This window comes from Symsagittifera roscoffensis, chromosome 3 (genome assembly GCF_963678635.1).
Source record: "Symsagittifera roscoffensis chromosome 3, txSymRosc1.1, whole genome shotgun sequence".
NCBI classification, from domain to species: Eukaryota; Metazoa; Xenacoelomorpha; order Acoela; family Convolutidae; genus Symsagittifera; species Symsagittifera roscoffensis.
The window spans coordinates 1,183,093-1,327,271 of record NC_087064.1 but is presented as its reverse complement, the minus strand read 5'-3'; the positions used below and the strand labels follow the sequence as shown (position 1 = coordinate 1,327,271).

The 144,179-nt window shown below is 41.7% G+C and overlaps 3 protein-coding genes across 3 annotated transcripts; 2 read left to right on the top strand and 1 right to left on the bottom strand.

Annotated features, from left to right (window-relative positions):
• The first annotated feature begins 80,389 nt into the window (after window positions 1–80,389).
• Window positions 80,390–100,656, top strand: LOC134842039 (uncharacterized). The gene is made up of 7 exons (XM_063858189.1): window positions 80,390–81,137; window positions 90,394–91,051; window positions 91,288–91,834; window positions 92,136–92,498; window positions 98,394–98,761; window positions 99,052–99,251; window positions 99,631–100,656. The coding sequence occupies exons 1-7, from the start codon at window positions 80,725–80,727 to the stop codon at window positions 100,466–100,468; spliced, it is 3,387 nt and encodes a 1,128-aa protein (XP_063714259.1). The 5' UTR covers window positions 80,390–80,724; the 3' UTR covers window positions 100,469–100,656.
• Window positions 100,657–102,669: 2,013 nt separating this feature from the next.
• LOC134841100 (meso-2,3-butanediol dehydrogenase-like) lies at window positions 102,670–106,843 on the top strand. Its single transcript, XM_063856878.1, has 2 exons — window positions 102,670–102,877; window positions 106,257–106,843. The coding sequence occupies exons 1-2, from the start codon at window positions 102,670–102,672 to the stop codon at window positions 106,841–106,843; spliced, it is 795 nt and encodes a 264-aa protein (XP_063712948.1).
• A 2,515-nt stretch (window positions 106,844–109,358) lies between these two features.
• Window positions 109,359–125,195, bottom strand: LOC134841099 (potassium voltage-gated channel subfamily A member 10-like). Its single transcript, XM_063856877.1, has 5 exons — window positions 125,184–125,195; window positions 119,385–119,516; window positions 117,251–117,365; window positions 110,033–110,158; window positions 109,359–109,705 (listed from the first exon to the last, which is right to left on the bottom strand). The coding sequence occupies exons 1-5, from the start codon at window positions 125,193–125,195 to the stop codon at window positions 109,593–109,595; spliced, it is 498 nt and encodes a 165-aa protein (XP_063712947.1). The 3' UTR covers window positions 109,359–109,592.
• Between the last annotated feature and the right edge of the window lie 18,984 nt (window positions 125,196–144,179).

The window sequence follows — 144,179 nt, the reverse complement described above, 5'->3', positions numbered from 1 at the left end:
GTGGTTTACAAACTGTTTTATAATGGATGTTGTTACAATCACCCGGAAGTACATATCGACGTAAAATAAAGATAGATTACAAAACGACTGGATAGCGTCTTAACACCGCTTCATAGGCTTTTAACCGTCTATACCAAAGCCAGTTCCATGTGTGGTCTTTTTACATCGGATTGAAAAAATCATTACTGTTTTAGGGCTATCGGTCAGAGCGCGCAAATTAACTTAGTTACATGCAAAACGGTGAGCTCATGGCTGGGTTTCAGTATCCCCAGACCACGAGGTCACTCCTAAAATCAGGGCTACTACTATTCATTATATTACGATTGTTTTTGTTCAGTAGATAAAAACCATCATATCCACCGGAGATGGATCAACCCTTTCCCTCAACTCCTAGCTTCTCAATAACTGAAAACTAATTTTAATGTTAGTTAACTCAATTCAGGACATATCCGGAAGCTAAAAAATGCTAAAATGTAGTTTCAGTTTTCTCCCCGAGGCCCTTCTGAAATCTGGAATCCGGACGAAAAGCGGTCTTGTCGTCCTTCTGGGAGGGTGGTAAAATCCTCCCAAAACCCTTCCCAATTCTCGGGAAATACTCGGTAACAATTTTACACTCTCGAAGTTTGGACAGTCTCGATCGTAATTTCAATACAGTTCTCACGTCTCTTCTTCATTATCGAGAGTCTACGTGCTACCTTCTAGCGAAATTCGGTCTCTTCTGATTTTCGCGTATTTCAGTATCCGCATAAAAAAAAGGTCAACGAATTTTAAAACTTTATTTCGGCACTTCAAAGTAACCTCTCCTAACTCGTCAAATTGCACTATAAGCACTCTCAATCCATCAAAGCTGCCAATTTTTCAACTCGGATTCTCCAACAAAGTTTCGATGTTGTCAGGCATTTTGGCGCCATTCTGGTAGAATTTCACATGTACATCCACCTGTATAAGACCAATTGTTCATCATTTGAGCACGAAAATTGAAGAATATAAGAATGCAAAATCAGCTGTAGGCATCCACCTTCACGTTTACAGACTTGAGGACAGGCTGTTGGATTTTTGAGCTCTTCGTTTTTTTTGGTTTTTACGCAAATTTACAATTAAAAACTGAAGAGATTTTGAAAAAAAGTTTTTTCGACGAATCCTCATGTTTGAAAATTAGCCAATCACATTTGACCTCTAAAATTGAGCAATTAAATTGAAATACATTCAACCTTCAAAATTGTGTTAAAGAATTTTGATTAATTTGATTTTTTCTTAACTTATCAAAAAATTGCCCCAGTGTCGAGAGAAAACGAGGTGCAGTTTTTGATTTTTGTCTAATTTCCGAAGTTGTTTTAGTGCCATCATCGGAATAAAATTTCTAAAATTTCTTTTAAAAGAATCGTAATAATATTTTTTGCTTAATTTTTTTCCACCGAAATCATTGCCCGTTTGCCTATTTTACTCTGACTGTCAAATTTTTCTAAATCTTGAGATGTTGTCAGACCCTTCTTTCACACCACAAAAAAAACAGCTTTTTTAAAAACAAATTTTTTGTCCTCTTTCTGTATAAATTTAGTAAGCAATGTACAGCAAACGGCTATCTTTTTCTAAATAGAAATTATTGTGCTTATTTGAAAAAAGCTTAACATACAAAAATTTCTAAATTTTCACTTTATCTCAGCAACCGGCTATCCTTGTTTATATATAATTTAAACAATGTGCATAAAAAGCTTGCTATGCACATTTTTCAGTTTTCGAATTTTTTTCTTTGTGTCTTGATTTTTTCGTTCAACGTAACTGTTGTGAGTTCTGTTTGCCCAATGTGTTCATTTTATTTTGGTTTTTTTTCTGATCAGTAGACTCCCACACTTATAAATCAGCTCTTTTGTTTTATTTTGACACTCATCAGCTGTGGATGCACTCTCACCAAAATACCCATGCAAGAGCTCCTGGTAATTTGTTTTTTTTTTTACCGTTAATGTTTAGTTTCGGGCTGTTGCGGCTTAGCGGCACTTGCCAATAATTTTTCTTCGTTCAATAGGCTTGCAATTATCAAGGGACTGTAAACGAGTACAATTTTTTCGGTAAAGGTTTTGTTCACAGGACTCCTCTGCATGACTTTTCTTCTTCTAGTGGAAAATTTTCGCTTTAATTGACAATCATCCTGTATTTTTTAATTTATCAGCCCTGGTTTTGTATAATTGTCTTCAATTCAAAGTCATCCTGTAAGTTTCATCAGCTTGATGTTTTCCAAGTTTTGTTTCAAGCATTTAAGCTAAACGGGCTCAAAAAATAATGTGTAATTTTATGCGTACCAAGTTTGGAAATCATACATTTTTGATATATCGAACAAAGCATTTTTTGTTTGTCTGTTGGTTTCGTAGTTATTTGTGGAGACTATCGGCCTTCGAATCTAAGTGTAGCGGGGTTAAAACTTTACCATGGACAATCCATCCTTCTGTTCAAACCATGTGTCGTTGTCCTTACATTGTTTATTACTAAAAGCCATGTTCGGAAGGTGTTTTATGACGTACTTCTTGACGGTGGCTAATTCTGGCTACTGCCTCAAAAACTATCGTCCGATATCTTGAGTTCTTGCGATCAATCGAAACAACAGGTTGGATGAATCTTTTCTGAATAAGTTGCTTTTTCCAAAAAAAATTAAACAAAAGATATGATACTCGAAAAAGTTAATACTTGGTTTTTGTACCGTTTTTTGGATTTTTTTGGGTTGTCTGAGCTAGACCTACTAAGATTCTCAAAGCAAACACTCTTCCAAAAAATAATTTATATTTTAATCTAAATAAATCAGTGCCGAATTTTGTTTTCAATAAGACCTATAGTCGCGATTCTCCGAGTTTAGACCTGTTTTTATTTCTTTATGGTCTTTTCAATTTTTGTTTAAAGGCAAGTTACCAGTGCAGTCACTGGTCTCCTGCCTGATTCGTAACATTTTATTACTCTTCTCTATGTGTCTTAGTTTCGTCTACGGATGTTTTAGGATCCCTGATTTCACGTTCCTTAATATTAAAAAAACATATATTTCTAGTACCCTCCGGATTGACAAAAAAGGACCCAGTCAATTTGGGATCTCTACGGGTTAACGAAAATGGCACCCCTCTGAATTAAGACCCCTCCGGGTTGACAAAAATACAAAATAAGGACCCTTCCGAATTGGGACCCCTACTAATTGGCAAAAATCGCCTATCTGGGTCGTTTAAAAAATACTATCGAGAGTCTACGTGCTACCTTCTAGCGAAATTCGGTCTCTTCTGATTTTCGCGTATTTCAGTATCCGCAAAAAAATAAAGGTCAACGAATTTTAAAACTTTACTTCGGCACTTCAAATTAACTTCTCCTAACTCGTCAAATTGCACTATTAGCACTCTCAATCCATCAAAGCTGCCAATTTTTCAACTCGGATTCTCCAACAAAGTTTCGATGTTGCCAGGCATTTCGGCGCCATTCTGGTAGAATTTCACATGTACATCCACCTGTATAAGACCAATTGTTCATCATTTGAGCACGAAAATTGAAGAATATAAGAATGCAAAATCAGCTGTAGGCATCCACCTTCACGTTTACAGACTTGAGGACAGGCTGTTGGATTTTTGAGCTCTTCGTTTTTTTTGGTTTTTACGCAAATTTACAATTAAAAACTGAAGAGATTTTGAAAAAAAGTTTTTTCGACGAATCCTCATGTTTGAAAATTAGCCAATCACATTTGACCTCTAAAATTGAGCAATTAAATTGAAATACATTCAACCTTCAAAATTGTGTTAAAGAATTTTGATTAATTTGATTTTTTCTTAACTTATCAAAAAATTGCCCCAGTGTCGAGAGAAAACGAGGTGCAGTTTTTGATTTTTGTCTAATTTCCGAAGTTGTTTTAGTGCCATCATCGGAATAAAATTTCTAAAATTTCTTTTAAAAGAATCGTAATAATATTTTTTGCTTAATTTTTTTCCACCGAAATCATTGCCCGTTTGCCTATTTTACTCTGACTGTCAAATTTTTCTAAATCTTGAGATGTTGTCAGACCCTTCTTTCACACCACAAAAAAAACAGCTTTTTTAAAAACAAATTTTTTGTCCTCTTTCTGTATAAATTTAGTAAGCAATGTACAGCAAACGGCTATCTTTTTCTAAATAGAAATTATTGTGCTTATTTGAAAAAAGCTTAACATACAAAAATTTCTAAATTTTCACTTTATCTCAGCAACCGGCTATCCTTGTTTATATATAATTTAAACAATGTGCATAAAAAGCTTGCTATGCACATTTTTCAGTTTTCGAATTTTTTTCTTTGTGTCTTGATTTTTTCGTTCAACGTAACTGTTGTGAGTTCTGTTTGCCCAATGTGTTCATTTTATTTTGGTTTTTTTTCTGATCAGTAGACTCCCACACTTATAAATCAGCTCTTTTGTTTTATTTTGACACTCATCAGCTGTGGATGCACTCTCACCAAAATACCCATGCAAGAGCTCCTGGTAATTTGTTTTTTTTTTTACCGTTAATGTTTAGTTTCGGGCTGTTGCGGCTTAGCGGCACTTGCCAATAATTTTTCTTCGTTCAATAGGCTTGCAATTATCAAGGGACTGTAAACGAGTACAATTTTTTCGGTAAAGGTTTTGTTCACAGGACTCCTCTGCATGACTTTTCTTCTTCTAGTGGAAAATTTTCGCTTTAATTGACAATCATCCTGTATTTTTTAATTTATCAGCCCTGGTTTTGTATAATTGTCTTCAATTCAAAGTCATCCTGTAAGTTTCATCAGCTTGATGTTTTCCAAGTTTTGTTTCAAGCATTTAAGCTAAACGGGCTCAAAAAATAATGTGTAATTTTATGCGTACCAAGTTTGGAAATCATACATTTTTGATATATCGAACAAAGCATTTTTTGTTTGTCTGTTGGTTTCGTAGTTATTTGTGGAGACTATCGGCCTTCGAATCTAAGTGTAGCGGGGTTAAAACTTTACCATGGACAATCCATCCTTCTGTTCAAACCATGTGTCGTTGTCCTTACATTGTTTATTACTAAAAGCCATGTTCGGAAGGTGTTTTATGACGTACTTCTTGACGGTGGCTAATTCTGGCTACTGCCTCGAAAACTATCGTCCGATATCTTGAGTTCTTGCGATCAATCGAAACAACAGGTTGGATGAATCTTTTCTGAATAAGTTGCTTTTTCCAAAAAAAATTAAACAAAAGATATGATACTCGAAAAAGTTAATACTTGGTTTTTGTACCGTTTTTTGGATTTTTTTGGGTTGTCTGAGCTAGACCTACTAAGATTCTCAAAGCAAACACTCTTCCAAAAAATAATTTATATTTTAATCTAAATAAATCAGTGCCGAATTTTGTTTTCAATAAGACCTATAGTCGCGATTCTCCGAGTTTAGACCTGTTTTTATTTCTTTATGGTCTTTTCAATTTTTGTTTAAAGGCAAGTTACCAGTGCAGTCACTGGTCTCCTGCCTGATTCGTAACATTTTATTACTCTTCTCTATGTGTCTTAGTTTCGTCTACGGATGTTTTAGGATCCCTGATTTCACGTTCCTTAATATTAAAAAAACATATATTTCTAGTACCCTCCGGATTGACAAAAAAGGACCCAGTCAATTTGGGATCTCTACGGGTTAACGAAAATGGCACCCCTCTGAATTAAGACCCCTCCGGGTTGACAAAAATACAAAATAAGGACCCTTCCGAATTGGGACCCCTACTAATTGGCAAAAATCGCCTATCTGGGTCGTTTAAAAAATACTATCGAGAGTCTACGTGCTACCTTCTAGCGAAATTCGGTCTCTTCTGATTTTCGCGTATTTCAGTATCCGCAAAAAAATAAAGGTCAACGAATTTTAAAACTTTACTTCGGCACTTCAAATTAACTTCTCCTAACTCGTCAAATTGCACTATTAGCACTCTCAATCCATCAAAGCTGCCAATTTTTCAACTCGGATTCTCCAACAAAGTTTCGATGTTGCCAGGCATTTCGGCGCCATTCTGGTAGAATTTCACATGTACATCCACCTGTATAAGACCAATTACTCATCATTTGATCACGAAAATTGAAGAAAATAAGAATGCAAAATCAGCTGTAGGCATCCACCTTCACGTTTACAGACTTGAGGACAGGCTGTTGGATTTTTGAGCTCTTCGTTTTTTTTGGTTTTTACGCAAATTTACAATTAAAAACTGAAGAGATTTTGAAAAAAAGTTTTTTCGACGAATCCTCATGTTTGAAAATTAGCCAATCACCTTTGACCTCTAAAATTGAGCAATTAAATTGAAATACATTCAACCTTCAAAATTGTGTTAAAGAATTTTGATTAATTTGATTTTTTCTTAACTTATCAAAAAATTGCCCCAGTGTCGAGAGAAAGCGAGGTGAAGTTTTTGAGTTTTGTCTAATTTCCGAAGTTGTTTTAGTGCCATCATCGGAATAAAATTTCTCAAATTTCTTTTAAAAGAATCGTAATAATATTTTTTGCTTAATTTTTTTCTACCGAATTCATTGCCCGTTTGCCTATTTTACTCTGACGGTCAAATTTTTCTAAATCTTGAGATTTTGTCAGACCCTTCTTTCACACCACAAAAAAACAGCTTTTTAAAAAAAAAATTTTGTCCTCTTTCTGTATAAATTTAGTGAACAATGCACAGCAAACGGCTATCTTTTTCTAAATAGAAATTATTGTGCTTATTTGAAAAAAACTTACGATACACAAATTTCTAAATTTTCACTTTATCTCAGCAACCGGCTATCCTTGTTTAGATATAGTTTAAACAATGTGCATAAAAAGCTTGCTATGCACATTTTTCAGTTTTCGAATGTTTTTCTTTATGTCTTGATTTTTTCCTTCAACGCAATTGTTGTGAGTTCTGTTTCCCCAATGTGTTCATTTTATTTTGGTTTTTTTTCTGATCAGTAAACTCCCGCACTTATAAATCAGCTCTTTTGTTTTTTTTGACACTCATCAGCTGTGGATGCACTCTCACCAAAATACCCATGCAAGAGCTCCTGGTAATTTGTTTTTTTTTACCGTTAATGTTTAGTTTCGTGCTGTTGCGGCTTAGCGGCACTTGCCAATAATTTTCCTTCGCTCAATAGGCTTGCAATTATCAAGGGACTGTAAACGAGTACAATTTTTTCGGTAAAGGTTTTGTTCACAGGACTCCTCTGCGTGACTTTTCTTATTCTAGTGGAAAATTTTCGCTTTAATTGACAATCATCCTGTGTTTTTTAATTTATCAGCCCTGGTTTTGTATAATTGTCTTCATTTCAAAGTCATCCTGTAAGTTATAGTTTCATCTGCTCGATGTTTCTCAAGTTTTTTTCGAGCGCTTAAGCTAAACGGGCTTAAAAAATAATGTGTAATTTTATGCGTACCAAGTTTGGAAATCATACATTTTTGATATATCGAATAAAGCATTTTTTGTATGTCTGTTGGTTTTGTAGATATTTGTCGAGACTATCTGATAAATAGGCATTCGAATCCAAGTGTAGCGGGGTTAAAACTTTACCATGGACAATCCATCCTTCTGTTCAAACCATGTGTCGTTGTCCTTACATTGTTTATTACTAAAAGCCATGCTCAGAAGGCGTTTTATGACGTACTTCTTGACGGTGGCTCATTCTGAAAACTACCTCGAAAACTAACGTCCGATATCTTGAGTTCTGGCGATCAATCGAAACAACATGTTGGATGAATCTTTTCTGCATAAGTTGCTTTTTCCAAAAAAAATTAAACAAAAGATATGATACTCGAAAAAGTTAATACTTGGTTTTTGTACCGTTTTTTGGATTTTTTTGGGTTGTCCGAGCTCGACCTACTAAGATTCTCAAGGCAAACACTCTTCCAAAAAAAAAATTAGATTTAATCTAAATAAATCAGTGCCGAATTCTGTTTTCAATAAGACCTAGAGTCGCGATTCTCCGAGTTTAGACCTGTTTTTATTTCTTTATGGTCTTTTCAATTTTTGTTTAAAGGCAAGTTACCAGTGCAGTCACTGGTCTCCTGCCTGATTCGTAACATTTTATTACTCTTCTCTATGTGTCTTAGTTTCGTCTACGGATGTTTTAGGATCCCTGATTTCACGTTCCTTAATATTGAAAAAACATATATTTCTAGTACCCTTCGGATTGACAAAAAAAGACCCAGTCAATTTGGGATCTCTACGGATTGACAAAAATGGCACCCCTCTGAATTAAGACCCCTCCGGGTTGACAAAAATACAAAATAAGGACCCCTCCGAATTGGGACCCCTACTAATTGGCAAAAATCGCCTATCTGGGTCGTTTAAAAAACACTATCGAGAATCTACGTGCTATCTTCTAGCGAAAATCGGTCTCTTCTGATTTTCGCGGTTTTAGTATTCCAAAAAAAATCAAGGTCAACGAAATTTTAAAAATTACTTCGGCACTTCAAATTAACCTCTCCTAACTCGTCAAATTGCACTATTAGCACTGTCAATCCATCAAAGCTGACAATTTTTCAACTCGGATGCTCCAACAAAGTTTCGATGCTGCCATGCATTTTGGCGCCATTCTGGTCGAATGTCACATGTACATCCACCTATATAAGACCAGTTGTTCATCATTTGATCTTCAAAATTGAGGAATATAAGAATGCAGAATCAGCTGTAGGCATCCACCTTCACATTTACAGACTTGAGGACAGGCAGTTGGATTTTTTGAGCTCTTCTTTTTTTAACGCAAATTAACAATTAAAAGTTGACGGGATTTTGATAAAAAGAAAAGTTCTAAAACCTTATGTTTGAAAATTAGCCAACCACATTTGACCTCTAAAATTGAGCAATAAAATTGAAATACATTCAATCTTCAAAATTGTATTACATAATTTTAATTCAATTGATTTTTTCTTAACTAATCAAAAAATTGTCCCAGTGTCGAGAGAAAAAGAGGTGAAGTTTTGAGGTTTGTCTTGTTTCCGAAGTTGTTTTACTGCCATCTTCGGAATAAAATTTTTCAAAATTTCTTTAAAAAAAATCGTAATATTATTTTTTGCTTAATTTTTTTTTTTACCAAAAGCATTGCCCGGGTGCCTGTTTTACTCTGACGGTCAACGTTTTTTTATTCTTGGGCTTTTGTCAGACCCTTCCTTCACACCACGAAAAAAACAAGCTTTTTAAAAAAAAAACTTTTTTTGTCCTCTTTCTGTAAAAATTTAATAAACAATGCACAGCAAACGGCTATCTTTTTCTAAATAGAAAACTATTGTGCTTGTTTGAAAAAAACTTACGATACACAAATTTCTAAATTTTCACTTCATCTCAGCAACCGGCTATCCTTGTTTGTTTATATTTTTAAACAATGTGCATAAAAAGCTTGCTATGCACATTTTTCAGTTTTCGAATGTTTTTCATTATGTCTTGATTTTTTCCTTCATCGCAATTGTTGCGAAGTTCTGTTTCCCCAATGTGTTCATTTTATTTTGGTTTTTTTTCTGATCAGTAGACTCCCGCACTTATAAATCAGCTCTTTTGTTTTATTTTGACACTCATCAGCTGTGGATGCACTCTCACCAAAATACCCATGCAAGAGCTCCTGGTATTTTTTTTACCGTTAATGTTTAGTTTTGGCCTGTTGCGGCTTAGCGGCACCTGCCAATAATTTTTCTTCGCTCAATAGACTTGCAATTATCAAGGGACTGTAAACAAATACAATTTTTTCGGTAAAGTTTTTGTTCACAAGACTCCTCTGCTTGACTTTTCTCCTTCTAGTAGTTTCTTCTTCCTGTAGTATTTCGTAGTTTTTTGTGGAAACTATCTGATGAATAGGCATTCGAATCCAAGTGTAGCGGGGTTAAAACTTTACCATGGACAATCCATCCTTCTGTTCAAACCATGTGTCGTTGTCTTTACATTGTTTATTACTAAAAGCCATGTTCAGAAGGCGTTTTATGACGTACTTCTTGACGGTGGCTCATTCTGGCAACTACCTCGAAAACTAACGTCCGATATCTTCTAAAATTTCTAAACCCTCATGTTTGAAAATTAGCCAACCACATTTGACCTCTAAAATTGAGCAATAAAATTGAAATACATTCAATCTTCAAAATTGTATTACAGAATTTTGATTAAATTGATTGATTTTTTCTTAATTTATTAAAAAATTACCCAGTGTCGAGAGAAAAAGAGGTGGAGTTTTGAGGTTTGTCTAGTTTCCGAAGTTGTTTTAGTGCCATCTTCGGAATAAAATTTTTCAAAATTTCTTTTAAAAAAATTGTAATAATATTTTTTGCTTAATTTTGTTTTTTTTTTACCAAAAGCATTGCCCGGGTGCCTATTTTACTCTGACGGTCAAATTTTTTTTATTCTTGGGCTTTTGTCAGATCCTTCCTTCACGCCACGAAAAAAACCAGCTTTTGAAAAAAAAGTTTTTTTGTCCTCTTTCTGTAAAACTTTAGTAAACAATGCACAGCAAACGGCTATCTTTTTCTAAATAGAAACTATTGTGCTTGTTTGAAAAAAGCTTACGAAACACAAATTTCTATATTTTCACTTTATCTGAGCAACCGGCTATCCTTGTTTATATATAACTTAAACAATGTGCATAAAAAGCTTGCTATACACATTTTTCAGTTTCCTAATGTTCTTCATTATGTCTTGATTTTTTTCTTCATCGCAATTGTTGTGAAGTTCAGTTTCCCCAATGTGTTCATTTTATTTTTGTTTGTTTTCTGATCAGTAGACTCGCGCGTTTATAAATCAGCTCCTTTGTTTTATTTTGACACTCATCAGCTGTGGATGCGCTCTCGCCAAAATACCCATGCAAGAGCTCCTGGTTTTTTTTTACCGTTAATGTTTAGTTTTGGCCTGTTGCGGCTTAGCAGCACTTTCCAATAATTTTCCTTTGCTCAATAGACTTGCAATTATCAAGGAGACTGTAAACGAGTAAAATTTTTTCGTTAAAGTTTTTGTTCACAGGTCTCCTCTGCTTGACTTTTCTTCTTCTAGTGGAAAATTTTCGCTATAATTGACAGTCATCCTGTATTTTTTTTACCAGCCCTGGTTTTGTATAATTGTCTTCATTTCAAAGTCATCCTGTAAGTTATAGTTTCATCAGCTCGATGTTTGTCAAGTTTTTTTTCAAGCGCTTAAAGTAAACGGGCTTAAAAATTATTGTGTAAATTTATGCGTACCAAGTTTGGAAATCATACATTTTTGATATATCGAATTAAGCATTTTTTGTTTGTCTAATGATTTTGTAGTTTTTGATGAATAGGCGTTCGAATCCAAGTGTAACGGGGTTAAAACTTTACCATGGACAATCCATCCTTCTGTTCAAACCATGTGTAGTTGTCCTTACATTGTTTATTACTAAAAGCCATGTTAAGAAGGCGTTTTATGACGTACTTCTTGACGGTGGCTCATTCTGGCAACTACCTTGAAAACTAACATCCGATATCTTGAGTTCTGGCGATCAATCGAAACAACAGGTTGGATGAATCTTTTCTTCAAAAAATTGCTTTTTCCAAAAAAAAAATAAACATAAGATATGACCCTCGAAAAAGTTGATACTTGGCTTTTGTACCGTTTTTTGGAACTTTTTGGGTTGCCCGAGCTAGACATACTAAGACTGTCAAGGCAACCACTCTTCCAAAGAATAATTTGGATTTAAATCTAAATAAATCAGTGCCGAATTCTGTTTTCAATAAGACCTAGAGTCGCAATTCTCCGAGTTTAGACCTGTTTTTATTTTTTATGGTCTTTTCAATTTTTGTTGAAAGGCAAGTTACCAGTGCAGTCACTGGTCTCCTGCATGATTCGTAACATTTTAATATTCTTCTCTATGTGTCTTACTTTCGTCTACGGATCTTTTAGGATCCCTGATTTCACATTCCTTAAAATTAAAAAAATATATGTTTCTAAGACCCCTCCGGTTTGACAAAAAAGGACCCATCCAATTTGGGACCTCTACGGATTGACAAAAATGGCACCCCTCTGAATTGGGACCCCTCCGGGTTGACAAAAATACAAAAAAGGACCCCTCCGAATTGGGACCACTACTAATTGACAAAAATTGCCTATCTGGGTCGTTTAAAAACAATATCCGAGACCCTTACGAATACGGTCTCGAAGTCTATCAGCTAAATAAACCAACTAGAAAGGGTATGTTCTGGTCCTATATTCTTCCGGATTGAGGCCAAGCTGCTGATTTAACAATTTTCCTTAGCTTTGAAGGGTCGTTTAACCAGCCTGTTTTTGACTCGACTGTCGTTTTCTAGGTTCCTTTATCTTTGCCTATTGTCGAGTACAGCGTAAAAATGCCTTGTATAACTGTTACTACCGTTTTGTAGGCTTTCCAAAAACTTTTACAAAACGTGAAGGGTCTACCTTCAGAAATGGGTAGTTTTTGCTGAAAACAATCTAAACACTTTTTTATGCTTGCTTTTGGGCTACCTAGTTTTCTGTTCTAACGCTACCAAAATGATTTGGATCGATCAAGTAGTTCCAAAGTTATGAAACAAAACGTCTTTGATCCCAACTCAAAAATTTTCAAACTTATAGGTTCCGCCTAATTTTTTTTTTGCAATTCTTGTCTTATTGAAACAAAGACTGCTGATCAGAGCTCAAAAGGCCTATATTCTTCTAATTCAATGCAAAAAACCCGGTCCAAAACATTTCAGCTGAAAAAATCTGCCAAAAACAATGCTAGTTGGACCCCTCCGGATTGATGAGTCCACTAAATCAAACACGTTGAGTTCGATTGCACCGGGACCAGGGAGGTTATTGGCAAACGGTTTTAAAACCTGTCGATTCACTATTGTATGTTGTCCGAACAACAATTCGTATCGACCTGTTTCAAAAACTTTGAAACACTTTCTTATTTTGTAGCGTTTCGTTTTTTGAAAAATCCCGAAATTTTGGATTTCGGCAACCAATTCGTTCCAACCACGTCCGAACTAAATTTAACCGGTTCCACTAGTTATGTTAGTGCAGTTACAATGCGACTCACTTATTTAGCATTTTGTCCGTTGCAAAAAAATTGATATCTCAAAAATTGTGGTTTGTGGGGGGATCGAAAAATCACTATATTGACCCTAAAAACCGGTCTGTTAGCTAGTTTTTCACTAAAAAACGATATTGGAGTATTAATACAGGCAGTGTAAATTGTAATACTAATATTATTATACCCCTCCGGTAATGTTCAAAGTCCGAATTAAGGTGCTTAACTCGGAAAGTTGCAATTCGTTGGAGGGTCAATACAGTGCAGTCACTGTCGAGCCCCCCACAGATTGATAACTTAGTTTCTGTACCAAAAGAGATACAAAATTTGTAAAAGATACCGAACTTGAGATTTTTCTGAGGCTGCTCCTTGTACTGCTTGCCGGATCAGCCTTCGGCTCTCTTCCCAAGGCCCTTCCGGATTGAGCGTAAAATAGCATTAACGTGCTTAAAAACTCAAATAACCCTACAATACAGGAACCAGAAACGGGCCACTCTTTTGATCGTAACAATCTTGTTTGATATAAATGCCTGTTACAGCAAAAGATCATCTAACGACAACAAACTGGAGTGTCGGATCACATCTCGTCGGGGTGGATAATTTCTACTAATTTTATATTTTTTTACTGTTTTTTGTTGTTTCGGTTGTTTTTTGTTTTTGGTTTTTTCTTAGGTACTATACTACTTTTTGTTTGTTTTCTTGTATATCTTTAAGGGTTTTTGGTTATTTAATGCTCGGGGAATGAAGGGACCGCAAATCCCCCCACCCTTCACGATACGTGAGTTTTCGGTCTTAACTAGGTGAAAAAACTAAATCTGGGAATCCGGAAGGCTTCCGCGTTCCGAATCACCTTTCCGGCTCTGTGCTAATAGCCTTACTTAGAGCATCCGCTCGGCGCGGAGTGCTCGTTAATGGATCTGCCGATTATGATTATAAAAAAAGAACACCCACGGGCGCCATAAAAACGTAAATGAAACATTCGCCCGGATGTACATATCGACGGAAAAAAAGCTAGGCTATGAAACGACTGGCTAGCGTCTAAACACAGCTTCATTTGCTTTTAACCGTCTCTACTAAAGCCAGTTCTATGTGTGGTCCTTTAACACCGGATCGAAAAATAGTTACTGGGTTATCGGCCAGAACGCGCATCTTACACCGGATCAAAAAATAGTTACTGGGTTATCGGCCAGAACGCGCAGGTTATCGGCCAGAACTTAGTTACCAGCAAAATAGTTAGCTCATGGCTAGGGCTCTTAAATGCGAGAAGATATCCGTGATGTAGACACATCAATGTATACACATGAAAACTGCTGCCGCACTATGACCAAAAACAAGGATACTCCGCAGATGAAAGTGTTCCTCAGGTAAGTGGATGACATTGTTAGAACAGTTAAACTGAGCCAAATCGTGTTCTGGATGCCGCAAATTCTAGTCATTGGAATCTTCAGTTCACTCTAGAAGAAACAAATTCATGGGAGACTTTGCCCTTCCTGTATTTGAAAAAAAAATAATTAGCAGGATAAGGAGGTAACCTGCAGTTGATAAAAAAATCAACAGATTTTGAGACTATATTGAATTATAGTTGCTGCACTCCAACTCAGTACAAGCATGTTATCCAAGGGACTGCACCTCGAGTGATTAGGAATACATCTGATGTGGCTATGGACACACACCATAAGGGCGCAATGGGTGACGAAATATTACTGTGAACTCTGATCCGCAAATATGGCAGAAGTTTGGAAAATCATTGAGAATAACGTCAAGACCCTGGACACTGAGAGGAGTTCTTCAACTCAATCACGAAAGGATGTAAGGCTCCCATTGGTGATGAAGCAAGATAGAAGTAACCAATGCTCTTATTTTGCGAACAAGTTACGAATCTTAACTAACGTTAAAATAGGTTGTACAACAAAAAAAGTATAACATGCTTACCATCGCTGAAGTCAGCTTTTTCTAATTACCTCGAATGAAGGGTGGTTTACGAACTGTTTTATAATGGATGTTGTTACAATCACCCGGAAGTACATATCGACGTAAAATAAAGATAGATTACAAAACGACTGGATAGCGTCTTAACACCGCTTCATATGCTTTTAACCGTCTATACCAAAGCCAGTTCCATGTGTGGTCTTTTTACATCGGATTGAAAAAATCATTACAGTTTTAGGGCTATCGGTCAGAGCGCGCAGATTAACTTAGTTACATGCAAAATGGTGAGCTCATGGCTGGGTTTCAGTATCCCCAGACCACGAGGTCACTCCTAAAATCAGGGCTACTACTATTCATTATATTACGATTGTTTTTGTTCAGTAGATAAAAACCATCATATCCACCGGAGATGGATCAACCCTTCCCCTCAACTCCTAGCTTCTCATTATCTGAAAACGAGTTTTAGTTTTAGTTAATTCAATTCAGGACATATCCTGAAGCTAAAGTTTGCTAAAATGTAGTTTCAGTTTTCTCCACGAGACCCTTCTGGAATCTGGAAACCGGACAAAAAGCGGTCCTGTCGTCCTTCTGGAAGGGTGGTAAAATGCTCCCAATACCCTGCCCGATTCTCGGGAATTACTCGGTTACAATTTTACAGCTACAATCGTTACAGTTTGGACAGTCTCGATTGTAATTTCAATACAGTTCTCACGTCTTTTCTTCACTATCGAGAAAGTTTTTGTGTTATCTTCTAGCAAAAATCGATTTCTTCTGATTTTGGTGGTTTTCAGTGTTCGCGAAGTTTCACGGTCGTGAGGTGTCTTCATTTTCAAACAAATTTTTAAAAACTGATTCGTCACTTCAAATTAAACTCTTCTATTTCGTCAAATTGCACTATTAGCACTGTCAATCCATCGAAACTGCCAATTTTCCCACTCGGATGATCCAATAAAATTTCGATGTTGTCATGCATTTTGGCGCCATTCTGGTCGAATGTCACTTGTACATCCACCTATATAAGACCAACTGTTCATCATTTGATCACGAAAATTGAAGAATATAAGAATGCAAAATCAGCTGTAGGCATCCACCTTCACATTTACATACTTGAGGACAGGCAGTTGGATTTTTGAGCTCTTAGTTTTTTGGTGTTTACGCAAATTTACTATTAAAAATTGAAGAGATTTTGATTTAAAAAATTTCTAAACCCTCATGTTTGAAAATTAGCCAATCACATTTGACCTCTATAATTGAGCAATTAAATTGAAATACATTCAATCTTCAAAATTGTGTTAACGAATTTTGATTAATTTGATTTTTTTTAACTTTTCAAAAAGTTGTCCCGGTGTCAAGAGAAAACGAGTTGAAGTTTTTGAGTTTTGTCTAGTTTCCGATGTTGTTTTAGTGCCATATTCGGAATAGAATTTTCAAAGTTTCTTTAAAAAAAATCGTGCTATCATTTTTTAACTAATCTTGTTTTTTTTTTACCGAAACCTTTGCCCGGTCTGCCTATTTTACTCTGACGGTCAAATATTCCTAATTTCTAGGTTTTCTTCAGACCCTTTCTTCACACCACGAAAAAAAAACGAGCGTTTTTTGGTCCTATTTCTGTAAAACTTTAGAAAATAGTGCTCAGCAAACGGCTTTCCTTTTCTAAATAGAAATTATTGTGCTTATTTGAAAAAAAAGCTTGCGTTACGCAAATTTCTAATTCTTCACATTATCTCAGCAACCAGCTATCCTTGTTTATATATAATTTAAACAATGTGCTTTAAAAGCTTGCGATGCACTTTTTTCAGTTTTTCTAATGTTTTTCATTATGTCTTGATTTTTCCTGCATCGCAATTGTTGTGAAGTTCTGTTTCGCCTGTGTTCATTTTTGTTTATTTTTTTTCTGATCAGTAGGCTCCCGCATTTATGGATCAGCTCTTTAGTTTTATTTTGACACTCATCAGCTGTAGATGCACTCTCACCAAAATACCCAGGCTCCGGGTTTTTTTTCCTATCGTTAATGTTTAGTTTTGGCCTGTTGCGGCTTGGCGGCACTTGCCAATAATTTTCCCTCGGTCAGTCTTGCAATTATCAAGGGTAGTGTAACCGAGTAAATTTTTTTTCGGTAAAGTTTTTGTTCACAGGACTCCTCTGCTTGACTTTTCTTCTTCTAGTGGAAAATTTTCGCTATAATTGATAGTCATCCTGTATTTTTTCTTTTACCAGCCCTGGTTTTGTATAATAATAATCATAATAAAACAGAATTTAGGATACATCCATGGGAGTTAGCTCCCGAATCAAGTTTATGAGATCAATCATATTTTAGTTTAATGAGTTTAGTTTTTTGAAGTTTAAGCATCTTGTGCATCCGCAGTGCATTCTCCAGGTGCAGGTATCGACTTCATTGTAGATTTTCTCGTAGAATTGCCAGTACACTCTTGATATTTTTGGTTTAAGCGAGTCACTTAATAGGACTTCATATTTCCGGTGATCGTGAAATATGTTTGTCAGGCTGCAGGCGCGTTGCCAGAAATCAGATTCGCATTTATAAAGTCGAAAGTTCTTCGCGTTGAAACGTCTTGTTGTTTTCGGTCGATTTGATTCAGTGATTTCTATAAATCGCCACCATTCCAGGTCGTTCTTTCCTCTTAGAATGTTCGCGAACAAAAGTAGTACATGCATCTCTTGGTAAAGAGACAAGGGAAGAATTTGAAGAGTGGTTAACCTCGATTTATAAGGAATTTGTTTATTTCCAAGTATCCATTTCGTTGCTCTCTGTTGCACTTTTTCTAAGGTGGCAAGATCTTGCTTTGAGGGTTTCCAGACTGATGATGCATAGCTAACGATAGGTACTACATAGCTTTTATATGCATTTTTCCTGTTGTTCATGGTTGTGGCAGGTGATAAGTTTCTTTTGATGCAGTATAGGGCCTTCAGTGCTTTGCTCGCACGATTGTTTGCATGAGAAGTCCAGTTAAGATTTTTTGACATTATCATTCCAAGATCTTTCAGTTCGTTAGGCTGTTCGAATTTGTACGAGAATATACTTAGGTTGCACTCGCCCTTAATTACTAGTGTTTTGCTCTTGGTCACATTGAGGCGCATTTCCAGACTTTTCTAATATCAATGTGCAGGGTAGTCGGGTCGGTGCGCATAATTTTATAGTCATCCGCATAGCCGTAGCACGATGACTTGACACATTTTGGCAAGTCGTTGATGTATACTAAGAAAAGGAGTGGCCCTAGAATAGATCCTTGCGGCACTCCACTATAAATTGGTAGTTGGCTTGAGACCGAGCTGCCGATGCGTACTGTTTGGGTTCGACCGGTCAGGTAACTTATTTCTAATTATCGCCCCATTAGCATTCTACCTCGGCTCTCTCTCATTCTGGAGCGACTAATTTTCAACTTTCTTTATCCTAGAATAAAGTCGCAGTTGGCCAAGCAACAACACGGCTTCCGAAAACATCGATCTACGGTTACTCAACTACTCTTGACAATCTTGACAATATCTACAATCAACTTGAGAACAATAAGAAGCCCTCCGCGGTATACTTCGATTTTCAAAAAGCATTCGACAAAGTGCCTCATGTCGTTTTATTGCACAAACTGAAAAAAATGGGCCTCGACCCAAGTTTCATTGAACTCATCCGGAGTTACCTCGCTAACAGAACTCAATGTGTGAACATTAACGGGGTTCTCTCTTACATTGCTTCGGTTACTAGTGGTGTTCCTCAAGGGAGCGTCCTAGGTCCGTTGTTATTCATTATATTCATTAATGACTTCCCAGACTACTGTAAATACTCCGACTGTTTTCTGTTTGCCGATGATAGCAAAATGATTTCGACAGAATCACCCATAGCAAAGAATCTACAACACGATATTGATAATTTCCTCGCTTGGTCTATCGAGAACTCAATGACTTTTCACCCTGACAAGTGTAAAACGATGTTATTCGGAAAAACTGACGACACATATCAACTCACAATTGGAAATCATGAGATATCGACCATCTCCTGCATCAAAGACATTGGTGTATGGGTGGCCGATGACCTGTCGTGGAGACCGCATATTGAAAAAAAGTTATCTTCAGCCAGCAGGAGTTTGCTCATGTTGAAAAAAAAACATCCCAGTTACCTGCCCCACCACTACCAAACTCTATAAGTCATGTGTTCTCTCAGTTATTCTTTATTCTTCTCAAATCTGGTTCCCAGGTCTTACCAGTATCCGCAAGCTAGAAGCGCTACAATGTAGAGCGCTCAGATGGAGTACACGCAACTACACAGCTCCTTACAACATTCTACTCCGTGTGACAAATATGTTGCCTATTTCTCTCATCCACCAACTCAATGATCTCACCCTTTTCAACAAACTTCTCAACGACAAATTAGATTTTGATTTGTTCCACTTTGTCTCTTATGCACCGGAAATGACCGGTCACCGATACTCCGATACAGTTATGTTTGAGATCCGACGCAATAGGAAACGACGAACTGGGGAGTCCTTCTTTAATCGTGTGGTGAAACTTGCGAATCATTTTCTCGCGCATCCTAGTCTTGGAATCGACATTTATGATAGTCCCGCTACCTTCAGGAGAAACATTAAAACATTTCTATTCAATATCACAGCAAATGAATACTCAATGCAGAACTCGTGCTCCTGGTTTATTAAATGTAATTGTTCTACTTGTACGTCTTGATTTTGTTATTACATTTCTTTATACCTTCATTTAAGGAATTTAAGTCTTACTGTTGTTGTTGTTGTTGTTGTTGTTGTTGTTGTTGTTGTTGTTGTTGTTGTTGATTAGATTCAATATTGGGCCTTTTATTCCAGCTCTGCTGAGTTTTTCGATCGTTATATTGTGTTTACTTTGTCGAAAGCCTTCTGGAAGTCGAGGTAAAATGACGCTAGGAAGTGGCAGTTGCTATTGTCAAAGTTCACAAACATTTTGTGCAGGTATTCGATTAGGTTTGTTATAGATGAGCGTCTTTGCCGAAAACCGTGTTGAGATTGGAACAATGCGGTGGATAAGATTGGGTACATTTTGTCGAAAATAAGTTTCTCGAGGACTTTGGATACTGCTACGAGGAGGCTGATCGGCCTGTAATTATCTACCATTTGTTTGTTCCCTTCTTTAAATATGGGGATTATTTCGCTTGTTTTCCAGAATGATGGGAAGTAGCATTTGTTTGCAATTGTGTTGAATATGAGATGCAGTGACTTTGGTAGGGAGTCTGATAATTTTTTCAGCAGGTTGTTCCCCATACGGTCAAGTCCTTTGGCCTTGCTTTCGTCCAGCGATTGGAGAACGAGTTGTATTTCTAGTTCTGAGAAATGAATCATCGACAGCTTAGGCTGTCCCTCTGTGAGAGTATAATCGTGGTGATTCTTACTGAAAACGGATTGGAAGTACTGATTAAATAATTCGGCTTCTTCGATATCGGTATTAGCTGACCTATCGTCAAGAAATACTTCAGTTGGGATTGAGCTTGTTTTCATGATAGTTTTGAGGTATTTTTGGACGTTTGAGAAGATTCCAGACATGACAATTTCTGTTTCAAGATTGCATTGGTCTGCTGAGAGCGATAAGGACAATTCAGTTTGTAATTGCTGGATCTTTAGGGTATTTGTTTTACTTTGGCGTCTGAGAGTTTCTACTTTTTTCATGAGGTTTGAGCTCGTGGGAGAAATCCAGGGCGCTAGATGTTTCCTATGTTGGGTTGTTCGGGGTATGTGTTTGATTATAATACCGTAGATCCAATTATACCACTGATCTACCAGGAGATCAACGTTGCTGTAGCAGTATGGGTTGAAGTGGTGCTCTCGCACATATTCGTTTATTTCGTTCCAGTTGGCTTTTTTGAAGGCAAAGCCTGAAAAGTCGTACTTTTGGGAGGGTAGAGGGACCCTTTCCTGATTTAGTTTGTGATTCATATGTAACTTTGAGCCGTAAGGTGGTTGATCTGAGGTGAAGTCGTTTTTGAGCCGATTGTCCATGTATACGTCTAGTATGATATCAGGATTGTTGCAGAGCAGGATATCCAGGCTCTTTCCAGTATCGGTTATGATGAATTGTTCCAGGTTTAATTCCTGGAAGTTGTCTAGGATGCTTTGTTCGTACTCGCATTTTGATGAGAGTGATTTCCAATTTGTACACGAGAAGTTGATATCTCCAACAATGACAAGATTTTGTATGCCTTGCTCGCGTTGTGTTGCTTTTATTAAGTTCAGCAATGAGCTAAGTTGATCTAGTGACCATCGGTATGGGCTATACACAGGGGAACAATATATACAGCAGACAAGTATTAATACAGATATCTTGAGTTGAACCATTACGCAGTCTTGCATGCCTGTATCAATGCGGTTATGTGGTATGTTGGCGTTGATGCCAATTAGAACTCCTCCGTGTTTTGATAGACCGGCTTTTGAAGTTCTTTCAGATCGATAGAGTTCAAATTGAGGCAAGAAAATGGAGTTGTCTGTTATGTCGTTGGTTAACCATGTTTCGGTTAGGCAAAGTAGTTGGTATTGACAGCTTGTGTTTATCGCATTTGCGAAGTTTGATCTTCGATTGTAGTCGAGTATGCTTCGGACGTTGTAGATGAGTAGGCTAGGAAAGAGTTCTAGTCAATTGGATTTTGAGTTCTCCGTTTTTTCGGTTGCAACTGCTGTCCATCTGTTTTCTATTTTCTGGTAGAGTTTTCCATCGCGGATGCGCAGGTTTTGTTTATCGATGTTTTCGTTTATGAGCTCCCGCCGTTTTTGCAGTGCTTGATTTTCGAGTTTTGCTTCATCCACTGATAGCTCGCGGCTGACAAACAAGGTTTGTCATATGTTTTTAGGCGGCAAGCGGATGATAGTATTAGTCGTTTCTGCCAAATTGGGACTTTTACCAGTATGGTTCGGTCCTTGCCTTCCTGTCGTTGACCCATCCGGAACAAATCAACTATCTCTGGCACAATTTGCATTTGCTCCAAGATTTCCTTTACTTGTTGGAGGTCATTTTCTTGTCTTTTTCTTTGATCTTTGTCGTTTAGTTCAGGGATGCCGCGGATGCGGATTCCGTTTTGATTTTCTTGTTTCGGCGTTGCGTTTATCGGTACCTTGGTTTTTGATTTCAAAGTGGTCTTCATTTCAAAGTCATCCTTTAAGTTATAGTTTCATCAGCTCGATGTTTGTCAAGTTTTTTTTCAAGCGCTTAAACTAAACGGGCTTAAAAATAATGTGTAATTTTATGCGTACCAAGTTTGGAAATCATACATTTCATAATAATATTTTATGGCTTAAACTCTAGTGACCGCTCTTGTCAGTGAGTTTCAGATTTTGAGTTACAGGATATTTAAAGAGTTTGTGGTAAAAAATCTAGTGACCGCTCATGTCAGGGAGTTACAGATTTTTTCAAAGTAAATAATTAGCCATGTCTCATAAAACAAGGCGTAAATCTGCAACAGATGCAGCAAAAGAGGGCCAAAATTTTTGTAAAACTTTTAAGTTTGAACTATCTGCCGATGACGTTGATTTTCACTGCTTCAGTTGTGGAGTCAATTTTTATTTGACAAAAAGCTGTACGGCACTAAATGATGCAGCGCTCCTAGGCGTAAAAGAGCTGGGAAAAATGCACTTCTTCTGTGCAATGACTGTGTGGCCCGAAAACAGCGAGATCGGATCATACCCCACCATCAAATTCAACAACCCAAAGATGATAAACAACTGAAATCTCTTCAAACAGAGGTAACAGAAATCAAAAAATCAATATCCGAGTTAAAAGAATACTTCGTAAAACAACCAATTCCAAAACAAACTCATATAGGAGCAGAACATCCAACACCAAAGAAAACCGTGGAAGCCGAAACCCCCGAAGGCATACGAGTAAGAGGTGTGCCTGAAAGCACTTCAAAACTTGCCCGTGAGCGAAATGAGCATGATATGAAAGAGATATCCGATTTGATGACGTTCTTATCAATCGAATGTGAGATCACTGAAATAAAACGTATCGGACCCTATCAAGAGGGAAGAGCAAGGACAATAGTTTTCACAGTTGCAAATAAATTCCACAGATGACTGATTCTCCTGTCCATCAGCAAGCTTAAGGAGTACGACAAAGTAGTATTTGTAAGTAAAGAACTCAACGCTGAAGAAGCAAAACAAGAACGTCTGATACTTACGAAACGCCGAGAAATGATTGAAGCTGGAATCTTAAGGAAGGAAGTCAAAATTCGCAACCTCAAATTGTATAAGAAAGACGGGAATGACTGGGTAGACGAAGAATTGTCGTCATGACTCGCCGCAAACCTTCTTGAAAACAGTACCCACCTGATTTTGTACAATGTAAGGAGTTTTGTAGACTTTGTTAAACGCATGAACTTTTCAAATGTCATAACAAATTGCGATCACTACAAAATTATCTGCTTGACGGAAACCTGGTTAGTACCAGAAATACCCGATACCGCTCTCTTTCTCAATAACTTTGTCATACATCGAAATGATCGTAATACGGTAAATGGCCAAACAAAGCATGGTGGGGTGCTTCTTGCAGTACACAATAGTATTCAACACCGGCGATTAACTGTTGACTCAAAATTCACTGATACAGTACTTGTTCAGCTTGAATTTAATGACTACAGATGTCTCTTATGCTGTATCTACAGTGCCCCTAAAAGCAATCCATACAGGCATTCGCCCATTTTTCTACTGGAGCTTCTTGAATGCTTAGACGAACTGAGTAGGAATCACGTCACCAACCTTAAAATGCTTGTAGGGGACATCAATTTTGATAACAAAAACTGGCATCATATGGAGTCCTCAAATTTGGACGAAGCACTGGTACTAGAGGAGTTGTTTGAACACAATTACCAGCAATTGATCACAGGTGCTAAAAAGCAACTTGATGTCATTCTAGTCAACAATACAGAACCAATACTAAACTAAGTGTAGATAATAACGTTAAGAAACTATTTAAATCCAATCATCAGCCATTCCAGCTCAAACTAAGTTTAAATGATTGGTTCAAAGTGACAAAAACCTTGCCTGAAAAAGAAGATTTTAGCATATTTTCGTTCGAAAAAGCGAATTGGAATGAAATCGGATTATACACTGTGCAAAATCCTTTCTTACCTTACTGCTTCAGCAATGCCGACGTTGTAGTTGATTTATGGTATGATTGGCTACATAAGATATACCCAAAAAGACAAAACACCGAATGAGTTTACCTCCTTGGGTCAGCGACGAAACATCAAATGCAATAAAAAGGAGGAATACAATGAGAAAATGGATGAATAAAAAACCGTCCCCGAATAACTACCTTAAGCTGGCAACACTTGAATCAAGAGTAAGTGAACTGTTTAACGAAGATCAAAAAGAATTTGAACACTTAGTTTTCGAAAATGGAACATTTTCACAAATAAAAAATTATTTTAAGAGCATTCAAAAATCATCTCAACTTTCCTCAGAGATGTACTTAAATGATCAGAGCGCAGTCACTGATAAAGAAAAAGCCGAACTCGTCAATGAGTTCTTTCAATCAGTCTTTACTAATTGGGATTATCAAAGAACCTCCGATAACTCCAAACCATCAAAAGTAGATAAACTCCACTTTACAAGAGAGGAAGTGCAAACTACACTTGAGAACTTGTGTATTGGGAAAGCAAAAGGTCCTGACGGCCTAGGAATGCTACCTCTTAAAAGTTTAGCTAATTACTTGGCTCCTTCACTGACACTCGTCTTCAACATAATTGGTAATAAACATGTCTACCCTTCCTTATGGAAATTGAGTATCCTTATACCAATATTTAAAGACGGAGACAAACAAGACATTTCAAATTATCGTCTCATTGCGTCTTGGCGTGCCTCTCAAAAGTTCTTGAAACATTAATTTTCGAAAAACTATACGTAGCCATTGGACTTAATATCTGCAAAGAACAACATGGATTCACCAAATGTAAATCCACAATGACTCAAATGATCTGATATCTCAGTGAAATATTTGACCACTTCGAATCTCCAACACTGACTGCTCTATACCTCGACTTCGAAAAGCCGTTCGACAAGGTCAGACATGAAACATTAATAGAAAAATTGCAAAACAATGGCATCACTGGAGGAGCTTTGGAGCTGCTTGGAAGCTACCTGAAAGGTCGAAAGCACCGAACAGAAGTTGGAAACTCGATCTCTTCAGAACTCGAAGTCAAAAGTGGAGTTCCACAAGGCTCAGTACTGGGTTCTTTGTTCTTCATAATTTTTATAAATGATCTCCCAGAGTGTATCATGTCAAGTTGTTTCGGATACGCGGATGATTATAAAGTTATTGCTACCAACACGATCACTCTACAAATTGACGCGACCAGAATATGGAAATGGTGTAGCCAGAATTAGATGACATTAAACATCAGCAAATGTAAAACGGTAAACTTAAAAGGAAACGGAAGTTTTTCAATGAATGGAAAGACACTTGAACAAACACAGAAGGAAAAAGAACTTGGAATAATTGTATCGAACGACTTGACATGGACTGCAAACGCCGAAAGAAGATGTGAGAAAGCAATCAGAGTATTTTTCACTATAAAACGATACATCGCTAATGGTGCAAGTTGGATTGCAAAAAAGAATCTTTACCGGAGCTACATTTTCCCAATCAATCATTTCATACGGTGCAATTCTTTGGAAACCAAATAAATCAGAATTGAGAATGATAGAAAACCTTCAGGAAAAAGCTTCGAAGTGGATCCTTGGTACCAATAGATTAGACTATAAAGTTAGATTTAAACGACTTTCGATTCTACCACTACCCTTGTATCACAAAATGCACGTTCTTTTGACGTTTGTCGACATAATGAAAGGCAGGTATAATATTGAGTGGGAATCTTTTGTTCAAGTATAATAAAATCGCGGAAGTTTACAAAAACTAATTTGTCAATAAATATAATCTCGAAGATATATGCTCCTGGAGACTGACATGTAATTGTCAGAACTGCAGAAATCAACACAAACTCAAATGAACTTTGGAAAACTGGAACTCAAGAATATCTCCCCTGGGTGCTACCTGTGCCAGTCGGTAATATCTGGAATGGTTATAGGGCCTATTTTTCTTAAGCCTCATATGTGACTGAAGTAGGCGACTGTTACATAGTGTTTTTATGGCTCTCCTGGGTGTTTTTACGACATCATGACTACGGAGTCGAACCCACTTGACACAGCTCCGGGCTGCATGCCCATTCTAGAGTACCGGTGGTACGGTTCAGCGGGAACGTGTAAGCCTTCCGGTTGTACCGTGATAGCTTTTTAAGAAAACTTGAGAAAACTTCCTGGTAAGCTCTCCCATTGAGGCCTAGCTAACCGAGTAAGGGGGGCAACTAGGGGGACAAAAACAAGAAAAAAGTATAGAAAAAGGAACAAAAACCATAAAACGAAAAGACAGTGACTTTGATACCGGATCATTTGGATCAAACCTTTATATTAATTAAATAGTATACCCATACTGTTTCGATCAATCTAGCAATTTAAACCAGTGACTTCAATAAGGTGCCCGAGTGGGGGGCGTTGTTAAGGGTTTTCAGATAGATTGGAACTTAGCTGGACAACGAGGAGACTTGACTGGAAGAGGTGACCAGCCGAGTGGGAAAGTGGTTCAGGAGCACTTGAGCTGAACCAATAGGAGACTGGACTGGAAGAGGTGACCAGTCGAGTGGGAAAGTAGCCAAGAACGATTTGGCAGTTCTCGAGTTCTCAAGTTAGGCAGAACGGGTATCGTTAAAATCCACATTACATTATAGGAGATAAGTGTAAAATTGGATAAGCGAAATCCCCCGGTTTTGAGGAACGTTTTTACTTAAGCAGGGCTGGAGACAGGTCTACGGTTTTCTCTTGAGAGGTTTAGCACCCGGCGCTTAAGGTAATTTTAGGCTTAAGAGGGGGGCTAAAGCGTTTTGGTGAAAATTTGTTGTTGGTATTTTAACGAACAGGTGATCACAAGATACCTGCGGGGAATTTAGAGTTTCAAATAGCCTGAAACATACAGAGGGAGACAAATACAGGGGGATTAGTATTTGGGTTTTGACCATTAAGATAGGGATTTTGGGAAAATTTTTGCTAGAGCTCAAGTGGTGGTAAAAAGGTACGGTGGTTCAATAGTCCCTACAACGAAGAAGAAGAGATCCGATATCCAGACACTCAGTGAAAAGTCTTGGGACAGTACCGAAGAAGTCTTGGGACATTGCAGTCTGGGGACAGTCTTGGAGCAACACGGTCTTGGGACAGTCTCGGGACAGAGCAGTCTTGGGACAGTCTTGGGACAGTGCAGCCTTGGGACAGTCTTGGACCAGAGCAGTGTTGGTACGAAACAGTCTTGGGACAGCAGTCTTGGGACATTGGTCTTGGGACATTGGTCTTGGGACATTGGTCTTGGGACATTGGTCTTGGGACAGTGGTCTTGGGACATTGGTCTTGGGACAGTGGTCTTGGGACATTGGTCTTGGGACAGTAGTCTTGGGACATTTGTCTTGGGACAGTAGTCTTGGGACATTTGTCTTGGGACAGTGGTCTTGGGACATTGGTCTTGGGACATTGGTCTTGGGACAGTGGTCTTGGGACATTGGTCTTGGGACAGTGGTCTTGGGACATTGGTCTTGGGACATTGGTCTTGGGACATTGGTCTTGGGACAGTGGTCTTGGGACATTGATCTTGGGACACTAGTCTTGGGACAGTTGTCTTGAGACACTAGTCTTGGGACAGTAGTCTTGAGACACTAGTCTTGGGACAGTAGTCTTGGGACAGTAGCCTTGGGACATTAGTCTTGGGACAGTAGTCTTGGGACAGTAGTCTTAGGGCAAGGGTCTTGGGACAGTGGTCTTGGGACACTAACAAGAAGTACTGGGACAACTCTGAGTAGTCTTGGGACAGTAGGGAGAAAGTCTTGGAACAGCATAAGCAAGGGGGGTACTAAAAGAATACTAAGTCAGGTTGAAGTAACCAATTGCAAAATCAAACTTTCTATTCAATCATAACACATAGAAATTTCATAAGTTCAGTGAAAGTTGTTTTTAGCAAATTGAATATTTCTTCTTATAAAGTTTTATCAAAAGAGGTTTTGAACCTTAGAGTAGAATTTTGTAGATAGTAACACTGTACATAGTAACCATTGTAAATAATGTGGCGGAGCAGGGTACCGGTAGCTGAAAAAAGGTCTACCGAGGCGAAGACAAAGTATAACTCGTCGCTACGTAAAACAACATCAATGGGTCCGAAGGTAACAACGAAGAACTTTTCAGTTAGTATGGTCAGCACGAGGAGTACAACGGAGAACAGAGCAAAAGAGTGGACGGAAGGGGAACGAGTAGAACCCACCATCGAGATTGATCTAGAGACACCGGATCAAAGTGTGGATGAAGTAGGAAAGAAAACGACAGAGTCAACTCCAATGCCCAATGCGGAAGAACCTAACCCGAAACCCATAGAGTTCTCACCGATAGACAACGTGGAAGACACAACAGGCAACACGCCAGAAACAGAGAAGGATGAGTCTCAAAAGAGAACGTCTTTTACTGAAAGATTAGCGATGATGGTCGGAATGAGATCGAAGGACGCAGCAGTGGAGGAGACGAAAGTTGAGAAAAGCAAAACATTCGGAACAGTATCCACGAGAACGACAGAGACCGATCAGACCGAGGATCAGAAAAAACCGGGACCAGCGACCGACTACAGGACAACAACGGACCATGGAACGACGACTCTTGAGCTAAGCGACTTGATGGCGAAGCTAGATCAGATAGATGAGAAACTGAAGCACATTAAAGACGATAGAAATTTGATAAGGAAGGAAATGAGAAACAACAAACATGAGTACCTGGACAACTATTTCCCTCTAGCAAGAGCAACGGAGGAAAAGCTTCAGCAGATGTCTGACAAAGTAGAAACCACTGATGGAGAGCGAGACAAGAACATCAGAAAAGACATGCTAGAAATGAAGCAGCGATATGACGCAGTGAATAGCCAGTTGGGAAGTTTGGAAACGAGAATGGATACGATGAGTAGGGACCAGGCTGAGAGCTCAAGTGCTATACAGACAAAGTTAGATGCAATCTTGAGGAATTCAACACCACAAGACAGGCCAGCGGCAGAGCGGACACAAGGTAATAGAGTTGACTTCGTGGAACCACAAAGGAACAAACGACAGTCAACACCGTTACCAGCAACCCGGGAGGCCGCGATTACGGCACCGGTGGGGGCCAGGGCTCTTATAAAAAATGGAACAGCGAACACAACTAGTGGTCCAGGAGACTCCACGACTCAGAACAACGTGGGACCGGATGCGATGACATGGGCAAGCACCTGGGAATTGATGAACAGGACACTAGAGGCCTTCGCTACAAGGAACACCGATTCGAGTGACAGAGGAAGCAAAAAATCCAGAAAAACTTTCAAGAAACCAAAAGAATTCAAAGACGATTCAGATGGATGCATTGACACTTCGGTAGAAGTCATGAGGTTGCACTTGGAACAAGACAACTTGAACGATGAGAGGCAAGCATGCACAGCGATACTGAGCAATCTGGAAGGCACAGCATTGAAATGCGTGGTTGCGAAGAAAGAAGAGGAACGCGATACAGTGGACAAAATCTTTGAAATATTGTTAAATCGATTCGGCTCAGGCATGAAGGGTCATCAAGCGATGATGCGATTTGAAAAGAGAAGACAAAGGGACGATGAATCGATAGACAGGTTCCTAGATGATCTTGAGAGCTTGAGAAGAAGGAGTGACCCGGAAGAATCTACCAATCGAAGGAACTTCAGCATCGCCTAAAAGTTCATTGATGGGGTAAAGAGTGATGACTTGAGAACGATGTTAGCAACATACTATACATTGTCGAAAGACAGTGCACCAACTCCAGAAGAGATGAGGCAGAAGTCAAGAGAGTACATGCTGATGAAACCCAAGAAATACTCGTACTCAGACAACAGGAATACACAGGGGGGGAGTCAGCCACAAAGGTCATCATGGTGCAAGCCCAGAGATGACATTGACAAACGCAGATCATGCGCTAACTGCGGGTCAGTTGATCATCATGTGGCGGATTGCACGACATACAAACAGGGCATGAAGAGTTTGGGATATGCACCCGATGAGGAAGATGTGAGCCAGATGGAAGAACACGAGTTCTATAGTGGCTTGATCATCAAAATCGGTGCAAGATGCTTCTTCTGCAACCAAGAGGGGCACTTCAGGATGGACTGTCCGTTTTTTGGGAAGCGGTTAAAAATCAGAGTCATCCAAAACACAAGTTGGCGCTAGCAGCGGTACAGAACCAGAGAAACAGGCAAGGTGAATTTGAGACGAAAAACCTAGAAAGGCCAAGTGCGGAGCTACCGACGAAAACAGTGAAAGCTGTAACACAATGTAATAGTGCAATAGAGGCCACGGCAAAGAACGCCCTAGAAGAAAGCCCGGCAGCGGAGGCTATCAACAAAGTGAAACACGACCTGGCAGCGAAAGAAATAGAACAACGGCTGAAGCAAGAAATCGAAAGACAGAAAATGAACGAAGCATTAAGTTGCTCACAAACAATACCAGAAGCTGCTGAGGGGTCGACAAAAAATGGAAACTGCAACACTGTAAAAATGGTTACAGGAAAGCCATTTGGCATAACAAAGATTGGGGCAAGAATAATGTCAATAATCACTGTGGGCGGCCACGAAGTAACGAGAAACTTGAGCGAACCAAGTGACTAGACAATAATGCACATTGATGTGTACGCAGATTACTTGAGTTGTATAAGCCCCAATTGACTTCTAGAGCATTGAGGGCACTACTCACGAGAGGGGGTAGCAAGTCGGTACGTGTTGGTAACAGGTACACAGAAGCTTATGGTCCACATGAGGTGATGCTAAATATAGATGGAATCAACATCTATACGAAAACAATGATAACATGTGATGAAGACCTAATTGGGCAAATCTACGTGGGAAAAGAAGAGTTGAAAGTGAGATCGATTGGACACTGCGCCATGCTTGAAGAAGATGCAATGCACATCGGGACAGAGGCAGATGTGACAGCACATGTGCTAGACATAAAAGGTAAAAAGACTCAGTTACGTGGGTTACTTGAAACGGGAGCAGTCTTGAGTGTCATACCAATCGAAACTTGGGAACGAATGGGCTTCAGCAAAGATGATTTGATAGATTCGAGAATACGGTTGTCAGCTGCAAACAAAGGGGCCCTGCGGGTGTTGGGCAGAACGCCGATAATAGCCCTCAATCTGGGGGAACGTAACCTGTGGATGAACTTTCTTGTAGTAGAAAACCCAGATGAGTCTGACCAATTTATTTTAGGCAGAGACTTCATCAGGAACTTTGATGTAGCGATTGATCTAAACAACGCAATGTTCAGGATACGGAACCCGGATAGGAGGTACGCAATCAAACCGGTAAATTTAATAATGGCAAATGAGACCAAAGCACCGGTATTTTTGAGTAGGAGGGTGAGGCTAAAGGCGAACGAGGCGGCGATTGTAAGCTTACGAATGAAAAATTACAATGAACTAAGTGACAACAAGCAGGTATGCATAGTCCCAAATCCAAATAGTCAAACTGCTGCTGTTTTAGGAAGATCCTTCTCGATTACGAAGAGCGGTCTCTGCGTGAGTGTCTTGTTGAACACCCTTGACATGCCAATCACGATACAGAGGTGGAGGAAACTGGGATATGCTTTACCTGTAAAAACTCGATATGAAATGACTGAAAACCATAAACAAAATGAAGTTGTTGATTGTCCCAATCATAGGGACAAAATTTGTACCTTGAGACGATTGACGAAAATAAAAGATTCATCAGGTCTTGTGAAGTCACTTAAGTCAGAGATAGACGATGGACTATCGAGCTGTTCGAATTTCCCGGAACGGCCCACACTAGATAAAAAACAGAGTGATAAACCGGTCTTACCGGAAATTGAACACTTAAGAGGCAAGTTAACGGACGAACAGCTCGAAGCCATCAAGGACGTACTAGAACGGAACGAGGAAGTTTTTTCAAGACATAAGGCAGACATCGGGTGTTGTAATTTTATTGAGCATGAAATAGAACTTGAGGCAAACGCAATACCGCACAGGGAGGGGGCGAGGCGCATGACCACACACAAATCGGATGCGTGTAGAAAGGAGATTGAGACGCTACTAGAGTATGACATGATAGAACCATCCAAATCACCATGGGCGTGTGGAGTAGTGATGGCCAAAAAGAAAGGCGACCAGTTGAGGTTTTGTTGTGACTTTCGATACCTGAACTCCGTCACTGTGAAGGATGCCTATCTCATACCTAGGATTGATGAGAGTCTCTCGAAGTTAGGTGATGCAAAATTTTTTACGACTCTTGATTTAGGCTCGGCCTTTTAGCAGGTACCACTCAGGAAACAGGACAGGGACAAGACAGGGTTTGCCTGCGAGTTGGGTCTGTTTCAATGGAAACGGATGCCGTTTGGACTATGCAATGCCACTGCCACGTTTCAGCGGCTGATGGCACACGCGCAGTAGAGGTGACGAAAAAGTACGGCAATCTGGTAATGTGCTACGTGGATGACGTGGTAATAGCGACACCCACACTGGAGGACCACATTAAGAGACTTGACGAAGTATTTGCGTGCATGAAGAGGTCGGGATTGAAGTGCAAACCATCAAAGTGTGAGATACTCAAGGACACGATAAAATACTTGGGCAGGATGGTAGACAAACACGGCATCAGACCAGATCCAGACGCAGTAGAAGCAGTTCTAACTTGGAAATCGCCGAAAACGGAACACCAATTGATGAGCTTCCTGGGTTTTGCAAATTACTACAGAGAATTCGTCAAAGGCTATGCAGACAAGGTTTATCCGATGCAACAGTTAATGAGGCACAAGGGCAAGAAGTTCACGTGGAACAACGCAGCGGAAGAGTCATTCCAGAGAATAAAGAAAGAGTTGTGCGAGGCACCAGTACTAGGGATGCCAACAGAGAAAGGGATGTACGTGCTGGATACGGACGCGTCGGTAGTAGCGATATCGGGAATACTCAACCAGGAACAAGAGTGGAACGGGAAGACAGTCTTGAGACCAAAAGCGTACGGGAGCAAAGTCCTAAGTGACACGGAAATGAAGTACGGAGCACCGAAAGCAGAGATGTTCGCGGTAGTTACCTTTGTCGAGAAATATAGGGCATACCTAGGCAGCGAGGCATTCAAGCTGCGAGTCGACAACAGGGCACTAAGCTGGCTGAAGACGTACTCAATGGACCAAAGTTACATTGGGAGGTGGATAGTTCGCCTGAACGGATACGATATGATAATTGAGCATAGAACACGAGACAAACATCAAAATGCATAAACCTTGAGCAAGAAGACGGAGTTCTACGAGAGACAAGAACAGAGGGAGGCAGATAGACCTGAGATCAAGGATGGCTTCTCCTTCATGGACAAGGAAACGTATGACAGTCTTCCTCTCACGAGATGGTTGGACAAATCAGGCAAACCAATAGAAGATCACCCCGAGTTACCAAAAGATACTACGAAAGAAACAATCTTGAAAAAGAACCGAGGGACGCCGATAGGAATAATGCTCAAGTCAAAGATCGTGAGGGGGACGCTCAAAGCAAAAGGCTACGATCTCAACCAGGTAGAGACGGGGGAAGCACAAATAGACGAAGACTTAAGGGGGTTACTCGAGAAACTAGCAGATGATAAGCCCGTGATTCAAGAAAACTGTAAGAAGGAACCTGAGGTCACAATACTGCGAAAGAGCGGGACAGCTAGTCATAGAAATACCTCGAAGGTGACTAACCTTGATGGGAAGGAAGTGGTGCAGTCATTGGTTGAAAAGATTCCAGCCGAATTACTTGAACAGACTAGAGTTAGGAGAAAGAGAGTGGAGTTCAAGGAAGAAGCTGAATACCTGGGACTAGGTCAAGAGTCCGGGGAGCGGTCCACGTCCACGGAAGAAGAAAACACTGAAGGAGAAAGTTTGTCCGGGGAGTGTGAAATGTGGGATGAGGACTCAGAAGCGAGCAGTGACAATCAAGATAGTCTCTGCATGATATTGGCAGAAGAAAAGATTAGACACCACGACAGGGAATTACAAACAGATCCGTCCTCAGGAACCTTCAACTTGGACGTGCAGGAAATACGAGGTGGTGAAGAACTTGAAAGGATTGCAGTTTTGAGGCAGCCATTCAGGGAACTATCATGCAATTCAAATGTGAGAACAAATTTGGTGCCAGAAGATGACATGAAGGTAGTAAGGATGATAGTATGCGTGAAGCTGAATGACGACGTCCACATCCCTGGGGAGATGAATGGGCAGATCATTGCGCTGAAGGAACATGTCAAGGCGAGATATAGGCTGTCGGATCTGATAAGAGCCCAGAAGAATGACAAGATGACAAGCAATCTCTCCAAATGGATCCGAACGGGGTCCAAGGAGAAAGGGGAACTTGAGGAAGACAGCTACAAGATCCTGAGCCAGTTCTACAAAGAGAGGAAAGAGTTACTCTATCATACGGCTGACGGGGTGGTAGCATGCAAGAGAAAAGACGAGGACAAGATACTACACAAGCACAACCTCATCATATTACCACAATTGTACCAGACAGATGTGCTGTTCAGATCACATGACCAAATGGGGCACCAGAGGATAAACAAGGTGCAACAAAGAATACTTCACAGGTTCGATTGGCCAGGATTGAGGAAAGCCTGTGAGAGGTGGGTGAATGCATGCCTGGCATGCTTGCAAGTGAAAGACCCAAGGAAGATGAAATTCCCACTCAAGTCGGTGAAAAGCTCGGAATTTAATGAAGTGGTGCAAATAGACCATCAGAAGATCTGTATGACGGAGTCGGGGTATAACCAGATACTGGTTATAATTGGTCACTTCACAAAGCTGGCAGAAGCGGTGCCGTGTCAAACAGCTTCGGCAGAGGAGACTTGTGACCACTTGATAACCCATTGGATATCAAGGTATGGTTGTCCAATGACTTTTCAGTCAGACAACGGCAAGGCCTTTGTGGGGGACTTGACTAAGGAATTAATGAAGAGGTCACACATTGCTCAAGCACACTCAACGAATTACCATCCTCAGACCCCCGGGCTGGTAGAGAGACAGAATAGAACGTTGGTGAACATGCTGAGGGTATACTGCTCTAGATACATGACAGACTGGGATAAGTATCTGCCGCAAGTCGTAGGGGCATACAACAGTACTCAACACTCAACGACAGCAATCAGTCCATTCATGATGTTGACAGGCAAAGAGAGAGCGATGCCCCTGACGTTCTTTTACCCGGAGTATGAAGGGAAGAGGACGTCGCCTCAAGCTTACGTGAAAGAAGCGATCAGGAGACAGCAGGAAATAAACGAGCTATGTAGGAGGAACACTGCGCAGGCACAATTGAGACAGAGCAAGAAATATGATGAAAAGATATTACAGGCGAAGCCATATGAAGTGGGCCAGTATGTGTGGGTTTTCCAGAATGTGATACCGCCCAAAGGGACAAAGAAACTACTCAAGAAATGGAGAGGACCATTCATGATAACTGAAGTACATCAACAAGGACGGTTCTACCGCTTGAGTACTGGGCGAGCAGCACATTATGAGAACCTGAAGCCTCATGTCCCATCCCCAGAGGACTGGTGTATACCAAAGGACATGGAGGGACTAGAGTACCTACTGGTAGAACCAGCATGTGAAGTGAACGAAAAAGGTACCAGAGATAAGAATGATGGCAGTGAGAACTTGAGTTTGGATGACAATGAAAAAATAGACGCGGACTCTGAAGCGGAATCTTTTTTGGAAGAAGATTGGAACGATCCGGAGCAAGGTGAGGTGCCGAGGTGGACTGAACCAGACTTGTCAATACCAGCGGGACAAGGAGTGGCAATCGCAAACGCACAGGCATGAGGTACAGCAGGTATGTGGACGACTTCCTGATCGACAAGATACAACCCGATGACCTAGGCAAAGAACTTATAAGTGTGGGCGAGCTGACGGCAGATGGTGAATGGCAGATCATCAATGATAATGAACACTACCCACAGGAAGACTACTCGACGCCGGAGCGGGAGACGGATTTAGAACAGAGTGAGATAGAGAGGAGGGAGAATACGAACCTGAAGATATTAGAATGGATGCGCGATGTCAAGAACGGAAGCGAGGAAGGACAGATCATACAGCACGTTGACATATCAGCGGGGAAGTACATGAAAACGGAGGATTCTCTTTTCGGCTGGACGGCAACAGACAGCCCGCACGACATTCCGCCAGATAATTCAGTCCCAGCATCATCGACGGGGACGTCGATAAATATTTTTGTCCGGAGAGTGGGGGTAGGACTTACCCACACCGAAAATTTGATGATAAGGAAACTCAGAGAAGTGAGAGAAAATTGCGGACTGGAACTGGAAGGGGAGGAGGCCGAGCCTACCATAAAACGGAATTTCAAAACGAAGTTTGAAATACCAAACGAATACTCAGAAAATATCCTGATAACGGATAGTGACTTCATTCTGTCAGACAGGACTAGCGCAATCTATCACGGCGGACATGAGTTTCAAATCAAGACTGGAAGCTGACTTCAAGAGAGAGTATCAGAACGTGGAGTTTCCGTTTAGACAGAGACCAGGACTGGGAGGAATGGCAGCGCTTCCACCATCAGTAGCACAAGTCCCGGGCAAATACCTGTGCTTCCTAGTGAGGAGGGTCAATGACAGGAGCACGATCGATCCGGAACACGTGATGTTGGCACTAACAAGACTACGAGACTTCATGATAGAAAGAGGGATAACGGAGGTCTCAATGCCGGTGTATGACCCAAACAGGGGCAAATTGAGCCCACGGGAATTGTACGCTATCCTACACGTGGTCTTTGCAGAAACTGAGATAATGGTGCATCTTCACAAGAAAAACTACTTGAGCATCGCCTGAGTCGGGTACGCGGGGGTCTCGAGTTGAGCATGAGGGAAGAATCTCGAGTTAGGTGTGGGGGTACAAAACAGGTAAAGAATCTTAGAGGTGATTGGCATGACAATTAATATTTTAAATGATTGATGGTGCTAAAACATACAATGAATCTGCATGTTTTTAGAAAAATTCCAATTGAACTACTTTAGTAGGACAAAAAGGAAAGGCTTTTATATATAGTAGTGAAGGGGGTTTTTAGGTTAGGAACACTGCCTGTTAGTCTAAAAATCGGGTGTTATTTTCAGATTGATTTGGTAAAGTCAAATTGACTACCCATCTGTATTCAATTGAAGAAAGAGAACGCAAATTGAACGACACCTCAAGAAGTAAACTCAAGTTGCTAAAGTAAACTCAAGTTTCTAAAGTAAACTCAAGTTGCTCAGGTAATACTCAAGTTGCTCAGGTTTCTAATACTCAAGATCACTTGGAAGTTACGGAAATGGCAGATCGATTCTGGAAGTCCAAGCCATCGGCTTTGAAAAAACCCACACTTGACGAGTTGTACAGACGTCTGAGGGACCTGGATTATACTCAAGTGGATGAGAGAATGGCAGTGATGTTGAATGCCATCCTCCAGTTGGAGGAACTGGGCGAGTGCCGGGAGTCTGCGACAGAAGTGGTTTTGATGGTAGGCTACACCACCGATGGAATATCCAATCAAGAGCAAACCAGGTGGCTGTCCTGGAACGTGGATGGAGCAATAAGGGGGTTCGATTTGGCAAGGAATCCTGGCTTGAGTAACAATACTGAGTATGGTGCAGGGGAGTTCCCACTGCCGGTCAGACCATCAGTCAGATCCACGGGCCAGAGCACGAGTAAGACACCATTGATGACACGGGCGCAGCAAACGGGGGAAGCGTATCCGGACGTCAGTATCATGAAGAGAGAGCTTGAGAGGACTCAGCGGGAGAGGAACAAGGCGAACCTCGACCGGGATCAAGCGAAGCTCGAGAGAGATCAGGCGAAACTTGAGAGGGATCAAGCGCGGAGGGAACTGGACATGTTGAGAGCTGAACAGCTACAGGCAGAAAGGGTGCGAGAGAATGCCGCGAATTGCGAGCAGCTGAAGCCGGAGCTTGAAAGGATCCAGCAACGACAACGCGAGCTCGACATGCAGAAAGGGGCTAGGCCCAAAGAGCGGGTGGTGACCGGCTCAAGACCAGAGTCACGTATGGAGGTGGATGAAGCTCCTAGGCCGAAGGGACGATTTAACCTCGATCGCGCGGCTGAAGAACATATGAACGAAGGGTTGGAAGTATTGGACCACAGGCACAATCGGATGGACTGGAGCACGGCGCAGAGAGACAGAAGAGATTGCTTCCATGACGCGGCTTGGGTGGAATACCTCACGCAGCCACGTGTGCCCGAGGGGGCGGTCCACCTGATCATAGGGGACAGCTTGTTGCGGGTGCTGACCCGGATCCAGTCCCATTGGCAAACGGGGATCTTGAGCTTCGCTGGAGCTGCGACGCCGCAGATGTTAGCAACACTTGAGATGCTAGGGATGGCAAGAGTATACACGGTGACTCTGATGGTCGGGACGAATGACGTGTCCAGGGGGAAGCAAGGAAGGTGACGAGGCTGCACGACAAGATAAGCTGCATTCTTGAGGAATTGCGGATTCAAATGGATCCGGCCATTCTTACGGTGTGCACCATCCCTTGCAACATGAAAGCGGACCAACATGCAATGGAGATGAACACAAAAGTGCGAAACCTGAACGAAATAATCAGGCAGATACACCAAAGAAGCGTCCTCCCCGTTGGGATGTTGGATGTGGCCGAGCAAATGGAGCTATCTGCTTTCCCTGACGATGCATCTTCGGATGGGTTTCACTTTGATGGGCCCAGAGGGGTGGAGTGGTTAAATGGCGTCTTCCAAAGGCACATAAGCGTATTGGAGGCAGAGTTGCTAGAGACGGCACAGGTCACATTCGGACCACCCCCAAATCCACCCTTCTTCAACCCGAGGACTTTATCCAGTCGCTTGGGTGCGATGGCCGATTCTAGAGACAGTTCGAGGAACAGCCGGACCAAGTTACCGGGCGCCGCGCCCATGGAGGCTGAGGAGGCAACGTCATCAACTCCTCAGGGATCAGTAATATCCTCGGTGGTGGTGGCGGAGAAGAAGAAACCGGAGAGGCCAGCGGAGACCAGCAGGTCGAGATATGTGGAGAAGGTGAAGGAGCTGGACTTGGAAGACCTGGAATGCAGGCTGGAGTTAGCGAAAGCTTTGGGTCTTGAGCGGGTGTCGCACGAAGACTTGGGTAGACACCAGTGCGTGGACTGGCTGAAGGCTCACGAGACACATTTCTCGAGAGCGAAAATGATGGAGACGGTGGATCTGACTGGGATTCCCACAAAATCGGTGATGGGACCTATCAACTACAGACCTCTCAAGTCATTGGGGAGTCCGGGACTCGTGGTGGAGCCTCCCAAGCACCGAACCAGCATTGCCAGGATTAGGGTGGCCACTCCAGCACAGTTGAGGGTGGTGGACAAACTGATGGATCCGAGAGAAATGGAATTACCAGACGCCGCGTATGAAGGTACGAGATTAGCCAACAACCCCAGATACGGGAAACCCTGCGGGAATATGCAGCTGGCCAAAACCTTGGCAGTTTATGACAGGGCAGACCCAGCCGCTGCAAGGGTTGTCATCGTGGCGGGATCGGACTCTGAGGGAACGTCTCCCAAGTTATTTTGGCCGGAAACTCTGATATATTGACTGCCGGGAGCGGAGCTAAACCAGATGTTAACCCTGGTGGTGGCAATAAAATCGGAGATGCCTTGCGAGCCTGAGCTACTGCTGTTTGCAGGGATGAACGATCACTTGCATGCGACGGGGTTTCTTGAGCAGCTCAAGGGTGATGAACCGGCACCGAAGAAGATCTGGGAAGCCATCCAGACATTATTTGCAGCCATGAATGAAGTACAAGAGAACGTTGCCTCACGATTTGGCTCCAAGACAAAAGTAGCGTTCACGACGTCCCCCGGGTACGCGAGCATGCCTCCCGCTCTGCAATTTATGTATGCGATCTTGATCTTGATAGCAGAAGGGAATGGGTGGCGTATTCTGATGGCAGCTCCCACTCGGGAGCTGGAACCTACGAACTTGAGACTTCGCAGATCAGAACTGGCGGCGGCGTGGGCGGATGTGTCCCACGCGTTGAGGGGCTTCTACGAGTTGGCTGACATCCTCATCGTATTGGACGAGGTCCTCTTGCTAGAGATATCCAACTTCGCTAGGCAACTCAAGCTCAGTCCGATTATAGGGGATGATCATCCAGTGGTGACTCACCTGACGGCCAGTCTGTGGTTTCGAAGCATGGAGTTGACCATCACAAGCTCCACCAGTAAATCTAGAGGGCCGAGCAACGAGAGGAAGAAGCGGAGAAGCAGCTGGAGTCGATGGTGTATCGACTGACACAAGAGAGAGGCAGGTGGCACTTCCTGACACCAAGGCTGGAGAACGCCACGGAGAAGACAAGAGAAGGTGCACCACTTCTGGTGAAGCAGATCTGGGATTTTCTTGAGGAGCAGCTGGAAGTGGCCGAGAAGAGGAAAATGAAGGTTGGCAGGTTCGTCACAGCAGCCAACGAAGTCACGATTGGAGGATTCTGGAGGGAGCACGCAAGGGGTGAGCTGAGGACGAGGAGGGATCACGAGATTCTTGAGTTCTTGAGTCCTTGTTGGGGAAAGGAGTTCCTGACTGGAGTGAACAGCGCGAAAGAGACCATCTTTGGAGCCTTCATACAGGAAATATTGAATATGCCCATCAGTCTGTTGCTGGCACTGTACCTGGTTTACCCAAGGTACCTGTTCAATATGGGCCCAGCATACATGTTCAGTCGGGGCGTGGACACACTCCGGGTTGACGGGTACTTGGCATTGGTGCTTCTAACCCACAGGGAACTGGTGTCATTTCACCGACTGATGAAATACGGAGAGCCTCTGTCGATGGGAAGAACACACTCGAGTATTGACACCTATTCGTATAAGTGTGCTGCCGGACTAAAGACGCTGCTGGTGCAGTACCTACTGATGCAAAACCGGCACCTGACTGGTGAAGAAAAGAGCCCGAAGACAAAAGATGAGTGGAGGAAAGTGAATGGAGGCATGCCTCTGTTGACGGACTTATGCCTGGCCATGAGATAGGACCCCATGGGGATGATCCGGGGGCTAGAGGAGGTCGTAACCTGTATCTATGGACCGGCCGTCACGTTCGCGTTTCCAGATTCTCTGGTGACAGCTTATCGATAGTCAGTGACCCACGTGAGCCTCATAAGCATATTTGATGGGACGACACTCAATTCGTGTCAGCAGGAGATGCTAAGGGCACAGATGAGCAACACGGTGCTCTTCGGGAAGGTGAAGGATCCGGAGTTGGTGACATACAGTTTCCGAGGACAACTGCAGTGCAGGATGGGAGGCAAGCGCGAAGGCCCCATCGAAACCTATCCCAAGTTCTGGAACCTAAATCCCCTGACAGCAAATGGACAAGAGATCTTGAGAATTCCCGCATGGAAGAAAAACTTCGAGCCGGTGAAAAGGGAGCTAGAGGCGATATTGGAAAAAAAAAGTCCTGCCAGTAAGCATTCCAGAATTTCCAACAGTGAGGAGAATGACCCTGGGGATGAACAGCTCCCTGGTGGTCCCGTCCCTTTTCGCGAGAGCAGCAACCGAAGAACAGCAGAAGGAGTTCATCGACGGCTGGGATCCTCTCTTCATCGGCTACTCTGCAGCGATTTATTTTCATACCAGCGATGCGAAAATAAATTCATGGACAACTCAAGCCAAGAAAATGAGAGGGTCGATGCCCCCGAAATTCGAGGTACGAGATGCCTTGAGAACACTTGAGCGGGCAGGTCTAGAGAACAAGTTGCCGGTGTGGGACGATGGCAGGATGATCGTGAATGAAGGACATATCGCACTGAAAGGAGACGAGATGGTGTTTGCCACAAGGAGATACCGGGCACCTTACGGACTAGAGCAGGTGGAAATGAGACAGGAGTGAAAGGAGCTGGATGCAGCAGGCCCATTGTATGTGGCTCTGAAAGAGTATAAGAAAATGGGTCCAGCGACACCATCACCCCTATCAGTGGACACCCCTGGGGATAAAAGGAGTGGTCCCGTAGAAGATCGATTCAGGAGGATTCTTGAGAGAAGAGAAGCAGAATCGGGAGAGGAGAGCATAGATGAGACTCTCAGTGAGGCAGGAGAGGATATAGAGGTGGGAAACACACCGGAGCAGAAGCCATCGGAGGAAGAGTTTACCACGCAAGAACTGTTGAAAGATCTGAGTGGAGAAAATTGGACAGACACCCCCACGCCACCTCTGACCTCATCTCCCCGCAAGAATCTAGAGTTGCCACTAACGAGCGAGAATCCGAACATGGGAATGATCTTCCTGAGTATGGAGAGAAGGGGGAAGAACACCTTCGAGGGAAACAGGGATGCCTTCCTAGGCACTCTGGATGAGGATGCTTGGCGAAAATTCTTGAGCAATTTTAATCAAGAAGTGGACGACGACACCACATTGGACGACTTAAGGAGGAGCTGTGGGACACGGTGGTGAAATTCGGAGAGCCTGTCCTGATGGGGACAGGCCTGGAGGAGAAAGCTAGAGGAGAGCTGCTGAACAAGATGGTCGAGTTGAGGAAGGCATCACGAAAGACCAAGGAAGACAAATGTAAAGACAGCTCTACTCTGAAACAAAAAACTGACAATAAAATAATTGAACATGTAAGGGGGGATAAGGTCGGAACTAGTAATATAAGTAAAAGTACTAATATTCTTAAGGCTCGAGCAGGGGGGAGGCAAGAGTTGGAAGGGTTGGATGGAGACAAGGAAGTCGAATCAGTGATGATAACGACAACGCCCCCGAGTAAAGACGTGAGGTCTCGCAAGAGGAAGATTAACGTGAAGGGATTGGGCAGTCCTTCAGCGGATGCGGTTTCGGAGAGGAACTTGAGAGAGAGACAGCCCCCATGGTTCTCGCACGATGGAAGACAGCAGCCTACAAGAGTAGCTACGAGCCGAGGAAACTGCTCGACGTAGAAAAAGAGATGAAGATCCCCACCAGCTCAACAACGGAAGAAGACTTCAAGCCTCAGAGCATAAAGATGAAGCGAAGTTTGACGAGCGGGCAGACCTGGGAAGTGGACGTCGGCAAAGAATGGGTCTCAAATGAACACCAGGCTACCGGGAAGCAAGTGACTAGCGATCCTCTTGAGAAAAATAAAACGAGGAACACCTCCCGAACGTGTGGGTGGCCCTGGAAACATTGCAGGAATCGGAAGATTGCCTGAAGAAGCTCGACAGTGTCACGCAAACGACGCATCTGGGCTACCCTGCAGAAGGCTGATATCAACAAGTTGGAATTGGGGAGCCAACTGAAGAGAACTTGGCAGAACTTGTTAAAAGATCATTTTGAAGAAGCGATGAGAACATCCTCATCGGCATGGCCGTTGATGGCGAATCCCTTCATTAGAACCGCAGGACAACTGATGTTTGCGTGGAGCCTGTTGAGGATAGAGTTAGAGACACTGACTTCATACGACAAGTTGAAGTTGGGAGGCAAGAATCTAGAGGTATATCGAATGCTGATGCAGCACGTTGCTAGGGATAACTCAGGCTTGAGTCTGGCAAGGAGGAAAGATGCTACCTGTTTCTTGAGGTGGACAATGTCGATGATGACTGACAGTACCATCCTAGCATGTCACCAGAGAGCAATTGGAAGCAAGACGCTGGAAAGGAGAGTCTCCACAGTCATCTTGAATGTGTACCAGAGTACTGGGATAGAAAAGGAGGATGGTTCTAGGCAATCTCTAGAGAGCCACAGGAAGTTAGATGAGATACGGAGATTCTACAACAAGAAGTTTGAGGAGAAACACGACGTTCACCATAACTTGGCTTCGTCAGAAGAGTACTTGAAACCCAACAAAAAGGGAGAGTACCAGTATGTGTCTGGAGTGATGGGGATGGCATACAACCCTTTCTTGGACTTAGAAGCTGGAGGTGCCCACAGAAACTATGAGGTGGCGGAGCTGCTGAAGTTCTGGACAGAGAAGATAATGGAGATAGACACTGTGGAGAGAGAGAGACCTAGCCTAGGTTTGATTCTCGAGAGAACACCGGAAGTATTAAGTGTGCCACGCTCAAGTAAAAGAGTAGAACTAAAAATGGGTAACGGGAACGGCATGTTGACCACGAATCTGGTAGTGGTGTGGAAATTGCTCAGGCCCTCCTGGTGTCCACATCCCCATGCGAGCCTGATCGAGGAAGTCACTGAGCGAGTGAGATTAGCGCCGACAGAGGATGAAGATTTGGCGACCTTGAGTATAGTACATAGACTGATCCTGCCTCATGTGAAGGAGTCAAGCGAGATGACGAGTGGAACAGGGTCGGTAAAGAAGATGGAGCCGGGCAGTTGTATTGACTCGACGTGTGGGAGTAGCGAGCATACCTGCGATGGACGATCATGCGTCAGGATACAGTCTTTCCAGAAAGAAGACCTAGTCACCTGGTTTGAAGACATTACCGAAAGGGAGAAAAGTGAGATACAGATAGTGGCTGAGTGTTACGCGAGTACCACGGTGAACCTAGCAACAGCTCTGGGATTCTTCTCAAGAATGTGCATTCTCCAGTCACTGGAGAGGCTAGAGTCAGAACACCACTTGGTGACCGCGTTGAGCGTGGAGTCATGGCCCGGACTGTTGCAAGTGACCCAGAAAGACATCAAGAGTTGGAAGGTTGGACTCGAAGCGGAGATGGGATTTCCCATGAGCGAAGCCTTTGGTCTGCCTCTAAATGCGAAGTCCCTAGTGGGGTCAGTGATGGCCAACCTATGTGGCAGCCACTACCCATTACACATGGCGATGGTAGAAGTGTCCAGCCAGAGGGTATTGATAGACAAAGCCTTCTCAGTGCCCAAATGTGTAAGACTGGCTCGGATGTCACATCATTCACACAAGCTGTTGAGGAAGATCCGAGGAACAGTGCCGAAAGAACAAAAGGACGACTTGAGTGAAATCTGGGGTGAAGAACTTCTAGGCTTGGAGAGCGAAAATACAAGTGACCACGAGAGACAAAACGTGATTGGGAAACCCATTGTAGGTGCTCCAAACTTGGAAGAAGTCGACGTGATACACGAGAAGATGATGGAACTTGAGCCTCTCCTAGAAGCCTCGGGAGAACGCAATCTTAGGAGCATCGACCTCACACACGGGGATTGTCCATGCCACTGTCTGGCGCAGACAGTGTGGTACCCAGACCACGCCAATCTCTGCTTGATCTGGGATGTAGAAGAAATTAGGTCGTTGGGACTACCCGAGCATCAACAAAAAGTGACCATCTTGGTGGTGAGCACAATGCTGGCTCTACGATTGATGGAAGAAAACAAAGCAAAGTATCGAGAATCGAAGACGCCAATAGCAGAGTCGATTCACGCGATAGATTACTGCAGGAGACTTGAGTTGTTCGAGACCGCATGCAAGGTATTCGCCATACCAATGGAAGTCAGACACATGTGAAGCCGCTTGAGATTCTTTCCTTGGTTTCCCGCGACGTTAACATCCTGGTTATATGTGGTGACGAAGGATCACATGAGGAAACATCAAAAGGAATATCGACAATTCCAGGCCGAGATAGGACCAGATGCCTTCAAGAGACCTCTGCTGACCCATCGAAATGCGATCACGACGGGGTGGAAAAGAGTGGGTAGAGTATCCAGAGACAACACTAGAGCGAGGGAGTCGATACTGGAGGAGAACCTGGCGAAGAATGTAAGCCTGAGTCTTCATAATTCCTTCTGTTTGAACCGGGAGTCGAAGGTGAAGAGCTTACCGAATCAACCGAAGAGATTGCAAGAGCAAAGGGAATGGATGCGATCCTATGAACAGCTGAAGGCTTGGGAGGAGATTGTGATCAGCTACGATGACGAAGAGGCACAATTGAAACAGATCACAGTGTCAAAAATATCTGGGTCGGGTACCTCGAGGGCGAAGAACACGAGGTGGGCCGTTGGCTCAAAAGGAAAATTCTAGAGTCTTGATGAAATCTGGGTTCACGAAAAAGAAATTTTAACAAATGAGATATTGTTATTAATATGCTAGATCTATTATAAAAATCAAAATGCTGCATGACAATTTCCTGATTGAATAGGACAAAAGAAATTTTAAATTACCAGCTTAAAAAGCGAGAATTCATAGGTGCAGGTGTGTGCAGATTTTGATTGCTGTTTAGCGATAGTGTGAAATTTTTTTATGGTTGTGAATTTTGGAAGGTAGATAAACTTAAGTCTGCTGCAAACTTCTGTAAATGACCACTGGCACTGTACCTTGAGTAACACTCGGGCTTCTGGGACTCACTGACAGTCGACAGCACGCGATGAGGACATCGATCTTGATGCCGGGGAGTATGTGCCAGTCGGTCATATTTGGAAGTTTGACCTTGAGAAAAACAAGAACGCTTAATTTTGGAGTGAAATTTGATTTTTCAAAAATTCGAATGGAGCCTGTCATGCACAATTTTCTCGCGATAACTGAAAACCGAAAAAGAGAAATCAGAACGATCGAGTAACAATCGCGGGAAAGTTGCCAGATAAAGCAGTAGGAAATTGCCATTCGCAATTTCCGTCACAATAAAACTAGAGTAGAGCTGTCCTATCTGAAACAGAAGGAAGCGTATTCCCGAGAACTGGACTATTATTGCTCGACTGGACTATTATTCAAACTGGACTAGAGTGAACCTTCGATGGAAAGGTGGACAGCTTGAGTGTCCCAATGGTTCACGAGAAACCATACTCTAGAGTTCAAACTTGGTCCTGTTATTGAAACTGATAAACATTAAACTCATTTAGTTACATTATTTAATTCTCGAGTTGTTTACTAACTTAATTACTCTCAGTTCTTGAGCGTGCTACGATGTGAGTACCCAATTTAAATTTCTAGAGTGTGTTTTATGATTGTTATGTTGAGGTAAGGCGAGTTTTAGGTTGATCCATCTGAAATGGATCAAAGTTCCACTGTCTAATAAAAAGTAACTTAACGGATTGTTCCGACCCGGCTTTTAACGGCGTTCATGTATTTTGGGTATCTAGAGACCTGAGTATGGGGACGTTCTTATTTCTAGAGTGGGGGATATTTTGGTAGTAGCCTAAAGCTGTAACGGGTCGTAGTCTCATGTCACAAGCGAACCGAATTGGCTCCGACTGATTTGAGGTAGAAAAACACAAGAGATAGTGTCCCTGACTCTTGAGCCAATGGTTATAGGGCCTATTTTTCTTAAGCCTCATGTGTGACTACAGTAGACGAATGTTACATAGTGTTTTTATGGCGCTCCTGGGTGTTTACGACATCAAGACTACGGAGTCGAACCCACTTGAGACAGCTTCGGGCTGCATGCCCATTCTAGAGTACCGGTGGTACGGTTCGGCAGGAACGTGCTAACCTTCACGCTCTCCGAACGAGGCTTAGCTAACCGAGTAAAGGGGGGCAACTAGGGGGACAAAAACACGAGCAAAAAGACAAAAAGCGAAACAAAAACCAAAAAAGAATAGAAAAAGGAACGAAAACCATAAAACGAAAAAAGACAGTGACTTTGACACCAGATTAGTTGGATCAAACCTTTATATTAATAAATAGTATACCCATACTGTTTTACAAGTTCGATCGTTTCGATCAACCTAGCAATTTAACCCAGTAACCTCAATAAAGTGCCCGAGTGTGGGGCGTTGTCAAGGGCTTTCAGATAGCTTGGAACTTAGCTGGACAACAAGGAGACTTGACTGGAAGAGGTGACCAGCCGAGTGGGAAAGTGGTTCAGGAGCACTTGAGCTGAACCAATAGGAGACTGGACTGGAAGAGGTGACCAGTCGAGTGGGAAAGTAGCCAAGAAGGATTTGGCAGTTCTCGAGTTCTCAAGTTAGGCAGAACGGGTATCGTTAAAATCCACATTACATTATAGGAGATAAGTGTAAAATTGGATAAGCGAAATCCACCGGTTTTGAGGAACGTTTTTACTTAAGCAGGGCTGGAGACAGGTCTACGGTTTTCTCTTGAGAGGTTTAGCACCCGGCGCATAAGGTAATTTTAGGCTTAAGAAGGGGGCTAAAAAGGGGGGAGGTTAGAAGGGGGGCTGGTTAGGTTAGAGGTTGGCGGATGCAAATTGTAAAAAGGAGGGAAACTAGAGTAACTAATTAATCGACATCGTTGATTTAGTTACATTAGTCATTAATTAACACGCGTTGGTAATAATAGGTGGATTTCGAAATTTAAACTCGAGTTAAGGCAGGTACCCTGGTCGGATTGGTAGGGGGGAACGGACATAGACAATTCTGGTGATACCCAATAAGATTATTAGTTGGGGGAGGAAAACGCGTGGCAATTAGGTACCAGGCAATTTTCTTTTCGACAAAAGGTAGACATTTGTCACCTTTGAATTTTAGGTGGGTTCATCTATCTGTTTTTATTACTTTTTCTGGCTTAGAATTTTTGTTGCATTTTGGTGAGGATTTGTGTTTAGTTTTTACACAAACAGGTGATCACAAGATACCTGCGCACAGGTTTTGGTTTCAAGTTGCTTGGAACATTGAAAAAGAGGTAACTAAAAAAAAAAAAGGGGTCAGCATTTGGCCTTTAAGAGAGGGTTTTTGGGAAAATTTTACTAGAGCTTGAGTGGTGGTACAAGGTACAGTGAATCAAGAAGTCCCCATAACCGAGAGGAAAGAGGTCCCACCGCTCAGACACTTGTCAGCAGTCTTGGGACAGTACCAGAGAAGTCTTGGGACAGTGCCAAGGAAGTCTTGGGACAGTGCCAAAGAAGTCTTGGGACAGCGCCAAAGAAGTCTTGGGACAGTCCAGTCTGGGGACAGTCTTGGGACAGTGCAGTCCTGGGACAGTCTTGGACCAGAGCAGTCTTGGTACAGTCTTGGGACAGTACAGCCTTGAACAGTACAGTCTTGGGACGGTACGGTCTTGGGACAGTGGTCTAGGGACAGTGGTCTTGGGACAGTGGTCTTGGGACAGTGGTCTTGGGACACTAGCCTTGGGACAGTGGTCTTGGGACAGTGGTCTTGGGACAGTGGTCTTGGGACAGGGGTCTTGGGACAGTGGTCTTGGGACAGTGGTCTTGGGACAGTGCTCTTGGGACACTAGCCTTGGGACAGTGGTCTTGGGATAGTGGTCTTGGGACAGTGGTCTTGGGACACTAGCCTTGGGACAGTAGTCTTGGGACACTAGCCTTGGGACAGTAGTCTTGGGACAGTGGTCTTGGGACACTAGCCTTGGGACAGTAGCTTGGGACAGTCGTCTTGGGACACTAGCCTTGGGACAGTAGTCTTGGGACAGCAGTCTTGGTACACTAGCCTTGGGACACTAGTCTTGGGACAGTAGTCTTGGGACACTAACCTTGGGGCAGTACTCTTGGGACAGTCCTGGGACAGTGGTCCTGGGATAGTACTCTCAGGACAGGGGTCTTGGGACACTGACGGAAAGTACTGGGACAGTACCGAACAGTCTTGGGACAGTAGAAAGAAGCCTGGGACGGTACAAAGAAGAGTAGGGACGGTAACTGGAAGTCTTGGGACGGTATAAAAATTGAAGTAAAATTACAATAAGTGTTTTAAGACAGAATTAGAACAGAACAATACTAGTCGGAACCCGGTACGGTTGAGACCACAAATAAAGAAAGTTTCTCGAAAGGTTTTGAAAGAGAACTGGGAACAAGGTTTTTATCACGTTGTATATTTCTTTAAAAAAAAAAAAGTTTCATAATAGATTTTATTCTTAGAATAGAATTGTGTATATAATAATATTGTAAATAAGAGCAATTGTAAATAGAAATAATGAGATAGAGTAGGGTACCGGTGCTCGAAAAAAGGTCAAGTGGATCAAACACGAAATATAACTCGTCGCTGCGCGGAACGACATCAATGGGCCCAAGGAAAACAAAAGATAACTTTTCAGTTAGCATGGTCAGCACGAGGAGTAGTACCGAGAACAAGACGAGAGAAGGTGCTAAAGACAAACAGGTGGAGCCCACAATTGAAATCGATCTAGAGACACCAGACCAGAGTGTAGATGAAGTGGAGAAGAAGACAACGGAATCCACACCGATGCCCCATATGGAAGATCAGAATCCAAAAACCGTGGAGTTTTCGCCGATAGACGCGTTGGAAGACACAACAGGCAATACCCGAGAAACGGTGAAAGACGACTCTCAAGTAAAGAAGACATCTTTTACAGAAAAGTTGGCGATGATGGTCGGAATGAAATCGAAAGACAACACGGCCGAAGAATCAAAAACTGAAAGAGCACGAACATTTGGGACAGTGAGCACGAACGCGACAGAAGCCGACCTAAAGGAAGAACAAGTCAGAAAGGAAGCGACAGCCGAAAACAAGACAACGGCTGATCATGAAACAGCTACTCTTGAGCTTGGCGACCTGATGACAAAACTAAATCAGATCGACAAGAAACTAAAGTACAGTGAGGAAGATAGAGACTTAATAAGGAAAGAGTTGAAATACAACAAACACGAGTATCTGGATAGTTATTTTAACCTGGCTAAGGCGACAGACGAGAGACTCCAGCAGATGTCGGACAAGGTAGATGCCACCAATGAAGAACGAGACAAGAACATCAAAAAAGATATGCAACAGTTGAAAAACCGATATGATGATGTCAACAGCCAATTAAGTAGCCTGGGAAAGAGAATAGACACAATGAACAGGAATCAGGCCGAAAGTTCGTGTGCAATACAGGCGAAATTGGATGCAATCTTGAGAAATTCTACCTCACAAGAAAGACCGGCAGCGGATCGCACGCAAGGCACCAGAGTTGACTTTGTAGAACCACAAAGGAACAAACGGCAATCGACACCGTTGCCTTTAACCCGGGATGCGGTAAGCACAGCACCAACGGCTGCAAAAACAATCATGAAAAATGGAACATCAAACACAATGAGTGGTCCGGGGGACTCAACAGCTAACAGCAACGCAGGTCGGGATGCCATGACGTGGGCAAGCACTTGGGAGATGATGAACAGGACTCTAGAGGCCTTCGCCACGAGGAACACTGACTCGAGCGATAGGAGAGACGGAAAATCAAGAAAAACTTTCAAGAAGCTTGGGTGGAAGTGATGAGATTACACCTAGAGCAAGATAAATTAAATGATGAAAGACAAGCATGCACAGCCATACTCAGCAACTTGGAAGGCACGGCATTAAAATGCGTGGTTGCAAAGAAAGAAGAAGAACGCGATACCGCGGACAAAATCTTCGAAACATTGCTGAATCGATTCGGGTCAGGCATGAAGGATCACCAAGCGATGGTGCGATTTGAAAAGAGAAGGCACAGGGACGATGAGTCAATTGATCGGTTCCTAGATGACCTTGAGAGCTTGAGAAGAAGGAGTGACCCAGAGGAGTCGACAAACAGAAGAAACTTTAGCATTGCCTCAAAGTTCATTGATGGGGTAAAAAGTGATGACTTAAGAACAATGTTAGCAACATACTATACATTGTCGAAAGACAGCGCACCGACCCCAGAAGAAAAGAGACAGAAATCACGGGAATACATGCTGATGAAGCCCAAGAAATACTCATATTCAGAAAACAGAAACACGCAAGGGGGAAGCCAACCTCAGAGGTCGTCATGGTACAAGCCTAGAGATGACATGGACAAGCGCAGATCATGCGCGAACTGCGGGTCGGCGGATCACCACGTGGCTGACTGCACAACATACAAACAAGGCATGAAGAGTCTAGGATACGCACAGGATGAGGAGGACATGAGCCAGATGGAGGAACACGAGTACTATAGTGGCTTAATCATCAAGATAGGAGCGAGATGCTTCTTCTGTAACCAAGAAGGGCACTTCAGAATGGATTGTCCCTTGTTCTGGGAAGCGGTCAATGACCAGAGTCACCCCAAACATAAGTTGGCATTAGCGGCGGAGCGGAATTGCCGACGAAAACAGTGAAAGCTGTAACACATGTTAATGGTGCGATAGAATCCGCAGCCGGGAACTCTCTAGAGATAAATTATGAGAAAGCGGCGACGGAAGCAATTACCAAAGTGAAACAGGATCTGGCTGCGAAAAAAATAGAGCAACGACTAAAGCTGGAGATCGAAAGACAGAATTTCAACGAAGCATTAGCTGGATCAAAACCAACACCAGAGGCTGTATCAGGCTCAACAAAGACCGGGAATTGTAACACTGTAAAAATGGTGACGGGAAAGCCATTCGGCATATCGAAAATTGGGGCTAGAATAATGTCGATAATCACAGTGGGCGGCCACGAGGTAACCAGAAACTTGAGCGAACTGAGCGACCAGACAATAATGCACATTGACGTGTACGCAGATTACTTGAGTTGTATAAGCTCACAAACGACTTCTAGAACGCTGAGAGCACTACTCACGAGAGGGGGCAGCAAGTCGGTACGTGTTGACAACAGATATACTGAAGCTTATGGCCCACACGAGGTGATGCTGAATATAGATGGAATAAACATCTATACCAAGACAATGATAACATGTGACGAAGACCTAATTGGGCAAATCTACGCAGGGAAAGAAGAGTTGAAAGTGAGATCGATAGGACTCTGCGCTATGCTTGAAGAAGATGCGATGCACATCGGGACAGAGGCAGATGTGACAGGGCACGTGCTAGACATAAGTGGCAGAAAGATTCAGTTACGTGGGTTACTTGATACGGGAGCAGTCTTGAGCGATCTGACCAATTCATTTTGGGCAGAGACTTCATCAGGAATTTCGACGTAACGATTGATCTAAATAACGCAATGTTCAGGATACGGAACCCGGATAGGAGGTACGCAATCAAACCGGTAAATTTAATAAGGGCAAATGAAACCAAAGCACCGGTATTCTTGAGTAGGAGGGTGAGGCTAAAGGCGAATGAGGCGGCAATCGTAGGCTTGAGGATGAAAAATTACAATGAACTAAGTGACAACAAGCAAGTGTGTATAGTTCCGAATCCTAATAGTCAAAGTGCTGCTGTTTTAGGAAGATCCTTCTCGATAACGAAGAGCGGCCTCTGCGTCAGTGTCTTGTTGAATACTCTTGATATACCGATCACGATACAGAGAGGGAGGAAACTGGGATATGCTTTACCGGTTAAAACCCGATATGAAACAACGGAGAACTCAAAACAAAATGAAGTTGTTGATTGTCCCAATCATAGGGACAAAATTTGTATCTTGAGACGATTGCAGAAAATAAAAGATTCTTCAGGTCTTGTTAAATCACTTAAGTCAGAGACAGACGATGATCTGTCGAGCTGTTCGAACTTTCCAGAGCGGCCCAAACTAGATGAAATGCAAACTGATAAACCGGTTCTGCCGGAGATTGAACATTTGAGGGGCAAACTGAAAGATGAACAGCTCGAAGCCATCAAGGACGTACTAGAGCGGAACGAAGAAGTTTTTTCGAGGCATAAAGCGGATATCGGGTGTTGTAATTTTGTTGAGCATGAAATAGAACTTGAGGAGAACGCGGTACCGCACAGGGAGGGGGCGAGGCGCATGACCCCACACAAATCGGAGGCGTGTAGAAAAGAAATCGAGACGTTACTAGAGTATGACATGATAGAACCATCCAAGTCACCGTGGGCGTGTGGAGTAGTGATGGCCAAAAAGAAAGGCGACCAGTTGAGGTTTTGTTGTGACTTTCGATACCTGAACTCCGTCACGGTGAAGGATGCCTATCCCATACCTAGGATTGATGAGAGCCTCTCGAAGTTAGGTGATGCAAAATTTTTTACGACTCTTGATTTAGGCTCGGCCTTTTGGCAGGTACCACTAAGAAGCAGGACAGGGACAAGACAGGGTTCGCCTGCGAGTTGGGTCTGTTTCAATGGAAACGGATGCCGTTTGGACTTTGCAACGCCACAGCCACGTTTCAGCGGTTGATGGCACACGCGCTGATAGGCGTGACGAAGAAGTATGGCAATCTGGTAATGTGCTACGTGGATGACGTGGTAATAGCGACACGCACATTGGAAGACCACATTGAGAGACTTGACGAAATGCTCGCATGCATGAAAAGGTCGGGGCTAAAGTGTAAACCATCGAAGTGCGAGATACTCAAGGACTCAATAAAATACTTGGGCAGGATGGTGGACAAGCACGGCATCAGACCTGATCCGGACGCCGTGGAAGCAGTCCTAACCTGGAAATCACCGAAGACAGAACACCAGTTGATGAGCTTCCTGGGTTTCGCTAACTATTATAGAGAGTTCATCAAAGGCTATGCGGACAAGGTATACCCGATGCAACAATTAATGAGACACAAGGGCAAGAAGTTCTTGTGGAACAACGCAGCAGAAGAGTCATTCCAGAGAATAAAGAAAGAGCTATGTGAGGCACCAGTACTGGGTATGCCGACTGAGAAAGGGATGTACGTGCTGGACACGGATGCGTCGGTAGTCGCGATTTCTGGAATTCTCCATCAAGAACAAGAACGGAATGGGAAGACAGTCTTGAGACCAATAGCGTACGGGAGCAAAGTCCTGAGTGACACGGAAATGAAGTACGGAGCACCGAAAGCAGAGATGTTCGCGGTGGTTACCTTTGTCGAGAAATATAGGGCATACCTAGGCAGCGAGCCATTCAAGCTGCAAGTCGACAACAGGGCACTGAGCTGGCTGAAAACGTACTCAATGGACCAAAGTTACATTGGGAGGTGGATAGTTCGCCTGGACGGATACAACATGATAATTGAGCATAGAACACGAGATAAACATCAGAATGCCGACAGCTTGAGTAAAAAGACGGAGTTCTATGAGAGACAAGAGCAAAGAGAGGCAGACAGACCTGAAATCAAAGATGGCTTCTCCTTCATGGACAAGGAAACGTACGACAGTCTTCCACGCACGAGATGGCTGGACAAATCAGGCAAACCGATTGAAGATCATCCTGAATTACCTAAAGAACCTCCAGAAAAGACCATTTTGAAGAAGAGCAGAAAGATTCCGATAGAAATAATACTAAAGTCGAAGATCGTGAGGGAGACGCTCAAGGCAAAAGGCTATGATCTTAACCATGTAGAAGCAGGAACTGCACAGATAGATGATGACTTAATGAGGTTGCTCGAGAAACTATCAGATGAGAAGCCCGTGATCCAAGAGAAGGGTCAAGAGGAACCGGAAGTCACTATACTTCGGAGAAAAGAAACCGTGAACAATACTGACTCCTCAAGAGGAAGCGTCACTGACAGCAAAGATGTCGTGCGGTCACTAGTTGACAAAATCCCCGAAAACATTCTGGAGCAGACCAAGGTTAGGGAAAAGAAGATACTGAACACCTGGGACTAGGTCAAGAGTCCGGGGAGTGTTCCATGTTCACGGAAGAAGAAACCGGAGAAGGAAAATTGTCCGGGGAGCGTGAAGAATGGGATGAAGACTCGGATGAGAGCAGCGAAAACCAAGACAGTCTGTGCATGATATTGGCGGAAGAGAAGACAAGGCACCAAGACAGGGAGTTACAGACGGATCCATCTTCAGGAACGTACAATCTGGACGTACAGGAGATACGAGGTGGTGAAGAACTTGAGAAAATTGCGGTTTCAAGGAAGCCATTCAGGGAATTATCATGCAACTCAAACGTCAGAACGAATCTGGTGCCAGAAGATGATATGAAAATCGTGAAAAGGATAATATGCGTGAAGCTGAGTGATGAAATCCACAACCCTGGTGAGATGAATGGACAGATCATGGCGCTAAAGGAGCAAGTCAAGGCAAGATATAGGCTGTCAGACATAATAAGAGCCCAAAAGAATGACAAAATGACAAGTAACCTCTCCAAATGGATCCAGTCGGGGGTCAAGGAGAAGGGGGAACTCGAGGAAGACAGCTACAAGATCTTGAGCCAGTTCTACAAAGAGAAGAAAGACTTACTCTACCACACAGCTGATGGGGTGGTAGCATGCAAGAGGAAAGATGAGGAGAAGATATTACACAAACACAACCTCATCATACTGCCACAATTGTATCAAACGGAGGTGCTTTTCAGATCGCTTGACCAGATGGGGCACCAGGGGATAGATAAAGTACAACAAAGGATACTTCACAGGTTTGATTGGCCAGGAATGAGAAAAGCTTGCGAGAGATGGGTGAATGCCTGCTTGGCATGCCTCCAGGTAAAAGACCCAAGGAAGATGAAGTTTCCCCTCAAGTCCGTCGAGAGCTCAGAGTTCAATGAAGTGGTGCAGATAGACCATCAAAAAATCTGCATGACGGAGTCGGGATATAACCAGATACTGGTTATAATAGATCACTTCACAAAGTTGGCGGAAGCGGTTCCGTGCCAGACAGCCTCGGCCGAGGAGACATGTGTTCATCTGATAACGCATTGGATATCGCGGTATGGTTGTCCAATTACTTTCCAGTCGGACAACGGCAAAGCTTTTGTGGGGGACTTGACAAAAGAATTGATGAGGAGATCGCACATTGCTCAAGCACACTCGACAACCTACCATCCACAGACCAACGGGTTGGTAGAGAGACAGAACAGGACACTGGTCAACATGTTAAGGGTGTACTGCTCAAGATACATGACGGACTGGGATAAATACCTGCCACAGGTAGTAGGGGCCTACAACAGTACACAGCACTCAACGACGGGCATCAGTCCCTTCATGATGTTGACGGGCAGGGAAAGAGCAATACCTCTGACATTCTTTTACCCGGAATACGAGGGGAAAAGGACGTCGCCTCAGGCATACGTGAAAGAAGCGATCAAAAGACAACAGGAGCTAAACGAGCTATGCAGGAAGAACACGGCGCAAGCGCAAATGAGGCAACGCAGAAAATATGACGAAAAAATATTACAAGCAAAGCCATATGAGGTGGGCCAATACGTGTGGGTCTTTCAAAATGTCATACCGCCCAAGGGAACAAAGAAACTACTCAAGAAAGGGAGCGGACCATTCATGATAACGGAAGTTCATCAACAAGGACGGTTCTACCGCTTGAGTACTGGGCGAGCAGCACATTATGAAAATCTGAAGCCTCACGTTCCGTCCCCGGAGGACTGGTGCATACCGAAGGACATGGAGGGTCTCGAGTACCTGGTCGTAGAGCCAGCGTGTGAAGTGAATGAAAAAGGCACCAGAGAGAAAAATGATGGTAATGAGAACTTGAGTTTGGACGACAATGAAAAGATAGAGATGGAGTCTGAAGCAGGATCGTTTGTAGAAGAAGACTGGAACGACCCGGAGCAAGATGAGGTGCCGAAGTGGATGGAGCCAGATCGACCAATACCACCGGGGACCAGGACTGGCAATCGTAAACGGACCAGCATGAGGTACAACAGATACGGGGATGACTTCTTGATCGATAAGATACAGCCAGACAAATTGGGCGAGGAACTACTGAGTGCAGGCGAACTGGAAGCCGAAGAGGAATGGCAGGTCATTAACGATGGTGGACACTATCCGCAGGAAGACTACTCGACACCAGAATTGGAGACGGATCTCGAACAGAGTTAGATAGAGAGGAGGGAGAACACGAACTTGAGGATACTAGAGTGGATGCGCGATGTCAAAGACGAGAGCCACGAAGGACAAAGCATTCAACAAGTCGACGTGTCATCGGCAAATTATATGAAGACAGAGGACCCTCTTTTCGGATGGACGGCAACAGACAGGCCACTGGACATTCCTCCGGACAATTCAGACCCGACAACATTGACGGGGACGTCGATAAATATTTTTGTCCGGGGAGTGGGGGTAGGACTTACCCACACCAAAAATTTGATGATAAAGAAGCTCAAGGAAGTGAGAGAAACAAGCGAATTGGAACTGGAAGAAGAAGAGCCAGAGCCTACCATAGGTCGGAATTTCAAAACGAAGTTTGAAATACCCAATGAGTACTCGGAAAACATCATGATATCGGATAGCGACTTCATCCTGTCAAACAGGACTAGCGCGATCTGCGTCACGGCGGACATGAGTTTCAAATCAAGATTGGAAGCTGACTTCAAAAGAGAGTACCAGAATGTGGAGTTTCTGTTCAGACAGAGACCAGGACTGGGAGGGATGGCAGCGCTTCCACCATCAGTAGCACAAGTCCCCGGCAAATATCTGTGCTTCCTAGTGACGAGGGTCAATGACAGGAACACAATTGATCCCGAACACGTGATGTTGGCAATAACAAGACTACGAGACTTCATGATTGAAAGAGGAATAACGGAGGTCTCAATGCCGGTCTATGACCCAAACAGGGGCAAACTGAGCTCAAGGGAATTGTACGCTATCCTACACGTAGTCTTCGCGGAAACTGAGATAATGGTGTATCTTCACAAGAAATACTACTTGAGCATCGCCTGAGTTGGGCACACGGGGGTCTCGAGTTGGGCGTGAGGGAGGAGTCTTGAGTTAGGTACTGGGGTGCGGCACAGGTAAAGGGATCTTAAGACGCGATTGGCATGACAATTGATTTTAGAAGGATTAACGGTGCTAAAACATAAAATGAATCTGCATGCTTTTAAGGAAATTCCAATTGAATTGTTTTAAGTGGAATGAAAATGATAAGATTTTAACCATACTGGTAAAAGGGGGGTTTCTAGGTTAGGAACATGACATATTAAGTCTTAATATGGTTTCTGTTTTCAGATCAAGTTTGATAAACAAAGTTGAAAATCCAACTATACTCAAGCGAGAGACAGAAAGGGAAATCTTGATTGAACTCGCGATAATCGACACCTGCAGCAAGTATTTGCAAGGGAACATTTCTAGAGAATTCTTGAGTTGGGTAATTCTTGAGTCGGTAAGGTAATTCTTGAGATGGATAATGTCAATGATGTCTGATAGCACCATCTTGGCGTGCTATCAAAGAGCAAGCGGAAGTAAAACCGTGGAAAAGAGAGTCTCAACGATCATATTAAACGTATATCAGAGTACTGGAATAGAGAAGGAAGATGGTTCCAGACTATCCCTAGAGAACCACAGAAAGCTGGACGAGGTACGGAGGTTTTACAATAAGAAGTTCGAAGAAGAACATGATGTTCACCGTAACCTGGCCTCGCCAGAGCAGTAATCGAGACTCAGTGAGAAGGGGGATACCAATACGTGTCTGGAGTGATGGGGATAGCCTACAACCCCTTCTTAGACTCAGAAACTGGAGGCGCTCACAGGAACCACGAGGTAGCGGAGCTGCTGAAGTTTTGGACAGAAAAAATAGTGGAAATAGACGCGGTGGAGAAAGAGAGGCCGAGCCTGGGCCTGATTCTTGAGAAAACACCGGAGGTGGTGAGCATACCGCGCTCGAACAAGAGAGTTGAAGTGAACATGGGTGATGGCAATGGCTTGTTGATCACGAACTTGGGAGTGGTATGGAAGTTACTAAGACCCTCTTGGTGCCCACATCCCCACGCGAGTCTGATCGAGGAGACCACCGAGCGGGTGAGGTTAGCACCAACGGAAGATGAAGATTTGGCAAAATTGAGTGTGGTGCACAAACTGATCTTACCTCAGATGAAGGAGTCAGGCGAAAAGACGAACAATCTCGAGTCGGCAAAGAAGATGGAGCCGGGTAGCTGTCTGGATTCTACGTGTGGGAGTGGAGAGCACACCTGCGATGGACGATCATGTGTCAGGATACTGTCCTTTCAAAAAGAAGATCTGGTTACTTGGTTTGAAGACATCACGGAAAGGGAGAAAAGTGAAGTACAAATAGTGGCGGAGTGTTACGCGAGAACTACGGTGAACATAGCGACAGCTCTCGGATTCTTCTCGAGAATGTGTAGTCTGCAGTCACTGGAGAGGCTAGAGTTTGAACACCATTTAGTGACGGCGTTGAGCGTGGAATCATGGCCTGGGGTGTTGCAGGTGACTCAAAAACATATCCGGAACTGGAAGGTTGGTCTCGAGGCGGAAATGGGGTTTCCCATGAGCGAAGCTCATGGCCTGCCATTGAACGCAAAATCCCTGATAGGGTCAATGATGGCCAATTTGTGCGGAAGCCACTACCCACTGCACATGGCGATGGTGGAAGCATCCAGCCAGAGAAAATTGGTGGACAAGGCCTTCTCAGTGCCCAAGTGCGTGAGGTTGGCTCGGGTATCGCATCACTCGCACAAGTTGTTGAGGAAAATCAGAGGGACAGTACCGAAAGAGTTGAGAGATGACTTGAGTGAAATCTGGGGAGAAGAGCTTTTGAAATTGGAAAGTGAGAACACAAGCGATCACGAGAGACAAAACGTGATCGGAAAACCTGTGGGGGGGTGCTCCAAACATGGGAGAGAACTACACGATGCATGAGAAAATGATGGAGCTTGAGCCTCTGTTGGAAGCCTCGGGGGAGCGTAACCTCAGAAGCATTGAGATCACCCATGGAGAATGCCCATGCAACTGTTTGGCACAAACGGTGTGGTATCCAGATCACAAGAACCTCTGCCTGGTGTGGGATATGGAAGAAATTTGGTCGATCGGATTACCGAATCACCGGCAGAAGGTGACGCTCTTAGTAGTGAGTACGATGCTGGCTCTGAGATGGATAGAAGAGAATATAACGAAGTATCGGGAAGCGAAGACGCCAACGGCTGAGTCAATATATGCGATAGACTACAGCAGGAGACTCGAGTTGTTTGAGACTGCATGCAAAGTATTCGCCATACCAATGGAAGTCAGACACGTATGGAGCCGCTTGAGGTACTTTCCATGGTTTCGAGCGACACTGACGTCTTGGTTATACATGACAACGAAAGATCACATGAGAAAGCATCAAAAGGAGTATCGACAGTTCCAGGCCGAGATTGGGCCGGAAGCTTTCAAGAGACCCCTCTTAACCCATCGAAATGCGATCACGACAGGATGGAAAAGAGTGGGTAAAATGTCTAGAGACAATACCAAAGCGAGGGAATCGATACTAGAGGAGGACTTGGCGAAGAACGTGAGCCTGAGCCTGCACAACTCCTTTTGTTTGAACCGGGAATCTAGGGTGAAGGCACTACCCAACCAGGCAAAGAGGTTGCAGGAGCAAAGGGAATGGATGCGATCCTATGAACAGCTGAAGGCTTGGGAGGAGATCGTGATTAGCTCCGATGATGAAGAAGAACTGTTAAAACAGTTTGCCGTATCTAGTACCTCAGGGTACGGCACCTCCAAGGCGAAGAGTGCGAAATGAGCGGATGGTTCAAAGAGATCTTGAGTCTTGAGAGGGAAGGGGGGCTTGAGTGTGAATCCGGATGAAACCTGGGTTCACGAAAAAGAAATTTTAACGAATCAGATATTGTTATTAATATGTTATATTTACTATATAAATCGAAATGCTGCATGACAATTTCCTGATTGAATGGGACAAAAGAAATTTTAAATAATTGGCTTGAAAAGCGAGAATTCAAGGGTGCAGGTGTGTGCAGATTTTGATTGCTGTTTAGCGATAGTGTGAAAATTTTACATGGCCGTGATTTTTGGGGTGTAGATAAGCTTAAGTCTGCTGCAAACTTCTGTAAATGACCACTGGCACTGTACCTTGAGCAACACTCGGTTTTCTGGGACTCACTGGCAGACGACAGCACGCAATGAGGACATCGATCTTGAGTCCGGGGAGTATGTGCCAGTCGGTCATATTTGGAAGTTTGACCTTGAGAAAAACAAGAACGCTTAATTTTGGAGTGAAATTTGATTTTTCAAAAATTCGAATGGAGCCTGTCATGCACGATTTTCTCGCGATAACTGAAAACCGAAAAAGAGAAATCAGAACGATCGAGTAACAATCGCGAGAAAGTTGCCAGATAAAGCAGTAAGAAATTGCCATTCGCAATTTCCGTCACAATAAAACTAGAGTAGAGCTGTCTTATCTGAAACAGAAGGAAGCGTATTCCCGAGAACTGGACCACTATTGCTCGACTGGACTATTATTCAAACTGGTCTAGAGTGAACCTTCGATGGAAAGGTGGACAGCTTGAGTGTCCCAATGGTTCACGAGAAACCATACTCTAGAGTTCAAACTTGGTCCTGTTATTGAAACTGATAAACATTAAACTCATTTAGTTACATTATTTAATTCTCGAGTTGTTTACTTACTTAATTACTCCCAGTTCTTGAGCGTGCTACGATGTGAGTACCCAATTTAAATTTCTAGAGTGTGTTTTATGATTTTTATGTTGAGGTAAGGCGAGTTTTAGGTTGATCCATCTGAAATGGATCAAAGTTCCACTGTCTAATAAAAAGTAACTTAACGGATTGTTCCGACCCGGTTTTTAACGGCGTTCAAGTATTTTGGGTATCTAGAGACCTGAGTATGGGGACGTTCTTATTTCTAGAGTGGGGGGATATTTTGGTAGTAGCCTTTAAGCTGTAACGGGTCGTAGTCTCATGTCACAAGCGAACCGAATTGGCTCCGACTGATTTGAGGTAGAAAAACACAAGAGATAGTGTCCCTGACTCTTGAGCCAATGGTTATAGGGCCTATTTTTCTTAAGCCTCTTGTGTGACTACAGTAGACGAATGTTACAATGTTGAGATATGTGCCAGTCGGTCATATTTGGAAGTTTGACCTTGAGAGAAGCAAAAAACACTTGATTTTGGAGTGAAATTTAATTTTTCAAAATTTCGAATGGAACCTGTCATGCACGATTTTCTCGCGAGAACTGAAAATCAGAAAAAGAGATCAGAACAATTTCAGAACAATTGAGTCGCACACGCGGGAAAGTTGTAAGAAAAAGCAGTAGGAAATTGCTATTCGCAATTTCCATCACTATCATAATCGAGAGTAGAGCTGTCCCATCTGTGACAGAGACGAGAGCATTCCCTCGAATTGGATTATAACGACTGGAGTATTATTCGGAACTGGACTAGAGTGAACCTTCGGTGGAAAGGTGGACAGCTTGAGTGTCCTAATGGTTCACAAGAAAACTATTGTCTAGAGTATAAACTCGTTCTCATTGTTAAAACTATAAAACATTAGACTCATTTAGTTACGTTATTTAATTCTTGAGTTAACTACCGACTGGATTATTTCCCACTTCTTGAGCGTGCTACTATGTGAGTACAAATTTAAATTTCTAGAGTGTGTTTTATGATTGTTATGTTGAGGTAAGGCGAGTTTTAGGTTGATCCATCTGAAATGGATCAAAGTTCCACTGTCTAATAAAAAAGCAACTTAACGGATTGTTCCAACCCGGTTTTTAACGGCGTTCATGTATTTTGGGTATCTAGAGACCTAAGTATGGGGACGTTTCTAATTCTAGAGTGGGGGGATATTTTAGTAGTAGCCTTTAAGCTGTAACGGGTCGTAGTCTCATGTCACAAGCGAACCGAACTGGCTCCGACCGTTCTTGAGGTAAAAAAACACAAGAGATAGTGTCCCTGACCCTTGAGCCAGTGGTTATAGGGCCTATTTTTCTTAAGCCTCATGTGTGACTGCAGTAGACGAATGTTACATAGTGTTTTCATGGCGCTCCTGGGTGTTTACGACATCAAGACTACGGAGTCGAACCCACTTGAGACAGCTTCGGGCTGAATGCCCATTCTAGAGTACCGGCGGTACGGTTCGACAGGAACGTGCAAAACTTCCGGTTGTACCGTGATAGCTTTTTAAGAAAACTCGAGAAAATTTCCTGGTACGCTCTCCGAACGAGGCTTAGCTAACCGAGTAAAGGGGGGCAATTAGGGAGACAAAAACACGAGCAAAAAGACAAAAAGCAAAACAAAAACCAAAAAAGAATAGAAAAAGGAACAAAAACCATAAAACGAAAAAAGACAGTGACTTTGACACCAGATTAGTTGGATCAAACCTTTATATTAATTAAATAGTATACCCATACTGTTTTACAAGTTCGATCGTTTCGATCAACCTAGCAATTTAAACCAGTAAACTGAATAAAGTGCCCGAAGTGGGGCGTCGTCAAGGGTTTTCAGATAGCTTGGAACTTAGCTGGACCAATAGGAGACTTGACTGGAAGAGGTGACCAGCCGAGTGGGAAAGTGGTTCAGGGACACTTGAGCTGAACCAATAGGAGACTTGACTGGAAGAGGTGACCAGCCGAGTGGGAAAGTGGTTCAGGGACACTTGAGCTGAACCAATAGGAGACTGGACTGGAACAGGTGACCAGTCGAGTGGGAAAGCAGCCAAGAAGGATTTGGCAATTCTCGAGTTCTCAAGTTGGGCAGAACGGGTATCGTTAGAATCCACATTACATTATAGGAGATAAGTGTAAAATTGGATAAGCGAAATCCCCCAGTTTTGAGAACGTTTTTACTTGAGCAGGCCTGGAAACAGGTCTACGGTTTTCTCTTGAGAGGTTTAGCACCCGGCGCTTAAAGTAATTTTTAGGCTTAAGAAGGGGGGCTAGAAAGGGGGGAGGTTAGAAGGGGGACTGGTTAAGTTAGAGGTTGGCGGTTGTAAATTGTAAAAAGGGGGAAATTAGAGTAACTAATTAGTCGACATCGTTGACTTAGTTACATTAGAAATTAACACGCGTTGGTAATATTAGGTGGAGATCCAAAATTCAACTCGAGTTAAGACTGGTACGCTGGCTGGTTTGGTAGGGGGGACCGGATATAAACAGCTTTTGTGAAACCCCATAAGATCACTAGTGGGGGGAGGAAAACGCGTGGCAATTAGGTACCAGACATTTTTTTCGACGAAAGGTAGACATTGGTCACCTTTGAATTTCAGGTGGGCTCATTTTTCTGTTTTTATTATTTTTCTTACTTAGATTTTTGTTGCATTTTAGTGAGGATTTGTGTTTGGTTTTATACGAACAGGTGATCACAAGATACCTGCGCACCTACATTGAAATAGAAACAACCAAAAAGAAGAGGGGGGTCAGCATTTGGCTTTTAAGAGAGGGTTTTTGGGAAAATTTTACTAGAGCTTGAGTGGTGGTACAAGGTACGGTGATTCAAGAAGACCCGACAACGAGGAAGACACTCCGTGACGAGTCTTGGGACAGTACCGAAGAAGTCTTGGGACAGAGCAGTCTTGGGACAGTGGTCTTGGGACAGGGTCTTGGGACAGTGGTCTTGGGACAGGGTCTTGGGACAGTGGTCTTGGGACAGGGTCTTGGGACAGTGGTCTTGGGACAGTGGTCTTGGGACAGTGGTCTTGGGACAGGGTCTTGGGACAGTGGTCTTGGGACGGGGTCTTGGGACAGTGGTCTTGGGACAAGGGTCTTGGGACAGGGTCTTGGGACAGTGGTCTTGGGACAGGGTCTTGGGACAGGGGTCTTGGGACAGTGGTCTTGGGACAGGGTCTTGGGACAGTGGTCTTGGGACAGGGTCTTGGGACAGTGGTCTTGGGACAGTGGTCTTGGGACAAGGGTCTTGGGACACTAGTCTTGGGACACTAGCCTTGGGACACTGGTCTTGGGACACTGGTCTTGGGACAGTAGTCTTGGGACACTAGCCTTGGGACAGTAGTCTTGGGACACCAGCCTTGGGACACTGGTCTTGGGACACTACCCTTGGGACACTAGTCTTGGGACAGTAGTCTTGGGACACTAGCCTTGGGACACTAGCCTTGGGACACTAGCCTTGGGACACTGGTCTTGGGACACTGCCCTTGGGACACTAGTCTTGGGACAGTAGTCTTGGGACAGTAGTCTTGGGACACTAGCCTTGGGACACTAGTCTTGGGACAGTAGTCTTGGTACAAGGGTCTTAGGACACTAGCGGAGAGTACTGTGATAGTGACGAATAGTCTTGGGACGGTATAAAAATTGAAGTAGAATCACAACAAGTGTGTCTTAAGACAGAATAAGACAAATCGAAATAGGTACGGTTAAGACCAAATTAAGGAAAGTTTTTCGGAGGTTTTAGAAAGAGAATTGGATAAAGTTTTTAACACGTTGTACAGAATTTGTTACCACAAAAAATATTTTTTTTACCCTTAGAATAGAATCGTGTATATAATAAAATTGTAAATAGGAGCAGTTGTAAATAGAAATAATGAGGCGGAGTAGGGTACCGGTGCTCGAAAAAAGGTCAAGTGGATCAAACACGAAATATAATTCATCGCTGCGCGGAACGACATCAACGGGCCCAAAGATAACGAAGACGAACTTTTCAGTTAACATGGTCAGCACAAGGAGTACAGCGGAGAACAGGGCGAAAGAGGGCACGGAAGGGGAGCGAGTAGAACCCACCATCGAGATTGATCTAGAGACACCCGATCAAAGTGTGGATGAAACAAGGAAGATGGCGACAGAGTCAACTCCAATGCCCAATGCAGAGGAACCGAACCAGAAACCCATAGAGTTCTCACCGATAGATGACGCGGAAGATGCAATAGGCAACACCGAAGAAACGGTGAAAGAAGACTCTCAAGTAAAGAGGACATCTTTTACGGAAAAATTGGGAATAATGTTCGGAATAAAAACAAAAGAAAACGTGACTGAAGAACCAAAAGCAGAAAGAGCACGAACATTTGGGACAGTGAGCACGAAGACGTCAGAAGCCAATCCAAGAGAGGAACAAGCTAAAGCAGAGGCTACGGCCGAAGAGAGACCGACAGCTGACCATGAAGAGACTACCATTGAGCTGGGTGACTTGTTGGCGAAATTAAATCAGATTGACAAAAGACTTAAGCACAGTGAAGAAGACAGAGAGGTGATAAAAAAGGAGATAAGATACAACAAGCACGAGTATCTAGACAGTTATTTTAACCTAGCTAAGGCAACAGATGAGAGACTCAAGGAAATGTCAGATAAGGTAGAAGCCACCAATGAAGAACGAGAAAAGAACATCAAAACAGACATGCAACAGTTGAAGAACCGATATGATGATGTCAACAGCCAATTAGGGAGCCTGGAAAGGAGAATGGACACAATGAGCAAGAGTCAAGCCGAGAGTTCGTGTGCAATACAGGCGAAGTTGGATGCAATCTTGAGAGGTTCCACTCCACAAGAAAGACCGGCAGCGGATCGTACGCAAAGCACCAGAGTTGACTTTGTAGAACCACAAAGGAACAAACGACAATCGACACCGTTGCCCTTAACCAGGGATGCGATAAGCATAGCACCAACAGCTGCGAAAACAATAATGAAGAATGGAACGTCGAATACAACGACTGCTCCGGGAGATTCAACAGCTAACAGCAACACAGGACCGGATGCTATGACATGGGCCAGCACTTGGGAGATGATGAACAGGACTCTAGAGGCCTTCGCCACGAGGAACACTGACTCGAGCGACAGGAGAGAGGGAAAATCAAGAAAGACATTCAAGAAGCCAAAAGAATTCAAGGACGACTCCGATGGATGCATTGACACTTGGGTGGAAGTGATGAGATTACATCTAGAACAAGACAACTTGAGTGACGAAAGACAAGCATGTACAGCCATACTGAGCAACTTGGAAGGAACGGCATTAAAATGCGTGGTCGCAAAGAAGGAGGAAGAACGCGACACCGCGGACAAGATCTTCGAGATATTGCTGAATCGATTCGGGTCAGGCATGAAGGGTCACCAAGCGATGATGCGATTTGAAAAGAGAAGGCAGAGGGACGACGAGTCAATAGATCGGTTCCTAGATGACCTCGAGAGCTTGAGAAGGAGGAGTGACCCAGAGGAGTCGACAAATAGACGGAACTTTAGCATTGCCTCGAAGTTCATCGATGGGGTGAAAAGTGATGACTTAAGGACAATGTTAGCAACATACTACACATTGTCGAAGGACAGCGCACCCACCCCAGAAGAAATGAGACAGAAATCAAGAGAATACATGCTGATGAAACCTAAGAAGTACTCATATTCCGAAAACAGGAACACGCAAGGGGGAAGCCAACCCCAGAGGTCATCATGGTACAAACCTAGAGATGATATGGACAAGCGCAGATCATGCGCGAACTGCGGGTCAGCGGATCATCATGTGGCTGACTGCACAACGTACAAACAAGGCATGAAGAGCCTAGGTTATGCACCGGATGAAGAGGATATGAGCCAGATGGAGGAACACGAGTACTATAATGGCCTAATCATCAAGATAGGCGCCAGATGCTTCTTCTGTAACCAGGAGGGGCACTTCAGAATGGATTGTCCCTTGTTCTGGGAAGCGGTCAAGGACCAGAATCACCCCAAACATAAGTTGGCATTAGCGGCGGTGCAGAATCAGCGGAACAGGCAAAACGAGTTTGAATCTAGGAACTTGGGGGCACCAAACACCGAATTGCCGACGAAGACAGTGAAAGCTGTTACACATGTTAGCGGTGCGTTAGAGTCCGCGGCCGGAAGCTCTCTAGAGATAAATTATGAGAAAGCGGCGACGGAAGCAATTGCCAAAGTGAAACAAGATCTGGCTGCGAAAGAAATAGAGCAACGACTAAAGTTGGAGATCGAAAGACAGAATTTTAACGAAGCATTAACCGGATCGAACTCAATACCAGAGGCTAGAACGGGCTCAATGAAGACCGGGAATTGTAACACCGTGAAAATGGTGACAGGTAAACCTTTTGGAATATCGAAAATCGGAGCAAGAATAATGTCGATAATCACAGTGGGCGGACACGAGGTAACCAGAAACTTGAGCGAGCCGAGCGACCAGACGATAATGCACATTGACGTGTATGCAGACTACTTGAGTGGAATAAGTCCACAAACGACTTCTAGAGCGCTCAGGGCACTACTCACGAGAGGGGGCAGCAAATCGGTACGTGTTGATAATAGGTACACTGAAGCTTATGGTCCACACGAGGTCATGCTAAATATAGATGGAATCAACATCTATACCAAGACGATGATAACATGCGACGAAGACCTAATTGGACAAATCTATGTAGGGAAAGAAGAATTGAAAGTAAGATCGATTGGACACTGTGCTATGCTCGAAGAAGATGCAATGCACATCGGGACGGAAGCAGACGTGACAGGGCACGTGCTAGACATAAATGGCAAAAAGACTCAGTTACGTGGATTACTCGACACGGGAGCAGTCTTGAGCGTCATACCAATCGAAACATGGGAAAAGATGGGCTTTGACAAAGGTGATTTGATAGACTCGAGAATACGGCTGTCAGCTGCAAACAAAGGGGCCCTTCGGGTGTTGGGCAGGACGCCGATAATAGCCCTCAATTTGGGGGAACGTAACCTGTGGATGAGCTTCATCGTGGTAGAAAACCTAGATGAATCTGACCAATTCATTTTGGGCAGAGACTTCATCAGGAATTTCGACGTAACGATTGATCTAAATAATGCAATGTTCAGGATACGGAACCCGGATAGGAGGTACGCAATCAAACCGGTAAATTTAATAATGGCGAATGAAAACAAAGCACCGGTATTCTTGAGTAGGAGAGTGAGGTTAAAAGCTAATGAAGCGGCAATCGTAAGCTTGAGGATGAAAAATTATAATGAACTAAGTGACAACAAGCAAGTGTGTATAGTTCCGAATCCCAATAGTCAAAGCGCTGCTGTTTTAGGAAGATCATTTTCGATAACGAAGAGCGGCCTCTGCGTCAGTGTCTTGTTGAATACCCTTGATATACCGATCACGATACAGAGAGGGAGGAAGCTGGGATATGCTTTACCAGTTAAAACTCGATACGAAACAATTGAAAACTCAAAACAAAATGAAGTTGTTGATTGTCCTAATCACAGGGACAAAATTTGTATCCTGAGACGATTGCAGAGAATAAAAGATTCTTCAAGTCTTATCAAATCACTTAAGTCAGAAACGGACGATGGGCTTTCGAGCTGTTCGAACTTTCCAGAGCGACCCACGCTAGATGAAATGCAAACTGATAAACCGGTTCTGCCGGAGATTGAACATTTAAGGGGCAAACTGAAAGATGAACAGCTCGAAGCTATCAAGGACGTACTAGAGCGGAACGAGGAGGTTTTTTCAAGGCATAAGGCGGATATCGGGTGTTGTAATTTTGTTGAACATGAAATAGAACTTGAGGAAAACGCGGTGCCACACAGGGAGGGGGCGAGGCGCATGACCCCACACAAATCGGACGCGTGTAGAAAAGAGATCGAGACGTTACTAGAGTATGACATGATAGAACCATCCAAGTCACCGTGGGCGTGTGGAGTAGTGATGGCCAAAAAGAAAGGCGACCAGTTAAGGTTTTGTTGTGACTTTCGATACCTGAACTCCGTCACGGTGAAGGATGCCTATCCCATACCTAGAATTGATGAGAGCCTCTCGAAGTTAGGTGATGCGAAATTTTTTACGACTCTTGATTTAGGCTCGGCCTTTTGGCAGGTACCATTAAGGAAGCAAGACAGGGACAAGACAGGGTTCGCCTGCGAGTTGGGTCTGTTTCAATGGAAACGGATGCCGTTTGGACTCTGCAATGCAACAGCCACGTTTCAGCGGCTGATGGCACACGCGTTGATAGGCGTGACGAAGAAGTACGGCAACCTGGTAATGTGCTATGTGGACGACGTGGTAATAGCAACGCCAACACTAGAAGACCACATCGAGAGGCTTGACGAGGTGTTCGCGTGCATGAAAAGATCGGGGCTGAAGTGTAAACCATCAAAGTGCGAGATACTCAAGGACTCGATTAAATACTTGGGCAGGATGGTAGATAAACACGGTATCAGACCTGACCCAGACGCCGTGGAAGCAGTCCTAACCTGGAAATCACCGAAGACGGAGCACCAGTTGATGAGCTTCCTGGGTTTCGCCAACTATTATAGAGAATTCATCAAGGGCTATGCGGACAAGGTATACCCGATGCAACAATTAATGAGACACAAGGGCAAGAAGTTCACGTGGAACAACGCGGCAGAAGAGTCATTCCAGAGAATAAAGAAAGAGCTGTGTGAGGCACCAGTACTGGGTATGCCGACTGAGAAGGGGATGTACGTGCTAGACACGGATGCGTCAGTAGTCGCTATTTCTGGGATTCTCCATCAAGAACAAGAATGGAATGGGAAGACAGTCTTGAGACCAATAGCATACGGGAGCAAGGTCCTAAGTGACACAGAAATGAAGTACGGAGCACCGAAAGCAGAGATGTTTGCGGTGGTCACCTTTGTCGAAAAATACAGAGCATACTTAGGCAGTGAGCCCTTCAAGCTGCGAGTCGACAACCGAGCACTAAGCTGGCTGAAAACGTACTCAATGGACCAGAGCTATATTGGGAGGTGGATAGTTCGCTTGGATGGATACAACATGATAATTGAGCACAGAACACGAGATAAACATCAAAATGCTGACAGCTTGAGTAAGAAGACGGAGTTCTACGAGAGGCAAGAACAAAGAGAGGCGGACAGACCTGAGATCAAAGACGGCTTCTCCTTCATGGACAAAGAAACGTACGACAGTCTTCCACTCACGAGATGGCTGGACAAATCAGGCAAACCGATTGAAGATCATCCCGAATTGCCGAAAGAGCCTCTTGAAAAGACCATCTTGAAGAAAATCAGAGGGATTCCGATAGGAATAATGCTCAAGTCCAAGATCGTGAGGGAAACACTCAAGGCAAAAGGTTATGATCTCATCCAGGTAGAGGAGGGAACGGTCCGAATAGATGAAGACTTAACGAGGTTGCTTGAGAAACTATCAGATGACAAGCCCGTGATCCAAGGGAAAGGTCAGGAGGCACCGGAACTAACCATACTTCGGAGAGAAGAAACAGTGAACAATACTGACGTCTCAAAAGGAAGCATCACTGATAGCAGGGAAGTTGTGCGATCACTAGTTGAAAAAATCCCCGAAAAAATTCTGGAACAGACAAAAGTTAAGGATAAGAAAGTAACATTCAGAGAAGAAGTTGAACACCTGGGACTAGATCAAGAGTCCGGGGAGTGGTCCAGATTCATGGAAAAAGACGAAACCGGAGAAGGGAAATTGTCCGGGGAGCGTGAAGAATGGGATGAAGACTCGGATGAGAGCAGCGAAGACCAAGACAGTCTATGCATGATACTGGCGGAAGAGAAGATAAGACAGCACGACAGGGAATTACAGACGGATCCATCTTCAGGGACGTACAATCTGGAAATACAAGAGGTACGAGGTGGTGAAGAGCTCGAGAAAATAGCAGTTTCAAGAAAACCACTAAGGGAACTATCGTGCAACTCAAACGTCAGAACGAATCTGGTACCAGAAGACGACATGAAAATCGTGAAAAGGATGATATGTGTGAAGCTGAGCGATGACATCCACAACCCTGGTGAGATGAATGGACAGATCATGGCGCTAAAGGAGCACGTTAAGGCGAGATACAGGCTGTCTGACCTAATAAGGGCCCAGAAGAATGACAAAATGACAAGTAACCTCTCCAAATGGATCCATTCGGGAGTCAAGGAGAAGGGGGAACTTGAGGAAGACAGCTACAAGATCTTGAGCCAGTTCTACAAAGAAAAGAGAGACTTACTTTATCACACAGCTGAAGGGGTGGTAGCGTGCAAGAGAAGGGATGAGGAAAAAATATTACACAAACACAACCTCATCATACTACCACAATTGTACCAAACGGAGGTGCTTTTCAGATCACACGACCAGATGGGCCACCAGGGGATAGATAAAGTACAACAAAGGATACTTCACAGGTTCGACTGGCCGGGAATGAGAAAAGCTTGCGAGAGATGGGTGAATGCCTGCCTAGCATGCCTTCAAGTAAAAGACCCAAGGAAGATGAAGTTTCCCCTCAAGTCTGTCGAAAGTTCGGAATTCAATGAAGTGGTGCAGATAGACCATCAGAAAATCTGCATGACGGAGTCGGGTTATAACCAAATACTAGTTATAATAGATCACTTCACCAAGTTGGCGGAAGCGGTTCCGTGCCAGACAGCCTCGGCAGAGGAGACATGTGATCACCTGATAACGCATTGGATATCGCGGTATGGTTGTCCAATGACTTTCCAGTCGGACAACGGCAAGGCTTTTGTGGGGGACTTGACAAAAGAATTGATGAAGAGATCACACATTGCTCAAGCGCACTCGACGACCTATCATCCACAGACCAATGGGTTGGTAGAGAGACAGAACAGGACACTGGTCAACATGCTCAGGGTGTACTGCTCGAGATACATGACGGACTGGGACAAATACCTGCCACAGGTAGTAGGAGCCTATAATAGTACTCAGCACTCAACGACGGGTATCAGTCCTTTTATGATGTTGACAGGCAGGGAAAGGGCAATGCCTATAACATTCTTCTACCCGGAGTACGAGGGGAAGAGGACGTCACCTCAAGCATACGTGAAGGAAGCGATCAAAAGACAACAAGAGCTAAACGAGCTATGTCGGAGAAACACGGCGCAAGCGCAAATGAGGCAACGCAAGAAATATGACGAAAAGATACTAAGAGCAAAGCCATACGAAGTGGGCCAATACGTGTGGGTCTTCCAAAATGTCATACCGCCCAAGGGAACAAAGAAACTACTCAAGAAATGGAGAGGACCGTTCATGATTAGGGAAGTACATCAACAAGGACGGTTCTATCGCTTGAGTACAGGGCGAGCAGCACATTACGAAAATCTGAAGCCTCATGTCCCGTCCCCGGAGGACTGGTGCCTACCAAAAGACATGGAAGGTCTTGAGTACCTGGTGGTGGAACCAGCGTGCGAGGTGAATGAGAAAGGCACTAGAGAGAAAAATGATGGTAATGAGAACTTGAGTTTGGACGACAACGAAAAGATAGAAGTGGAGTCGGATGCAGGTTCATTTGTAGAAGAAGACTGGAACGACCCAGAGCAAAACGAGGTACCGAAGTGGATGGAGCCGGATCGACCAACACCACCGGAAACCAGGACTGGCAATCGTAAACGAACAGGTATGAGGTACAATAGGTACGGGGATGACTTCTTGATCGATAAGATACAGCCAGACAAGTTGGGCGATGAACTACTAAGCGCAGGCGAACTGGAAGCCGAAGAGGAATGGCAGGTCATTGACGATGGTGGACATTATCCGCAGGATGATTACTCGACGCCAGAATTGGAGACGGATCTCGAGCAGAGTGAAATAGAAAGGAGGGAGAACACGAACTTGAGGATTCTAGAGTGGATGCGTGATGTCAAAGACGAGAGCCGCGAAGGACAAAGCATTCAGCAAATCGATGTATCAGCAGCAAATTACATGAAGACAGAGGACCCTCTTTTCGGATGGACAGCAACAGACAGGCCACTGGACATCCCCAAGGACAATTCAGACCCGACTACATCGACGGGGACGTCGATAAATATTTTTGTCCGGGGAGTGGGGGTAGGACTTACCCACACCGAAAATTTGATGATAAAGAAGCTCAAGGAAGTGAGGGAAACAAGCGGATTGGAACTGGAGGAAGAAGAACCAGAGCCTACCATAGGAAGGAATTTCAAAACGAAATTCGAAATACCCAATGAATACTCAGAGAACATCATGATAACGGATAGCGACTTCATCCTGTCAAACAGGACCAGCGCGATCTGCATCACGGCGGACATGAGTTTCAAATCAAGATTGGAGGCTGACTTCAAAAGAGAGTACCAGAACGTAGAGTTTCTGTTCAGACAGAGGCCAGGACTGGGAGGCATAGCAGCGCTTCCACCGTCAGTTGCACAAGTCCCGGGCAAATACCTCTGCTTTCTAGTAACGAGAGTCAACGACAGAAACACAATTGATCCCGAACACGTGATATTGGCACTGACAAGACTACGTGACTTCATGATTGAAAGAGGAATAGTGGAGGTCTCGATGCCGGTGTACGACCCAAACAGGGGCAAACTGAGCTCGAGGGAATTGTACGCTATCCTACATGTGGTCTTTGCAGAAACAGAGATAATGGTGCATCTTCACAAGAAGTACTACTTGAGCATCACCTGAGTCGGGTACATGGAGGTATCAGGTCGGGTGTGAGGGAGGAGTCTTGAGTTAGGTACTGGGGTGCGGCGCAGGTAAAGGGATCTTAAGATGTGATTGGCATGACAATTGAATTTTAAAAGAAAGAATTGATGGTGCTAAAACATAAAATGAATCTGCATGTTCTTAAGGGAAAATCCAATCGAATTGCTTTAAGTGATATGAGAATGATAAGATTTTAACCACATGGGTAGAAGGGGGGTCTCTAGGTTAGGGACGTGATATGCTAAGTTTTAATGAGCTTTCTGTTTTCAGATCAAGTTTGAAAAACAAAGTTGAAAATCCAACTACACTCAAGCGAGTAACAGAAAGAGAGAATCTTGATTGAACACGCGATAATCCGAATCTACAGCAAGTACTTGCAAGAGAGCATTTCTAGAGAATTCTTGAATTGGGTAATACTTGAGTTGGTAAGGTAATTCTTGAGTTGGTAAGGTAATTCTTGAGCTGGTAAGGTAATTCTTGAGCTGGTTAACATCTACCTACATACATCCCGAAGTTACAAAGAATGGCAGACCGATTCTGGAACTCCGTGCCCGCGGTCCTGAGGAAGCCCACTCTTGATGAGCTGTACAGGCGCCTGAGGGACTTGGACTATACCCAAATAGACGAGAGAATGGCGGTGATGCTGAATGCCATCCTCCAGTTGGAGGACCGGGGTGTTGCAGGTGACTCAAAAACACATCCTGAGCTGGAAGGTTGGTCTTGAGGCGGAAATGGGATTTCCCATGAGCGAAGCTTATGGCTTGCCATTGAACGCGAAATCGCTGATAGGGTCAATGATGGCCAACTTGTGCGGAAGTCACTACCCGCTACACATGGCGATGGTGGAAGTGTCCAGCCAGAGAATACTGGTGGACAAGGCCTTCTCAGTGCCCAAGTGCGTGAGGTTGGCTCGGATGTCGCATCACTCGCACAAGTTGTTGAGAAAAATCAAAGGGACAGTACCAAAAGAATTGAGAGATGACTTAAGCGAAATCTGGGGAGAAGATCTTCTGAAGTTGGAAAGAGAAAACACGAGCGATCACGAGAGACAAAACGTGATCGGGGAACCTGTGGGAAGTACTCCGAACCTGGAAGACAACGACACGATGCACGAGAAAATGATGGAGCTTGAGCCTCTCTTGGAAGCCTCAGGGGAGCGTAATCTCAGGAGCATTGAGATCTCTCATGGGGAATGCCCATGCCACTGTTTGGCACAAACGGTGTGGTATCCAGATCACAAGAACCTTTGCCTGGTGTGGGATGTGGAAGAGATTCGGTCGATCGGACTACCGGATCACCGGCAGAAGGTGACGCTCTTAGTAGTGAGTACGATGTTAGCTCTGAGATGGATAGAAGAGAATATAACGAAGTATCGGGAGGCGACGAAGCCAACGGCTGAGTCAATATACGCGATAGACTACAGCAGGAGACTCGAGTTGTTTGAGACTGCGTGCAAAGTATTCGCCATACCGACGGAAGTCAGGCACGTATGGAGTCGCTTGAGGTACTTTCCATGGTTTCGGGCGACACTGACGTCTTGGTTGTACATGACAACGAAAGATCACATGAGAAAACATCAAAAAGAGTATCGACAGTTCCAGGCCGAGATTGGGCCGGAAGCTTTCAAGAGACCCCTGCTAACCCATCGTAATGCGATCACGACGGGATGGAAAAGAGTGGGGAAGATGTCTAGAGACAATACCAAAGCGAGGGAGTCGATACTAGAGGAAGACCTGGCGAAGAACGTGAGCTTGAGCCTGCACAACTCCTTTTGCTTGAACCGAGAAGCTAGGGTGAAGGCACTACCCAACCAAGCAAAGAGATTGCAGGAGCAGAGAGAATGGATGCGATCCTATGAACAGCTGAAGGCTTGGGAGGAGATTGTGATTAGTTCCGATGATGAAGAGGAACTGTTGAGACAGTTTGCCGCATCTAGCACTTCAGGATGCAGTACCTCCAAGGCGAAGAGTACGAGATGAATGGGCAAATCGGATGGATCTTGAGTCTTGAGAGGGAAGGGGGGCTTGAGCGTGGATCCGAGTGAAACTTGGATTCACGAAAAAGAAATTTTAACAAAGCAAATATTGTTACTAATATACTATATTTATTATATAAATCGAAATGCTGCATGACAATTTCCTGATTGAATAGGACAAAAGAGATTTTAAAATGATTGGCTTGAAAAGCGAAAATTCAAGGGTGCAGGTGTATGCAGATTTTGGTTGCTGTTTAGCAATAGCGTGAAAATTTTAAATGGCTGTGAATTTTGGGGTGTAGATAAGCTTAAATCTGCTGCAAACTTCTGTAAATGACCACTGGCACTGTATCTTGAGCAACACTCGGTTTTTCTGGGACTCACTGGCAGAAGACAGCGCGCGATGAGGACATCGATCTCGAGTCCGGGGAGTATGTGCCAGTCGGTCATATTTGGAAGTTTGACCTTGAGAGAAGCAAAAAACACTTGATTTTGGAGTGAAATTTAATTTTTCAAAATTTCGAATGGAACCTGTCATGCACGATTTTCTCGCGAGAACTGAAAATCAGAAAAAGAGATCAGAACAATTTCAGAACAATTGAGTCGCACACGCGGGAAAGTTGTAAGAAAAAGCAGTAGGAAATTGCTATTCGCAATTTCCATCACTATCATAATCGAGAGTAGAGCTGTCCCATCTGTGACAGAGACGAGAGCATTCCCTCGAATTGGATTATAACGACTGGAGTATTATTCGGAACTGGACTAGAGTGAACCTTCGGTGGAAAGGTGGACAGCTTGAGTGTCCTAATGGTTCACAAGAAAACTATTGTCTAGAGTATAAACTCGTTCTCATTGTTAAAACTATAAAACATTAGACTCATTTAGTTACGTTATTTAATTCTTGAGTTAACTACCGACTGGATTATTTCCCACTTCTTGAGCGTGCTACTATGTGAGTACAAATTTAAATTCCTAGAGTGTGTTTTATGATTGTTATGTTGAGGTAAGGCGAGTTTTAGGTTGATCCATCTGAAATGGATCAAAGTTCCACTGTCTAATAAAAAAGCAACTTAACGGATTGTTCCAACCCGGTTTTTAACGGCGTTCATGTATTTTGGGTATCTAGAGACCTAAGTATGGGGACGTTTCTAATTCTAGAGTGGGGGGATATTTTAGTAGTAGCCTTTAAGCTGTAACGGGTCGTAGTCTCATGTCACAAGCGAACCGAACTGGCTCCGACCGTTCTTGAGGTAGAAAAACACAAGAGATAGTGTCCCTGACCCTTGAGCCAGTGGTTATAGGGCCTATTTTTCTTAAGCCTCATGTGTGACTGCAGTAGACGAATGTTACAATAAGGCGAGTTTTAGGTTGATCCATTTGAAATGGATCAAAGTTCCACTGTCCAATAAAAAGTAACTTAACGGATTGTTCCGACCCTGTTTTTAACGGCGTTTGTGTATTTTGGGTATTTCGAGACCTAAGTATGGGAACGTTCTATTTTCTAGAGTGAGGGGATATTTTGGTAGTAGCCTTTAAGCTGTAACGGGTTCTAGTCTCATGTCGCAAGCGAACCGAATTGGCTCCGACCGTTCTTGAGGTAGAAAAACACAAGAGATAGTGTCCCTGAATCTTGAGCCAATGGTTATAGGGCCTATTTTTCTTAAGCCTCATATGTGACTGAAGTAGGCGACTGTTACAACCCTAAATTCTGTTTTATTATTATTAATATTATTATATATTGAATTAAGCATTTTTTGTTTGTCTGTTGGTTTCGTAGTTTTTTTTTGTGGAGACTATCTGATTAACAGACATTCGAATCCAAGTGTAGCGGGGTTGCAACTTTACCATGGACTATCCATCCTTCTGTTGAAACCATGTGTCGTTGTCCTTAGATTGATTATTACTAAAAGCCATGTTCGGAAGGTGTTTTATGACGTACTTCTTGACGGTGGCTAATTCTGGCTACTACCTCGAAAACTACCATCCTATATCTTGAGTTCTTGCGATCAATCGAAACAACATGTTGGATGAATCTTTTCTGCATAAGTTGCTTTTTCCAAAAAAAATTAAACAAAAGATATGATACTCGAAAAAGTTAATACTTGGTTTTTGTACCGTTTTTTGGATTTTTTTGGGTTGTCCGAGCTAGACCTACTAAGATTCTCAAGGCAAACACTCTTCCAAAAAAAAATTTAGATTTAATCTAAATAAATCAGTGCCGAATTCTGTTTTCAATAAGACCTAGAGTCGCGATTCTCCGAGTTTAGACCTGTTTTTATTTCTTTATGGTCTTTTCAATTTTTGTTTAAAGGCAAGTTACCAGTGCAGTCACTGGTCTCCTGCCTGATTCGTAACATTTTATTACTCTTCTCTATGTGTCTTAGTTTCGTCTACGGATGTTTTAGGATCCCTGATTTCACGTTCCTTCTCGAAAACTACTCCGCTAAATCTTAGGCTTAGTGTTCAATCGAGAAACGCGATTTTGGAACTATTTTCTGCTGAAGCGGTGTCACTTCTTTCTTTTGCAACAAATTGTTATGGATTTCGAAGGTCAAGTTTTTGAACATTTGATCGTTTTTTTAAATAGTTTTTATAAACTACCCTATGAAGTTTGAGATGGAGGGTTCAATCAAAGGAATCGCTTGCGATACTTGTTCCCTACAGAAGTGGCTACTCTTCATTTTTTGTAAGAAAAATATGATATCTCAGGAAAGATTCTTATTTCTCAAAAATTTTCAGTCTTCTCAATTATTTTAGTAGAGAGAGTTGCTATTGGGCAAAGTCCAATTTTTGAATATAGACATTTTGTTCCGCATCAATGTATTAAATTCTTAAAATATCAGACAGTTACCTCTAGCTTTAGCTGGGATTCTAATTATCTTATTTCGAGGTTTACGATTATTATGGTTAACCTTGTTTTTTTTTGACAATTTTCCTTTTTTTTCGACTTCTTATTTTTTATGTTCGTGTTTTATAGCAAGTGGTGCGAAGCTAAGCTTTGCCTCTGCGTAAAAATATCTTGCTAGTGTTTTATTCATTTTCTCGTAAAGCGAGCAGTTAGAGGGACAGGCCGCGCGGGTGTATCTTGTTTATGTACCTTGTTTATGTGCCAATCCATATAGTCGTGCCGGCTGACATTTCGCTGACCTCAACCTTGCGTATATCTTTAATCTCATCCCTTTTATTCATGGTCAGTAGTTCAGATTTTTCTCAACTTTTAGAACAACTGAATCACTCATGTTGTCTTGTCTTTAAACTGTCCTGATTGCGTAATTGAGTAATTAGGCCAGGTTTGTAGGTTTATTTTTTCATGACGCAAAACCCAATGCCCTTATCAAAAGGTCCTGCCTCTAGTCCGTTAATTTTGAGATGTTTCCTTGCTTCTTCAATTCCCGTATCACCTGAAGTCTGACGATCGTTGCGGCGGCGAACTTGCGGCTACTTGAGTTTTGGAGTGTTTTGAGGCACTATTGTTCGTAAAATTGAAAACCATTAACAAAATGTATATTTGATAATGTATATTTGAAAAATTTGCAAAAACCTACATTTGCGAGTCCCTGCTATTGATGGCTCAAAATGGAAACCGAGGGTATCTAGCCTTTGAGCCAACTCGCTGTGTTGTTAGTGTTTCTTTCTTAGTATGTTGGAAATTATAATTGCCTTCACCTTGTCACAGATTTCATAACCAACTAAGTACTTCAAGCAGAAAGTTTAATCTACTAAAAAATGAGAGAAGTACAAAAATTGGAAGACTTATTTAAGATTTTTGATCGATTTCTGTGCTAACTCGCTGCTCTTATCTGTATTAATGTTAAATATAATGTTCAACTTTTTCTTTCTTTCTTTACCACTCAAACGTGACTACTCGTGAATGTTCATAATTGAAACAGAGGACTCCCTGTGTTCTGAGGGGCAGAGCCACTGGTTTATTCAGAGCAAATTTGCATTCATTTCGCCATTTCAATATCACTGCTTGTGTTCAAATTTGTACAAATATGAACTCGGTCAGCTAAATTGCCACGTTTCAGTTCTACTTTTGAATGAATAACGAAAGAGTTTGTAACCGATTCACCGTTCAAAAAGTTGATCTGCTAACTTAGCACGTTTCAGTTCTTTCTTATTAGAAAAAAGAATGAGTTAACTTTCAAGTAATCGTTCCAAAATGGAGGTTCAAACAAAGGCGGCTCCAGATTTCAAGCTGAAAACCTCAGGATCCCAACTCAAAATCCAGGAAAGCATCGTTGAAAACGCCAACGAGGTGTTGTTTCACTACCCAACATATAACATTCAGACTCCGAATCTACGATCACAGTATTTAAAGCACAATTTGAATAACACACTGTTTGTTTCGCCCGATTTGGATGAAACTGCACTTGTTAGTTACGAAGAAGGAGGTCGAGCGTTAAAACGCCTGGATGATTCTCAGAAGAGCTCGTTGAGAAATTATGGTCAGTTTGGAGTGCCAAGTGTACTGTTCCCTGGAAACGATCATGTTTGGAGAGTCAGTGAAATTTTTCAGAAGGGCAAACAAAAGACAAGGGCCACCTTCTACGTGTGGATCGCCAATGCTTACAAGTAAGTTCGATTTATTTTTGGATTAGTTTCGTTATTACTTTGCTCAATAAGGATAGAAAGTTTAGTTTGCGCCTGAATTCGGCAAAATTAAGGGTTTTCTGCTCATTTTTGATATACAATTCAGTTTTTTTTTAAGTTTTGTTAACCATTTTATCAATATTTGCGATTGGTAATTTATCCATTTCACAAACTGTATGAAATATAATTTATTCAATTCAAAGTTTTCTTTTCAAAAACCGGTTAGTAGAAAAGTTCGAAGGTCACTCCATATGGCCTAATGACAAACATGTAATGAAAGTTGCGGAAAATAGTAAATTGGAATTATATTAGCTATTGTTTCACGCATTTGAGGCCTAATGTATCGTCGATTAGAAGTCGGCTTCATATCCTAGATCTATTCATTGTGATATATTATTGACTTATCATTTATCGATCATCTATTTTTGAGTGTAAAAGAACGAAGTGATTTTGATTTATATAATAGGTCTTGATGATTTTTTCCAGGAAAAATTCTAAAAATGCTCCTATTACTACAGCAAGGCATCCTACACAGGGGCGGATTCGACCCACTGCCGAACCAAAGGGTCCTCCCTTTGGTACTTTTTAAGAAATCCGCTTTTGGCCGACCGACCCTAAAGTTTTTCTTAATGCGCCTTTGGCGCCAATATATACTAATTTTGAAGGTGGAAGCGCGCGCAAAAAAAAAACGCGATTTTTTGGTAAACTTTTTCCAGAAAGTGCCCATAAACGCCTTTTTTGGCCTGTTTTTTCAAAATTTTGCCTGCAGTGCAGAAATTTTGGCAAAAACAGGGTCTTTTTAGTGCTTTAGGAGAGCTCGGAAAATCAACTTGGTCGACATAGAAAAAAAGGTCGACAAAATTTTCGAAACTTTTTTGAAAATCCCCCCCCCCCCCGAGAAAATCCTAGATCCGCCCCTGATCCTACGAATTAATGCACTCAAGAAAAAACAAAACAGTTATATATCCGCTTAATGAGTTGAAATTCACTCGCTGGAAAATAGGCAAACTCCGCTCTCCCATGATGAAAGCAGAAATGGTGCAAAAAAACGACTAATTTCTAGTTTCGGTATTGGATTTTCTTTTTTTTCAGATTTCCCGGTGGAATATAAAAACTCACCAATTGATACAGTTTAACTAAGAAAAAGTTCAATCATAGACGTTTATTAAACTTCAAAGAGCTTTAACCTGATATATTTTTTTCTTCGAAAGTTTAAAAAATGGTAATTTTTTTTTACAGTTTTCCTACCTTTTGTTGGCTATGGTTATTATTATTTTTATTATAATTATTATGATTATTATTTTTATTATGATTATGATCGTTATGATGATGATGATTATTATTATTATTATTATTATTATTATTATTACACTTGCGATCAGCTTAGCGCGTTATTACGAACCTTCATTTTTCTCACCTTATTCGCAAACAAAAAGTGTTTGTACGTTAAGCTTCCGTGGCTGAGTGGTTAGTGTGTGAGACTCTTAATCTCTAGGACGGAGGTTGGAAGTAACCGAATTTTTGCTAATTCGAGGCTTATTTCTAATTTTTATTGAACTTTATAGAGCTGCTTTTTGTCATTTTCTCGCTAGTGTTTGCAAAGCGAAGCGTCGCCTCTGTGTTATTTTTACCCTTGCGATAGGCAAGGGTATTGCAACCGCTCATAATAGGTACTAGACTTTTTTTTTAGCGTAAACAACTTTTTCTACAGATATCGTACTTGCATGTAAATTTGAACGTGTTTTACTGTAGAGGTAAATGTAGAGTGCATGTTAGGTATGTGCCTTGTGTGCCTATTATGAGTTCCTTTAGTGGTATTTTGTGCCAAAAAATTTTGTTATTTTTTCGACACATGAGCTTCACTTTAATTCTATCGGCTCATTTTGCGAATGATTTATTTCAATTGCCTTTTGTTGGTGTTTAGAAGAATGGTTGAAGTCTCACAAAATTTTTTGGACAAGTTTTAATCACCTTTCCTACCCCCTATTCAAATTGAAAATTTTAAAAATGAAAAAAAAAAATTAAATCTTTTTTTTTACGTTCCTATTTTTAGTTGGCACAATATACTTGGTTTTGACCTATTATGCTTTTTATTGTTAAATCAGCTTTTTTCTTATTATTTTCCTCGTGTAAATAATTGAGTTTTTGAGTTTTCGCAACTTCTTGGTTTACTTTTCTGCTAAGTTTTTCTACTAAAATTAAAAATACGTTTTCATTGCTTTTTTGCCCATATTGTTTTGAGAAGTAAAGCTTTCACTTGAAATGAAAACAAAGCAAGCCTGAATTGCCTAAAAATCAGAAATAATTAAATCAGTACTTTTTATAATTTAAATTAAATTTTCTAGTCGAGCTCATCGTTTTGCAAAATCAATTTGAGTTGCTGTCTGCTAATTTTTTGTTCCTCCAGTTTTGTGTAGTTTCCTTGCCTTGAAATGGTAAAAATGAGAACCAAGCAAGCTTGAAGGGCTATCAAATCACAATTGCCAGACGAATTTAGGATTTTTCAGTTTTTCGTTCATTTATTAAAAATTAAAATTAATGTTTTCACGTTAAGTTAATTTTAATCTGTTTTCGGGCTACATCTTTCTAAAAGTAGTTCAATGGCATATGTTTTTCTTTAATATTTGTTTTTTTTTCTGTTTGATTGTTTGGCAAACCGTTTTTCTGTTAACTTGTTGGTCTTGTCTGATTGGGTTTTTAATCTGGAAATTGAAATTGGTGTTTTTTGGCTTCATAGTTGTTCAAAATCATTTTTTTTTCGTAAATTTTTTCTAGTTTTTTCTTTGTTTCGTTTTTTCTATTTGTTTTTCGTTGAACTCATAAAACATAAGTTTTTGAATTGTTTTGGAATTGATTTTTCCAAGGTTTTGCAAAATTTCTCGTTGTCACTGTTGTTGTCTTTTTTAAGAATCGTTTTATGCTTTTGCGAATTATATTTTTTGTGTTTCTAATCTAATTTTTCTTGGGCTCGGGAAAAATTGAATAATATTTTTCGGTTTCTTTCATTTAGTTATTTAAAAAGTAAAACAGAAAGAGTGGTTTTTGGTTATTTCATCCATGCAGTTTACCAATGATTCGATCGCCTGTTTTCGAAATACTTCGATGTTTAGCTTTCTTTCTGGTAGTAAATTTACCACGATCGATTTCAGCTAGTCGTGTTATTTGTTTCATCTTTGTCTTGAATGAGCTTAAAAGATTTCTCTTACCTTTATTGACTTAGATGCCTCTTTTTGAGTCATTTCAGGAGCAAAAAAAGTTTTCCCTTATTGTTTTGAGTGTAGAGTTAATGTTTTAAAAAAATTTTGTAATTTAGTTTTTCTAATAAAAACATTTCTTTTTCAATGCAACGTGTGTCTGTCCAAGAGTTTTTGGCTTTGTTTTCGCTTTGTTAGTTCTGTTTTGATGCTTCTTTAACTTACAGGTTTTTTCTTGGCATTTTGTTCTGAAAAAAGTTCAAGACAAAACGAAGATAAATGTTTTAGGCAGATCAAGTTTTTAAATTTTTTCTGTTGAAGTTTGCAAGTAATTGAGTTCCAAGATTTGTTTGGAAAATTATTATTTTTCTGAAGAAAAAAAAACAATATTTTGAAGTTTTTTTTTCAATATGTCGGTTAATCTGCAGGTATCGCAAAACCATTGTTTCGCTTGAAAGGTTTTTTTTTTGGTTCAAATAGTCTCGGATCGTAAAAGTTTTGTAGCTCATTTTTTATGGCAACAGTTTTGTATGCTTTTTAACGGGTGGCTACCAAAGTTTTGTTGAGTAATTTTTTTTCAATTGCTATAACTAAACAGGCTTTAAAAAACTTTTTGTAATTTTATGTTAACAAAGTTTTTGCGGAGACTCTTCGATGAATAGGCATTAGAATCCAAGTGTAACAGGGTTACATTTTGGCCATGGACAGGATGGACTGTCAGGGATGAAAAAGGTGTATTATGTAGAATTCAAATTCCTATTTGATAAAAACATGTATGATGAAAATGTATAAGATCGTTTTTTAAATTTTATTTTAGACGCTATGGAAACATTTTTTTTTCGAAAAACGTGGTGCCAATGAAAAGTACGACCTGTGTGGGGGGAAAATTTTAACCAAATGTTTTTCATTTTCTCGAAAACTACCGTCACACATCAAAGGTTTTGTTTTACATCGAAAGACCGGCTTGTGTGAATCCCCCTTCATTAGAGGCTGCGCTCAAATTTTTCGCACAAAAAGTTACGGCCCTCAGAAAAGTCAAATATTCAATTTTTTGACCGTTTTAAAATCTTTCTGACTTTTCTCGAAAACTTTGCTCCTGAATCTGAGATTTATGGTTTCAATCGAAAGGACAAATTGTGATAAGCTCCCCTGCAGAAGTGGCTACGCCCAAACTTTTTACGCGATAAGTTATGAACCTCGAAATAGTCAAATAATAGACTTTTTAACATCTTGTTGACTTTTCTCGAAAAGTACTTTCACAAATCTGAAATTTTGGGTTCAATGGAAAGAGAGGGTTGTGGGAATTTCCCCTGCATAAGTGGCCACGGGCAGTTTTTAAACTAAAAAGTTATCGTCCTAGGAAAAATCATATTTGTGATTTTTGAACGTTTTTTGAAACTTCTTGATTTTTTTAAAAAGAAAATTACCCTCCCAGAGTTGAATTTTTGAGTTCAATCGAAAGATCAGGATTGTGAAGCTCCCCTTTGTAAGCGGCTGCGCTCATTTTTTTCCGCAAAATTTAGGTTCCGCGGAAAATTCAAATATTAGATTATTTGACCGTCTTTCAAGCTTTTTGAATTACCTCGAAAACTACCGTGAGATTTTGGTCTTCATTAAAAAAATGGGAAGCTCCACTGTTACAAAAAATTGTGGCTTTCGGAAAATTTGATTTTGACCTTTTTTTGAAACTTTGACTTTTCTCGAAGATTGCTCACTCAAATGGGCGGTTTTGGGTCAAATGCAGAAAAAGGGTTATAAGAACTTCACTTTGTAAGAGGTTACCTCCATAATTTTCTATCAAAGAAAGTTATAGCCCTCAGAAAAGGCAATGTTTTGATTTATTGTCAGTTTTTTGAAAATTTTAGATTTTTCTCGAAAACTACCTAGCCGAATCTAATATCAAGGGTTTGATCCGAAGCCTCTGTGCAAAAGCGGCCAAGCCCTAAGTTTTGTTTCAAAGAAAATTGTTATGTTCTTTTTACAAACACCAAATTATCAAACAAAATTCACTCCTGCTTATTTTACTGGAGAAACAAGTAAGGTTTTGGGTTAAGACTAATTTTAGATTTTGAAATAACCCATTTCATCCCACATCAGTACAACAAATTCAAAAAATATCAAACAGGTACCTCCAGCTTTAGCTGTGCACCTTATATGAAAATGTTTTTATGATGCTGTTTGAAACCGTCTCAAAGCCAGCAAACAGACCAACCTATTTGTTTTTTTTTCTGCAAAAATTATTGACGGCACTGTTGTTCGGGATCATAGTTGTACATGGATTTTTATACCGAGTCCAACAAAGTTAAGTGTCTCTGGTTGCAAGAGCGGATCTAGGGTTTTCTCGACGGGGGGGGGGGGGGCGGATTTTCAAAACATTTTCGAAAGTTTTGTCGATCAAATTGATTTTTAGAGCTCTTCCGAAGCTCTAAAAAGACACCTGTTTCTGCCAATTTTTTTGGAAAATGTTGACCAAGAAATCGCTTTTTTCAGCGCGCGCTTTCCTCTCAAATTATTAATTATGGGCGCCTGTAGAGATTTTAAGGGTCCGTTAGACAAAATGGATATCTCAAAATAGTGCAAAGGGGGACCTTTTGGGTCAGCAGGAAGTCGAGTCCCTGAAAGGGCGCGTCGGCCCCGTTCCCCGTCTAAATACGTCCCTGTGTGGTTGTGATTATCGGCAACTGGCACAATTTATTCGTATTTTTTATGGCAGCCCAACCTGAAATAACATCTGGGACATCAAATTCCGATCGACTATCGGTAGCAGGCTGCGATCGAATATTCACTTGTCCAAAAACAGTTACACTAGGCTGAAACTGTTTTTGGCCTAGTGTTGCCCTGTGCAACTCTGATTTTATCATATCCATTAATTTAGACCGTGAGCTGAACGAGCACTACTGGCTCTCGAATCGTGCAGCCTCCAACCATAAAGCATTCAAGATTAACATTCCACTACAGTACACGAAAACTCAACCCAAACCTGTTAAACGTTTGAGCTTCTGCAGTGCAGACTACGATCAACTGGACAGTATCATTCTGAACAAACCATTCAAAGGAATTTGCTGGACAAACCCAAACGCACTTCTGAGCCAATGGCACAGCTGGCTATTGGATATTCGGTCAAGCGCTGTTCCCGTTCGCACAAAACACAGAAGCAGTCTCGCCCCGTGGGTTTCGTCTGCTACCTCAGACAAGCTCAAGCGTCTGAACACTCCGAGGAACCAGAAAACAAGTCCCGCAATGGAAGACAAAGTGAACGCACAACTGCGGATATGTGAGCATGAGCTCGAAGTAGACCAATCAAACTACGAATCTTTACTTGCGAATGCTCGTGACACACGCGCTCTGTTCAAATACTACAAGTCAATCAAAAATCCCCAAGTTCTTCCTCCATCTGTATTTTGAAAACACTCTCGAGCGACATCAAATCTCGATAAAGCGACGTTATTCAACAGATTCTTTCGGTCGGTATTCACGACTCCATCATCTATTTTCCAACCATCCGATACTCAGATTCAGATAAGCGACTACGATGTTTCACTTTCCAAAATAACCAAAGTGACTTCGTCTCTTGACGTAAGCAAATCAACTGGGCCCGACAGACTCCCAGCGGCTTTGTTTAGGAACTGCAAAGCGTTGAACAAGTCTATCGCAAGTCTTTTCAAGTCAATCAAACACACATCAATTTTTCCATCTGACTGGAAAGTTGGAATGGTGAAACCACTGCACAAGAAAGACAACAAAGCAAACGTAGAGAACTATCGACCAATCACGCTGTTGAGTTTAATTTCTAAAGTCTACGAGAAGTGCATTTTCGACCCACTTTACGAACATGTTGCAAATCTTATTCCTACAACTCAATTCGGTTTCCAAAAGAAAAAGTCTACAATAACCCAACTTCTTGTGTATTTAGGCGAAATCTACTCCAACGTTGATATCAGTGAACAAGTAGTAGACGCAGTGTACTTAGACTTCTCGAAAGCCTTCGACAAAATTGACCACAATATTCTCCTGTCAAAACTCTCCAAAATTGGTGTCCGAGGAAACATGCTCAAAGTTCTGCAAAGTTATCTGAAAAACAGGCAACAATTTGTGGACATCGAAGGACGCGCCTCAGAATACCTATCGGTCTCAAGTGGCGTCCCCCAGGGATCAATTCTGGGACCACTGCTTTTTCTAATATATTTGATTGATCTTTCCAACGATCTATCATCAGAGGTTTTCAGCTTTGCCGACGATTTTAAACTCCTATCACTACACAAGCACAATGAGCCCTGCGATCTACAGTTCGACCTCGACCGGCTATGGAATTGGTGTACCTCACATCAAATGTCTTTCAACATAGATAAGTGTTGCGTTATGCACTTCAAAACTAAAAACTGTGGACCTTTCTACCTTGGGTGCAACGAATTGAAAACATCAAGTTGTGAAAAAGATCTCGGAGTGAAGGTTTCAAGTTCTCTAAAGTGGAGCGAACACATAAAGTTCGCATCTGCCAAAGCGATCAAAGTCCTATTCCTTTTAAAGCGATCCTCGGCGAAGCAACTTCAAGCATCAACAAAAGTTAATCTCTACAAGTCGATGGTTTTACCTATCATATGCTACGGGAGCTCAGTTTGGTATTCTTCGAAAACGGACCTCACAAAACTCGAAAACATTCAGAAGAAAGCTGCGAACTGGGCAACAAATTATTCGGAGAATTGCTATACTGACAAATTGTCTACGTTGAATCTCTTGCCTCTTTCTTTGTACATCGAGCTGAACGACATTTTGACGTTATCCAAAGTCATAAACAATCGTTTCGACTTCAACTGGCATCCCTTTGTGAACTTTTCTTCCCGGAGAAACAACCTTTTTGACCTGCCTTACGTCAGCAAAGAACAGCTGAAAGGAAATTTCTGGTATCGCACACAGAGACTCGCAAACCTATTGAACAACAGAATAGATTTCCTCAATTCTAACGGCCTCAAAGCAAGACTGTTGAAAACTTACTGGTGCTATTTCAATGATGTCTACAACTCTTCTTCTTCTTGTACTTGGCGCGTTCTTTGCCTTTGTGCAAATTGTCGCCAAACTAACTTTTAGCGTTTGATTTTCGTTTCGGGGTCTTATACACCCTTCAGTATTGTTTTACTGTAAATTCATAATAATAATAATCATAATAAAACCTTTTCTGGTAGTTTTTGCGTCTCGTCCTTTGAAGTCCTTTTTGGTTGATGATATTTCGATATAACGCCTTGTTTTAAGTTTTTTCTTGTAGATTCTATTTGTAGCAGCGTACATGGCCGTAGACGTCATTGAGATGTCATGATGGATTGTATGATGGATTGTCATGGAGTGATATTCAAAAATTCAAATGAGTTTTGAGATCTGAATTTTCATACCTAGTTGAAATAGAATTATCTTTTTTTTGCATTTTTTCTACAAAGCGCAATAATTGGATAAAAAAGTCAATTATGAGCGATTTTAAAATAGCTAGACAAACGATTAATTTGTATTTGAACAAAGTTTGGTTAAAAGCATGGATAAAATTGTCTAATTTTGTCTCAAAGCCAGAAAATATTTAGACCTGTATTTCTCGAAGTTTTTTAGTGAAAAATTTTGAATCCGAATAACGAACAATAGGGATTTAATATGATACTGTAACACTTCACCCTCTACGAGCTTTTTTTGGTGTACTCGAAATTGGGCAAAAAACCTTCCTTGCAAATAGCTCATAATGAGCGTCGTGTAAATGGTAAATGATCTGAAACAATAATCATTTGCTTAAATAAATGTTCTCTATTGTTGCTGTTTTTTTTCAAGTTTTATAAAAAAAAATGATTTTGGAAGCAAATGACGATTTTTTCCCAAATGTTTTCTGCAAGTCCATGAGCATTTTCTGAAAATTTGAGGTGTTGAAAATAGATACGTTTTTTTTTCATTTAATTTGTTCAAAATATAGTTTTTTTTCGTAGTTTGGCGATTGTCCCTTTTTTCTCTGCTTCGCCGCGGAGCTTTTTGCATGTAAAAGATGATGAAAATGTGTACATGATGTGTTTCAGCCTGATTGTTATACAGTCAAAACATCGAATACTAGGCAAGGGAAAATTTTGTCTGCACCGCTCCTATCGATCAATCAAAGCGGGTCTTTGGAAGCTTGCAGATGCACTCGTAGGCTTACCCTACATTCGCAAGTCCTTGAACGTAGTCGGGTTGCCATCGTGGGATGCGGAACTAGCACAATACATTGCTCCTCGAGACTATTCAAAAGTGGCTGAAATTATAGCAGTGGTTGAAAAGTATTATGAAGCCAATTCGGAACGAAACGATAGCAAATACCCGAAACTGCCGAGTTCTGCTAGTATTTTTGACATCGAACTGGCAATGCAAAATTTAGGACCAAATGATTCAGATTTTCCCTGGTTCATTTTCAATCAAAAGATGTGGAAGCAAATTCAAGATATAACAGAGGATTTGTTGTTGGAAATGGACAAAATCGAGCATTTGTTCACGATTGACATGAAGTACGACCTAGTTCTGAAGCACTCCGGGTCAAGGTCGAATCTGAATGACGTCATCACTGGGGCGGGAGACGGAGATGACAGGAGCACTACTTCTTCGTTCGTAGCTGATAAGGTCGAACCCAGTGCCCTGCAGAAAGTAGTCAATGAGAAGATCAGGGAAGCATATGTGGAGAAGTTTTTGCAGTTGATCGCAAATGTAAGTTGGCCTTTCCTAACCTTCTCTTTTTATATGTTTTTAAGTGTTCTAAAAGTGGCTATGAGTTGAAGAAGACCGGCAAATTGATCGGAAAAAGATAAAATCTGTTTTTGAAATTGCCTTCAAAAAACTCAAATTCTACGCCTGGAAGAGAAAGAGAGCTGGTGCTATTTAAAAGATACGTAGACGGAGTTTTTCGCCTTTAAGAGCGTGTTGGATAGCAGTTGCGTTTTCAGTCGGAATCTCTACAAGCCATTGACAAACGACTGCCAGAACTGCTGGTGAACAACTTCAATTGCAACGACAGGCTGGACTGTCACGAGGCTGAAAAGCAGAGTGAAATTGAAGAAATCATGTCAAAGTACGAGGGAGAGCTGAAGAAAACTAACCCAGTGAAGGGCCGGACGAAGCACTGGAGAAGACCGATGGCTAGGAATCATCGGCAACAATTGCAGGATGAAATGAAGAAGGAAATGGAAGAAATGCGTAATGAACGATTGGAGCCGTGGGTGCGACCTCTCTACGACATTGCAGCCACATTCGAAGCTAAGTTGGAGGAGCTGAAGGCAAAGTGTGATGTAATCAAAGAGCCCCTGTTTGAAATCAAGCACAAGATTATGATTTGGAATCCAAAGAACTACAAAATAGAACGAAGGGAGAATCTCTTCTACCTCAGAGGAGAAGAAGTTCCCTGGACCAGAGTGCCCACACTGTTTGCTGAAACGGAGGCCACCAACTCCACCTTTACTCGCTCAGCCCATGCTCAGTTCAGTTACACCTGTGGTCAGTCATCAGCTTACCTTAGTTTTCTTTTAAAGTCTACCAGGTTTTTGTTTCCACTCCTAACTTGCTACATCCATTACTGGTTTTGATGGTTCCAAATCATGATTTGATATCCAAATAGAAAAATCATTGGCACTTTTTCACTTAAAGACGGCGGCATCAGCTTAATGAATCTAGTTAGGTAAACTCTGTATCGATGAATTTGAGCTACAATCTAACTTTTTCCTCCGAAAAATAGAATAGCATGATTTTTTAGTGAAAAACAAAATCTCTGAATAAATAGTTGTTTGCATTTGTTTAGCGAAAGCGAAGTACCACAACGTGAGCTCTGGGTGGTTTTGGAGGTGGAGAGACATGTTCCAGTTCGGACGCTGTCTATTCTGGAACTCACTGTACGTCTTCTGTCTGGTGATTCCTTTTGTCTCTCAAGTCAGCTTCAAGGCCATTGTGTATCCAAACAAGTTCAGCATGGGCTACAAAATGGGAGTGTCAGACGGGTTGCTCTACGCCGGCAAGAAGGTCCACAGTATGATCTCGAGGATCCACTCGCTTCACAGGAATATATCCAAGTCCAGGGCCAAGTTCGAAGCCACACCCGACCGCGGATTGCTGGGAAAGAACATAACGAGGCCGTTCAATTTGTTCTGGAACTACATCTGCAAGGGTGAGTCGCTTTTTAAAGTCTTCTTAATCTCGCGAAAAGAGTGTCAAATTGAGGAAAAGATGAAAATGAAAAATTAATTAATTCGGACAAAAGGTGGGTGGGTGGCGTGGCACGCTTACAGAAACAGAATAGGAAACCGCATCCAAAAATAAAGTTGAGTTATAGCAGCAGGAAAGAAAGGGAAAGTAAAGACGGGAATAAAGAGGATCAAACAGTCTAAGACACAAAATAACACGGGGCAAGTGAGGACATGTAGGAAGTTATAAGATGTTTGCAATCTATCTATACTATATTTAAATACGCGCGACAGCTATTTCCCATGTTTAAGCACAATACTTCTGCATTTTAACGAAAGATTTTTTTCAAGTTTAAGCTATATCATATATTGCTGTTTAAGAAATTTTTTCGATGAACTTTCCGCAAGGTCATTAATTTTTCAGCAATTTTCGAGGTCAAATTAAGTCCTGCTTTTTCATCTGCTTTTTCCTTCCAGAACTTTGAGGATCTCATTCCTGTTGTTGGATAGTGTGAGGGTACTCTCAGGGGTTGCGAATCTTGCCTCCAAATATAGCTGCTCAAATCCTTGTAGTTTTCGAGATTCGAATAAATTTGATTTTTTTTTCTTCAAAATTTGAATTTCCTAACCTGTAGTTGGGGGATTTCAGAGTAATCTCAGGGGTTGCGACTTCGGCCTCCAATTAAGGTTGCCCAATTTTTTTTAGCTTAAGAGATACGAGTATTTTCGTGATTTTTTCGCAAATTTTCAGAAAACTCAAATTACAATAATTTACAAAAGTGAAATTCCCAACCATTTAGTTGTGTGCTGTCAGAGTACTGTCAAAGATTGCGAAAATTACCTTCAAATAAGACTGCTCAAAACTTGGTAGTTTTAGAGATGTGACATTTTTTCTGGTTTTCAAAAAAAAATTGTTTTATAGAAAACTTAAGGTTGAAGTTTCTCAAAATTCAAAATTTGAGTTTCCCAACGATGTAGTTGGGTACTATAAGAGTACTCCCAGGAGTTGCAAGTCTAGCGTTCAAATGCGACTGCTCAAATTCTTGTAGTTTCCAAGATGTGACGTTTCCTAGTTCGTTATAATTTTTTTCAAAAAACGTATATAAAACTTACAAAGTTTTATGGTTCTTCAAAATTTGTATAAATAACTTGTATTTACGAACCCTGTAATTGGGTGTTGTCAGAGTACACTCAAAGAATGCAAATCTTATTTCCAATATATTCGGTTTTTATGGGTTGTTAATTCGGAGTACTGGAGGTGCGTTACACGCTAGTAAGTCTTATTTGCTTTCTGTGCGTTTCTTCTTTTTCCTCCTTAGGCGATAAGATGCTGTTCTGATGATGGTAAAAGAGAGTTCGTATGATGGTGATAGTATTAGCGTACGAGTTGTGGGTTTTGGCACTGAGCTTGTCTGCAAGAACTTTATGGAAATGCGAAGCTTCTTCACCAGTGGCACCGTTCGTGCTCAAGACTAAAGGGTTGAAGCTACCGTTCTCTGTTTCACGCGCGCGCTAGTTTTACTCAGTTTTCTTGCAGGTTTCGTGAGTCTGAGTACCGTTTTCAGAGGCTTTTTGAGGCTAGTGCTGCAATTCGGGTGTGTTATCTGTATGTCGAAGAAAGGCCTTTGCAACGGGCGCCATTTTCTTCGGAGTTCGAGTGTGGGAGAGTGTCTGCGCCTGATGTTGGCTGAAGCATTGGCTCTATCACAATGTCTTTACAAACATTTGTAAGCAGCTCTGCCTCCACATCCTGCACAGCCTTGTGCCTCATGATAAGGAAGCCTCCTAGCTGGTCATTGCTATTTTCTTTGCCTTATTCACAAAAGCGTGGTAGACCTTTGATTGGCCAGTTATATCTTAAAATTATGGCATCGCGGAACTTCTCTTTGTTGAAATACATATCGTGATCTTTCGATGATAGTGTGGTTAGCCGTGTAGATGTGCCTTTTGTTTGGAGGAATTCGAGCTGGCGTTTACTTCTTTTGTCTATTTTTCCCAGGATATCATCATGGTCATCTTCAGATTGGAGAGTGTTTCGTTTTCTAATTTCAGGTCTATTTACCATCAGTGTTGGTCCTTTAATAACACTACGTTTTAAACATGTTTTAAACACTGTTTAAAACGTCGGTCAGAAATAGCGTGTTATTTTCTCGTGTCATAAATGACGTCATAACAAACCGGCCTCCGATATGTGCTTGAGATTACTTGCACTTGTTCCCACCTCGGCCGGCCTCGAAATAGTTTTCTCGACGATGGGAATGGTTGAAGACGAAAAAAGAAACAACTTGCACAGTGCAAAAACTGCAAAACTTCCATTTTGTATGCGTGCTCTTAATGATTGAATTTCATTAATGAACGTTTTTGCTCAGTTTTTAATTTTGACATTTTAAACATTAATGACGTTATAAACGTTTAAAACGTTTTAAACGTCCTTTTTCCAAAACTGACATAAATTGACCAACACTGTTTACCATGTTTTCTATGTATGGTTCCCCCAAGATTATAGCGATTTGAAGGCCATTTGTCAGATGTGTTGTCTGTTGTTGACATATTAGTCTGGTTATAAATGTTCAAGCCTCCAAATCTGACTGGGAGGGCAATTATATTTCCCATATCATCTTAGACGATTCTACAGCAGGAATTCCCGGATTTGTTGTGCCACAGGTTCCAATATCTCATCCAGGCTGCGACGGTTCTCATCAAATAGTTCCATCCGCTCAGGAGAGAGAACACAGCTATAAACTACGTAACTCAAGTGTGGTTCAGATTTGGACATTTTCGATAGCATGCGGATCTGTTCCATCAAAACATCCATTTTGTCTTGAATGAATTATTTACGTGCTTGGATATTTCCAATTACAGTCCCGAGATGTTCTTTTCCTCCAAAAATTGTTGATGTTCGACGTCGCAAAGACAACGTTGGCTTTGATGGCAAGTTCTTCGGTTTCTGCAATGAGCCGAAAGTTTGAAGCTTTTGGAAAAAATTTTAAATTTCGGCCGAGGTGGTTCAGCTGATCCCACCAGTTCTGAACACTGATGAGTTCTTCTAGTGCTGCTGCAGCGTCCGCGAACCATTCTTGGATTAGGTTGTTCCTTTCGAGTTTGTCCATCAAAGGATTCATGCCGATAGCATAGAAGGCTGTTGCCATATTGTCTCCCTGTGTTGTGCCTTCTCGTGCGAGCATTTCCGTTCCTCTTCCCAAAAACAATCGAGCTGGTTCTCGATAGGTATTGATCAAATAGTTGTGTCAGCTATTTTCGGGCAAGTGAAGCGCTAGTTGTGTATTGATAGATAACGCTTCATGTTTTGAAGGTGTTCGTTGCATCCATTTGTAGCTTGCACTCGGTTGATTCTAGTTCAGAAGTTTTGATTGCGGCGCGTGTGAATAGCAGCTTTGACTCCGCCGTGTTGACCGGTGGTATGCCTTGCATTTTCTCCGCCAGGTGTGCTTCTCTGCTGTTGGGATCGAGCTCATAAAGTTTTTGCACAATAGTGTTATTCGGATCGGGTTGCATGCAGATGGGTTTTGTTCAAGTAACTTCATTGCATTTATGAGTCTGTCTTCTAGAACAAGCTTGGTGAATGTTTTGCTGCTGTTTGCTAGGGCTTCATTGAACATCAAGTCGATTTCTCTTTTCTTCCACGAGGCTTGAAGTTTCTCCAAGTATTTGGAGAAATCTGACGAGGAGGGCAATTATATTTCGCACGTCATCTGAGATGGTTTACTTCAACAGTTTGCAGGAATTCTCGGATTTGTTGTTCGAGAGGTTCCAATGTCGCATCTAGGTTGACCAAGGTTCTCATCAAATAGTTCTATCTGTTCTGGAGAATACGGCTATAAACTACGTAACTCAGGTGTGGCTCAGATTTGGTCATTTTCGATAGCATGCGGATCTGTTCCATCCAAACATCCATTTTGTCTTGGTTGAATTCTTTGCGTGCTTGGATATTTCCAATTGCAGTCCCGAGATGTATTTGTCCCGCTCATGTAAAGTTGATGTTCGAGCTCGCGTAGACAGCTTAGGCTTTGATGGCAACTTCTGTTTTTGCAGTGAGCCAACACTTTGACGCTTTTGAAAAATATACACATTTGGGGACTATGTGGTTTAGCTGATCCCACCAGTTCTTAACACTGATGAGTTCTTCTAGTGCTGCTGCATCTACGGCGAATCATTCTTGGATTAGGTTATTCATTTCGAGTTTATCATCATAGGATTCATGCCGATAGCATAGAAGGCTGTTGCCATATTGTCTCCCTGCGTTGTGCCTTCTCCTGAGAGTATTTTGGCTCCGCTTCCCAAAAACAATCGAGCTGGTTCTCGATAGGTATTGATCAAATAGTTCTGTCAGCTATTTTCGGGCAAGTGAAGCGCTATCTTTTTGAAGAGGTTCGTTGCATCCGTTTGCAGCATGCACTCGGTTGATTCTAGTTCAGAAGTTTTGATTGCGGCGTGAATAGCAGCTTCGACTCCACTGTTAACCTGTGGTATGCCTAGCATTTTCCGCCAAGTGTGCTTCTCTGCTGTTGGGATAGAGCTCTTAAAGTTTTCATCCAACAGTCTCATTCGGATCGAGGTTGCCTGTAGATGGGTTTTGTTCAAGAAATTTCATTGCATTTGTGAGTCTGCCTTCGAAAACAAGCTTGGTGACTGTTTTGCTGCTGTTTGCTAGGGCTTCTTTGAACATCAAGTCGATTTCTCTTTTTCTTCCACCAGGCTTGGCATTTCTCCAAGTATTTCCCATGGTCTCTTGCTTTGGACCTTTTATGAGGTTTCTGCATCATTAGCATTATGAAGGCGTGGAACATTTTGATAGCGTGATCCTGAAGTAACGAACTTTTCGTGAAAAACTGGAGAGTGCGATTGTTGCAACGCAAAAGACCCGAGGGGCTATAGCGGCATTTGACCGTTTTTTACTGTTTTTTTGGTTCTAATTCGGTTCAGCCTTGATTAAGGCTGACCGTCAAAAAGAGCAATTTGTCTCAAGGACTCAAGGACAATAAATTATAATCGGAGCTGATTATTGGTGTTATATGATCTTATGTTTTGGATGAAAATTATCAAAATTCCCGATAATACGAATTTATTCTTGATTTTTTTCGACTTCAAATTCATCTTACGGAGGTTGAGTGCGCACAGCGATCGGCTTCTTCTAGGATATTGTTGCGTACCTTACCATGAGGGAGTTCGAAGATGTTCTTTCTCATGTGTACTGCTGTCTCATTAATGAGATTCATTTTATCAATAAAGGTGACCATTGATCTTTGTCCATTTGATGAACATAAAGTATGAACATAAAGTTGACCTTTGGTTGTCGTGCGTTCCGGTATTTGTGCAACTGTGATAACTGGGGAAGCCGAAATTGTCATTTGGGCCAACACTTGCGTTAAGCCCGAGGGTTCTGTTGTCACAGTTTCATTTGGATCCTCTTCATAGGCTCTGTATGTCCAAGCCTGAATTTTATCGATTCATCTTCTGTCAGGGCGACCATTTTTCAGCCAGGTGGCGCTCCAGTGATTGACATATGAGTCTTTGTAGTTCATAGTGTTTCTTTTGCCATTCTTCCCCCATTTGACAATGGAGTGGGTGCCCTGAATATCCTCAGTGTAATATGCGCCATCAGGAAGGTTGGACTGTGTGTCTGGATGAGTTTGTGTCATTACAAGTTTGAAACTATTTATTACGTTTATCACGCCAATTAAACAGATCCTTTCGACAAGCATTCTAGTTTTTAATCACTCAATTTTGAGTTAGCGTTTTAAATCACTGCATTATTTAAATTTTTTGAGCTTCTATGTTCTCTTTAGTCTGATTGATGTCTGAAAAGAGGTATATTTTGAAGAGAATCTGCCCGTCATTGTAAATCTTCTGTTTTTCAGGCCTCGTGGGAACTACGATGTTCATCCTCTTCTATCCTTTTGTGAACACACTTCTATCCACTCTCTCTATCCTGGTGGGAATCACAACTCCCCTTTGGCTCCCCTTTGCCATGATAGTCTACTACCTCATCCAAATTCTGATCGCCGACTTCAAAAGACCCGGATACTCAGAGGGCTTCCGATTCTTCTATCTGTTTCACATCTTCATCTACAAGTTCTTCATTTTGGGATTTTGTCAGCCTGTTTCGTGTGTGTTTCTTACATTTGTAGGCTACCCTCTCACTGCGTTGGTTCTCTGCGTGCTTGGATCTCTGCAGATCTGCATCAGGAGCTCCTATGATTTCGTCATCTATCATCTCTTCTTGAAGGTAAGAGTCCTTAATCACATGAATGCCTGGTAATTGAGTACAATGTCTGTCACGTGAATATCAACGAATACGATTGAAAATAGATGACGTTTGGCTATAGTGATTGGTCCAGCTGCTCTTCCTTCAGCCACATATTGATTTCCAGCTGGCACACAATTTTTTCTCAAGTGGAGGGTTCGAAACCCAGTAAGGAATAATTTTTCTAAGAGCAGCCAGAGAATGTAAGCTTTTAACTAGCGTGTGTGAAGTTGGAAATGGAATGACTTGGAAGGCTTAGTGTTGCATTTCAGAGGATTGCACGTGTTCCGGCAACTAACAGTTTTGCTGCCAAGAAGATCGCTGGACCGGGCATGGCGTCCGACTTCTTCCTCCAGATGGACCCAGAACATGCTCTGGTCCCAGTATTCTACTGGGTTGACACACTAATTCTGGACACGTGGCGGCAGCTACACAAACGGCAGATTGGAGAACCGAAGCAGATTTACAACAAGTAAGCGCCGCTATTTTTCGTCTAATAGTTATATAGCAGTTCCTCTAAAGACATTATTAATTACGTGATTTGAAAAATGCTTAATTACACTACAGTTAAACAACATGAACTTTTCTAAGTTCTACAGTTGGTAATGTGGAGCAAAAGAAGCCCCAGGAACTTTCGGTAGAATAGGAGCAATAGTTGGCTAGAGAGTTATCTGAATGTCTTGAAGCTTACTTGGGAGACATTTAGACCTGAATTTTGGAGCAGCAGTTTCACGTATGTGCGATAATGTTTGAAAGTTGAAGAGGAAAAACTTCCGTTATTTGATGGAACGAATGTTTTCGCTGTTACAGTTTTCTGAAAACGGTATGCAGCTATGTGTATCATGTTTTAGGTTTTTCGATCAATTGTTCGAACCATTCTCAGCGATAGTGAGTGGTGGTGGGGGCAATGGACAGAAAAGACATCAGTTCTACTCACAGCTGCTCAAAGAGGAATCCGAGCATACTGACCGACTGAATAAGGTGTACGGAAGTGCGATTAACAATCTGCACATCCATATTCCTAACAAGAACCTCATAAGACTTCGTGCACAAGACCTAGATAAGCTAATCATGATGACAACTCAGTACCTGTCGAACGTAATCACTGAAAGCCTCTTTCCTTTCCTCGACGACAAGAAGTCTCTGAATGGGTTCTGGAAGTCGCGTGAAATCAAAAAAGACGACTGGGTCTCGTTGGCTCGGCACGTGTTGACCGAAGTCTACTCGGATCCGTTTATGGTGCCCCTGGAGGAAACAGATGTGAACTGTGCGTTCAAACTGAAAGTGGAGGAGTTGACCCTTTCCAGTTATCTGGAGGGAGTGATCAGCACTGAAATCGCAGACCCCCTCGAAGCTCACTCAGTAACGTTCAAAAGACTGTCAAACAACATACACGTGACTCGACCGCGTCAAAGCATCGAGAACATCGACAAACTCAGGCTTCATTCGCATCTGTTCAACTACTCCAATATATGCGCGCAGCATCTGGCTGAGAAATACCCTCTGCTAGCCAATAAAAGTGACAGATTGGTGGCGCATATCTGGAAGGAGCTGGGAGCAAGTGGGGTGGACTTGGAGTACGCGGCGGCCAAACAGAAGAGAATCGCGGAGCAAGAAATCCCAGGACTGCACGGGGACACAGCATCGTCGACAGTACCAATTCAAATGGAAAGTGTAACCGAAACTTAAAACTGAATTAGAATTGCATGCTGTTCAGAAATTGTACAGGGTGATATTAAAGAAATTTGTTTAGTTAGTTTCGAAACAATGATTAAGTCCAGTAAATAATGACAAAGATTTTGATATTAGCTTCAACCAAACGTGTTTTGTTTATGAAATCAAATCCACTTTTTTAAATTTAAAAGAAGTTTTATCAGACGCATAAGCGTGCGAGTGTAGTGTTTTACGATTTGACATTTTTTCCAACTACATTCCAGCTCATTTTAGTGCAAAGTCTCTCAAAGTGCATCTTTGCTGTCTGATATAAAAGAATAAAGTATGAAATCAGTATAGACACCTTGGCTAGGTAGTAACAAGCCGGGACTATTATTCTGACCGTCTGGGTTCAAATCCTGTCCTCTCGAAGGTTTTTAAAGTTTGAGAGGACACAATTTGTAGACTTTCACAATTTGTAGACTTTTTAGGTCTTGTGTTTTTTTTTTGTTTTTAAAAGGATAAAAGCACGCTTAGGTTTGATTTACCGCAGTTTGACTTTCATTTTTTTAATGTTCGATTTAAAATCATTTGCTGAAAGGAATACAAAACTGCAAATGATGCGAAAAGCGTGATTAAGTTCCAGTCTCAAAATTGGACTTTAATTTACCTGCGCAATAAAAATTTAGTTATCTTGATGTTGATTACTTCTATTTAAAAAAGGGGGTCAGTCAGGAATTGTTTTTTTTTGAAATTCAGAGTTTTTTTCACTGTCCTTGAGTGCATTGACTCTTGAGCAACTGTCTGTTAGCTATATTTTTTCCGAAGCTGGGGGAGATGAACCAGCAATTGGGGGGGGGGGGGGGGGGGGGTTGGTTTTAATCGTGAAAATCTTTTCCTTTAAGTCATGAAGTTAGCCTTTTTCCATATTAAGCTAAGCCTCTGTGTAACGTATTCAGTTCAAAATTGGAAGAACATGAGTTGGAAGCATTGAAACAATAACTGTTAATGAACGAATGAAACCCTTATTTAAGTTTTTTTCTAGCTTTCTTATCAGGTAAAAGGATTAGTGGTTGACGCTTCAAAATTGGAAGAACATTAGTCCGCAGTTTGGCTCATTGCTTCTCCAGGTTCACTTGAAATCCATGTGCCAAGAGGTACAGCACAGAGCTCTCCGGTAGTCAAAGTGCATTTGACACGAAGAACGTGAACTACTTTCAGCTTTGAAAGTGGCTTCATTTGTAAACCTGCAAACGGAATGATTAAATCACTCATTGATCCGGTTTTATCCACTTGGGTTAGTTTTACCTAAGAAGTGTTAATTTATTTAAAGTTTAAAAGTTTTTTCTAGGTCAAATATGTTTTTGATTCTACATCTTGAAAATGTTCCAAGAAGTGTCATTTTTTGGTGTCTTTTAGTTTGTTGAAATTTCCGACTTTCAGGTGTCTTTTTCTGCTCATGATTTTTCTTGTTCTGTTTTTGTCTCTGGTAAGAGGATTTTTTATAAGGCCTGGTGAATTAATTAGTATTTAATTAAAGAATAAAATCAAGTTTTTCTTCTTTTGAATTCTTGATGGTGTTAAAATATAGACAGAAAATCGACGAGAAAACCTTTTCTGGCTTAGTAATCTGACACACGACTTCGAACAGGTGTGGATCCAGAGTTGTCTCGAGGGTGGGTTGGATTTTTAAAAAATTCTGTCGACTTTTTTTTAGAACGACCGAAGTGATTCTCCGAGCACTAAACAGAACCTGTATTGGCCAAATTTTCTGCGTCGCATGCAAGAATTTGAATAAAAAACAAGCCACTTTTTGGAAAATCTTGACCAAAAAATGCGCTTTATGCCGCTGAAGCTTTAAAAAATGAAGCCATTTATCTATGAAAGAAAGGGACAACAAACGAGCTTTTCACTTGACATGTAACTTTTTTGGTTAATTTTGTGGGCTGAGAATTTTGGTCACCCGCTTGCATTGCGCGTAGATCCTAAAATAGCTAATAATAGCGTCACGAAAAAATTGACAAAGTTTGCATCTGTTGGATATATTTCATTAGATATAGCTGTTCAATTTGTGCCTCGAAGTATAGTTTCAGCTATTTAGTTTCAGCTATTTGAGTCTATTTATTTCTTTCATCTTATTTCTTTATTTGACGAGGATGTTGATTTGAAAATTTTGTCCTACTGATTGTTAAAACAAACTGTTAAACACCCTTGTTCATAGCTTGAGATTTATCAGAATGACTGACTTTACTAATGGAGAGGTGGCAATTATCACTGGAGCTAGCTCAGGTTTTGGGGCTCAAGCAGCCGTTAAGTTTTGCGAACTGGGAGTTGACAAATTGTGTTTGACCGGCCGAGACTTGGAAGCCCTAAGAGAGACGCAAAGGTTGTGTATTGAGAGGTCAAACGAGAAATTGAAGGAAGAGGATCTACTTATTGTAACTGGTGCGTTCTCAAAGTAATTTTTTCCAATCAAAAAGAGTAGTTACGTTTGTTAATTAGGATAGTCTTAAGCGATGAAACTGATTTACTTCGTATACCCGAGCTAAATGGAGCAGAGACCATTCAGCCACAGACAATTCGGCCAATTTAGATTAAAAGACTAGATAAAAGAAAAATTAAAACTTCTAATTAGATTAGAATCAGAAGGCTTTCAACACTAATAAAATGTGAAACATCCAAAAACTAATTTCAAAGATCAAAACAAAGTTGCTATGCATAATTTTCAGGATATATGTACATTAAAGGTACAAAATTTTAAATATTTCTGTATATGGTCTCTATTCTAGTTTTTTTGCGTTTTGAACGAGTTTTTCATTGCATTCTTGCCTTGTTCGTACGTATCCCAATGCATTGTTCGTACGAGGTTCTCCGCTGAGCATCCGATTAAAAACGTTCCAATCGGCAAAGTCAAACTTTGGTTTGACGCGTCTATTTCCTCGACAGGCGCCAATATAATTTCGAAGAGACGTTGAGTAACTCGGTATTGTCGGCCCTACATAGAGGCAAGTCCGTTTGGGCGTTGAAGGCAATCTGTCAGGGAGCGTTTCCAGTGTTTGTGGCTCTTTCTCGAATTTCATCAGCAAACTTTCTAGCTTGGAGTTTTCGAGGGGCTCGATAATTGAGCGTGATCGTATTTTAAGGTGAACTTTTGCTGTTCGTCCAAATAACTCACTGCTCTACTAATTCCGAAAGTACATAGCCATTTATTGAGGCCGTTCTTAAGTTGGTTTTTTTTTCACGGTATCTATAACCATCAAGACAAAGTTGTTTTTCCGCGTTCAGATAACACGAATACAATCTTATACGTCAAATTTTGCTTAAAATGAGTGAATGAGAGTGATTCAGGTACTAATCAATCATTTTTTCAAGCTAGTTACTAAAGAAAATTGATCAATGTTACTTGTGTCAATGGACCAGCTAATTGCAAAAAGTAGGCTTTAAACTCGATACTGGTTTCTGGTTGGACAGTACTTAAATTGCAATTAGTTTATCTTTCAAAGAAGTTAAAGTTTCAAATTAGTTTCAACCAGCCAGTAAAATTTTCAATTTCTGGTCTGCTTTTTGTGTAAAATGGTCAACTTTCAAGTATATAGCAGTTTTGTGTTGAGTTTGATTTTTATTGGAAACAAAATGATTTATAAAATTTTATGCTTAATTAATTTTGGTTCTCTTATTTTTATTTGTTTTTGTTTAATTGAAGGGAATTAATTATAAATCGTCTAATCAAAGTTTTGATGTTTTGCCGCCTGTGAAAAAATTTAGCGTGCACGTTTTAAACTTTTAAAACCGTCTCAATAGTTTTTGACCCAGTTGTCTCACTTAATTTGACTAAATAGTCTGAATTTGACCTTGGCTGAATTGTCTCTGACCGAATTGTCTGAATGCGAAGCTAAATAACAAATAAATCTACACAGCTTCAACTGACTAAAAAATCATCTAATTTGAAAGCTACAAATAAAAAATCATCTGGCTACACGTCTGATAATTCCCCCGAACTTAGGACTTTAAGGTTTTGCATTTTTTCTAAATCTTTTTTCATTAGATAACATTTTGAACTTCTCTTTTGTTTAAGCTGACTAACAAGTATTTGATTTTTTTTTCGAAATATTTCATAATCTCATTAAAAGTTGACTTTAAACAAAAAAACATGGTTTTGAGAACAAAATGAAAGTTATCGGCTTCGACTGATTGGAGCTGCTTCGAAAAATTCAAATAAAACGAGTTTCTTATAATTTAAACGTTGTTGTTGTTTGAGGTTGTTGTTGTTTGGTCGTGCTGCCAATTTTTAAATCAAGTTGCGCGCAATATTTATGCATGTGTTGTTTTTCGTTCAGACTAGATTTTCAGTGTTTTTGAACAAAAATTTTAGAAATCTGAAAAATATAAAAAAATATAAACAACTTGATTCTAACTTTTACACCGTGAAGCGTTGGTGGGTTTAGAAGTTGAAATTTTTCGACGAGTAAAGTGTGCAGCATTTCCATTTAGCGTGCATTTCCAAAATTATCTGGCTTTAAAAATTCGTCTGTGAATTTGTTATTTTCTTTTCAGTTTTTTGAAAAACTTGTCGACATTGCTGACCAATTATTCAGTTCGACATTTCAAAGCACAATCAGGATTTCATTCTAACAAGTAAAAACTTGTTTTGTGTTGAAAATAAGATGTAATTGTTTCGAGGTTTGAAGAAAATCACAAAAAATTATGCACGCACCGTTTTTTTTCTTCTGTCAAATTTCGACTGTTTTGTTTAGGTTTTTTGAGAGAATTTGCTTTATACAATCTAAAAGTTTCTGGATGCTCTGTGCTCAAAAGACGACATTCATTTGTGAATGCCGTGAGCTCTAAAAAGACATTTTTCGAATAGAGGACTCAAATTGCGCTTTCCGAAAATGTAATGCAAGTAACATGACTCTCGCGAATGATATATTCCCAGCTTAAAAATTCTGGAAGTGTCCGCATCTTGCTGTCAGCAAAAAAAAATCAAATGTTTCTGAAACAATAAACAGTTTTCAATTAAACTTACTGATGATAACGCCTGCAATGAACAAGCGTTATCGAACCGGAATATAGACTTTTTCATGCTAACCACTTGATTAACAGAATCAGTTGTATCTTGGTTCATAATGATTTCAAACGTCGTTGGGTATCCGGCACTTAGCCTGGAGGCAAAGAAAACACCTGGGATGGCAAAGACCGTGGGTTCGAGTCTGAGCAAGAACAGTTTTTTTTCAATTTGGAATCATTCCTTTGCAAAAAATGTCGGTCTATAGTTTGTCTGCTTATGTTTTGTCGGGTTATTTGCCACATCATAAAATTGATTTTTAACGCAATTTTCAAAGTAATTGCTCTCAGTTTTTTTATTACTCCAGCGTATTTGAAACTTTCTAGCCTTGGCTTGGTATATTTTGCTGTTTTATTCGCTTAAAAACTTTATTCGGCTTAAATGATTTGGGCTCATATTTTTATATTTCATTGGCTTAGTGACCTAAATTGGGGTCATTTCAAAAGTAGCATGAGTATTATGCTTTATTCCGGATCGCACTAAATGCTAAAACTCTTAGAATAAAATTTATAAGAGTGTTTCTTGACAACAACTATATTTGCCGTTCTACGGGAAAGTTTCGTCGGCTCAGTTGCCGCTTGTTATTTTTTTTTGAATTTTGATATCTATTTTTTTGGGCTGAGTGGCTTTGTTTTCCTGTTAGCTTGCACTGCTATTTTTATGCTGTATCGGAAGTGGTGCGAAATTCAGCTTTGCCTCTATGGGTGTCTTGAACGTTTTGAGACGTTTTGAAAATTTTGAGACGTTTTGAAAATGTAGGTGACATTACGGACGAGTTAGTCTTGAAAAGCATAGTGGACAAAACGCTGGAAACATTTGGCCGAATCGATATCTTGATTAACAACGCGGGAATCTTCAAATCGGGTGGTTTCGAGTGGGCACCGGTAGCGATTTTTGATGAAATTATGGACACTAACGTGCGCTCTATGGTTGTTCTAACTCAGTTGTGCATCTCGCATTTGAAAAAGACGAAAGGAAGCATTGTTAATGTCTCTTCGGTAAACGGATTTCGCCCGTTTGTAAATGACGGGTATTATTGTATGAGCAAAGCAGCGGTGGATATGTTCACTAAATGTCTGGCACTAGAACTAGCTCCGGATGGTGTGCGAGTAAATGCAGTGAATCCGGGCGTCATTCTCACTAACATCCACACAAGAGGAGGCATGGATGATAGTCAGTATAGAGAGTTCCTGGATCGATCGAAACAGACACACCCACTTGGAAGAGTGGGCGAAACAGAAGAAGTGGCTAATGTGATCGCATTCCTAGTCAGTAGGCGAGCCAGCTTCATCACCGGAAGTTTGACTCCTATTGACGGCGGAAGGAATTGCGTGTGTCCTAGATGAAGCTGCTGTCAATGACATACTTGAACTTGAGAAATATATCGCTCACAGTTCATCTTAACAAAAGAAAATTATCAATTTGTGCTTCGTTGCTTAGCTATGAGGACACTTAAAAAAAACATTTTTTCTAAAAAGGTTCCTTCTATAAATTTTCTTTCGCCAATCGTTTGCTGGAATATATATAACACTGTGTCTACCGATTCACAAGGACACTATTCATGGATTGAAACATCTGGTCATCATGTTTATTTGTTACAAAAGTATCTGACGCCATAATATTCGTTTTTTACAAATGCCCATCAGTTGTCTCCGTCAATCTTATACTGGATTGTTTGAACTTAAAAACCTTGGATAGTTGTCATTACACCTGCAAAAGCAAGTGCCTTGTCATCGGGAACTAGACTTTTTTCCCCATAAACAACTTTTACAAATGATCAACTTGCTTGCTTATTAAATCCTAACAACGTCAAGGTTCCTTCGCACTTGGTATAGAAGTATAGAGGTTCCGTCGCCTTGGCATCTTGAGCTCCGGCGTTCGAATCCCGGTCGGACCATGTTTTTTTTCAGTATGTAAGCAATTGAAAAATTTTTTAGGTGAAAATTGTTTCGTGGGACATTTGTTTATCTCCTCAACCTTTATTCTCCTCAAGCTTTTTTGCCACATCACAAATTTTTTTTCGGTGAAAACAAGTATCATGGTATCATGCTCATTATAGTTTCAGGGAGACTTTCACAAAGTTTTTCATCAAATAATTTTTCCGGCTTAACTGATGTCTGCTCAAACATGGAATGGTTGGTTTTGTTTCCGCTTCGAAATTATTGTTGCGTTGCTAATTTAAAATTCAGATGTCTTGCTTTGTTTGTTTGCCTACAAGTTCTTTTTGTTGAAAACGAATATTATGAAATTTTAGGGGTTTGGAGTTTTAATTTCATTTTTTTTGAGACGCTTTGAAATTTTTTAAACTTTTTGCAAAAAATTTTAGTTTTTATCAAAAATTATTCTAATGATTTTCGAAAAAGTAGTATCAATGGAGCTACTGCCTGCCCTGTGTGTCTGCATACTTCCCTAGTCTCTTTTTAGTTTATCCCTCTGTCTACAGCTTTCAAAAAATCTTTGTGGGTAATATTCTTTTCCTTTTCAGGGATTCGACCCCATGCGGAACCCCATGCAGTACTGGGGAGAGCGCAGAAAAAAATCTAATTGCTCTTTAAAAATCTTGAATCCTTCCCCGTCCGCAAGGATTCAAGGACTACCTAAAGAATCCGCCCTTTGGTAACATCAAACACAGATTTTCGGCAGACCGTCCCAAAAAACCTCTTCTGAGGTGTTAAAAGTGTCATTCAGCATCAGACATTTTTGTCGAATTAGTAGCTTCTTAGCGTTTACAAAGAAACTAAAAAACTTGACTCAAAAATTTTCGAACAAGCCTAGAACCGCCCTGCATGTTTCCACAAAAGAGAGTTGACTTATTTAAGGTAGATTTTTGAAGGTCATTATTTTTTTTAAAAAATTGGGAATAGCCAATCACAATAGAAGACTTTCAACCAGCTGTTGTTTTGATTAAATCTATGATATCAGATTTAGCAGGGTATTTGTCTAGAAAAATCCAAAAATTGGCCAGGAAATCAAACATTTGACTTTTCCGAGAATCATAGCTTTTCAGTAAAAAATTTTGAGCGCTTATGCAGAAAAAATTCACGCAGCCTGAATGTTCGAGTGAAACAAAAATTCAGATTTGGGATTGTAGTTCTCCGGAAATGTCAAAAAACTGTCAAAAAATTAAAACTTGACTTTTCTGAGGGCCATAAGTTTGTCTAAAAAGCCTGGGCGTTGTCGCGTATGCAAAGGAGCTTCCCGCAACCCATTTTTGTATTGAACCTAAAATTTCAAAGCCATGGCCCTCAGAAGTTTCAAGTTTTGATTTTTGACCGTTTTTTGACATCTAATGACGTTTCCGGAGAACTACACTCCCAAATCTGAGTTTTTTGTTTCACTCAAATATTCAGGCTGCGTGAATTTTTTCTGCATAAACGTTCCAAATTTTCCACTGAAAATCTATGATTCTCGGAAATGTGAAATGTTTGATTTCCTGGCCAATTTTTGGACTTTTCTTGATAAATACCCTGCTAAATCTGACATTATAGATTTAATCAAAACAACAGCTGGTTAAAAATCTACCTTTATAATTGGCTTTTCCCAGTTTGTTTTAAAAAATAATGGCCTTCAAAAATCTACTTTAAATAAGTCAACTCTCTTATGTGAAAAAATGCAAGGCGGTTCTAGGATTGTTGCAAATATTTTGGAGTCAAGTCTTTTAGTTTCTCTCTAAACGCTAAAAAGACACTATTTCGACAAAAAATATCTGATGCAGAATGGCATTTTGTACCACTAAGAAAATCGGTGTTTGATGTTGTTACCAAAGGGTGGATTCTCAAGGTAGCCATTGAATCCTTGTGGATGGGGATGGATTTAAGATTTTTAAAGATCGATCAGATTGATTTTTCGCGCTCTCCCAATTACTATAAAGACCCTATATTAACCAAATTTTCTGCGCAACAAGCAAATTATTGAAAAAAAAAAACTGGCCGAAAAAGCGTTTTAGCAGCTTTTTAGAAAATTTGCGGAGGACATGCTGAGATAAAATGCGGTACTTTTCCCTATTTTCACTTTTACAGTTTCTTTTGTTTCTTAAATACGCTGATTGCTTTGATTCTAAAATTTTTGAAGATATAAGTCATTTCAGTATCACAATCAGATTGATTTCATGCTCACAGATGAACTCTTCTTGCTCCTAGTCACTGCTGCTGGACTCATCATGGAGTATCTCTGAATTGTGTCGGCGATATTTCCAAAGTCAGCGTCACCTATCAACATAGATCACAAAATATCAGCATCAACAATTTGAACCTTTAACACAACAGTTTTTGATGATAGCCCCAACTAACTCATGAAAAACATTAAGTTGAAATTCTGAAACTTGAAATTGTCATGTTCTATCAATTTTTCAGAAGTACGTGAGTTGTTTGAGCATTAATTGTTTAGTAATTAATATTCAGTAAAAATATGCCAAACTTCAATGCATTCGAACTACAAGCACAAAATTTTTCAATGTCAACGCCAAAAAGTTAGATATTTATATTAGTTAGAGACGGTAAGAAATCGGGAGCCTGATAATGTTTTCTAGCGTTTACCTTTCTTAGTGGAGTCTGAACTGTCGGCGTGATCGCCTTCTTTGTAGTAGTAGGTGAAGTTTGAAACTATGATCGGGACAGGGAGCGACAGGGTCAGGATTCCCACCAGGGCACACGCAGAACCCACTGTCAAATCGGAATCATCAATCGTACAAATACATTAGAAAAGTGAACCCCATATAAATCATAAAAAAGGGTGCTTTATCTGTTATATCTGTTATTTTCATGGTACACAAGGATGCTTAAATGGTGACTTAAATTACTCAAGTGTAAACTTAAGCTTAACTGAAGCGAGAAAAAACTGAGGGTATCAGGGCGAAGCCCTGGAGCAGTAATAACATGAAAAAATAAGATGTATTAAATGAAAATAAAAACAAATCATTTTTTTTGTGAAAAACATCCACGCAGATGCCATATAAGTACAAAGTGATAGAAATGGCAATCTTTAAACGCCCATAACTTTACAAAAAATGATCACAGGTAAAATAACTTGTCAAATTAAAGCTCAAGACAACAATACCCTTTGAATAGCTTAAAGATAGCCTATGTTTTCAATTTGGAACAATTAACGCGCAATTTATATCGTGCTATTAACGCGTAAGCGGAAATTTAATCCGTCGTAGAAATCGTTCAAAAATGGTTCAAGGAATTTGATATGCCACAACTGATTTGTTAATAGGAGCAAAATCTATCATTTTGTACTTAAATATGGCGTGTGAGGTAATGTTTTCTCAATAAAATTTCAAAGGAAAAATCATAATAGTTTTAATTTATTGTTCCGACTTTCGATACGAAAGTAACGGAATATTTGTGCTCGGGGTAGGTTTTTTTTTTTCAGACAAACATCGACTTTTTTTCTAGCCATTTTTGACAGACTTTTTTTATATCATTCAAAAAGTATTGCTGTCCTGAGCTTACATTTGAAAAGATGTTTCACCTGCGCTCATTTTTTGTAAAATTATGGGGTTAAAGGTTGCCATTACGGCCAATTTAAGAAATTAACGCGCGATTTATTTCGCGCTACTAACGCGTAAACGGAGATTTAATCCGTTTTAGAAATCGTTCCAAGTTGGTTGAAAGAAGCCTATGTGCCATAATTGATTTCTTACAAGGAGAAAAATCAATTTTCTTGGTAATTTTTATGGCGTGGGGGTTGATTTTCCTAGAAAAAGTTTCAAGTTTTAGAGTTTTTTTTATGATTCACTTTGTTAATAATGTTTATGTTATTACTGCTCCATAAGCCTTAGAAGGCAGTCGGAACTTTCAGTGCATCACCCTGATACGAGCAGTCTTGTTACATTTTAATTTTTCTTGTTACTACTGCTCGATAGGCCTCAAAAGGCAGTGGGAACTTTCAAGGCTTCGTCTTGATACGAACAGTCTAGTTGTTCCGTCTTTCGATAAGAAAGTAACGGATTATTTGTGCTCGGGCTGGGTTTTTTTCAGACAAATTTCGACTTTTTACCTAGCCTTTTTCGACAGAATTTTTTAAATATCATTCAAAAGGTATTGTTGTCCTGAGCTTAAATTTGAAAAGATATTTTACCTGTGATCATTTTTTGTAAAATTATGGGTGTTTAAAGGGTGCCATTTTGGCCAATATGAGACAATTAACGCGCGATATATTTCGCGCTATTAACGCGTAAGCGGAGAATTAATCTGACTTAGAAATCGTTCCAAATTAGTTGAAAGAAGCCTATTCGCCAAAAATGATTTGTTACATGGAGCGAAATCTATTCTTTTGTAGTTTATATGGCGTGTGGGGGGTTGTTTTTCCAAGAAAAAATTTCAAATTTTAGATTTTTCTTATATGATTCAATTTGTTAATGATATTTATGTTATTACTGCTCCATAAACCTTAAAAGGCAGTGGGAACATTCAAGGCTTTGTCTTGTTACGAGCAGGCCAGTTTTTCCGACTTTCGATACGAAATTAACGGAATATTTGTGCTCGGGCTGGGTTTTTTTCTTCAGACAAATTTTGACTTTTTTACCTAGCCTTTTTTGACGGAATTTTTTATATCATTCAAAATGAATTGTTGTCTTGAGCTTAAATTTGAAAAAATAATTTACCTGTGATTATTTTTTGTAAAGTTATGGGGGTTTAAATGTTGCCATTTTGGCCAATTTGAGACAAATGACGCGCGATGTATTTCGCGCTATTAACGCGTGAGCGGAGAATTAATCCGTCTTAGAAATTGTTCAAAATTGGTTGAAAGAAGCTTATTTGCCATAAATGATTTGTTACAAGGAGCGAAATCTATTCTTTTGTAGTTTATATGGCGTGTGGAGGCATGATTTTCCTAGAAAAATTTTCAAATTTTAGATTTTTTTATATCATTCATTTTGTTAATGACATTTATGTTATTACTGCTCCTTAAACCTTAAAAGGCAGTCGGAAATTTCAGGGCATTGCCTTGATACGATCAGTATTGTTGTTCCGACTTGCGATACGAAAGTAACGGAATATTTGTGCTCGGGGTGGGTTTTTTTTCTTCAGACAAAATTCGACTTTTTAACTAGCCATTTTTGACGAAATTTTTTTTATCATTCCAAAGGTATTGTTGTTCTGAGCTTAAATTTGAAAAGATATTTCACCTGGCCTCATTTTTTGTAAGGTGATGGGGGTTTAAAGATTGCCGTTTTGGCAATTTTGACCAATTTGGGACAATTAACGCGCGATATACTTCGCGCTATTATCGCGTAAGCGGAGACCTAATCCGTGTTAGAAATCTTTCCAAATTGGTTGAACGAAGCTTATTTGCCATAATTGATTTGTTACAAGGAACGAAATCTCCTTTTGTACCTTATATGGCGTGTGGGGGGATGATTTATTTTTAAAAATTTTCAAATTTTAGAAAAAAAATGTTCATTTTATTTTATTTCATTTAATTTTTTTATGTTATCACTGCTCCATAAACCTTGAAAGGCAGTCGTACATTCAGGGCTTCGCCCTGATACGAGCAGTCTTGTTTTTATATGGAACCTAAATGAAAATACAAACGTGTTTTGGCCGTTAAAACGAGTTTCTATTAATAATGCAGGTTTTCAAAATTTATCACTGGTTTCCGCAACTTTCTTCCTCAAGTGGGTAACTTTGTAGCCGAGTTTCATTGATTTGAATTCAAATTAAAAGACATTTGAGCTGCTTAAATTATCGATGCAAAGTTGAGGGAAAATTGACATTGCTCGCAAAATTCAATGATAGTTCTCAAGTCTTAACTCATGAAAAAAAAAGAACAAGCGATTTGTGAAGGGGAATCAAATGGCATCCACCCACTTAATTAAATTGCATACAGGCTCTTTTTCATTCCCCCCTTCCCCCCTCACCTCACCTCACACGAGCATCAATTTTACGGTGTAACGAGTGGTTTTACAAGGTTTTACCATGGCCTTATTATTCCGTATGCCAATTTTCATAACATTCGAATAAGGTGAACAAATTTTTCATTTATAAAATTTTGCAGGTGGGGGGGGGAGGGGGTAAAGGAAAAAGAGCCGGCATCCACCCACCCAATTCTTTGGTATAGGGATCGCAAATGAGAAAAGTGATTTGTGCAGACTTCGACTTATGAGGCCACTGAGTCTCATTAAAACTCATTAAAAATTGCAACCGACAAATGTCCAAGAATTCAGTCAGCTAACCCCCCCGCCACACTTATATAAGCTCACAAATTCATGCTCATGCCCCTGAACAAAGGCTTGAAAATTGCGACGACTGCCCCTTCCAACCAAATAATGATACTCTGGTCAGGTTAATTTTACTTGCTTTTCACACGCAAAATATTTTTTGTTGGGTAAGTTATTTACTGAAAGCCAAATCAGGAGCCTTCACATTCCTCCGGCTCCTGCATTTTTGATAGGTGATTAACTAAGTGTTAGATCCGCTTCAATTTTGATGGCGCTTCAATTTACGTCGACAAAGTGACATAGGTTGAGCAAAATTGAGGTAAAACTTTGTCGCAAGAGGGTAAAAAGGTTGTACCGAAGCATCTATGACAGGAAATCTGACGCGGCTACTTCACAGACAACATACTATTTATGAACAAAAAAGCAAGGGGATAGAAATACGGGGCTTAATTGTAATGGACAAAATTGTTGAAACAATCAATCATTGGTAGGTTTTTGAAGCGTTTTGCCAAATCATGAAATCCACCGTCAAATTGTGACTTCCAACGTCAAAAAATAACAAAATGATTACTCTACCACCTGGTAAATTGAATAATCCAGCAAAAATTAGTGGATTTTGCCTCAATGACCAAAACAACCTCGGCCGCACGCAAAACAAAAATTGCTAATAAATTGTCTGAAATCGACATAGTTTTTGGCTAGCTACAATGCTAGTGTTTAATTCATTTCTCAATTTCAGCAGATTTTCACTTTGAAGGTATTTGGAAACTAAGAATCGGATTCTAAATCAATTCTACCTCAAAACCCGAACTTGGCAATGCAAATGTTTCTTGACCTTTTATCCTTTTTTGTTACCAGACTATAATTTTACAGCTTTCTCGAAACATCGAAAGACCATTTTTCGCTCAAGTTTCCAATTCTATAAGATAACAACGGTGCTCGTATCAGGGCAAAACCCTGAATATCCGACTGCCATTTAATTGAACTCAAAAAGTTTTTGGTAAATTAAGCATTGACAAAAATATTAACTTTAAGCTGATCATGTTAAAATTTAAATGTTAAACTTGAGGAATTGTATATGAAGTTAATTAGACCAATTAAGTTGTCTCAATTCAATTTGGAGCGCTTTTATAGAGCGCGATAATTTGCCACGCTTGTAAACCATACAACGAACATTTTGGACAGACTTGTGGCAGTTTATCATAGAGGTGTGCAGATGCGTCTGTACATATGAAGATCATGAGATCGATCCTCAAAGGACAAAAGTTTTGTAAAATTGGTCAATAAAAAACCACCCGAGCAGAAACTTTCCTTTCTTTCTTCAAAAAATGAAACAACAAGACTGTTTGTATCAGGGCAAAACCTTCAACGTTCCGACTGCCCTTTGAATGGTCTCGAATAGTCTTTGGTTAATGAAATATTTCGGACAACTTTTCAAGGGCTAGGAATGCTAATCGGCCTAATTTTTTTTATGCAGCGACGAGACGAGGACTTAAACATACCCACACCGAATTTTCTCCGGTTATTATCTATTATCTGGCGATTTTACGGTCGAACAAAAAATTATTTTCTTTTAATAATCGATTATCTGTTGATTTTGATTTTGTGGTCGTAAAATAATCGATTGTATGGTGAAAAAAATCTATTAAAAATTTTATTTTTATGTTGATTATAATGACATAAAAATAGATTGTAATAGATTTTAATATAAACAAAATAGACAAAAAAATTTGATTGAAACACAATAATGTGCGCCTTCAACTTTTTTAAATACTCAGCTGCCTGAGTGAGCATGAAATTATAAGATTATTAGCAAAAAAATATAAGCTTTCAATTAATTTTCGAATAGAGTTTCAAGTTTTGTCACGTGTCTTGTTTTACGTGGCTAATAACAGACCGCATTCTCTACAGACCGCAACCTCTATCCCGGCGGAACTCGAAATAATCAATTGGATTTGAAAAGGCGGGATGAGTGGCAGGTATGAAAAATTACTTAACACAACAAAGAAGACTTCGTAAATTTGTTTATTTTGCATCGTACTTTAATGGGGGAGTTGAAGAATGGGCTCTTTTTCCTTTTCCGCCCACCTCACATGAGCATCAATTTTATGGTTTAACGAGTGATTTTACAAGGTTAATTATGAAGACCAAATATGTTTGTCATGGCCTAATCAGTCTGTATGTCAGTTTTCATGACAACCGAAAAATGTAAACAAATTTTTTAATCATAAAAATATGCAGGTGGGGGGGGAATGAAAAAGAGCCGAATAATGTATCTTAGAATAAGTTTGCGAAGTCTTTTTTGTTGATTTATTTTATTTTATATTTTCAAGTTTTTGCTCAGAATCTGATTTACAATGATGTTTTTCCAAATTTTTGTTGCATACTTTTGAGCTCAAAAAATGATTTTTAGCTACCTTTTTCTCTATTTATTGCATTGATTTTTGCTAGAGATCTGGTTTACATTGATAGTTTTTCAAAAAATTTATTGCATTTTATTGAGCTCAAAATCTGATTTATATTGACTTTTTTCTTCATTTGTTACATATGTTTGTGCCCAAAAACTGATTTACAATGATGTTTTTCAATATTTTTATTGCAGATTTTTGTGCCCAAAGTCTTGTTTATACTGATGATTTTCATGATTTGTGTCGTTTGGTTTGAATTCAACTTTTGTTTTGAGTTTTCAAATAGCATGCTTTTAAGAAGATAGAAATCAATTTTTTAGGTAATCTAATCCATTTTTTGACAACATAATCGAATTTTTGTGTCCTAGACTTTATTGAAATTTAGTGGCGGTAGCAATAGTTTTTGTTGCAATTTTATCGCAAAAACAATAGATTTTATTGCAATTTTACGGCAAAATGCAAATCAATTTTATTGCAATTTCATGGCGATTTCAGAACGAAAAAAAAAGATTTTGTCGAGATTATGTGGAGATAAAAATATATTTTAGTGGAACTCTTGTGCAATATAATCTTCATGAAAATAATCTATTTTCTTTCTGTTATAATAGAAAATGTTGCCTAAACTAGTTACACATAATGGATTATAATGGCAACATTCTCGGCAACATTTTCTCAATATTATCTATTTTTATCCGAAAAACTTCGGTGCGGGTAAGAACTAAGATTTAAGTATATCGGTACATTCTACATACATCAGTTATAAGCAATGGATACTCTATCTGAGTCTTTTAACCCACTGATTCGATTTGGGATTTAAAAAATTCGCGACAAATTAAAGAGCAGTCGCAAGTCGCAGATTTTCTAAATCTGCTGTTAATAGTTAGTTGAAAGGAGTATGAATGTTTTTAGGACAAAAAGCTGTTTTTGATGGGGTTTCTTTATGACAAACGACAGAAAACTGTTCAGCCGAAATAACGAGTGATTAGCACAAGTCTAAAATATATTTTTCATACAGCCCTTTCCCAAAAAAAACCCAGGTGATTTTTTTCCACAAAAAACTATGCAGGAAACTCTCATGTGTAAGTATAGTGATCTCCCTTCCAAATTGGTTCTAAGTAGAGTTTAAATAGTTCACTTGGGATGTCTTCTTAAATGTTTGCACGATTGAGATGCATGCATGCCTAGTTTTCCCAGGGGCGTCTGGGGGATCATGTCTCCATAGCCAACAGTGGACATGGTAATCACTGCCCACCAGAACCCGGCGGGGATGCTGCTGAACTCATTCAAAGAAGCATCCTGAAACTATCATGTGGTAATAATTGGTAGCCACCAATAAAACTGGAATATAAAATTCTTCAGTTTCAATTAAGGCCATGTCCATGGCACGGCCTACAATGGCTATGACACTGAATCAGCACACTAACAACCGTTGCCATATGTTCAAGTTCTGTGATCGTTTGGCTGATTTGCGTGCGCATCAGTATGTACAGTTTAGTTGGCTTTATTAGAATTTTGAATAGAAAAAGAAAGATGCAAGTAGACGGGTTGAGACATAGCGGTGAATGACAAGTAGACGGGTCTGATCTAGACAGTGAACTTAATAGACAAGTATGAGAGGCAGTAAGTATACTGCAAGCAAAGTAGGAGCAACCACATACAAAGTAGCATCCACATTTAAGCTTTTTTTGCGTGCCGTTACATACAAAAAAATCATTAAAAATGCCTTAAAGTAAAAAACTATGCTACAAACCACGTTTTGCCTAGCGTTTAGTTTTGTTTAGTTTAGCAAGAAAATTAGAAATGGGTTAGTATTGGGAGTAACAGGGCTTATCCTGCAGAATTTGCCGCTTACAAGAAACTTGTTCTCGCAGGTGTAAACAGTAATATCAACCCAGCCACATTATTTCCTTGAAGTCACGATTTTGCCAAGTCACAAGTTTTGTGCTTTTGAGACTTTTTCAAAGATTTATTTGAAAAAAATGCTGTTCTGGTTACTTCAGGTTTTTTAAATTCCATTTCTGATCATAAAAATAACAAAACAATATCTTTTTTTATTGTAGAAATAACAGAACTAAACTTTTGATGTCATTTCAATCAGGGAAATTGCGGAACAAAACTTCTGATTTTATTTTGATCAGGGAACTAGCAGAAGAAAAAACAAAACTGTAACAGTACTGATCCAGTACTGTTACAGTACTGCGATTTTTTTCTTATTTATCTTTGATCAGAGATAAATTGTCGCTTGCCAGAATCTCACGCAGAACTGATATTTTACTGGAGAAATACTGATTTTCTCTGTTACTTCAACCCTGTAAAACAAACTCCAATATAATTCATTTTATTCAATTATAGTGAAATACTGCCAATTTTTTTCGATACATTTCTAATTGATTTTAAATCATTATTTCTCGCCAGATTTCCAATTTGTTTGTCATGCACAAAAAATCCATTTTAATTGATAAAAATTGTTCATTTTGTTTTTGTTTGCCTATTTTGTCTTCGACCTGGCATCTGAATTGCTCATGTTTTATGCTTTTCGTAGACGTTGGGTTATGAAAAATGGGAAAACTATTTAGCAGTTTTCTAATCATTTTAAGTTTATAACGTTTTTTCTTCTCTTCTCGATTAGAGGTATTTCATGATGCACACTTTTTTTAACCACCGATAAATCAGCACATTGTTCTAATTTCATGATTTTTGCACGAGTCATATTCACCTACGGCGGAACCTGTTAATTGAAATGAAGGTATCTCTATAAAAGTTTTGTTTCGTAGTAAAATTTTGTGTTCAGATGAACCAAAGTGTGACAAGACATCTCATTTTCAGAGATTCTGTTTGTGGCAGAAAATTAATAAACCCTTAGGATGTAATTAGAAAAACTTTTAGTGTCACAAAAATTTTTTAAAATAAGAGATTATAATGGACTATAAAAGATTTCATTTTCTTGAAAAGTATCGCAATGATAATCGATTGAAGATCCTTTTAACACCTAATTTTGGTAAAGTTTATCATGTATAATTGTCAATTTTCAAAACAAATCAACAAAATAAACCATTAGAGTCGATTACTTAAGCCCAAACTTGGATACGGTAAGGCACTCAAATTTTTACTCGAATATTGAATCCAATTTTTTTTACAGCAGTTAGATTCTTTTTGTTCGATTTGAGAGCCAGCAAGTTGAGAATTAACTATTCGTTTACCGCCTAGTTTTATTGACTACCCGCCAAGAAACTTTCCTTTTGTTTGTTATGCCCTTTATTAAGTTCACTGTATAGATCAAGCCCTTGCCATTCACCTTGTGACTCACCGACATACCTTCGGCTCGTAGCCCTGTTCGGCTATGTAGACGCCACTCGAGAAGATGACGACTGACATGGAGAAGAAGAAGATGAGCAGCCCCAACTCATTCAGACTGGAGCGGAATGTGTGGCCCAAAATCTGCAGGTTCTGCAAACAGAAGAAGACGCTTAAATCAAACCAGTTTTATCCTCACTCTTTCAATATGACGGTCATCAGTACAAAATTAAATTGAAAGGGAATTTTTTTCTTTAACTTTTTAGTTAGTTTTTTTTCTTCAATTTTTAAGCTTTTCAGTTTTTTTTTCAGACGCTTCAGAGATAAAAACACTTTTTAGTATTTATTTTAACCATTCAGATGTAACAACAGAAATTTTCTAGAATTTGAAAATGAGAAGTTTATTTCTGTGGAACTTGTATCTTTTGTGATTCGCAGAGAATCTATCAAAGTATATTGCTAGCTTGTCTAAGCATAGTCGGTTTCTCTTAATTTCCCACATTCCAGACTTAGTTTTTTTTTGTTGAGCGAATCCCAATTGAAAAGGATTAAATGTGATACTAGTTGAGGCGCTAAACACAGTGGTAAGGCGTTCACCTTGAGATCTTCAGATCGTGTAATCAACCCCCTGACATGGCCAAGATTACTTACTTAGCTTAAGATCTACCACAGCCTCAGCAATTTCGGTCGCGATAGTGGCACCACATTAAAATTTTAGACGCAAAAAACGACCTTGAGTCGCAAAAAAGAGCTTCCTTCAACAAAATAAATCAGTCTGGTATGTGGCGTAATAAGACAAACGGGCTGTGCTTAGACGGGCTTGATAGCTTTTCATAGATCCTCTGCGAATAAAAAAACTCAATATTAACAACCTGCGCAATTGATTAAAGTAATTAAATAGCGTGGAGAGCAAAAAAGTAGCATGGGGGATTTCTCGTGCGGACGTCTTAATGTTTTTCTGACATTTTTGAATGGAAAAGAGCTCGCTTTAGCTCTGCTATTTAGACCATATCTCCTTTCCTTGTTCGTCTTTTGATCAACCTTTATAATAATCATATTCCAATAAACATACACTTGCTTTTAAAAATCTATTTTTGCAATATAGTTTGGTTTGGGGGTTTTGTCATACATACGGCGTTATGTCCGTGGTAAAGGTTACGGTGCTAGAGATACTTGCAGTCTAAGTAACCACTGCTAATTGACACCTACCAATTAAAGTGAATGCTTCACGAATTGGTTTGACGCTCCAATTCTCTCGTTTTGCTTTAAACGTTCAAAGATTACGGTTGATATTTATATTTATTCAAAACCAAATTGTAACCACTTCGATATCCAGTTTGTCTACAATTGACTAGAAATCTTAATCATACTGTTATGGAAATCTTAACTTAGTTTAGTTCAGTACTTCTAGGGTTATCTCATGGCGCAGCCAGCAGTCCAGCAGTCGTACAATCGGATGACAGGACTATTAGGAGTAAGAGTATTCTGGGGAAAAGTATCTGCAGAACCCCCGTCTCCGTGGGAAACATAGGTAAGACAATTATTTCTGGAAATACCACTCAATGAAAGCTGTGAACCTAATGTACAACCAGGTCCAGATCCTGTATTTGACGAACCACCGCCAAAACCAGAAGCAATACCAACTTCAGTAACACCGGATGAAACGAAAAATAGAACAGCACGAGTCGCGGCAGCTATCCGGAAAGTCAGGGAAAGCGATTCGGAAGGACGAAGATAAGGACCCAAGATCGGCCCAAACACGTATTACCACAAAGCAAATAGCCGGGTGAAACTCAGACTTTTTAAAATCTCGGAAACAAAAGGAAGAAAACATTTCTCCAACAAAATCCACACACGAAATTAGTTACAATAATTTTGAAAGATCTTCATAACTTGTGCGAGATACTCTTCAGGAACGAGAAAAACTGTTTTGTAGAAAAAATGCAATTATACAACGCGCACAAAGGTGTAAAAAAGGTTTGAAGTTTTTTTATCTTCGATTATCCGGACAAGCGTCACAATGCGGTTGCACACAAGTCATTTAAAGGAAGTAATACGTGATATTTTCATTGCCAAAAGGAAATTTTCCGACATTCAAGGAGAGATTTGCATTAGGCCGGGTAATACCGTAAACGACACTTTGATAAAGCAGCCCTTTTTCATGAAAAGGGATACGCGACGGCTAACGTATTACGAAAGCAAAACACATTCGGACGCGGTAGCTCGAGATCTTTTCAAGGTGAAACGTAAGCCCACAAGGTCGATCCACTCAAAGTTAAGTTTTCAAAGCATGATGAACTGAGCTCTGGGCAACAATAGAAACCAGAACCGTAGAAACTTTAACTCAAGCCAAAATCAGAAGTCGTGTAACATTCGTCCGGAGGTACATACCGACGGAAAGTAAAGCTAGGTCCTAAAACGACTGGCTAGCGTCTAAACCCAGCTTCACATGCTTTTAACCGTCTCTACCAAAGCCAGTTCAAAGTCGTTACTATTTAAAGATATCGGTCAAACCGCGCAAGCTAACTTAGTTAAATTCAAAAATAGTGAGCTCATGGCTGGGTCTCAAAATACCCAGACCACGATGTCACTCCTAAAAACAGGGCTAATAATTATTATCATATTACGATTTTTTTGTTCAGTAGATAAAAGTCATCATATCCATCGGAGATGGATGAACCTTTTCCCTCAACTCCTAGCTTCTCATGTTCTGAAAAATGAACAAGAAGTTTATTAATTTCAATTCAAGACATTTCGGGAAGCTAAAAGTTGTTTAAGAACCAGTTTCCAGTCTTTCCCCAAGACCCTTCCGGTTTTGTGGTCTTCGCCAAATAAGCCCTCTCTCTAGTTTTGGGAAGTGTTGCAATCTTGTCTCTCGGCCTTCCCGATTGATAAAGTCTGAACAGTAACCATTGTGTCAGACCAATGGTTACTTTCCGGATTAATCTGGGATCTTCACACTCGGTTTTCTAATTTTCCATCTGTTGAGTTCTGCGTTCTGTGTGTTTCTTGACTATCGATAGTCGTCATCTGAATTTCGTAGTTTTTCAGTTGTCGCGAAATTTCAAGGTCCCGACGTGTCTTTATTTTTGAACGACTTTTAAAAATTATTTCGTCACTCCAAATTAACCTCTCCCAATTCGTTCAGTTGGACGATTTGCACCACTCTTGGTTCAAAACACATCGAATCCTCTCACTAAATTGTTCCGAATAAAAAATCGTTTTTTTTCTGACGAGCATTCTAAGTCACTCTTGTCGAATGTCACATCGGGAAATCAGAGCTCCTGTTCCGAATAAAAAATCGTTTTTTTTCTGACGAGCATTCTAAGTCACTCTTGTCGAATGTCTAATCGGGAAATCTTGTTATTTTTGCGGCAACAAACTTACACTTGAACATAAAGACAAGTGTGCAGCCCAAAATGTCAATGGTAAATTATGTGGGAAAAAAGTTCATTTAGCGAAGTACTGCAACTCAGCCAAACCACAAGTAGACAACGTCATATCAGATGAAGAAGCTGAAGAAATGACGAATTTTATCGACTCCGACAGTGATCCAGAAAATTCAATTTTAAAAATCAAGAAGGTAGATAACATCGGATACTCGATCAAAAGTTTAGAAATTATCCTTGCTGCAACTGAGAAAACGAATTGTTTGAGAGCCAAAGTTAGCGCAAAAGGAGCACTTTTCAGCGCGACTAATGATACGGGAAGTCCGGCATCCTTTGTCAACAAAATGACGGCCGATATTTTATTATCCAAGGAATCACGAGCAACAACAATAGTTCAAGAAAGACCAATTACCACGTCATATGTGGATTACAACCACAGATATTTTAACTATTCGGAAAACTATTAGTAGATATCAACTCAAACGGTTGGGTGAAGAAAAACGCAAACTTTTCAGTCTCTGGAAATAGAACAAGGTGCCTACTAGGTTTAGATTTACAGCAAGATCTGGGTATTGTAACGAGGCAACAGTAAATGTTAAACACAGTAACCGCGATCGCAGAATCAGAAGAAAAAATCGAGTCGACAACACCAAAAAAGTGGAAAAAGCATTTCGTCAAAATATATGAATATGTTTTTACCAGATTAGGCAGGTAAAAAAACCATAAACCTTTTAAACTTTTCAAATCGCCGTTAATACTTATACAAGAAAAAGGTACACAAGTCCCGATTCACAGACAACATAAGGTTGGCAACGAAATTCATAAACTAATTAAGGAGGGACACATTATAAAATTAGACAAAAGCACGAGTGACCATTAACGGCGAAGAAGGACCGTGCAGTAAAACTGGCGATGGACTCCGAGCTAATGAATGATCAAATTTTAAAAAACAAATTCCAGATGCCAAAGCTACAAGAGCTCTTAGATTCAGCAGCCCAAATCATAACCTCAAAAACAAAGAGGAAAAGATTGGCTTACATCTCTAGATCTAAACTGTGCATTCAGTCAATTAAGCCATGATGAATCGATAAGCAAACACTGTGACTTTAGTATTGTATGTGGAGAACACACGGAGACACAATTAGATTCAAAACAGACTTCTACGGATTGACGGACATGCCTAAATAATTTCAAAATGCAAGGGATAAAACATTCGGCGGTATTCCTGGAGTATTCTGTTTTCAGATGATTTTTGAATCGTTTTGCAAGGAGAAATCTTGGATAAAATTTTTTTTGAGGAAGTCATGAGGAAGACAGATGCAGAAGATTTCGTGTTGAAACTTATTAAGTGCAATTTGTCCAAGGAATCTATTACATGGTTAGGATTCGAGATTGACTCAATAGGCATTAGACCAAAGCATTAGAAAGTAAAAGCAGTCATGAACCTCTCGCCTTCAAAAACGCTAAAGAAATTAAGATCATTTATTGGAGTTTTGAACCATTTTTCTAGATTCATCCCAAATATTCAGATGACCACAAAAAATTTTAGACTATCACTGAAATTAAGCAACAAATTAAATTTTTTTTGGGAGAACCTCAAGAACTAGCATTCAAGTCATTATTGCTGTTAATAGCAGACATAACCAAAACATTTCATTACAAGCAGTCAATAAATTCGCGGATAAATTGTCACGCTAGCCTCAAAAACCTGGGTGCCGCCAAAGAACAGGAAGTTGAACGTGGAAATTGGGCACCTTTCGCATTCACTTCTAGATTCCTCAAATTCGCAGAACAGAAATACAGCACAAACGAGCGTGAACAACTAGCAGTAGTATGGTCATGTGAATTTTTCCGTTATTATAATGGGAAACCAAACCATCTTCTGACTGACCATAAAGCAAACATTCCCGGGATAACAGAAAACCGAGGGAATCGAACAAACCAATCGAGACTAACAAGGTGCGCAGATAGGATGCTACTATTTGACTACATCAGATCACAAATCGCGGGGAGAAAATTAATATGGCGGGTTATCTACGTGACACGAAGTTACCGGCACCATTAACATTACAATTCGATGAACAATTTGTAAGCAAATCAATTAATTTTTTTTATATAGCTTAGAGAAATACCCAGTTGGATAAAGTCAAGAAGCCGCTAGAAGGCTCAGAAATCGAAGATGTCAAAATTGTTCAATCAGATCAAAACCGGAAGAAGTCGTCGGATATGTAGAAATTATCTTCAACCAATCAAAAACGTTCCACCCAGTTTGCAAATTTCTTTAAGTGGGCGGCACTCATGAGATTGCAAACTCTGACCAATCAGGGAAGAGATTGTTTAATTATGCATATTTATGCACAAATGCCAGCCAATCAGAAGCAGTTGGCCATATTGCCCCGAAAATTGGAAAAATCATTTTCTCCGAACTTACAGTCAAATGCATGTTCACAAAACCATCATATTTTCTTATCAAATCAGTTTTTTCATGTCAATTCTTATTCAATCTCATCACAATTCAGTCCAATTCTATCAATTAGTTCCAATTTCAATTCATCACATTTTAATCAAATTTCACAAATAATTCCACCGACAACTTTAGTTTTCAGACAATCTCAGATAACAAATTTAATCTACCTTCGGAAAGGGTTGACTTTTCAGCAAATACATCTAATGTCAGGGGAAGAGCGGAAGAACAGGAAGATACCATTAAAAGAATCACCAAGAAGGAAGCTGAAGTTGAGAAACAACTATGCCAAATCTCTCGCGAATTTCAGAATGAACAGATTGCAGAAGGCGGCCAAACTTAACTCGATGATCACTAGAGTCAAAAAGATTACGGCAGGAAACGTACCAACAGTTTCCAAGGACCTAAAAATTTTCACAACAGGATGAGCAGATCTTCTATATGCCGATCTGTTGGAAAAACTAACATTAGAAGAGAGTCAATTGGCACCACGTAGAAAGTACATCCTAGCCAAAGATAGCGAGAGGTTACTTCGCTTGGGCAATTTTTTATCTGGATTTTGAGACGATGCGAAAGTAATCAATGACTGTGCCACTATTGACAACCAAGTATCCTTTCCGATGTGTCGTAGGAAGGCGGTCATAAGCAGACGAGATCAAACTCATCCGGGACAGGAACCCTAGATAGACACGGCAACTTATTTGTTGTTGCCAAGATTGCACCAAACGATAATCATTCAGTGCCAGAACTGTCGATGGTGTTCATTCTATGACCGAGAAAATTTAGCAAGAGACATGCTAACTCCGGAGAAATTGAGAGAGCAATCAGATTCCAGAAACAGACTCAACGCGATACCGAAAAAGGTGAGCCACATGGATTACTCAAGTTCGGAAAAACAATACCCTAAGATAGGGGGATGGGCAAAGCGGCTAAAGACCGGAGAGTTTTGAAACGGAAACTATCGCATTTAGAAAGCTCAGAGACTTCGAGGAGGTTAACTGAGCGAGTACCACTTCTTGCAGCCAGCCTGAGCAACGATTTAAATCAGGGAACACTCAGTTTCAGGACGGAGACAAGAGTTATCATATCAAGAAAGGAAGCACATTGATCTCACCAGCAAATCAGCCGAATGTAACTACTTCCAGTCCAGCGCTTGGGAAGTCTTAGAAGAATGGTAACGTATTGCCCAGAGACATTGGAGAATCTGCGTACCAGTCTAAATACCGTCAAGATAGACAGAGGTCTGGCCTGTATTGAATTGTCTGCTGATGTTGAGTATGGGGAATATGCGGACCAGTCTGGTTATCCTCAACTTAGACAGAGGTCTGGCCTACTTTGGAAGGTCTAGTGATTTTGAGAATGGGAATTATGCGGAGCAGTCTAGTTATCCTCAACATAGACAGAGATCTGACCTACCTTGGAGTGTATGGTGAATTTGAGAATGGGGTAAATGCGGATATGTCTGGTTATCACCAGCATAGACAGATGTCTGGCCTACCTTGGAGTGTCTGCTGAATTTGAGAATGGGGAAATGCGGACCAGTCTGGTTATCGTCAACATAGACAGAGGTCTGGCCTACTTTGGAGTGTTTGGTGAGATTGAGAATGGGGAAAATGCGGACCAGTCTGGTTTTTTTCAACATAAACAGAGGTGTTACCTACCTTGGAGTGTATGCTGAGTTCGAGAATGGATAATATGCGGACCAGTCTGGTTATTCTCAATATAGACAGAGATCTGACCTAACTTGGAGTGTATGGTGAATTTGGGAATGGGGTAAATGCGGACCAGTCTGGTTATCCCCAGCATTGACAGAAATCTGGCCTACCTTGGAGTGTCTGCTGAATTTGAGAATGGGGAAATGCGGACCAGTCTGGTTACCTTCAACATAAACAGATGTAAGACCTACCTTGGAGTGAATAGTGATTTTGAGAATGGGGAATATGCGGACCAGTCTGGTTATTCTCAACATAGACAGAGATCTGGCCTAACTTGGAGTGTCTGGTGAGCTTGAGTATGGTTGTATGCGGACCAGTTTGGTTATCCTCAGCAAACACGGAGGTCTGGCCTATCTTGGAGTGTCTGGAGATTTTCAGTATGGGCAATATGCGGACCAGTCTGCTGATCCTCAACATACACAGAGGTCTGGCCTTCCTTGGAGTGTCTGGTGAGTTTAAGAATGGGGAAATGCGGACCAGTCTGGTTATCCTCAACATAGACAAGGGTCTGGCCTACCTCGGAGAATCTGGTGAGTTTGAGTATGGGGTAAGTGCGGACCAGTCTGTTATCCTCAACATAGACAGAGGTCTGGCCTACCTTGGAGTGTCTGGTGAATTTGAGAATGGGGCATATGCGGACCAAACTAGTTATCCTCAACATAAACAGAGGTCTGGCCTTCTTGGAGTGACTGGTGAGTTTAAGTATGGGTTATATGCTGACCAGTCTGGTTGTCCTCAACATAGACAGAGGTCTTGCCTACCTGGGAGTGTCTGGTGATTTTGAGAATGGGGAATATGCGGACCAGTCTAGTAATCTTCAACATAGACAGAGGTCTGGCCTAACTTGGATTGTCTGGTGAGTTTGAGTATGGGTTATATTGCTGACCAGTCTAGTTATCCTCAACATAATCAGAGGTCTGGCCTACCTTGGAGTGTCTGGAGAGTTTCAGTATAGGGAATATGCGGACCAGTCTGGTTATTCTCAACATAGACAGAGATCTGGCCTATCTTGGAGTGTCTGGTGAGCTTGAGGATGGTTGTATGCGGACCAGTTTGGTTATCCTCAGCAAACACGGAGGTCTGGCCTATCTTGGAGTGTCTGGAGAGTTTCAATATGGGCAATATGCGGACCAGTCTGCTTATCCTCAACATAGACAGAGGTCTGGCATACCTTGGAGTGTCTGGTGAGTTTGAGAATGAGGCATATGCGGACCAAACTAGTTATCCTCAACATAAACAGAGGTCTGGCCTACTTGGAGTGACTGGTGAGTTTAAGTATGGGTTATATGCGGACCAGTCTGGTTGTCCTCAACATAAACAGAGGTCTGGCCTACCTGGGAGTGTCTGGTGAGTTTGAGAATGGGGAATATGCGGACCAGTCTAGTAATCCTCAACATAGACAGAGGTCTGACCTAACTTGGATTGTCTGGTGAGTTTGAGTATGGGTTATATGCTGACCAGTCTAGTTATCCTCAACATAAGCAGAGGTCTGGCCTACCTTGGAGTGTCTGGAGAGTTTCAGTATGGGGAATATGCGGACCAGTCTGGTTATTCTCAACATAGACAGAGATCTGGCCTACCTTGGAGTGTCTGGTGAGCTTGAGTATGGTTGTATGCGGACCAGTTTGGTTATCCTCAGCAAACACGGAGGTCTGGCCTATCTTGGAGTGTCTGGAGAGTTTCAGTATGGGCAATATGCGGACCAGTCTGCTTATCCTCAACATAGACAGAGGTCTGGCATACCTTGGAGTGTCTGGTGAGTTTGAGAATGGGGCATATGCGGACCAAACTAGTTATCCTCAACATAAACAGAGGTCTGGCCTACTTGGAGTGACTGGTGAGTTTAAGTATGGGTTATCTGCGGACCAGTCTGGTTGTCCTCAACATAGACAGAGGTCTGGCCTACCTGGGAGTGTCTGGTGAGTTTGAGAATGGGGAATATGCGGACCAGTCTAGTAATCCTCAACTTAGACAGAGGTCTGGCCTAACTTGGATTGTCTGGTGAGTTTGAGAATGGGGCATATGCGGATCAGTCTAGTTATTCTCAACATAAACAGAGGTCTGGCCTACCTTGGAGTGTCTGGTGAGTTTGAGTAAGGGTTATGTGCGGACCAGTCTGCTTATCCTCAACATAGACAGAGGTCTGGCCTACCTTGGTTTGTCTGGTGAGTTTGAGAATGGGGCATATGCGGACCAGTCTAGTTATTCTCAACATAAACAGAGGTCTGGCCTACCTTGGAGTGTCTGGTGAGTTTGAGTAAGGGTTATGTGCGGACCAGTCTAATTGTTCTAAGCATAGACAGAGGTCTGGTCTACCTTGGAGTGTCTGGTGAGTTTCATTATGGGTTAAATGCTGACCAGTCTAGTTATCCTCAGCATAGGCAGAGGTCTGACCTACCTTGGAGTGTCTGGTGAGTTTGAGAATGGGGCATATGCGGACCAGTCTAGTAATCCTCAACATAGACAGAGGTCTGGCCTACCTTGGGTAGTGTCTGGTAAGTTTGAATATGGGGTATATAGGGACCAGTCTAGCTATCCTCACAAAACAGAGGTCTGGCCTAACTTGGAGTGTCTGGTGAGTTTGATTATGGGTTAAATGCTGACCAGTCTAGTTATCCTCAGCATAGGAAGCGGTCTGACCTACCTTGGAGTGTCTGGTGAGTTCAAGAATGGGGAATTTGCGAACCAGTCTAGTTATCCTCAACATAGACAGAGTTCTGGCCTACCTTGGAGAATCTGGTGAGTTTGAGTATGGGGTATATGCGGACCATATTGTTATCCTCAACATAGACAGAGGTCTGGCCTACCTTGGAGTCTCTGGTGAGTTTGAGTAAGGGTTATGTGCGGACCAGTCTAATTGTCCAAAACATAGACAGAGTTCTGGCCTACCTTGTAGTGTCTGGTGAGTTTGAGAATGTGGCATATGCGGACCAGTCTAGTTATCCTCACTATAGACAGAGGTCTGGCCTACCTTGGAGTGTCTGGTGAGTTTAAGTATGGGTTAAATGCGGACCAGTCTGGTTATGCTCAGCATAGACAGAGGTCTGGCCTAACTTGGAGTGTCCGATGAGGTTGAGTTGGGATTATATGCTGACCAGTTTAGTTATCCTCAACATAGGCAGAGGTCTAGCCTTCCCTGGAGTGTCTGGTGAGTTTAAGAATGGGTAATATGCGAACCAGTCTGGTTATCCTCAACATAGACAAGGGTCTGGCCTATCTCAGAGAATCTGGTGAGTTTGAGTATGGGTCAAATGCGGACCAGTCTGTTATCCTCAACATAGACAGAGGTCTGGCCTACCTTGGAGTGTCTGGTGAGTTTGAGTATGGGTTATATTGCTGACCAGTCTAGTTATCCTCAACATAATCAGAGGTCTGGCCTACCTTGGAGTGTCTGGAGAGTTTCAGTATAGGGAATATGCGGACCAGTCTGGTTATTCTCAACATAGACAGAGATCTGGCCTATCTTGGAGTGTCTGGTGAATTTGAGAATGGGGCATATGCGGACCAAACTAGTTATCCTCAACATAAACAGAGGTCTGGCCTACTTGGAGTGACTGGTGAGTTTAAGTATGGGTTATATGCTGACCAGTCTGGTTATCCTTAACATAGACAGAGGTCTTGCCGTACTGGGAGTGTCTGGTGATTTTGAGAATGGGGAATATGCGGACCAGTCTAGTAATCTTCAACATAGACAGAGGTCTGGCCTAACTTGGATTGTCTGGTGAGTTTGAGTATGGGTTATATTGCTGACCAGTCTAGTTATCCTCAACATAATCAGAGGTCTGGCCTACCTTGGAGTGTCTGGAGAGTTTCAGTATAGGGAATATGCGGACCAGTCTGGTTATTCTCAACATAGACAGAGGTCTGGCCTAACTTAGAGTGTCTGATGAGGTTGAGTTGGGATTATATGCTGACCAGTTTAGTTATCCTCAACATCGGCAGAGGTCTAGCCTTCCCTGGAGTGTCTGGTGAGTTTAAGAATGGGTAATATGCGAACCAGTCTGGTTATCCTGAACATAGACAAGGGTCTGGCCTATCTCAGAGAATCTGGTGAGTTTGAGTATGGGTCAAATGCGGACCAGTCTGTTATCCTCAACATAAACAGAGGTCTGGCCTACTTGGAGTGACTGGTGAGTTTAAGTATGGGTTATATGCTGACCAGTCTGGTTGTCCTCAACATAGACAGAGGTCTTGCCTACCTGGGAGTGTCTGGTGATTTTGAGAATGGGGAATATGCGGACCAGTCTAGTAATCTTCAACATAGACAGAGGTCTGGCCTAACTTGGATTGTCTGGTGAGTTTGAGTATGGGTTATATTGCTGACCAGTCTAGTTATCCTCAACATAATCAGAGGTCTGGCCTACCTTGGAGTGTCTGGAGAGTTTCAGTATAGGGAATATGCGGACCAGTCTGGTTATTCTCAACATAGACAGAGATCTGGCCTATCTTGGAGTGTCTGGTGAGCTTGAGTATGGTTGTATGCGGACCAGTTTGGTTATCCTCAGCAAACACGGAGGTCTGGCCTATCTTGGAGTGTCCGGAGAGTTTCAATATGGGCAATATGCGGACCAGTCTGCTTATCCTCAACATAGACAGAGGTCTGGCATACCTTGGAGTGTCTGGTGAGTTTGAGAATGAGGCATATGCGGACCAAACTAGTTATCCTCAACATAAACAGAGGTCTGGCCTACTTGGAGTGACTGGTGAGTTTAAGTATGGGTTATATGCGGACCAGTCTGGTTGTCCTCAACATAGATAGAGGTCTGGCCTACCTGGGAGTGTCTGGTGAGTTTGAGAATGGGGAATATGCGGACCAGTCTAGTAATCCTCAACATAGACAGAGGTCTGACCTAACTTGGATTGTCTGGTGAGTTTGAGTATGGGTTATATGCTGACCAGTCTAGTTATCCTCAACATAAGCAGAGGTCTGGCCTACCTTGGAGTGTCTGGAGAGTTTCAGTATGGGGAATATGCCGACCAGTCTGGTTATTCTCAACATAGACAGAGATCTGGCCTACCTTGGAGTGTCTGGTGAGCTTGAGTATGGTTGTATGCGGACCAGTTTGGTTTTCCTCAGCAAACACGGAGGTCTGGCCTATCTTGGAGTGTCTGGAGAGTTTCAGTATGGGCAATATTCGGACCAGTCTGCTTATCCTCAACATAGACAGAGGTCTGGCATACCTTGGAGTGTCTGGTGAGTTTGAGAATGGGGCATATGCGGACCAAACTAGTTATCCTCAACATAAACAGAGGTCTGGCCTACTTGGAGTGACTGGTGAGTTTAAGTATGGGTTATATGCGGACTAGTCTGGTTGTCCTCAACATAGACAGAGGTCTGGCCTACCTGGGAGTGTCTGGTGAGTTTGAGAATGGGGAATATGCGGACTAGTCTGGTTGTCCTCAACATAATCAGAGGTCTGGCCTACCTTGGAGTGTCTGGAGAGTTTCAGTATAGGGAATATGCGGACCAGTCTGGTTATTCTCAACATAGACAGAGGTCTGGCCTAACTTAGAGTGTCTGATGAGGTTGAGTTGGGATTATATGCTGACCAGTTTAGTTATCCTCAACATAGGCAGAGGTCTAGCCTTCCCTGGAGTGTCTGGTGAGTTTAAGAATGGGTAATATGCGAACCAGTCTGGTTATCCTGAACATAGACAAGGGTCTGGCCTATCTCAGAGAATCTGGTGAGTTTGAGTATGGGTCAAATGCGGACCAGTCTGTTGTCCTCAACATAAACAGAGGTCTGGCCTACTTGGAGTGACTGGTGAGTTTAAGTATGGGTTATATGCTGACCAGTCTGGTTGTCCTCAACATAGACAGAGGTCTTGCCTACCTGGGAGTGTCTGGTGATTTTGAGAATGGGGAATATGCGGACCAGTCTAGTAATCTTCAACATAGACAGAGGTCTGGCCTAACTTGGATTGTCTGGTGAGTTTGAGTATGGGTTATATTGCTGACCAGTCTAGTTATCCTCAACATAATCAGAGGTCTGGCCTACCTTGGAGTGTCTGGAGAGTTTCAGTATAGGGAATATGCGGACCAGTCTGGTTATTCTCAACATAGACAGAGATCTGGCCTATCTTGGAGTGTCTGGTGAGCTTGAGTATGGTTGTATGCGGACCAGTTTGGTTATCCTCAGCAAACACGGAGGTCTGGCCTATCTTGGAGTGTCTGGAGAGTTTCAATATGGGCAATATGCGGACCAGTCTGCTTATCCTCAACATAGACAGAGGTCTGGCATACCTTGGAGTGTCTGGTGAGTTTGAGAATGAGGCATATGCGGACCAAACTAGTTATCCTCAACATAAACAGAGGTCTGGCCTACTTGGAGTGACTGGTGAGTTTAAGTATGGGTTATATGCGGACCAGTCTGGTTGTCCTCAACATAGACAGAGGTCTGGCCTACCTGGGAGTGTCTGGTGAGTTTGAGAATGGGGAATATGCGGACCAGTCTAGTAATCCTCAACATAGACAGAGGTCTGACCTAACTTGGATTGTCTGGTGAGTTTGAGTATGGGTTATATGCTGACCAGTCTAGTTATCCTCAACATAAGCAGAGGTCTGGCCTACCTTGGAGTGTCTGGAGAGTTTCAGTATGGGGAATATGCGGACCAGTCTGGTTATTCTCAACATAGACAGAGATCTGGCCTACCTTGGAGTGTCTGGTGAGCTTGAGTATGGTTGTATGCGGACCAGTTTGGTTTTCCTCAGCAAACACGGAGGTCTGGCCTATCTTGGAGTGTCTGGAGAGTTTCAGTATGGGCAATATTCGGACCAGTCTGCTTATCCTCAACATAGACAGAGGTCTGGCATACCTTGGAGTGTCTGGTGAGTTTGAGAATGGGGCATATGCGGACCAAACTAGTTATCCTCAACATAAACAGAGGTCTGGCCTACTTGGAGTGACTGGTGAGTTTAAGTATGGGTTATATGCGGACTAGTCTGGTTGTCCTCAACATAGACAGAGGTCTGGCCTACCTGGGAGTGTCTGGTGAGTTTGAGAATCGGGAATATGCGGACCAGTCTAGTAATCCTCAACATAGACAGAGGTCTGGCCTAACTTGGATTGTCTGGTGAGTTTGAGAATGGGGCATATGCGGACCCATCTAGTTATTCTCAACATAAACAGAGGTCTGGCCTACCTTGGAGTGTCTGGTGAGTTTGAGTAAGGGTTATGTGCGGACCAGTCTGCTTATCCTCAACATAGACAGAGGTCTGGCCTACCTTGGTTTGTCTGGTGAGTTTGAGAATGGGGCATATGCGGACCAGTCTAGTTATTCTCAACATAAACAGAGGTCTGGCCTACCTTGGAGTGTCTGGTGAGTTTGAGTAAGGGTTATGTGCGGACCAGTCTAATTGTCCTAAGCATAGACAGAGGTCTGGTCTACCTTGGAGTGTCTGGTGAGTTTGATTATGGGTTAAATGCTGACCAGTCTAGTTATCCTCAGCATAGGCAGAGGTCTGACCTACCTTGGAGTGTCTGGTGAGTTTGAGAATGGGGCATATGCGGACCAGTCTAGTAATCCTCAACATAGACAGAGGTCTGGCCTACCTTGGGTAGTGTCTGGTAAGTTTGAATATGGGGAATATGCGGACCAGTCTAGTTATTCTCAACATAAACAGAGGTCTGGCCTACCTTGGAGTGTCTGGTGAGTTTGAGTAAGGGTTATGTGCGGACCAGTCTAATTGTCCTAAGCATAGACAGAGGTCTGGTCTACCTTGGAGTGTCTGGTGAGTTTGATTATGGGTTAAATGCTGACCAGTCTAGTTATCCTCAGCATAGACAGAGGTCTGGCCTACCTTGGTTTGTCTGGTGAGTTTGAGAATGGGGCATATGCGGACCAGTCTAGTTATTCTCAACATAAACAGAGGTCTGGCCTACCTTGGAGTGTCTGGTGAGTTTGAGTAAGGGTTATGTGCGGACCAGTCTAATTGTCCTAAGCATAGACAGAGGTCTGGTCTACCTTGGAGTGTCTGGTGAGTTTGATTATGGGTTAAATGCTGACCAGTCTAGTTATCCTCAGCATAGGCAGCGGTCTGACCTACCTTGGAGTGTCTGGTGAGTTCAAGAATGGGGAATTTGCGAACCAGTCTAGTTATCCTCAACATAGACAGAGTTCTGGCCTACCTTGGAGAATCTGGTGAGTTTGAGTATGGGGTATATGCGGACCATATTGTTATCCTCAACATAGACAGAGGTCTGGCCTACCTTGGAGTCTCTGGTGAGTTTGAGTAAGGGTTATGTGCGGACCAGTCTAATTGTCCAAAACATAGACAGAGTTCTGGCCTACCTTGTAGTGTCTGGTGAGTTTGAGAATGTGGCATATGCGGACCAGTCTAGTTATCCTCACTATAGACAGAGGTCTGGCCTACCTTGGAGTGTCTGGTGAGTTTAAGTATGGGTTAAATGCGGACCAGTCTGGTTATGCTCAGCATAGACAGAGGTCTGGCCTAACTTGGAGTGTCTGATGAGGTTGAGTTGGGATTATATGCTGACCAGTTTAGTTATCCTCAACATAGGCAGAGGTCTAGCCTTCCCTGGAGTGTCTGGTGAGTTTAAGAGTTGGTAATATGCGAACCAGTCTGGTTATCCTCAACATAGACAAGGGTCTGGCCTATCTCAGAGAATCTGGTGAGTTTGAGTATGGGTCAAATGCGGACCAGTCTGTTATCCTCAACATAGACAGAGGTCTGGCCTACCTTGGAGTGTCTGGTGAGTTTGAGTAAGGGTTATGTGCGGACGAGTCTGATAATCTTAAACATCAACAGTGGTCTGGCCTACCTTGGAGTGTCTGGTGAGTTTAAGTATGGGTTATATGCGGATCAGTCTGGTTGTCGTCAACATAGACAGAGGTCTGGCCTACCTTGGAGTGTCTGGTGAGTTTGAGAATGGGGAATATGCGGAACAGTCTAGTAATCCTCAACATAGACAGAGGTCTGGCCTACCTTGGAGCGTGTCTGGTGAGTTTGATTATGGGGTATATGCTGACCAGTCTGGTTATCCTCAACATAGGCAGAGGTCTGACCTACCTTGAAGTGTCTGGTGAGTTTAAGAATGGGGAATTTGCGATCCAGTCTAGTTATCCTCAACATAGACAGTGGTCTGGCCTACCTTGGAGAATCTGGTGAGTTTGAGAAAGGGTTATGTGCGGACGAGTCTGATTATCTTAAACATCAACAGGGGTCTGGCCTACCATGGAGAGTGTCTGGTGAGTTTGAGAATGGGGATTATGCGGACCAGTCTGGTTATCCTCACTTTAGACAGAGGTCTCTTCTACCCTGAAGTGTCCGGTGAGTTTCAGAATGAGAAATATGCTGGTCAGTTTGGTTATCCTTAACATAGACATAGGTCTGGCCTACGTTGGAGTGTCTGGTGAGTTTGAGCATGGGGTATATGCGGACCAGTCTGTTATCCTCAACATAGACAGAGGTCTGGCCTACCTTGGAGTGTCTGGTGAGTTTGAGTAAGGGTTATGTGCGGACGAGTCTGATTATCTTAAATATCAACAGGGGTCTGGCCTACCATGGGGAGTGTCTGGTGAGTTTGAGAATGGGGATTATGCGGACCAGTCTAGTTATCCTCACTATAGACAGAGGCCTGGCCTACCTTGGAGTATCTGGTGAGTTTGAGTATGGGATACATGCGGACCAGTCGAGTAATCCTCAACATAGACAGAGGTCTGCCCTAACTTGGATTGTCCGATGAGGTTCAGTATGGGTTATATGCTGACCAGTCTAGTTATCCTCAACAAAGGCAGAGGTCTGGCCTTCATTGGAGTGTCTGGTGAGTTTAAGAATGGGGATTATGCGAACCAGTCTGGTTATCCTCAACATAGACAAGGGTCTGGCATACCTCCGAGAATCTGGTGAGTTTGAGTATGGGGTAAGTGCGGACCAGTCTGCTATCCTCAACAAAGACAGAGGTCTGGCCTACCTTGGAGTGTCTGGTGAGTTTGAGTAAAGGTTATGTGCGGACGAGTCTGATAATCTTAAACATCAACAGTGGTCTGGCCTTCCTTGGAGTGTCTCGTGAGTTTAAGAATGGGGACATGCGAACCAGTCTGGTTATCCTCAACATAGACCAGGGTCTGGCCTACCTCGGAGAATCTGATGAGTTTGAGTATGGGGTAAGTGCGGACCAGTCTGTTATCCTCAACATAGACAGAGGTCTGGCCTACCTTGGAGTGTCTGGTGAGTTTGAGCATGGGGTATATGCGGACCAGTCTGTTATCCTCAACATAGACAGAGGTCTGGCCTACCTTGGAGTGTCTGGTGAGGTTGAGTAAGGGTTATGTGCGGACGAGTCTGATTATCTTAAACATCAGCAGGGGTCTGGCCTACCATGGGGAGTGTCTGGTGAGTTTGAGAATGGGGATTATGCGGACCAGTCTAGTTATCCTCACTATAGACAGAGGCGCGGCCTAACTTGGAGTATCTGGTGAGTTTAAGTATGGGTTATATGCGGACCAGTCTGGTTATCCGCAACATAGACAGAGGTCTGGCCCACATTGGAGAGTTTTTGGTGAGTTTGAGTATGGGTTATATGCTGACCAGTCTAGTTATCCCCAACATAGGCAGAGGTCTGGCCTTCCTTGGAGTGTCTGGAGAGTTTAAGAATGGGGAATATGCGACCCAGTCTGGTTATCCTCAACATAGACAAGGGTCTGGCTTACCTCGGAGAATCTGGTGAGTTTGAGTATGGGGTAAGTGCGGACCAGTCTGTTATCCTCAACAGAGACAGAGGTCTGGCCTACATTGGAGTGTCTGATGAGTTTGAGTAAGGGTTATTTGCGGACGAGTCTGATAATCTTAAACATCAACAGAGGTCTGGCCCACATTGGAGAGTTTTTGGTGAGTTTGAGTATGGGTTATATGCTGACCAGTCTTGTTATCCCCAACATAGGCAGAGGTCTGGCCCTCCTTGGAGTGTCTGGAGAGTTTAAGAATGGGGAATATGCGACCCAGTCTGGTTATCCTCAACATAGACAAGGGTCTGGCTTACCTCGGAGAATCTGGTGAGTTTGAGTATGGGGTAAGTGCGGACCAGTCTGTTATTCTCAACAGAGACAGAGGTCTGGCCTACATTGGAGTGTCTGATGAGTTTGAGTAAGGGTTATGTGCGGACGAGTCTGATAATCTTAAACATCAACAGAGGTCTGGCCCACATTGGAGAGTTTTTGGTGAGTTTGAGTATGGGTTATATGCTGACCAGTCTAGTTATCCCCAACATAGGCAGAGGTCTGGCCTTCCTTGGAGTGTCTGGAGAGTTTAAGAATGGGGAATATGCGACCCAGTCTGGTTATCCTCAACATAGACAAGGGTCTGGCTTACCTCGGAGAATCTGGTGAGTTTGAGTATGGGGTAAGTGCGGACCAGTCTGTTATCCTCAACAGAGACAGAGGTCTGGCCTACCTTGGAGTTTCTGGTGAGTTTAAGTATGGGTTATATGCGGATCAGTCTGGTTGTCGTCAACATAGACAGAGGTCTGGCCTACTTGGAGTGTCTGGTGAGTTTGAGAATGGGGAATATGCGGAACAGTCTAGTAATCCTCAACATAGACAGAGGTCTGGCCTACCTTGGAGAGTGTCTGGTGAGGTTGAGTATGGGATATATGGGGACCAGTCTGGTTATCCTCAACATAGACAGAGGTCTGGCCTAAATTAGAGTGTCTGTTGAGTTTGATTATGGGTTATATGCTGACCAGTATAGTTATCCTCAACATAGGAAGAGGTCTGACATACCTTGGAGTGTCTGGTGAGTTTAAGAATGGGGAATTTGCGAACCAGTCTAGTTATCCTCAACATAGACAGAGGTCTGGCCTAACTTGGAGAATCTGGTGAGTTTGAGTATGGGGTATATGCGGACCAGTCTGTTATCCTCAACATATACAGAGGTCTGGCCTACCTTGGAGTGTCTGGTGAGTTTGAGTCTGGGTTATATGCGGACCAGTCTGGTTATCCTCAACATAAACAGTGATCTGGACTAGCTTGAAAAGTCTGTTGAGTTTGAGTGTGGGGAATATGCGGACCAGTCTGCTGATCCTCAACATAGACAGAGGTCTGGTCTACCCTGAAGTGTCCGGTGATTTTGAGAATGGAGAATATGCGGGTCAGTCTGGTTATCCTTAAAATAGACATAGGTCTGACCTACCTTGGAGTTTCTGGTGAGTTTAAGAATGGGTTATATGCGGATCAGTCTTGTTGTCGTCAACATAGACAGAGGTCTGGCCTACCTTGGAGTGTCTGGTGAGTTTGAGAATGGGGAATATGCGGAACAGTCTAGTAATCCTCAACATAGACAGAGGTCTGGCCTACCTTGGAGAGTGTCTGGTGAGTTTGAGTATGGGATATATGGGGACCAGTCTGGTTATCCTCAACATATACAGAGGTCTGGCCTAAATTGGAGTGTCTGTTGAGTTTGATTATGGGTTATATGCTGACCAGTATAGTTATCCTCAACATAGGCAGAGGTCTGACATACCTTGGAGTGTCTGGTGAGTTTTAGAATGGGGATTATGCGGACCAGTCTGGTTATCCTCACTTTAGACAGAGGTCTGGCCTACCCTGAAGTGTCCGGTGAGTTTGAGAATGGGGAATATGCGGGTCAGTTTGGTTATCCTTAACATAGACATAGGCCTGGCCTAACTTGGAGTGTCTGGTGAGCTTGAGTATGGGTTATATGCGGACCAGTCTGGTTATCCTCAACATAAACAGTGATCTGGACTAGCTTGAAAAGTCTGTTGAGTTTGAGTGTGGGGAATATGCGGACCAGTCTGCTGATCCTCAACATAGACAGAGGTCTGGTCTACCCTGAAGTGTCCGGTGATTTTGAGAATGGGGAATATGCGGGTCAGTCTGGTTATCCTTAATATAGACATAGGTCTGGCCTACATTGGAGTGTCTGGTGAGTTTGAGAAAGGGGAATATGCGGACCAGTCTGGTTATCCTCATCAAAGACAGAGGTCTGGCCTACCTTGAAATGTCTCTTGAGTTTGAGTATTGGGAATATGCAGAACAGTCTGGTTATCCTCAAGATAGAGCGAGGTCTGGCCTAACTTGGAGTTTCTGGTGAGCTTGAATATGGGTTATATGCTGACCAGTCTGGTTATCCTCAGAATATACAGAGGTCTGGCCGACCTTGGAGTATTTGCTGAGTTTGAGTATGGGGAAAATGCGGACCAGTCTGCTGATCCTCAACATAGACAGAGGTCTGGCCTACTTTGGAGTGTTTGGTGAGATTGAGAATGGGGAAAATGCGGACCAGTCTGGTTATCCTCAGCATAGACAGAGATTTGGCCTACCTTGGAGTGTCTGGTGAGTTTGATTATGGGTTATATGCTGACCAGTCTAGTTATCCTCAACATAGACAGAGGTCTGGCCTACCTGGGAGTGTCTGGTGAGTTTGAGAATGGGGAATATGCGGACCAGTCTGGTTATCCTCAGAATAGACAGAGGTCTGGCCGACCTTGGAGTATTTGCTGAGTTTGAGTATGGGGAAAATGCGGACCAGTCTGCTGATCCTCAAAATAGACAGAGGTCTGGCCTACTTTGGAGTGTCTGGTGAGATTGAGAATGGGAAATTGCGAATCAGTCTAGTTATCCTCAACATAGACAGAGGTATGGCCTAACTTGGAGTTTCTGGTGAGCTTGAGTATGGGTTATATGCTGACCAGTCTGGTTATCCTCAGAATAGACAGAGGTCTGGCCGATCTTGAAGTATCTGCTGAGTTTGAGTATGGGGAAAATGCGGACCGGTCTGGTTATCGTCATCAAAGACAGAGGTCTGGCCTACCTTGAAATGTCTCTTGAGTTTGAGTATTGGGAATATGCAGACCAGTCTGGTTATCCTCAACATAGACAGAGGTCTGGCCTAACTTGGAGTGTCTGGTGAGCTTGAGTATGGGTTATATGCGGACCAGTCTGGTTATCCTCAACATAAACAGTGATCTGGACTAGCTTTGAGTGTCTGTTGAGTTTGAGTATGGGGAATATGCGGACCAGTCTGCTGATCCTCAACATAGACAGAGGTCTGGCCTCCCTGAAGTGTCCGGTGATTTTGAGAATGGGGAATATGCGGGTCAGTCTGGTTATCCTTAACATAGACATAGGTCTGGCCTACATTGGAGTGTCTGGTGAGTTTGAGAAAGGGGAGTATGCGGACCAGTCTGGTTATCCTCATTATGGACAGAGGTCTGGCCTACCTTGAAATGTCTCTTGAGTTTGAGTATTGGGAATATGCAGAACAGTCTGGTTATCCTCAACATAGACAGAGGTCTGGCCTAACTCGGAGTTTCTGGTGAGCTTGAGTATGGGTTATATGCTGACCAGTCTGGATATCCTCAGAAAAGACAGAGGTCTGGCCGACCTTGGAGTATCTGCTGAGTTTGAGTATGGGGAAAATGCGGACCAGTCTGCTGATCCTCAACATAGACAGAGGTCTGGCCTACCTTGAAATGTCTATTGAGTTTGAGTATTGGGAATATACAGAACAGTCTGGTTATCCTCAACATAGACAGAGGTCTGGCCTAACTTGGAGTTTTTGGTGAGATTGAGAATGGGGAATATGCGGACCAGTCTGGTTATCCTCAGCATAGACAGAGATTTGGCCTACCTTGGAGTGTCTGGTGAGTTTGATTATGGGTTGTATGCTGACCAGTCTAGTTACCCTCAACATAGGCAGAGGTCTGACCTACCTTGGAGTGTCTGGTGAGTTTAAGAATAGGGAATTTGCGAACCAGTCTAGTTATCCTCACTATAGACAGAGGTCTGGCCTACCTTGGAGAATCTGGTGAGTTTGAGTATGGGGTATACGCGGACCAGTCTGTTATCCTCATCATAGACAGAGGTCTGGCCTACCTTGGAGTGTCTGGTGAGTTTGAGTAAGGGTTATGTGCGGACGAGTCTGTTTATCTTAAACATCAAGAGGGGTCTGGTCTACATTGGAGTGTCTGGTGAGTTTGAGAAAGGGGAATATGCGGAGCAGTCTGGTTATCCTCATCAAAGACAGAGGTCTGGCCTACCTTGAAATGTCTCTTGAGTTTGAGTATTGGGAATATGCAGAACAGTCTGGTTATCCTCAAGATAGACAGAGGTCTGGCCTAACTTGGAGTTTCTGGTGAGCTTGAATATGGGTTATATGCTGACCAGTCTGGTTATCCTCAGAATAGACAGAGGTCTGGCCGACCTTGGAGTATTTGCTGAGTTTGAGTATGTGGAAAATGCGGACCAGTCTGCTGATCCTCAACATAGACAGAGGACTGGCCTACTTTGGAGTGTTTGGTGAGTTTGAGAATGGGGAAAATGCGGACCAGTCTGGTTATCCTCAGCATAGAAAGAGATTTGGCCTACCTTGGAGTGTCTGGTGAGTTTGATTATGGGTTATATGCTGACCAGTCTAGTTATCCTCAACATAGACAGAGGTCTGGCCTACCTGGGAGTGTCTGGTGAGTTTTAGAATGGGGAAAATGCGGACCAGTCTGCTGATCCTCAACATAGACAGAGGTCTGGCCTACTTTGGAGTGTTTGGTGAGTTTGAGAATGGGGAAAATGCGGACCAGTCTGGTTATCCTCAGCATAGACAGAGATTTGGCCTACCTTGGAGTGTCTGGTGAGTTTGATTATGGGTTATATGCTGACCAGTCTAGTTATCCTCAACATAGACAGAGGTCTGGCCTACCTGGGAGTATTTGCTGAGTTTGAGTATGGGGAAAATGCGGACCAGTCTGCTGATCCTCAAAATAGACAGAGGTCTGGCCTACTTTGGAGTGTCTGGTGAGATTGAGAATGGGAAATTGCGAATCAGTCTAGTTATCCTCAACATAGACAGAGGTCTGGCCTAACTTGGAGTTTCTGGTGAGCTTGAGTATGGGTTATATGCTGACCAGTCTGGTTATCCTCAGAATAGACAGAGGTCTGGCCGATCTTGAAGTATCTGCTGAGTTTGAGTATGGGGAAAATGCGGACCGGTCTGGTTATCGTCATCAAAGACAGAGGTCTGGCCTACCTTGAAATGTCTCTTGAGTTTGAGTATTGGGAATATGCAGACCAGTCTGGTTATCCTCAACATAGACAGAGGTCTGGCCTAACTTGGAGTGTCTGGTGAGATTGAGTATGGGTTATATGCGGACCAGTCTGGTTATCCTCAACATAAACAGTGATCTGGACTAGCTTTGAGTGTCTGTTGAGTTTGAGTATGGGGAATATGCGGACCAGTCTGCTGATCCTCAACATAGACAGAGGTCTGGCCTCCCTGAAGTGTCCGGTGATTTTGAGAATGGGGAATATGCGGGTCAGTCTGGTTATCCTTAATATAGACATAGGTCTGGCCTACATTGGAGTGTCTGGTGAGTTTGAGAAAGGGGAGTATGCGGACCAGTCTGGTTATCTTCATCATAGACAGAGGTCTGGCCTACCTTGAAATGTCTCTTGAGTTTGAGTATTGGGAATATGCAGAACAGTCTGGTTATCCTCAACATAGACAGAGGTCTGGCCTAACTCGGAGTTTCTGGTGAGCTTGAGTATGGGTTATATGCTGACCAGTCTGGATATCCTCAGAATAGACAGAGGTCTGGCCGACCTTGGAGTATCTGCTGAGTTTGAGTATGGGGAAAATGCGGACCAGTCTGCTGATCCTCAACATAGACAGAGGTCTGGCCTACCTTGAAATGTCTATTGAGTTTGAGTATTGGGAATATACAGAACAGTCTGGTTATCCTCAACATAGACAGAGGTCTGGCCTAACTTGGAGTTTCTGGTGAGATTGAGAATGGGGAATATGCGGACCAGTCTGGTTATCCTCAGCATAGACAGAGATTTGGCCTACCTTGGAGTGTCTGGTGAGTTTGATTATGGGTTGTATGCTGACCAGTCTAGTTACCCTCAACATAGGCAGAGGTCTGACCTACCTTGGAGTGTCTGGTGAGTTTAAGAATAGGGAATTTGCGAACCAGTCTAGTTATCCTCACTATAGACAGAGGTCTGGCCTACCTTGGAGAATCTGGTGAGTTTGAGTATGGGGTATACGCGGACCAGTCTGTTATCCTCATCATAGACAGAGGTCTGGCCTACCTTGGAGTGTCTGGTGAGTTTGAGTAAGGGTTATGTGCGGACGAGTCTGTTTATCTTAAACATCAAGAGGGGTCTGGCCTACCATGGAGAGTGTCTGGTGAGTTTAAGAATGGGGATTATGCGGACCAGTCTGGTTATCCTCACTTTAGACAGAAGTCTGGCCTACCCTGAAGTGTCCGGT

What these genes read in the sequence shown, in the direction of transcription:
- LOC134842039 (XM_063858189.1), top strand. Translation starts at nt 80,725, where the DNA reads ATGGAGGTTCAAACAAAGGCGGCTCCAGATTTCAAGCTGAAAACCTCA. An exon ending in TTTTGCAGTTGATCGCAAAT is followed by an intron (nt 91,052 to 91,287) that starts GTAAGTTGGCCT and finishes TTGCGTTTTCAG; the next exon opens with TCGGAATCTCTACAAGCCAT. An exon ending in TCTATCATCTCTTCTTGAAG is followed by an intron (nt 98,762 to 99,051) that starts GTAAGAGTCCTT and finishes GTTGCATTTCAG; the next exon opens with AGGATTGCACGTGTTCCGGC.
- LOC134841100 (XM_063856878.1), top strand. Translation starts at nt 102,670, where the DNA reads ATGACTGACTTTACTAATGGAGAGGTGGCAATTATCACTGGAGCTAGC. An exon ending in GGATCTACTTATTGTAACTG is followed by an intron (nt 102,878 to 106,256) that starts GTGCGTTCTCAA and finishes TTGAAAATGTAG; the next exon opens with GTGACATTACGGACGAGTTA.
- LOC134841099 (XM_063856877.1), bottom strand. An exon ending in AACAGGGCTACGAGCCGAAG is followed by an intron (nt 117,366 to 119,384) that starts GTATGTCGGTGA and finishes TGATAGTTTCAG; the next exon opens with GATGCTTCTTTGAATGAGTT. An exon ending in GACGCCCCTGGGAAAACTAG is followed by an intron (nt 110,159 to 117,250) that starts GCATGCATGCAT and finishes CCGATTTGACAG; the next exon opens with TGGGTTCTGCGTGTGCCCTG.